Source organism: Strix aluco, chromosome 12 (genome assembly GCF_031877795.1).
Source record: "Strix aluco isolate bStrAlu1 chromosome 12, bStrAlu1.hap1, whole genome shotgun sequence".
Classification (NCBI taxonomy): domain Eukaryota; kingdom Metazoa; phylum Chordata; class Aves; order Strigiformes; family Strigidae; genus Strix; species Strix aluco.
In genome coordinates this window covers 24,356,021-24,458,076 of record NC_133942.1, presented here as the reverse complement: position 1 = coordinate 24,458,076, position 102,056 = coordinate 24,356,021, and the positions used below count along the sequence as shown (strand labels likewise).

The 102,056-nt window shown below is 39.6% G+C and overlaps 2 protein-coding genes across 3 annotated transcripts; one reads left to right on the top strand and one right to left on the bottom strand.

Moving 5' to 3' along the window:
• Window positions 1-4,008: 4,008 nt before the first annotated feature.
• On the top strand, window positions 4,009-26,173 carry AP4E1 (adaptor related protein complex 4 subunit epsilon 1). The gene is made up of 21 exons (XM_074837123.1): window positions 4,009-4,210; window positions 4,718-4,789; window positions 5,645-5,768; window positions 7,923-7,996; window positions 9,388-9,509; window positions 10,330-10,489; window positions 10,990-11,156; window positions 11,781-11,854; window positions 13,894-14,016; window positions 14,106-14,215; window positions 14,503-14,646; window positions 16,028-16,136; window positions 16,249-16,394; window positions 17,120-17,422; window positions 18,143-18,257; window positions 19,655-19,790; window positions 20,924-21,179; window positions 21,944-22,519; window positions 23,994-24,178; window positions 24,991-25,148; window positions 25,621-26,173. The coding sequence occupies exons 1-21, from the start codon at window positions 4,049-4,051 to the stop codon at window positions 25,779-25,781; spliced, it is 3,477 nt and encodes a 1,158-aa protein (XP_074693224.1). The 5' UTR covers window positions 4,009-4,048; the 3' UTR covers window positions 25,782-26,173.
• A 4,281-nt stretch (window positions 26,174-30,454) lies between these two features.
• Window positions 30,455-78,538, bottom strand: TNFAIP8L3 (TNF alpha induced protein 8 like 3). Of its 2 annotated transcripts, none has more exons than XM_074837125.1 (2): window positions 78,425-78,538; window positions 30,455-33,502 (listed from the first exon to the last, which is right to left on the bottom strand). In XM_074837125.1, exons 1-2 carry the CDS (start codon window positions 78,474-78,476, stop codon window positions 32,940-32,942), a joined length of 615 nt encoding a protein of 204 aa, XP_074693226.1. In that variant the 5' UTR covers window positions 78,477-78,538; the 3' UTR covers window positions 30,455-32,939. The 2 variants fall into 2 exon arrangements, with proteins under 2 accessions (XP_074693226.1, XP_074693227.1); XM_074837126.1 differs by lacking the exon at window positions 78,425-78,538 and adding an exon at window positions 55,120-55,202.
• Window positions 78,539-102,056: the final 23,518 nt, after the last annotated feature.

Below are 102,056 nucleotides of genomic sequence, written 5' to 3'. Positions count from 1 at the left end.
GCACTGATAACCCCAGAATCCTTACTTATAGTCGGGCTCCTATTCTTGGAGCTGTACCAGAGTTAGGAATTATAGGATAGTTTGGATAAAAACCTTTCAAGGATAGTTGTATGTAATGACAAAATAGCCTTATTTTTACATTTCCTGGTGACCTGCAAGGAAAATGACTATACTAAAGAGAACCTTGCCTCACTTTAGAAGCACAGAAGACAAGCAGCTTCCACAAGAAAGGGCAGAGTAACCTCTTCCCCTGCCATCTTTAGCATATATATATACACACCCCAACAGGAATCTCAAAACTACAGAGGAAAACTAAAAAATCAATTCTTACTGCAGCGTGGCTTGGTATTCTATCCCAGCTTTGTATTAATTCAACAGTTCATTGCCTATCTGATGTTCTCAATGTTTAAAAAATGTGTACTCTCCCTCCATTTAGCCTTCCTGGTATTTTCTTCTATACCACTTGAACATTTACTGCAATGCATTGTAAACATGCAGCCATTTATAGGACTCTACACATTTAGTCATTCAGACAAAAGTCACCATACAATAGAAAAGCAGTAAATGTATTTTAAACATGCTGAAATCAAGATAGCTGTAAAGCAGTGAGATCAGAAAAGGAACACTGGTGACGACAGGGCAAAGAAGTTGTTGATTAAAAATACACTTATTGATGTGATGTGTCTACATACGGCTTTTTGTGTAGAATGATATGTCTGATTGTGTTCAAATGTGTTTATTTTACATGACATGCTACTGTTTATGTGATAAATGTTTCCATTTATGTGAAATATTTTCTATACTATTTCCCAATTCCATACCGTTTGTTACTTCCTTAGTGCTAAATCGCCTCCTACCTTGCCAAGCCTCTCTAACAAGAAATGATGCAGAAGGACTCTGCAGGGGCTGGGACTGATGGTGGGGAGAGAATTCAAAATCTGCCATCATCAAAAGAGTAGGACTGCAATGGCCACTCTAGTTCTTGGAACTGCAAGCAAAGAAAACACGCCAGGAAAGCCAACCCTGAAACTTCAGACACAAACCACCTCCCCGTTGATGAAGACACACACAGAGGCAACCGACTCACAGACACTTGCTGTGACAGGCCAGCACAGAGCACACCTGCAATGCCATGCTCTGGTTTTGCACGTGTGGCCCGCTACTCCTTGCTACTGCGCTGGTAAGCTTGTACAACATGTGGCAGATAATACATAATCTCTGCTAATTATGACAAAATATGTTTAATCATCATAGAAAAATGATTGGGTAAAAGTGCTGCCTTTGTTTCCCACTACATCTCTGTTTTCATTTGGCATCATCTACATCATCTACTACTACACATTCCTCTTCCCAGCACAGAGACAATACGGTGAAGAGCATAAGCTCTTCTATTTTAGATTCTATTTTGGCTCATACACAATCAACCCTTTTTCTATTCTAAAACTATTTATTTCCAGTGATGATTCATGAGCCAGAAAGAATACCACTTGCCTATGAGATGCCAAGGAGAACTTACAGGAATGGCAATTAGAACATTTTTTATTGTGGTGAGTGCAGTTGATATGAAGCCTAGAGAACTAACTGAAACACAGCCTTTCAGTGCTATTTTTGCAGTTGTTTTATAACCACACTTCAAGGTTTTTCATCTAGCCGATGAAAACAGAAGGCAGATGAAAGCAGAAAAAAACCCACCAACCCACCATCCCACCTTGCCAAGTTTATACTTAGATGATAGACATTCCTTACTTTTGTGGATTTGCTTTTTCCACTGGATCTGATATTATGCTAAATGATATACTACATATTCTAGGGCTTAAAAGGAAAAAAGAATGTTGAAAGAGTTACTGGTGATCTTTATGCAAGGCATTAGATTTATCTATAATCGACTGACAAGGTCATGTATGCACATGTGTGTGCACCATGAATAGTCCTCTTGATTTCAATGCAGTCATCAACAGTATGAGAAATTAAACACGCACAAGCCTGAGGGCTTGTACTCTACAAGTCATTTTACATAAAGCATTTATTTGTACACCACCTAAGGGGAAGAGAAGGACTTCAGACCCTAGAATCAATAACAATAAAAGAAAAAAGTCAAAGCTACTGAGATTTGAGCATTTATTCCAACAGCTATTCCTATGCTTGTTGAACTTAGCTTTGCAAAGCTTACAAGCTTTTCTAGCTTCTACAACATAGTATGTCTTTACATGAGCAATTCTTAAATGAGATATTCTTAGCCAATTCATTTCATAAAATGAACTTTAAAAATTACCAGTCCAAATCTTTCAACTTAGCTTCAAGGAAATACCAACTTTTAATACTTTAAAAACTACTATTTCAGTTTGTTCCTATTTGGCTTTTTTTCTGATAATAAATCAATATATAGCTTTGAACTACAGCATGATTTTCTGACCAGACATATGTTGGAGATGGAGGGATACTTTTTCCTTGGAAACACATAGCTCAGAAAGGATTACTTCAGTTTCTTCCCCACCCTTTCTAGGAAAAAAAAAAATCACCTTTGAACTGCAATACAAACCAGAAAATGTCAAGTGATTTTGTTTCAGAAAAATATGTGTAACTGGAAAAGGCCTATGTGGGTTTCTAAAATGGAATTAAGCATCCAAAACTACATAGATACAGTATTATTTTAGTCTGCTGTCTTTGGCAAGACGATTGAATTGGATATTTAAGTGACACTACAATTTTCATAGGAAAAAAAGTGAGAGGAAAAAAATTCTGTTCAGTACAGTAAAGACCATCTGAATATATCTTGTTGCAATTCACTAAAGATTTGGAAAGGCACATCCTAGCAGATCAGGTAAACACGTCTGGGTTTGGTGCACCAAATAATGGAAGTTATCCGGCACCCTTCTTTCCCATGCTCATTGCCCTGCTTTGCCGGTGAATGCCCAGTTCCATCCCCGCCACGCAGCCCTGCGGCAGCCATGTACGAACCAGAAGGGATGTCATGGTGTCAGAGCAGAGCTGAGATACGGCCTGTGTCTGACAAAGGAGGAGCTTTTTCTGTTAATGGAAATCACTCCTCTGGGCACCAAAGGACCACAAGTAACACGGCCTCTGTTCATTTAGCATCTGCAACTACTCCTGTTCAGCTACGGTGACATAAAACTAACCTTAATTTGAAAGGCACAGTATTACAAAATGGCAAAAGTGGTATCTAAAGAGCCAGAAAAAGCTGTAATCTTTAACCTTGTAAATTCACACCTTATGTTTCACGGGTAAGAAATCCTTCGTTTCATTTGCAAGAGCAGTGAATCCAGAGGTAGCTGCCAGGGGCTACGTGGTCAAAACCTTCCCAAGACGCCAAACCCCTGCTGCCAGGGGAGCGGGAACCGCCTCAGGAACAGCTCCTCCGGGAGCCTCTCGACCAAGCCCAATCTCTAGATGTTCCCACCCATACTTTAATATTTCTCATAAGCATCCACAACCTCGTGCACTTCTCTCTTTCGAAACCCACCCTGAAAAGTTTTTGTGATGCTGACAAAAAAAAAAAAAAAGAGCTCCCGCGGGCAGGAGGGCGGTTAGGCCGCTCCCGCCCCCCACGCCCGGGCAGTGCTCCCTCAGGGGGGCACCTGCTCTTATCTCCACGCGACCCGTGACGGGCAGCCCGCGGGCCGCAACCCCCGGAGGCTGGGCAGGGGCCGCCGTCCCCCGCCGCCGACCTGACCCGCTCTAGACGCTGCTTCAGCTCCACCTCGCGGCGCAGCCGGCGCTATCGCGGCCACGGCAGGGCCCGCTGCCCGCTCTGGAGGGAGGGCAGCGGCGGGCGGGCGGGTAAGGCCGGGGACCGGGGAGCGCCCCTCGCACCGCCGCTGCCGCCACCCCCGAGGCTCCCGCCCGCCCCTCACGGCGCGGTGCCCCCTCAGCGCCCGGGGCGGGAAGAGCTCGCGGGGCCCGGGGCCGCCCCGCCCCTCCGCGGGCCGTGCAGCGCCCCCTGCCGCCGGGCGGCCCCGGCCCCGGCCCCGGAAGTGCGCGGCCTGGCGCGGCCTTTCCCTTCCGGGCGGCGGCGGCGGCGGGAGCGGCCATGAGCGACGTGGTGGAGCGGACACTGAGCGTGTTGCCCGGGCTGCTGGGGCAGCACGACCCGGGCGCCGGGCCGGGGGGCGCCGGTGGCCCTGGCAGGGTTTCGGCCACCTCCCGGCTCGGGAGCCTCATCCGGAGCATCACGGCGCTCACCTCCAAGCATGTACGGGCTGCGGGCGGCACCCCGGGGCGGGCCGGAGCGGACCGGGCCTCCTGCTCCTCCCGCCGCGTCGCAGCGGGCTGGGGCTGGGCCTTACCTCCCTCCCTTCCCGGCCTCCGGGGGGTGAGGCGCGGTGCCGGGCTGTGGTAGTGCCGAGCGCTGTGGCGGTGCCGGGCTGTGCCGTGCCGGGCTGGGGCCCTCAGGCGCGGTGGCGGGGCGTCGGCCTCTCGGCCGCGGGGCTGGGTCCTGGGGGGCTCCGGAGCCCGGCGGGAGCCCTCAGGGCGGTGCGTGTGCAGGGGCTGCCGCCGAGTGTGGGGTGCGGCAGCGCGGCCGCGGAGCGGTCGTTGCCTTCAGGGCCTGAGGCGAGCAGCCGGCGGGTACTGCCGCGAGTGAGGCGTACGCGGGCTTTGAGAGGACTCCGCGGGACTGTTAATTGACGTGTCTTGGGCTTTTGCATTATGTTTTGCCTCCAGAGCTTATGCGAGATTGAAATAAGTTAAATTTTTCTAGGAAGAAGAAAAGTTAATCCAGCAGGAGCTAACCAGTTTGAAAACAACCGTTTCGGCCCCCACCACGACACTTGTAAGTTCTGTTAGTTGTTACAAGCTATGGGAACAGCAGAGCAAAGGTGGAGAAAAACAGTGTTTGCACTTTTTTTGCCAGGTGGAGTGTACAAGTCTTCTGCATTATAGATATTTAATTGTCAGCGTTAAAAGGTACCAATGTCTGTGGTTTTGCAGCACAGTTAAAATAGCGAGGACATGGTGATTCTGGTGTGAATAAACTGTAGACATATGGTGCCCAGAGTCAGTTATTCTGTAGTTTCTGAAATAAAGGAAACCAAAAAGCTAGGGGTTGAACTGCTCCCATCAAATCACGTCCTTTGCACGCTGGTTTTGTTCTTAGTTGTGTTGTGTGAGAAGCTGTGCTTTGTTGTATCCACTGTTGCTCATGTCTGAGTTGCAGGAGTTGACGATATATTCTGGTTTGAGTTAGTTAATGCATATCTCAGTCCCATGAGTGAGAATTTTGGAAGGGAAAAATAGTTTTACCTCGCACATAGTGAAAACCCATCTGAGGTCAGTGTAGTGGTTGATAACAATTTGCATTAGCAGTGTGATCATCAAACACTTTGGATAATTAATATTTTTCATGTTGTAATTAATCTACTGTTGATCACATGCATGCTAATAAAAACAAGATAGCATCTTTAAGGTTAGCGTACGGGGAGTTCTGCTCTTACAGTCAAAAAGTAATACTGGCTCACAGAAGAGTTTTATAGCAAAGGAAAAATTACGAGTCCCCTGATTTTAGAAAATGTGTGTGAATGTACATATGTTTCTATCAGATAAAGTCCTCTACTTCATTAGAGCAGTGAAAAAGGGGATAAAACATAGCTGACTTAAAATTCTCAATAATTCGTTTTTGGTATTTCAGAGACTGATGAAAGAATGTATGGTGAGACTCATCTATTGTGAAATGCTGGGGTATGAGTCTTCCTTTGGATATATCCATGCAATCAAGCTCGCACAGCAAGGAAATCTTTTGGAGAAAAGAGTTGGTATGTGCATGGAGCTGTAGCCTTAATATTCTCAAACTGTATTTTTAAAGTTTCTTAGGATTTATGTAAATCCTAATGTAAATTCATGTAAAAATACAACTAACTTAAAATGTTCTTCTACTTTCTTGGTCTTGTTTCATAGTCTCTCCTCTGAAGATAACTAAACCCATAGTTTGTGATCTGCTCTGTATCTGCTTGTAGAACAGAAGGCAAGGGAATTTAATTTATTTTAAATCATCAGTTCTTTCATTGTTTTTGATTGGAGCACCAATAAACGAGTAATTACGAGAAATTTTGTTAAAAAACACATCAAGCTGAAAATGAGTTTGTCAGGTCTGATTTCTTTAAGTACTGTAGTACAAGATTAGACAAAGATGTTGATGTCAGACATTTGTCAGACAAATATTTTCTGTTTTGGTGCTTGTAGGATTTTTTTTTAGTTTAGAAACAGTTGTAGGAAATGAGGCAAATAGGGAGATCCCTATAGCATAGGTGCAGAAGTTCCTGAGGAAATCTGAAAGGCTAGTTCTTTGAAATATCATGCTGTTGTGATTTCCTTGCCTGCTAGTGTGGCTATTAACTTGTTTCCAGTAGATTGAGTTTGAAGTAGCTGTCAGCCTGTCTCATCTGGAGAATTTCCTTGCAGTTGCTGATTCAACTGCCTAGTGAAGACATTTCTTCTTGTTTGCAGAGAAAATGGTTTAACTCCAAGCAATACTATGTCTGCATACAGAGAAGGAAGGCAGTGTCTTGCGGGATATGCTTGTTTGATATCCTTTGTTTGAATTTCATCTGGATCATCTACTGAAGTATTGGAGTTTCTGAGAGAATGCGTTACAAGTGGTGATTTAAAGTTGCTTTATCCCTGAGTAATGAAAGCCAGTGCGCAGGTGCTCTGGTAGGGATTAAGAAATTCTGTCTTCACCAAACCTGGGAGGGCAGGTGGTAAGCTGTTTTGAAGAAAACTTTGTGACCTTTGTAAGTGTCAAGAACCAATGTTTCTTATTAACCGGTTTGAGACCTTTCCATGCTAGGGTTCTTTTTAAGAAGGCTTTGGTGAAGCAGCATTTTTGTTTGGTTGGTTTTTATTTTTAAATGTAATGGCTTAAAGTTCTCTGGACACGAAGCGCCCTTAAGCTTTGATCTAGTAAAAGGATGTGTGGGGGTTTGGGTTTTTGTTGTTCTGCAGTTATGTATGATATATGAGGATGACCTTGTCTGTTTTTGGTGCAATGTTCCAAGGTTTGTATTAAGGAATTGTCAGTTGATCCACGCAAGATGGGTTACTCTTTTACCCAGTGTGAGCCTCAGTGAATGAGAGCGAACTCCATTTTTGCAGGTGTGCTAAGCTGATCAAGTCTGTAGTTTCACAAGCAGATAGATCAATCTGATAGCGCAGACGATACAGTTATTTGTATCTAAGTTCCTCATTTTGATCCCTAAGCCCTGAATGAACCAAGATGTTTTTTAAGACCCATCTCTGTAATACAAATATTGTCATGAGCTGTGGCACACCCTCCCTACCCCCCACACTTTAACTCCCTTAGTTTAAAAGGAAGAGAGGTCTTGAAGAAAAAGGTTTCTGGCAGGTTTCTTTCCTGGGGTTCTGGAATTGTTTCTTCCTTGTTAAGAAAGAACAAGGGAGTTTTTGGCATAGGATGGTAGATTTACCCTTCTGTATTCCAAGTTGAATATAAAATTTATTTGAAATGGAACTTTTATTTTTTTTTTTAAAGAGAGAAACAAATATAAAGAAGTGCATTTGTGTTGTCTAGTAAGTAATATACTTTTCTCCCTGCAGAGATGATACTAGTATTCCAGGAAGTGACTTTGCATGGCACTCTTGGCTGCTCTTTAGCTATAACAATATTGTAATGTCTCTCATTTCTCACAGCTTATGAATTCTTAGCTGTTACTTGTTGGGCTTTACTGCAACTTAAATATAGCTGGTTTGCCTGGAAATAGAAGGAGGTTGTCTGCTCGTGTCTGCTCGATATTTAAAACACGAGCAACTGTCATCCAACAGTGGGGTTTTTTGTTGGGTTTTTGTAACTGTTTGAGTTAACTCTTCTTGTATTACAGACAATCTTAAGTTTTCTATCTTGAAGATACTTACTGCTTGAAAGTAGTAATGGAGGCTGCTTTCTTTTATAGGTTACTTGGCAGTTTCTTTATTTCTACATGAAAATCACGAACTGCTACTTCTACTTGTGAACACAGTTGTGAAGGTACAGTGTTTTTGGAGGTCTGGAGGTAAACTAAACTTGGACCAATTCTTCCTATTCTGTGTCACACAACATCTAAGCTATGTACTCATTAGTTTTATCTTGCTCTCTTAGGTTGATGTTTCTTTGGTTAACAATGAAAATTTGAAACGGCTTTCCCTGGCTTTTTAATTTAATTTTGGCATTCCTGCGGTTGAAGCCATATTTTTAAATTTTCTCAAAGAAGATACACCATAAAATTTTCTTTATAAAATGTACCAATCATATACATTTTCAACTCCAGGAGGAGCCAGGCATGCATATTTCAGTGTAAACTTTTGCTTTTAGCTGACAGCAGGTATCTGTTTGGCTTCTTTGAGTTCTTTTGATAATTGATAGAAAGTGAAAATATACTTTGGAGTGACACTGAAAATCTGTTACCTAATAAATAGATGTCATCTCCTGTATTACTACCTCTTACATGGAGCAGTTATGACTTACTATAACTTTCTGTGTAATGATTGCTTTTATATTAAAGTAGGCCAAAGTCACGTAAATTATAGACTGAAAGTGATGCTTATTTTGTTGCAATTAAAACCTGTTTTATAGTCTTTAAAAAGCTGACTTGAAACTAGTAAGTATATAAAAAGAAGTGAAAAATGAGAACAAAGAACTAAACCAAAATGAGGACTACAATCTATCTGGGACAAACGGCCAGAGCAAATAATCATGTCAGCTGGAAATCTTACATGTTTCATTTGTTTTGAAAAATAATTCTAGTCTTGTATTTCATGATTTCATCCATCTTTTTGTAGTTTAAGATTACAGTGAGCTATATCAACTATTTTAATTATATTTGGGACAGACTGTGAATTTTTATTCTTTCTTTTGTAGAACATTGTGTAATTTGCATTCGCTCTTAGGGAGTAGGTAATGTCTCATTTTAGTGTACAAATATGTAATTGGCAGTATAATTAAGCTTGCTCTTTTTTAATTCTTTGGGCTAGATCAAAGTCACTAGAGAGAATAGTGTTGAATTCTGTGAGAAGTGACTCATCTCACTGATTGAACTAGGAACTCACCATAGTTTTGCAATCATCAAACTATTGAAGTAAACAAACATTGATTGTAGCTCTATTTGTTGATCTCGCATACGTTTAAAATACGAATGTAGTTTTGTAACACAAATGTGAGAAGCTGCTTGTTCCTTCTTCCTGTATAAGAGATAAAAGAACCTGATTAGCTCAGTGAGAGCTGACACTTCTCAAACACAAGCAGACAACAGGACGTCTGGCACATGATGCTTGCTGTAGGTGGGCTAGATCCAGACCGCTTGTGAAAGATTTGGGGTATGTCTGTGCAGAATTTAGAAGTCTAAACATAAACTTACTGTCTTATTTCAATGATTGTAACAGGACTTACAGAGCACTAATCTAGTAGAGGTGTGCATGGCTTTAACCATTGTCAGCCAGATCTTTCCACGGGAGATGATTCCAGCTGTTCTTCCCCTAATAGAAGACAAGCTCCAGCATTCTAAGTATGTATTCATTTACAGAATTTCAAGTGGCGTTGTACAGTTGAATTACTTAATTTTGTAGGTAGTTTTAGTAAAGTGGTGTTTTTTCTCTGAGTTGTTTTTTCTAATTGTTAGCTCAGAAATTTGTCCCCTCCTACCTTTTCTCTTGGATTCTTGTCTCATTCATTTGCAGTCTTGACTGAGTATTGGATCAGTATTAAGTTTTTCATAACTGGTTTTGATAAGTAAATGTAACTGAATTTATCTGCTGGAGTCCTTTTTACAAGTATGTGGATGAAGAGGTGTTTGTAGAGTAAGTGGAGAAGCAGATGAAGATCCTTGATCCTTTACTGATACTTTTTTCTATAAAGCTATTTATAGAAACCGTGTTGCTAAAAGTGTATCTGCAGATATCAATACCCTTGAATTGTTTGATTCTTAATTTATAATATCCCATTCACCATGTTGTGTTGATTACAAAGGGAACTGCAGAATGAACTAATTCTGTAGCTTCTAGACAGGTATTTTTTGGAGCTGCACACATGACCACAACAGATTAGCACTGGCCAATTTCACTGTTTATTTGGTGGCCATTCTTCTGAATTGCCAATCTGCTGTCAAACCCTACTATGCTTTTAAGTTTGCTTTGTCACATCCTCACTTAGATGGTATTTGCAAAGACGTATGTTCTCATCTCTCTCCAAATCATGAAGTTCTGATTGCTGGCAACATAATTTAACATTGTTGTAGAAATAACAAACGCAAGTTGTTTTGTTAAGACAAGTACTTAAAATACACAGGCAGCTTCATTTTGTTCTGTGTAAATCTCATTTCTCTTCAGGGAAATTATCCGCAGAAAAGCTGTTCAAGCTTTATATAAATTCTATCTTATTGCTCCTAACCAAGTTCAGCATATTCATGATAAGTTCCGGAAAGCCTTATGTGACAGGGATGCTGGAGTCATGGCTGCTTCTTTGCATATTTATCTTCAAATGATTAAGGTAGGCAAAGAATTAGGAGCAGTATTTGTGGTTTGGTTTTTTTCATTTTAAATACAGTGTACTGTACAGAAATTTTGCAGAAGAAACTTACTTGTAATCATTAGAAAAGTTAATTTATGTGATCATGATTATCTGTGTTGTGTTTGTTTGTGCTAGCTTGCAATGTAGCTTGACATACCCACTTCTTGCGTGATCTGAATGCTCAGCATTATTGACATCCTTAGCTAGAGGTTCTAATTTCTAAGTGTGTTAAGGGGTTTGCTGAAATGTGCGTGTATTTGAATGTTTGCATGAAATTTGAATGTTGACTTCAAGTTACATTCATTCCCTCTGCAAATGTGTGAGAAAATAGCATAGGTTTAAAGTGAAGAGCTTACAGATGATTTAAAGAAATGAAACCATCAGTGTAGGTATTTTGATCTTATGCCAGCTGTGGATTATTTTTACTTTTGAGGTGCTGTATCAAAATATTTGAATTGTATTTCTTTTTCATTATGTAGGAAAACCCATCTGGATACAAGGACTTGACTGGGAGTTTTGTAACTATCCTAAAGCAGGTAGTGGGAGGAAAGCTCCCTATTGACTTCAACTATCACAGCGTGCCAGCACCATGGTTACAAATTCAGCTTTTAAGAATATTGGGGCTGTTAGGAAAAGATGATCCAAGGTAACCAGATATTTCTCTGTAGTTAATGTTTAGAAGGTACAAAGAATACAGTCATGACCTCTACCTCATAGACAGCTTTGTTTTGTTTGGTTGGTTTTTTTTTTTTTTTATAAGAGGACTTCAGTGTTGAACTTCTTTCAATTTCTTTATTTGTTATTAACCAATACAGTGACCAGATACTTTTTAAACTGCAGAATTAATTACGTAGCTTCTGGATTGGCTAAACAATTTATTATTGTGGAATATGCTTGAAATACATTTTTGCTAGGACTTCTGTTACTAGGTTACCAAAGAATGTGTGAAAATTCAGAGTAAAGATATTTTAAAAAGTGGTGTTGTTTTGTGAGGACTTGGTTGTCTTTGATCCTCTTACTGTTGATGTTTTGGGGTTTTTTTATACAAGCAGTGAGGGAAGCGTTTGCAGCTTTCAAAAGAAACATTTGCCATATCATAAGAATAAAAACATCTTGTTAGCTGCCGTTTAGAAACATGTTATAGAGCTCTTGCATGTTAAAGCACACATGTGGATATGAATAATTTGTGTTGCAGATTTCAATACTGCTGTTTGGCAAAATAAGACTACATGCTTGTTAGTGATACAGATATATTTTTTTTTTTAAACAGGACAAGCGAATTGATGTATGATGTTTTAGATGAATCTTTAAGAAGAGCAGAGATCAATCATAATATTACATATGGTGGGTATGGTTATTTTATGTAATTATCAGTATTTGGGAAGATTGAAAATGTGAGTAGTTGATCATGCTAAACTACTTAGCAGTATTTCTGAAAAATCTAATTATATTCTTAATAAACAACAACTGTATTCTTAAATGTCCAACTAGTAAATTGTAAAACAAGTGGTACGCTACTGTACAGTGCAATTTTTTATCATTGAAGTAAAACATTTTTATTTCCTGGGAATTCATCTTGACTCAAAAGCTTAAAATGTTTGCATTGTCCTTTGCCCTTAAATACAGAAGGTCAGCTTCTTCCTGAAAGCTCTTATTGAACATTGCTTATGTTGAAAAAAATGATAAAAGAAAAATCCTAGTGATACAGCTAGTTTATTAGCTAGTTTAGATCTTCTTTTCACTGGCCTGAGAAAGGCAATGAAAACTGTGCGAGAGTGACAGCATCAGTTCTACACAGCTGTAAAGGGTTTTTCCTGCAGCCACAGTTAATAAAATTACACCTCCAGGGTTCAGTGATAGTGGTGCCTGCAAAAAGATATTTTTTGGCACACATCTCAATTTAAAATTTCTAGAAGATGATAGGTGGCTATGTTAATTCTATTATGTTCTCAGAGAAAGCTGTATTTGTTGCTAGAACAAAGCAAAAGGAATAATTGCACTGTGAAATTTTTTCTAATAAAAGTTAAGCAATTTATTTGGATTTTTCTTTGCTTTCCCCTCCCCAGGTCTTAATACCTCCACAAACATCCAGATCTGATGTTCTAGAACCCTACATTAAGAGCTGCCTCACTATTAAAAAAACCCTAAAGCCCCCATAATTTTGTTGTTACAGTAAAGCCTCATAGGTGTTGCCAAAGTACCTGTGCTAATGGAATGGAAAGGAAATTGAGACTTTAAAAAAAACACTGAGGGAGGAGGAAAGGAACATGGCCCAGAGCTCGAATCCCTACTTGATACATATTTTGTAAAGCATTGTGTAAGCTTCACTTGCACTAAAAAGGGGAGCTTTGAGGAAGACTTTCTGTCAGTAAATAATAAATGAGGAAGCATCTGTCAGATGTTTAGTGTATTCAGTGTATTGCTTTTATTCTTTTAGGCAAGAACATACAAGATACTGGGAGGTGTGTTGCCTTATAATGCAGACAATTTGCACTTGCAATTGCTAAGAGTTAAACATTAAATCTGTTTTAAGCACTTAAGGAGCCAAAATGGGTGGTATATTATGATTTATACAAGGACATAGATTTTAGGTGTATAGTTTTGTTCACATTTATAAAGTTTCGTTAATGATCCCAGACAAAAGAAGAATGTAATTCTGAGTGATTACTCTTTCTTACACCAAGTCCTTCATTATTGTATATTTCTTGCTTCTTGTAGGAAATTGAGTTGTTAGTCTTTCTCAGATTTAGTTTTGTAATGCTTAATAAGAGTAGGTGGGTAATTCAGTTAGAGATTGAATTACAAGAACAATTGAAAATTACATCATGATTTTAAATGCGAGTTAACTCAGGGAGAGTGACTTGGTCTGAACCTTTGCCTGAATTGTTGCCACAGAGAATTAATTACTTCTTATGTGTTGTTCAGTTTACTTCTAGCTTTTTCTCAAACAACTGCACAAAGTTGGTTTTATTAAAGTAAGAATGTTCTGTGGATGATTTTGGCTGTCGGTAGTAGCTAAAAAATCATGAATTAGTGAAAACTATTTTGTCTCGGGTCCTTTATAGTTGCCCATTGGCTTTCTAAAGACCATCCTAGCCCAGCTCCCTGAGTAGGAGACTTCAAGGTTGGAAGAACTTTAAGGACAGAAAGTTGTATGCACAATTGCAAAGCCTAATAAAAAATATGTATATTATAAGAGGTAGTCCTTCATCCTGTTTTTACTTATGTCAGTAGGTACGCTGCAGTTAGATTCAGTGGGGATGGGACAGCACTGCAGTTCCTTGATACAGTCAATGAGCTTGTTTGCTTCTTAAAAATGTTTGCATTATAGAAGTATTTAAGATACATTAATTACATGTCTTCCCCCCCCCCTCCCATTGCAGCCATCTTGTTTGAATGTGTCCAAACAATTTATACAATTTATCCGAAATCTGAACTACTTGAAAAGGCTGCCAAGTGCATTGGAAAATTTGTTTTGTCACCCAAAATTAATTTGAAATACTTAGGTAAGGATACCTGATTTCATTAAGATGTTCTTAACTTGGTCATAGTAGTATACATTCTCTTATATCACTTCCAATTACTTATATTCTAGGTTTAAAGGCTCTGACCTATGTTATCCAGCAGGATCCTAATCTGGCACTTCAGCACCAAATGACAATAATTGAATGTCTGGACCATCCAGATCCCATTATTAAAAGGGAGGTCAGTGAATTTTTAAACATCAAAAATTAAGTTAATTTTTAAGATGGGTAATAGATTTTTCTAAAATGAGTAGCGTAAAAGGCATATTATGTCTCAGCTATTGTGAGAGAACAGTTACAGATAACATTAATGTGACAGCATATGTAGATAAGCAGTGTATTTCATTTAAGACTTGCCAAATAAAGACAGTTGCTCAATTTGGCATCATACTAAAGTGCTTCTGTTTGCCTGTTTCCTTTTTTGAGTCATCAGAGCCAATTAAATACATTTTTTGCTTTCTCTTTCAGACTTTAGAGCTTCTCTATAGAATTACAAATGGACAGAATGTAATTGTCATAGTTCAGAAGATGCTTGACTACTTAAAAGAAAGCAAAGAAGAATATGCTATCATCAACTTAGTTGGCAAAATAGCTGAACTAGCTGAGAAATATCCTTTTATTTTTCTGAACTAGCTGAGAAATATCCTTCTGTTTTTCCGAAACTTTGGAGTCGGAGCTCAGGCAAACATAGCATTTATACCTTTCAGAGCATCTTTCATGATCTTTTGAAGTGTTACAGCTGTGCTTTCCATGCTTTCAAATGGAAAAAACATACGCAAAGGAAAATGCATACAGCAGTGACCACAGTGTTTCTTGTATTTCACAGAGAGAAAGTAATGGCACTCAAAACACTTGGCTTTGGAGTTTAGTATTAAAACCTTGTGTTTTTAAATTAAAACTTTGACATCTTATATTATTGCATGGAGATGCCTCAGTGCTACATTGAGTGCTGTTCTGTAATTGGAGTGATCTTCCGATCGGGAGAACTCTTTGTTGGTGTATGGGTTTTAAGAATAACACACTTTCAGAGAAATAAATAAAAGATTCTTTAACTATGCCAAAAAGTGATGATTGGGGATTTGGCATCTGGTGGACATTGCTGTTAGACTCGCCATTGCCTGATTTTCTGTATGTATTCTTGTCTGATAATTGGAGTTGTAAGCTATAACAGAGAGCTGCCTTACCATCCTGTTTGTACACTGCTTGGCACAGACAGTAGTGTACAAAAAAAGCTGTGCTGTCATGCAGCATGCAAAAAGAAGATAATAATAATATTTCTGTACTGTTGAAAATTTCCATTCAGTGAGTGGATTTTCAGGATTTGAAGGAAGGCAGAAGCTAACTTCCAAAGTTAGCAAAGGCTGATCAAATCTTAAGTGTATAAAAAAAAGCAATGCTACTTTCTGTAGAGTACTTAAAAATCTATTGTTTTTCAGTACATTGACAGCAAAACACTGCTGAAAAGAACAGCTAGTCTATCACTGATCAAGTGATACTGGGTAAATCAAAGATTATGCTGGAAAGCTAGCATGGAACAAGTGTGAGCTTAAAATACAGTAGGACAGGTTTCCAGAGCTAAATCCTTGTGTGAACATGTCTGTTCCTACTGCGTGAAGTCTACTTAAACTCTTATTTTTCACTATAACATTTATTCATGCACAACTTAAGATGTATTGGTTGACAAGCCAGCAAATTACACGTAATGGATAGCTGTTTAAGTTCATGCACAGGCTTTTTCAACAGGGCAGTAAGTTAAGGCTTCTCTGCTTGACCGCCAGTTTTCACGATGTTTACAGGAAACCCTTTATAAAAGGTACAGGAATATTTCCTCTTCAGTTAGATTGAGCTGATATTTGAGCATCAGACCCCAGCTTACCAAGGAGAGCAAGGTGGGTAGCTTATTTATGGACAATTTGTTTCCTTAGGAAGCACGCCAAAAAAGAAGGGAAAAGTTATGCCTTAGCACTTCATTCCTTAACATCTGGACACATATGCCCCTGACAATGAGTGGTTCATCCAAACAATGAATTCTGTATTTTCAGTTGGAGGTGACGTTGTGCATCCTGATATCCCAAACAACTTTCTGAGACTGTTGGCTGAAGGTGAGTAACACCTTGAATGCTCTGAAGAATTAGACGTGTTCCTTAATCATCTGGCTTTTTTTCTTAAAATGCACTTTGAAATATTTGATGCGAGGTGTTATTTGTGTTTCAGGCAAAGTATGTATTGTTTTCTATCTAGGATTTGATGGTGGAAAAGAAGATGATCAGCTGCAGATGTATGCAGTACAGTCTTATTTAGCATTACTTGAAGAGGAAGATGCATTGTATCCACAGAAATTCCTTCAAGTTATGAGTTGGGTAAGGTAGATGCATGGGCAAAATTGAATATGCAGATATGAGGAAACTGTTAAAGGTGGTGATGCTTTTAATAAATATTTTTAACTTTTATTTTTAGTCATGAATATTCTGTTCTTACTTGAAGTCAAGATAATATGCTGAAATCTATTCTTAGTGTGACCTCTTTTAGTGCCCGAGGACTACTTAGCTTGCCATAGTTTGTGGAAAAGCTGACTTGCTCCCTTTGAGGCAGGTGACTGTTGGAATGGCTTAGCAGCCACATGAATCTGACTGCGTGCTGAGAGCCTTTCTGTCTTCATCAGAGTTAGGCCAGATGTGGTTGTGAAATGCATTTTTAGCCTTGCAGGTGACTGGCCAAGTGCTATGCTAGTATTGTCTGGTACCTGGGTAAGCTTCAGCTTCCACCCAAGGAAGAGGCTGCAGTCTGAGTAAATCATGTTTTGTAAAGGCCTAATTGCTATGTTTAGCTTTCTTTCAAGACAGCTGTTTGATTTTTAAGAAGGTAAAAGTTGGAGTTGTCTGAGGGAAACACAAAGGTCATTTCAAGCCCTTGACATTTAAAACACAAAATGGTAAAGAAATAATTTAGAACGTGTTTAAATAACAGGTTCTTGAATGTGAGGTGGATTTTATTGTGTTGCTATTTAGTACTACATTCTAACTTCAAAACTGAAAGCGCTGCTCTGCGTGTCTAAATGCATATTTTGTCTGTTCTTTGTGAATAGGTGTTGGGGGAGTATTCCAGCCTTGTTACAGGTGTTGATCCAGAAGTTATTTTGACAAAACTACACAGTCTGCTGAAGAAGACCTTTGTTACTTCTGAAACTAAAGCGTGGATAATGGCTGCAGTCACCAAGATAGCATCACGTACCTCCTGTTCAAAAACAGTTGACAAACTAATCCAAGAATTCAGCAACTCTCTAGATACCTGCATGAGACAGTATGCCTTCGAATTGAAGCATCTGTGTGAAGACAAAGCACTGATGAAAAACTTGCTTCCCTTTGATGCTAGTTGCAATGACATGGTGGTGAGACAGCTGCAATGTTTAATCTTCACGAACCTCTTTGTAGTTCGAGGGGTTGAATATTTTGGTAAAAAAGTATTTTCAAAATGAATGATATTTGACTGTTCTGACTGTTGCCAGTTTTTAGTCTGCTTAAAGTGAGTTTTCAGAAACATACTTTTTCAGGCATATGTGATGAATCATAATGTTCTATACTGAAAGTTAAAGAACCATGGTGTTTAGTTAGTAAGCTGGAGTAGCTTTTAACAAACTTATTATTTCATACGCTGGTTTATTTTTTTTGTTTTTAAAGACAAATTAGGCCTGCTTTAGTGATATGGTACTGCTTTTTAATTCAAAGGATTTGTCTCCTGTCTAGAAGCTATTGATCTTGACACTGAAAATGTCCATAATAAATGATGGAAAATACTATTGATATTGCTGAGGTTTTTGAGGGGAGTATTTTTAATTCAGTATTTTCATATAACGGTAGGATGAACCATTTTGGGAAAATTCCACTCTGATTTTTTTCTTGTTTATCTAAAAAAAAAAAAATGTGGGGGAGTTTAAGTTACAAATCTCTAGCTCAAAGTCTGTTTCAACAATTTCTGATAATACAGCAGATTTACTGTTAGATATGGGAGATGAGACAGAAGATCTTGATTTGTGTATTCTTCTGGTAACATCAGACTCAGGTATAGAAAATATTTTTATTGCTTTCTCACTTTCTTTAATCCCATTTAGGTAGATGCTTCCTTGTCTTTTCTGGATGGGTTTGTGGCTGAGGGACTTGGTCGTGGTGCAGCACCATATAAGCCTCATCACCAGAGACAAGAGGAGAAACTTTCTCAGGAAAAAGGTGGCTGTTAGTTTACTGCACTTAGTAAATAGCTGGTAAATTGCCTGATAAGTACTAACAAACAGTCTAAGTGTACTGTTTATATTCTTTCTTGAAGTAATGTTATCTTAATACATTTCTTGTCTGTAGACTTTAAGTTCAACTTAGAATTTAGTTAGACATCTGTCTAGTATGTAGCTGTTCATTTATCATAGGTTGCTGTTCTGAAAATGTTTTACTATAATCTCTGCTGGTCTATGGAATTTGAAATTCATGGTGATTATTAAAGCGAAAGCAAAGGATTCCTGACTTTACTATACTGAGCACTTAGTCTTGCCTGTGGAATTATAGTTTGCAATAACAACCATTGTGGACTTATGACACAAATCTTACATTCCTTACCTAGTGTAGGTACAGATAAGACAGCAGTATGTACTTTTATTTATTTAAAAATACCTGAAAACTGTAGCTAGAGTGCATTTTTTTTATTTGCCATAGAAATACTCGTTTACTTTATTATAGCCAGTCACATAAAGATTTCTTTTAGACACTTCTGAATGATTCACTTTGAGGTTGGAAAGCTTTTCTAAAACATTCCTTAGCTTTGCTTTACTGCTGAGGAATTAGAAAAATGAGTCTTGTGCAGTGCATTATCTACAACTAAATGATTATTAAATGATTATTTTAAAAAGCTTTTTTTTTTGATTATGCAGGTTAATGCATACTTTAAGCCTGCTAGAAAATTCAAAATTTTGGTGGAGAAATGTTGGACAAGGTCGAATATGTTGAAACTGAATATTCTAAACTGTTTTTCCTGTGTGTGTAAAGCCTAATGAGGGATGCAAAGGAGAGTCTGCACTCTGTTTCATATGTAACAATGACTGTTTACGTTACAGTCCAAAACAATTTTTAGAAGCTGTTTAAGCTACATTTTGATTCATGAAGCATAACTAAGGTGGCTGGTTCTGAATCCTGATTTGCAAGTCCTGGTGAAAATGATTTATCACCCAAGGTGTCGAGTATGTTGGCAAAGCAGACAGTGATGTATGGACATAATGCTGTGGGCTCAAAATGTTGTTTAGGCTCATGAACAAATGGAAGAGCTCACTTATTTAGATCCAATACAGTACTTCTCTCTACAAATGCTAAGCATTGGCAAATGTTTTAGTGATACGCTGTAAAGTCACTATTTCTGTTTAATTATGGTATCTAAAAACAAATACCAAATGAATACACGTTTCAGATAAATCCTCTGTCTAAAAAACTTGAGACCAGAAACATTAACTTTTAATGAGGATAGGATCCTGAATGGGAAGCCTGAGAAGTGCAACAGTACAGCATATCTTTTTTCAGAAAATAGATTTCTTTCTTACCTTTTTATGCCTCATTGTAATTCTAAGATTCTGTGTGTCTTGCAGCTCTGAATTTTGAACCTTATGGATTGTCATTTGTTTCAAGCGTGTCTTCATCTGGTGTCACCGGTAGACAGTCCCCCACTGGTTTATCTTTTGGTTCTGATACCTCTGGTAATAGTGCTGAGACAGGGCATAAAGAGTGAGTTAATTTGTGTTTGAAATGAAGTACATTTAAGCCTCTGTTCTTGTCAGTGTCATGTGTCTTTGCTTCTTCATTATGTGGAACTAAAAAGAATACAGTTGGACTTGGAAACCTCTTACCATGTAAAAAGAAATACAAATGGTGTCTTCTTAGAAATAACTAGAAAAAAGCTATTGCAGTTACACTTTTTCCACTTTCTTCACAGACTACAAATTAAGTGATAGTTAACGTGGTAGAATTGGGACAGGATTACCTGATGATTACATGATTAAGTTTTTTTTTTTCCTCTGGCTTCCTTATTTTTCTTACAGGCTGTGCTTACATTTTATGAGCTTACAATAACGTACCTTTTAAGGAAACTTTATTAGATAAAAGTGAGACTAAGATTCACAATGTAAGATGCTCCTTAAGTTTTAGAACACTACAGATAAATTCCACATCCATGGTTTCGTACAAATTAACAACTATACTCTAGTACACAGGAAACCTTGGAAGCGTTTTCAGATTGTTTAACCAGTTGGTGTAAGAAAATTTTGAGTGAGGCTTTTAGGTGTGGGACTTGCAGCATTTTAGCCTGAGTCTGTTGAATGAACCTAGAGTTCAGGGGCCTGAGAACATGAACACTTTTCGTAAGAAATACTACATTCTAGGTCTCTTCTAGTTTTCGGTCTCTTACATTAACTTAAACTATTTTTTAAGGAAAAAGCAATAGAACTATTTAACTATACTTGGAGATTCCCAGAATCTCCTGGGGAGAAAGATAGATACCGTGTTGCTTGTATTCACTTTTAAAAAATGATTCAAATACATTATAAATGTAATCTGAAACTCTGTAAGGACTTGGCAAGCACAGTCTACTACTGGCTGCAGGTGTCTAATGCTGTCTTAATATAGATCTGTACTTAGGACTATATGGCTTAGTCCAAGTTTGCATTTGCAGGGTGTTTTAAAAGTAGTGCATGACACTAGTAACATAGAACTTCATGCAGATGTGAAAGTGTTTATATTCCACTACTTGCTGTGTATATCAAAGTACTAAAGTTGTGAATGGTGTTTAAAGTCGAGTGTTGGTATGTTTTTAGGAACATGATGTTCGTGCGGTTGATCCTGCTTTTTGTTTGCCATTTTAGGACAAATACTCTGAAACTTGAGGGAGTACGCAAGCTGTGGGGAAAAGAAGGCTATCTTCCAAAGAAAGAAAACAAAGTAGGAAAAGAAAATGAGCCACAAACTCTTTCTTGTGGCAGCTTATTAGCAGGACAAGTGGGTGAATCTCCTGCATTGCCATCTGATCAAGTTTCCAGCCTCTCTGAAGAGGACAAAGAGAAGCAGCAGTTAGCATCAACTTTGTTTATTGGGCTGGGATCAAATGCTGGCGTCAGTCTGGTAAGTGGTTCTTTTGAGACTTACTATTTTAAAGTTTATGTATTGCCTTACTTACAATTGCAGCTATTTATATGTAAATGAAGATCAAATTAGTGTTGTGGTAAAATGAGGCAAAAACCGAGTCATTGGAAAAACTATTGAAAATCACTTTTGTAATCTGATAACATCCAACCCATTTCAGGTTCTTAAATTACTTGATGAAGCAGCCTCTGGAGCAGTTCTGATTCAGTAACTAGAACTTCCCTCTGTTTACATGTTGTGCTTCAAGTTTTAGTCTCGGTCTTCCCTAACAGCTGTTCATTGACCCAGCTTTGCAGAGCTATTGGTGTTCACTTGGCAGTAATGCTAGAGTTTGATGCCCTATGTCAAGACCATTTTTTTTAATGTATGGTAATATGAAGAGCATTAAAGAATTCACCATTAGGTAATTTTTTTAAGACTGGCATTATCATATTAGCCAGCTCAAATCTTACCACTGGTTTAACCATAAAATGTTTACCTATCTTGCTTTTTAATAGGAGCTTTTAGTTTATGTTTTAGAGAACCTAGAGTCATTCTTGCATTACAGGCTAATCCTATATCCTGTAAGAAATACAACAAAAGCATGTTTCTGGATCCATTAGAATGTTTGGAATCTATTTGCATTTGTCATCTGAATTGATTCCTTGGTCATTATTTGTCCTTGTTTCATGCTGTTAACAGTAACACAGCTGATTGCTAATAACTTCCCCAGCCTTTTTTTTTTGTTTGTTTTTGTTTTTCAGATGGGGAAAATGGACACAACTACTCAGAAGTTCAAAAGAAAATCGAAGATAAATGAAACTCAAAGTAGTGAGGAGGTGTCAGACTTCCAAATTAGTGCTGCTTCAGATTTTGGTCCCTTACTTGATACTGTCCCTATTAACATGGAAGACTGTGAGGGAAATACACACACAAGGTTAAGAAAATCCTCTCTGTGTTCTTCAGATATTGTAGAAGATAATTTAGCATTTGAAACACCTCAGTCCCTAAAAAAATCTGGGCTGGATGAGAGACTTTCAGATAGTAGGCTGTCACAGTCATCTTTGTTTGCTGATAGTAACATGGAAATTTTTCAGCCTTCTCCAAGTGCTCAATGTGAAGGTGCCAGTAAACCACCGTTGGTCCCTTCCTTACCGGAAGAGTTAGAAGACCTCACTCACTCTGAAGTACTGGAACTTTGTCAGAATGATGCCTTAGCTCTGCATTTATGTAAGGTGTGGACAGATGACTCTCTGTTGCTCACTGTTTTTGTTTCAAATAAAACCACTTCTGCACTTCATGCTGTGAATTTAGTGTTTGAAGAAGCAGAATATTTTCAGGTAAGAAACTTTGTTTCCGTTATATTTCAAATTCACTTGGAACTTCTTGCTTTTTGTTTGCAATTAAGTGTCTAGTATTTGGTTTAATGTAATGGTTATGCCTTTTTCCCAAAGCATTTCTTTAAAACCTGTGGTATGGCCATTACATCCTAAAGGGTAGTGAAAGAAATCTCAATTCTAAACTTAGTGTCATTTGGTATAAAAGTTAGCATCACACTTTTTTAGTTCACTTTGATTTCGTTTCCTACTGCTTGCCTCTATATAACAAATATTTTTTATGATTTTTTCAGTTCTGAATTCAGCTGCTTCCTGGTGTTTAAGACTGAATGCAAACCTAACCAGTCATACTTACAATGGTATGACTTGAGTTGCCAAAGAAATCGCTGTATAACTCTTTTTTGTCTGGATGTGACTGTGAGGCTTGTGCATTCATTTGTATTTATCTGATAGGCAGACATGATGCAGTTTCTTCCTTCACATAAAATTTGTGTAAACTTCCTTCAAGTTTTGTAGGCTGTTTTAATTTTTTTTTTCCCCCCCCAAAGACATCAGTCATATTTCATTCTTGTTCTCCTGCATTCAGTTGATGGGAGAGAGGAGTAGGTCAGTTTATTTTTTGACATCAGCTACATCTGGGATTTAATTGTGGTTGGTAAAAGCTTGAAACTTCAAGTTAAGTTTCAAAAGTCTTGAAATGTCACTTAAATAATTGAAAAGCTATTTCGGAATTGCCTGTTGGCATGACTATCCACAGGTTTTGCTGAAAGAAGGGCTGAATTGTGAAACCTTGGAGACACTCAGCGAGTGATAACTGGATAAAGAGGATTAAGCAGAATGTTTCTTTTAGAATTGACTTAAGGAACTGCTAATTGGTTATGAAGCCTCCTTCCTTTCCATTTCTGGCTTGAATCAAACCTGTCATTGCATTGATAGAAAGTGGGCATCTTGTATCTAGTTTTTCCCTGTAATTCACTTAAGTTTCCACACAGACCGCTACCACAGAAAGAATCTGCATTATTAGTTTGTATGGAGAGGCTGGGGGCTGCTGAGTAATCTTGAAATTATCCTTGTTATTAGGGACAATTTCCCAACTTCTTGCTTTTAACATACAGCTTGGGGTTTGTTGCAATGTTGCTTGCTCTTGTGTATTAGTTTATTTTGGGACTGAACTACAGGATTCAGGTTCTTGGTGATGAGCAGTCATTTGGGGGGGGTGGGGGGGTGGGGAGCCAGTTGACAGAAAGAGATCAATTTCTCCAGTGTTTTAGTTCTCATAGAACTTCTGTAGATGTTAATGATTGATTTGTCCTTGATGAGAGCTGAGAAGTGGTAGCTATGTTCACTTGCCAAAAAGTCCAAGAAACACCAATTGAAATAAAAGGCACTTTCACAATTTTATAGCTGTATCTTAGCCACTTATTCAACTTGACAGCAAGACTTATATTCTATATTCCTTTTAAAAAAAAATATATAGATTTTGGAGAGTCCCACCTACCAGTTTCCTGTAATTGAAGCTCAAAGTGTGGAACGTTGCCAGAAATGTGTGTGGATGGACAAAATCTGTACACAGGGAATTCTTTCTGCCTCTGTTCATTGCCAGTCAGAGATGGAAACTCGCCTTCAATTTTCAATAACTTTATCATTGTTGGACTTCATCAGGTAAATAAAATAAGCTGCACTTTTAAAAAATAAGTATTAGACAAGGGCAGGATAATTTGGGTACTGATTATGAAAATGTAAGGCTTCATCTTGAGCAGCTAATCTGTTTGAGATGACTGTTAAAGATAGTAAATGGTTATTTATACGCTTATGAAAAAGGGGCAAAGTTCCAGGAAGACGTATAAAGTCACTGAGAGTATTGACGGTAGCTGCAGGTTAGAATAGTCTTGAACTACAGAATGTGTTTCTGAGGAGGCCAACAGAACTGAGCGAATGGAAGGGCATGCTGTTTTAAAATATGGCATGACATAAACATGTCAAACTGAAATAAGTGATTTCAGTACAGAGACCCATACATTATATGAAAAGGCTGACAACTTTTTCAGGAGAAGAAAGCTCATTCTTTATATTTTTGAACACTGCATTTATTTTAGGAGTAGAAAAAGCAAGTGTTCTTTTTCCAGTAGAATTTTCTGTTTTATAGTGAAATCCACCTTGCTTTCCATAATAAAGTCTGCGTCTCATTGAACTTGTTTAATTGCTTTCAATGAGCAGATGTCTCAAGGCCATTCACTTTGGTCTTCCTTTTACATAAAATAATGTATTTTTTTTAAATTTAGAAATCTAAAGCAAGGAATAGAAACTTTTTAAAAAATGTTAAACTGGGAAGATAAGATACAGGTTGTTTAAACAATCTGTATCTGCTTATTGCTTGCTTTATTGTTCAGTTTTTTTCCACACATGATTTTTTGGGAGACAAATATACTTTGAATAATGCATTTTGCTAAGATATGTGGTAAACCTATTTTTAGGCCAATGGAAATGACTACAGAAGACTTTGGGAAGCTGTGGTTATCCCTTTCCAATGATGTGAAACAGAATATAAAAATGTCATCTTCTCAAGATTCCCTTTCAGCAGCTCTGAATACACTGCAACAAAAGCTGAAACTCCATCTAGTTGACGCTATAGGTGAGTGGAAGTATACGGTAAGGTGGCTCACAACCTATAATTTGTCCTGGGAAGATAAGTGCATGGAAGCAGGTATCTTAGAGAATTTAAGGCAGGAAATGTTTAGCAGCATAGTAAACACAGGCTTGTTATCCTGTGGACTTTATTTGACTTACTCAGGGATGCATGTGAAGACTGATGTGAAGGAACAAGTGTACAGCAGACAATAAATTCTACAAGGGAGCAAACTGTTGCACTGTGAAGAGTTTTGGACAGGACCAAGAAATGGGAATGAAGCTCTATGACATAGGAAGCTGGGATTGCATTCGGGAGGCATGGTTTTGGGTGACGTGTTAGAGGAGTAGGGGTGAGAGCAGAAGAGAACAGCAGAAAGGGGGTTTGAGAGATAGATACATTTTTTGTGAACTATACTATAGCTGTTGTAATTTGTTAATTCTTACTTCATTTCTTCTGTGGCCTCTTTTGTTTTAAGGTAATGAGGGAATACTGGCGTGCCAGCTGCTTCCATCTGTGCCCTGTCTGCTGCACTGTCGTACTCACTCAGGGATGCTGGCTCTGTGGTTCAGATCGCCTTGTTCTGCTCTTCCAGATGGTTTGCTTTATCAGTGTCAAAAGGTGATGGAGGAATCCTAGTAACAGTAGTGCCTGCCTTAATCATTTGGTGTGTGAAAAGCAAATCAAAGACTTGCACAGATAATTACCAAAGCTAAATTAATAAACTGCTGCTCAGAAGTATTAAAAGTTTTCTTCCAACTGGCATATGTCATGTGGACTTGAGGGGAAAGAACAGTGACCTAAATTACTCCTGCAAAAACATGCTCAGGACTGTACAGTGACTAACAAGCAATCCATTAAAGTATTGTTACCTGTTTAAGTGAAATGTATATTTCTTAATTTTGTTGTAAATGACTGAAAGTATTTATTTTTATTATGCAGCTTTTATAGATGCCAACAACTATTCCTCATAGCAACTACTTAAATATGATTTTAAATAAAACATATCTCCATTATGAGGTCAGACTTGATCAGTTTTCCAGAACATCTAATTTTATTTTAATAATTTTTCTAAAGCTATTTTTAAGCACTGCTGGCAACAAGACCTGTATTGGTGGTTGTATAAAGTAACTTATGTAGCAACAAATGCATGTTTTGAAAATTGTTAAAATTGATTTTAGTGAGCAACTCACTTCCCGTGGTCTTTGGTATTTCCCGTTTAAGTGGTAACATCTAAATAGGTTTTTTGTAGGAGGCAGGCCTGAAAAATTGTATGGAAGCACCTCCTGGGGGATGAACTAAGGCCCTTCAGGTTATTTCCTGTCTGCAGTTCTTCCTGCCTCATGTTTCAGTCACGTTCCCTTTCCTTAGGGGTCTGTGACAGTCACTGAATATTTGTGCATGTCTAAAGATTAGGTTCATGTGGATCGAGCCTGAGGTGACTGAGCTGGGGGTGGTTGGCTGTGGACATGTTCACTAGTTGGCAGTTGACTACGGGATGTGTTCATTGCTCTCCAGTCAATCCTATAAATTTAATCTGGTCAATATCTGTCCATGAAAATTGACACGGAGGAAACTTTAATTTATTTTCACTTCTAATTATTTCTAGCCTCAGTATGACTCTTCAAGCCTTTGACTTGCACAGGTGTGGCTGTATTGTGAGCGCATGGCTAGGAACTGCAGTAAGGCATAAGAGATCTAAATCAGAGCAGCATACATAAATGTGTCTGTCTAGATTGTCTCCTTTTCTTCCTGAAACAACCTCATAGTCTTGAAAATCCAGTAACCTTTATTTAGATGCTAAATGAAAGCTTTAACACTGTTTAATATTATTTATAACTGGTTATGTTTTTTATTTAAAAACATCAAAGATTGTATACATGGTTCAGATGTGGTATAAATGGATTCTGCAGCGGAATTCTTTTCTTTATGTGTTTAGCAAGGACAAGGAAATTCTTTGTTACATTTCAGTGTTACTGTTTCTCTCCTGATAAACACTGGTTGTAAAGCAAAAAAAAGTATTCTGTTACTTTGCTAATGTTTTGGTAGATGTTGATGAAATCATCATAAGGAAGTTAATGTGCTGGTAGGTTGTTTTTTTTTTTTGTCAAGCCACTTGTGTTATGAGTATAATCATATAAGCAAAGCTCCTTTTTTATTGCTGTTTCAGTACCCTCTTACTGAGGAATTTAAAGTGCACTGAACCTATAAATATACTTAATGTTCTGCATACTTTAATGTTTACTTGGCACTTCAAGACAGTTTATATGAATGAAAACTGATTTATAGTGGAATAATTTCCAGCAAGCTATTTCCCTGCTGGTAAATCAGATTTGTGTTATGCAATTGGACTGTTGTAATCATATGAACTATAATAGAAGTATCTGTTTGTGGCCTATGCATTTAAACCATTTCAGCAATGGGATGTTAAATGTTCTAGTGTTTAAAAAGAACAGCAAAAGACAATATTGCCTTCTATTGCTCATGTTCTTTATAACCTTTTTCACCTTATGGATAGTGTACGTTAAGCTGTCAGTATGCACATTCAGAGAGCTTTATGTTAACATCACATAAAGGAGTTTGCAGGGAGTTGTACCTGTGTCAAGGCTTTATTTTTAGATTGCCCAGCAAATATTTTTCTTAATTAGTCACCATCTTTGCGTTTCTTGTAGTTTAATAAAATTCAGTTTCATTTAAAAAAAAAAAAAGCTTGATAGTTGTTAAATATTCTTTTCTACCACACGTAGCAATGTTTCTGCTTGTTAAGAACTAGGTTGTACTTTCATTGTTTCTCTTTGCCATCTGAACAGTGATAAAGAATGTAACGTTGCAGAAGTCTTGAATCCATTGGTGACTTACCTGCCCGGTGGCTCAGGTATGAAAAGAATGAGGGAGTATACTTCAGATCTTTTCAACAGCATTCTGTGTGCCAGCTCACATTATTTCATACTCTTTTTGGAATACTGCCAGATTGCGGGGTTTGCATGTTCACATCAAGGCATCACAGGAGACTTTAGCATTTCTCTTTATTAATATTTGACAGCATTAACATGTTTTTTAAGTCTGATGCTAACATAACACACCATTTGCTATAGTACTGAGGAGGAGTTGGGAGTTTAGGCAGTTTGACATAATTGCTGAATTGAAGGTGGTTGCAGCCCTGGTCTAAATCGTGAGGCTGTTTTGTGTGGCTGGGCTGTCGGGGTGTAACGAGCGCAGGCTGCTCTGCAGTTCTGGCTGATGTGGGGAGCTTAGGCCCCTGAGAACCTCAGCAATTCAGTGCTGGGAATCCCTCTGATCTTGATCCATTATCCAGTTGTCTCTAAAATGAAATATCGCTGCATAAGTAATTACACAAAAGAATATTTTTTTCATCTAGCTCTGTATTGAAAATCCTTTAGCAAGTATCTTCATCTTCTGTGGTGTTCCCATTTACTTCTCTTTGTGACTTAGTGGATCTTGAAGGTTTAACCTGTTTTCAGGGAAAGGGAAATCAGGTGCATAGAAGTAGGCTAAAAGGAAGAGAGCCCATAATCCAGTTAGCATGAAGAAGTTTACTTTCAAGAGGCAACCAGAGGCCAGTCAGAGTATATACTGACCTTTCTGAACTGGCAGGCTAACAGCATTTTGGACCAAAACCTTAGGTACCAGGAGATGCCACTGTTTACTGCTCTCTGCCATGGGCAACTTGGAGTTCTGGGCATTTTGGAGTCAACAGGTAAGTGATTGTATTAATCCTTATTTCAACTGTTTTGTCAGGTTCTTCCCCCATATCCCAAGTATTTTCAGATATTTTTAATGAAACAAATACTTTGGTAGGAAAATTTGTGGAAGGGCGACATGGCGTGCAGTACGTTTTCCTAAACATAAATCACATCTCCTGTTGTGTTACATTACTTTCTGCTAGTTATTCCCAAGCTCTTCTCATCCTGTAAGGACCCCAGCGAACAAACTTGTGTCAGGGATGGCACTATCGTGAGGTTGTCTTGTACTTGCAAGTAGCTCATAAATGACATTGCCTGATGGTTTCTGAATATTGGAAAGGCAGGTGTCTCCTACAGAGTCCCACTAGTAGTTTTTCAGCATAAAAAGATGTATTATCTTTTCTGTGTGGGTAAGACTGCATTGTCTTTTTTTGGCATGGAGGTATGTAAAAGTGGAAGTAGAGCTGCTTAAGTCATACAGTTAAGATCTGCTTTTGCATTTCTGTTGCTGTGATAAGAGTTAATTGTGCTTTACCTCTTGGTTCTCTTCAGGGTCACTGTTTATATGCCTTCCCGTGAGAATGTTTCTCTAACATGAATAAGATTACATGTTCGGTGTGATGTACTGTTCTGTGGCACAGGTACAATTTCATTAGAATGCCAGAAGTGGTCACTCCCTTGGGAGTTTCTCGAACAATAAAATTTTTCTCTTTATTACATAAATTTGGCAGTGATGAAGCAAAGTGTATTGTGTCCTGCCATGATATGATTCATAAAATTAACTTGACAGCAGTGTTTTAGCAGCAGTGAGGCTCGAAACACCACTTACGAAGATTGCTTTAAACTTTTATTTTAAGGTAGTTGACAGTTTTCTCTTTGTGCCAGTCTTTAATTGCTTCCAGTATAATTGCCATGTGACTTGTTTGCAAATCCTGAGCTCTTACAGCCAAAACAGTTTGCCTTGTCTGGGACTAAGGATAGGAGAAGATACGTGTGCTGTTGTTAAAGCATTCTGGTAGGTTCTAGCATCTCCATGTTTAGGGCAGGGATTTGAAATCTGTCAGGGACGTGTCTCCTGTCTAACTTCAGTCACACTGAGCTAAATACAGCAAGAAGGTGCTTGGTAGAGAGCTAGATCTTGGCATGCTCCATCTGCTCTGGCCCTGACACAGGCTGCCAGTCCACGGCTTAGGCTGAGCCTGGGGAGAGGCCGGTACCTGAAGGCAAGAAGCTTGTGCCACTGCCTCCGCATGGCTGGGGAGGGAGCTTCTGAGCCCGTCACCCAACTGCACTACCCGACACAGTCAGCATCATTTGTTAGCTCAGGTGCTTGAGAACTTCGTGGAAAAGCAAATTCCATTGGTTGCTGATGCATGTTTGTGTTGTGTGTATGTGATGCGACAGAAATGTGGATTTCCAGTTTTCTCTGAAATGTGTGAACTGTCCATCTACCTGCTTCCTACCTTCACTGAATCTGGTTGTCAGAGAGCATGAAGGTTGCAGAAGTTGAAGGTGACAAAACTTAGTTTACACAAATTCCGTCCTCTTAGTGCTTAATTTCAGTTTACATGGGATGGTAGAATAAATAAATCAAAAGAAAACAAAAAGGGCAGTAATCACACATTTTTAATCCACAAATATGATAATACATCATATACTTAAGGTGACCTGAACATTGCCCATATTTTAGCAATGTTATTACATACCAAGCTACAAGTACAAAAGTAAACAATGAATATACAGGATATGCAAGTATGAGAAATACTTGAAAACATTCTCTTTCCTTAAGGCTACTCAGATTTATAAATAAAACAACAGATGTTCAGCTGGTGTGTCTAAAATACCAGAATCTGAATATTGATAACTTGCAACACACAAAAAGAAAGTCACAGATAGAGGATACCCTTTCCTTTACCCCTCTTGAATGTTCAATAATCTCTTTTCCTGGCTTTAAAAAAAGAACTTAAATTTGTTTGCCACAAGTGAAACAAACACGCAAAATCTGACATGTGCACTGGGACAGGAGTGTTGGATACAATAAATACTGTTCAAAAGCATCAGTTGACAAGTACGTGCTTGGAAAAAAATGCAGCTAATGGTGGATGTAAATATGGCTCTGCAAATGGCTGAACTTGCAACCCCAAATGTTGGTATTTCATTACTGTGCTGTGTTGCAAAGGAATTGTCCACCTTCATTGCTACTAAATATACTTTTCATAGTTAAATAGGTGGGGAAAATTTACGTTGTTACAAACTGCTCTGCTGATGTCCTGCGCTGCCATTTTTACTGTGCTCCAAAGGGAGTTCTCCTGGGAACAGATAAAAATGCATCTAGTACAACCCAAGTGAACACGTGATTTGGGTACGAGTATTCTCAACTGTGTTGAAGGTGTGATACTCAAAATTGTTGTTGCAAGAGATAAAATATTCTGGAGCGAGGAAAGACAGAAGAATAGTAAAATTTTGAATGGTTTTCTCTACCACCATAGTATTTAAGAGTTTAAATGAGAAACAGAAACTTTTCTTACCCTAAAATAGTAAATGATCAGCACTGGAAATTTTCCTTAGAGAGGAAGGGCTTTCAAATATATTTTCTTGTCTTTGTCAGTTTTCAAGTACACGCAGCTCTGTATTATAATATATGTGATAAGGAAGGTGTTACCTCCAGATACGGGGATTGTTTGCTATCTGTGTCAACTAAAAGGAGATGGTACATGATACTGAAGCGTCAGTAGATAGAGGTGAGCCTGGAGAATAAGATGTGGAGGGCAAGGAAAGGAGAGATTTACGAACATAATTCCTTTAATTAGAGACAGTCAGCACCTACCCGGCTGCAAGATGCTGCAAGATTCTGTAAGTGGCAAGGTGGTGTATCTGCTCTGTTCCCGTCCTCCCTTAATTCAAACGAAACTGTACAGAAACCAATATTTCTTGGCAAAATGTTTTCAGTTTGAAGACATCAGTATATTTTGTTTAAAGAAGAAGAAAAAAAAGTCACTGAAAACATTCTGAACAGCTCATCGGAGTCACTAAGACTGTTCTCTCTTAAGACTACTGCGGCTGTACTACATTTGGATGGCACTGTGAGCATAGTGGATGGGGTTCCTTTTTTATCACACCTCTGTTTACTGTAGGCACAAATTAACATCATTAAACTGAGAGTTTTATCTAGGCTGAATATTTTGAGGGTGGGGGGGATGTAAGCGTCGCTTTGTCCATCCGTTGGTGTCTTCACAAGTGCAATTTCAAAATCTTCACAAAGAATATTTTGTTCTGTCAGGCACAACAGTAAGAGCACAAAGAGCAGCACAATCTTCAGCTTAAACGTGTCTGATGTTGCCAAATATGCAAACCTGATGTAGTACTTTAGTTTTCTGGTTACTTTTGAGCTTGAATCACTGAGCTGCTTTTCAAAATTAAAATGAAACCTTCTCTCTGTTATTGTCGGGTATAAAACAAAACTCTATAATGAAAATACTGCTTCATAGAGCAGTTCTTTAAATTTTTTCCCACTTCTACTCAGTTTGTATTGTTTGTTATTACCCTATTAGACTTAAACACCATGTAAAATCAGATGCCTTCTCACATTGATTACTGATCCTTTTGAAAGGAGTGAGCTTAATCCATTACAGCCCTACTTTCTGTCTAAGCTTTTTCAGTTAGCGTGGAAATAATAAAAACATACGCACCAAGGGCCTGGGGCTAGATTCCATGCGTTGCTCTTTTGCCTTCACCTGTCTATTTCTACATAGCCATGCGTTTGAATTTACTTTCTTTTCACATGTTCAGCCTTGAACACAAAGCTAGTAAGATCATAGTGTATAGCAATCTGTTTCTGAACAATATATATCAGCAGCCTTGTTCACTCCGCTCCTTGGAAAAGACTGAATTATCTGAACACAACATTAAAATTGATAGCTTTCTGATTTAAGTTTTCCACTTCATCATGAGCCTGGTGAGCACCTTCTGGCCCCTGCTGGAGACTGCAGTAAGAGGCCGGTGGGAAGGAAGCTTGCTTGCTCGCCATGGCTCATGAAGGGTGGCCAGTTCTAGAGAGAAGTTTTTGGTTGGTTTCTTGTTTTTGAGCGTTGTTTCAAAGGACCTTCTCATCAAGCAGTTTGTTGATTCCATCGCAGATCTTTTTGAGGTATGGCCGACAATCCCCATCAAGACTGTACAGGGCAGTTAGAAATTCCACATCCGCAAAGTGATTGAAGACATGGTTGATGCGCCCGTGGGATCTTGGTGTCAGGTGTCGATCTACTAGTTCATGCACAAGGTCTTTACATTCATTCAGAAGTTCTGCAAGAACATTTCTGTCAAAAGTGTATTCTACCTCGTAGAAACTGACAATTGTCATCGCAGTTTGGTTCAGCTTCTTCCTGAACTTGTCTACGATTTCCAGCTCTTCTTGGTTGAACTGATTATTTCGATAGAGGATCCCAATTTTTATTGCCACTTTAATCAGGTCTTTCATAATTTTATGGGCTTCCTTTTTGTTTCTTGTGTGTTCCTTTGTTACTTTGTACAGCTCATCGAAGATTTCACTGCTTGTGTCATCGATTAGCATGTTAGCCATGGTTTTGGTTGCCATTTTACTCAGGATCTTTTTCTGAGCTTGCAGGGCGAGATTCTTAGAACTGAAACAATCAGGACCTGTTTCAGGATGGCAGAGAAGGAGGAAAATGTTAATTTTACTTGGTGAATAATTTTCACAATCAGTTAAGAAAAGTAATACCTATGTGGTTAACGGAGACACTATGCGTATCACTATGTATTACATATGGTCATGACTGCAGTAATGGGAACACTTTCAACACTATTTTCAGGTATCCTTGGGGTCTTGGATATCCATGTTTCAGGTCTTGCTGTCACTGAGGTTTTTTGCTTACAAATTAAGAGCAGAATAGTCTGGCAGGGGATATCTATGCTGGTTCTTTGCTAGTCTTTTAATTTTGAAGTTCACTATTAAAGCTTTCTTGGCAGAGAGATCCATTGAGATGTGATCAAAATAATACATAAGCTATCAGAGACAAGCAAAATGAGATACTGACAAGTAAATACACGAGCCTGAAAGAGTTAGTTACACTTCTGATCATCGGGAGGCACTGTTGTTCCACTGTTAGACTGAGCAGCATCTCAGATAAGGGCTAATAAAGCAGATTCATAAGCATGGATTTATTTTGTTTTAATCTCCAGCACAGGTCCCTTTCCTGTTTCGTTGCAAAATTACAGAATGTGATTTTTGTAAAACATTGGTGCTTCAGTGCATGTGGGTCCTGCCAGATGAAAGTACCTGAGCTACTTGCTCTACATTTATAAAAGAAATATCTTAGATTTTTTATCTTTTGCCCATCTGTGCACATTTCACTCATCACAGCACCTGATTATGTGGCTACTCCTGCTGGACTTTATCTGATGAACTTCTGTTATTGGTAGAGACTAATTTGACCTTCCTCTGTTTTTCACATTAATGTTGGATTTTAACTGACCCTATATGGACAAAGTAAAGGAAATGGAAAGATTTCATATGAACTAATCATTCAGTTTAATACTAGGGTAGTGAAGTTTCTGTTGGATCAAAGGGCATTTTATTGTTGTAGCCAAACGGTGATGAATGTCTAGTTACTGGGGCTTAGAGCCAGTGAGGTGAGTGCCGAGCGCTGGCAGAGTGGCCTCTTTGGTATGAGACACCCTCCTCGCCTTCCCCTCACATCTCCACTCCACATTTGCTCACACAAAGGAGATGCTCGTCAGAGTCTGTGGTGCTGTCTGACCTGCAGCCTCGCCTTCCTCCTCGTGCTCCCTACATCCTCGTGTGAGAAAAAAGGGGTGCTGGGTGCCAGTGCTTACTTCAAATAAGTAACACTCTGAATTTAAACAGTCTTCTGTTTAAATCCTACTTTTCAAGTTAGCTAGAATATTAAAGTTGCCATCTTTCTTTGTGTGCTACAGCTGTACTACTGAGCAATATGAAAGGGTAACATTTAATTTCAACTGAACCACCACCTGGAAAAAATAATTCAATGTGCTTAAAAGAATTGCCTGCCATTTGGAGAGCAAATTGTGGGGCTGAGCTGCTGACTGGAGGAAATAGAAAAACTGATTTATCAGAAATGATAAAACCAGGATGAAAGCATTCTTTCACTTAGCAGTACGTGGATATATAAATAGTATCCATGATGAATAATTATGTGCATTTGACACAGTAAAATAGAAGATTAATATTAGTGTCTGTTCCTGTAGTAAGTGTTTGCTATTAATCAAGTGGGTGCAGTTGTTCAGTATCTCTTTCGGTCAGTAACCAAAAATAATTGTAGTAGATTTTTAGAATATTTATTTTACTAATGTTCATGACACTTTAGGCTCTGTGTCATTTTCACTAGGTGAGAGCCCAGTTGGCTCCTGTGGTGCTCAGCTCTGCTGCAGGCAGAGCCGTTGCGATTCTGCGGCTCGAAGCAAAGCCAACAGTCGTGGTGCACAGGAGGAGGTGGCCAGCAAACCACCACGTCCCCCATCACACTTTGGTTTGCCCCATGTCTTGGGTACAGCAGCGCATCTGTGGGAGAGCCAGGACCAGCACAACCCCCAGCATGTTCTCAAACACACACGGATGCAGCTGCCCTCCTATCTATGTCATTTCTGAGAGACAAAATTTGATGGTAAATTAGCACATAAAAGCTTCTACTAAATTTATCAGAAGTGAGGTTTGTCTGACACACACAAAAAAAAAGGTGGTTCAGAGGTATGTTCCTGCATTCAAAGTCTTTGTGCTCATCTACAAAACTGAATAGATTATGATCTTCACAGAAGGGTTTCTTCCCCTGTGACACCCCTGGGTTTGGTACCTCAAATGAAGCTAACACAGCTCCTAGCAAAAGGTGCAAGCTATGAAATGGGCAACGCAGCCAGAGAGCATCAGGCTCAGTTTAACTGAGTGTTAAGGCTGGAGTGTTTTCCATGGCAAATCCCAAGTGTGGGATCTGCTATTTAACAGCATGAGACTAGCTCCTCCTCATCTTTCTAAAAGTGAATTAAAATAATCTGTTATTACATTGGAGCTGCTAAACTTTTCTCTAGAAGCTGTATTCCCCTTTCACCTACTGTTTCCTTTACCAGGACCAAAGGCTATATCCTCCCCCTCCTCTCATACCTGTTGCTCTCCTCTGCTCAAACCAGGACCCCCATTTCACACCTCCTATCCCTGCTGTAGCCCCCTTCACCACTTTGTGCTCCTGTGTCTCCAGCCTGTCTCACCATTGCACTTCTAGTACCTAAGCCGTGCCCGCCACGAGTGCTGAGAGCCCTCAGAAACCTGGCAGATCCAAATGCTTTGTGCACACTCCTTTCCCCTGCCTCCTCCTGTGATTTGTGCTTCTCTGTGTATTCTAAAATCTGTAAGAGCTGGTAATTAGTTTCACCACCGTGACTGCCATGCGCTCTCTCCCAATCAACTGTACCAAGCAGACACAGTCCTGTATTTGCACACCCTGCCACCTAAATTCAGGGTGTGCACAGTTTTACAGCGCTGTATGCTGGAAGGAGGGAGAGAGACTGTTTGGATTGACTGTTTGAATTCCTGCTTCCAAAATCACGTAGTGCTCAGACACCAAGGTGATGCCTTGCCTTTCAAAGATCACAAGTGGTTAGTTAGCCACATGATTAAATTCAGGCTTTCATGGGAACTGCAGGTTTACTGTGGCAGTCTTTTCTTAGTGCAGCACATTGCTCATTACACAAAATACAACATCTTTGCCTCCTACATACAGCACTTCTATTTTCTGCCTTCTTTCATACAGCAAAACAAATCAGCAACAACATTATAGATGCTATTAGCTTTCAGGAACATTACACCAAAGCTAAAAATGAAAAAAACAACCTCTGAGCATACTGCTTTGCTGGGTAATGGTTAGCTTCCATTATAGAAAGTCTGACATCTTAGTTTTTACTAAAGTAAGGACCAGTTCTGCCTTCGGATCTGCTCTCTCCCTCTCTCTCCTTGTCATCTAGACAGTTGTGTATAATAAAAGCTATTAAAAAAGCCCCTTGTGCTGGGATTGATCCCATAGCAATCTTCCATCCTTCAAAAACTGCAACTCTTCAACAGCTGTGATACCCGAAGAGGGAACGGCGCATGCCCGGCTGCCGGTGGGACGCAGGGGAGAGTCCCTGGGCACGGGCAGTCCTGCGGTCAGGATGCTACACCACTCCCCACCAGTGACAGCCCAGCTTCTGGCACGCGGTGCTGAACACGACAAAGATGTCTCGTATCCACTAAAGTTAATAACAGGATTGCTTAATAACAGAGTTGCTTAATAACAGAAGTGTGGAAAAAGTTTGGCAACTCTAGAGAGTGGATGTAAGAGTTTTGTATTTTAAGAGTTTTTGAGACTAAAATGCAAGAGCATCTGTAATATTCTCGAAATATTTTGATTCCAGATGGCTGTACCAAGTACAAAATGGTTAGAACTAAATGCTCAGCAATACTATTTTCATGTAAATATCCATTCAGCCACTCTGTACAAAGCACACGGCAAAACCAGTGAACCAGAACATGCTCCCACTATGCCCAGGAGAGAGCACAGGCTACGTTTTCAGAAAGCAATTATGCGGACATGGAAACAAACCCCTGGAGCACACAAATCCATTTCCCTCCCAGTTAGTCACTTCTTAGTCAAAGCCTTAATAAAGTTTTGCAGCAGGGTATTTTCTCCCCTGGCAAATGCTGAAAGACAGGTTGAAAGTGAGCCCTGGAGGGAGTGCTGCTTCGCAGGTAAAAATGGAGAGAGCAAGAGTTAATCCAAAGAGTTTCTGTGGAGTTCGTCCGGTGCATTTTTAATTGTATTAGCAGGCTTGCTTGGAGAGAACAGATACAAAGCAATTTCTTTGGTTCTGTCGCACCTGTGGGGTTACACCTGACACTGGCAGCTGTGACTGAGGTGCCTGCTGCAGCTTGTAGGAGTTAATCAATTACCTCAACCATTGACTTCACCTGCTCTAAGGTGAATCACACTTGGAGCCATGTGCCTTCTCTCCCACTCACACCCTGAGTATAACCCCAGCTCCCAGCAGGTGGTGGTGGGCTGTTTTCAAGCCACTGCTAAGGAGGGGGGGATGACACACATTGAGTTTGCCCGAGAGCATCCTGGAGAGGTGAGTTGAGTTAAACTGTTGTAAGTTAAAGGACTCAGCTAAGAACATGAGGCTGGAGGATGGCAGTGGGCTCCTGCAGCCTGGCAGGAATGGGAGGTGATGGGAATCAGAAAAGGTCCTTGCATCTGTCCTCCAGCTGTACTGTAAGTAAGCAAAGGGCTGAATCTTAACTGAACAAGAGGGAAATACATAAGAAAGTAAAGATGATGAAGAAGCTGAAATATTTTTAATACTCCTGAATCCTCAATTTTCAAATGCAGTGCAGCCTCTGCAGCAAAAGACAGGCTTTAAGGAGTCAGCAATGCTGCTGGAAATGTGGGCATCACTCCAGCTGCTAGCAGTTACTCAGACTTGTGGGAGATGGGCTAAGCCAAGGGACAGGCACACTCTGAGAGTCTGCTACAGCATGAGGTAGCTGGGTTGTGAAAGCTGTTGTAGAAATGTGCTGTTTTAATGATTTGTGTGACCCAGTTTGAATGCATCTGTGTATTTTAACCAAGTGACGTACCTGCCTGAGCCTGGGAATGCCAGTGAGTAGGAATGAGGCAGCTGTATCACACAGCTCTTGCGGAGAGTTAAATGAGCAGTGGGTATCAGGATGGTTAATCCAGCGTTGCTGCTGGTGTTGATAATTTACTGGGCTGTCAGCTTTTTTCATTATAACCTGGAGTTACCTGTTATGTCTCTTTCTTGATGTAAATAGTTAAGCATAAATAACCTTTGAGGAAAATTAAGACCAGGGAATTTTATTAAGCTGTTATGTAAGGCTATAAGGACAAGAAAAAGCTAGTGCATATTTGGAAAGGAGAATGTAGAAGAAACAACAAAAACAATCTAGTTGCTTAATTTGCAGCATTCAGGCAAAATGTTTAGAGGTAATGAGCTACAAACCTGCGTGTTTTATTTGTCCTTTAAGTATCACTTAAATGCTATAAGATTGATTAGAAAAGTGAACCGCAGAACTTGGGATTTCAAAATAGCTCTAAAAGCAGACAGGAAAAAAAGTGCACTAAAAGCATTTCTCCCATAGTATTTTAGTACTGAGCAGCCAGGGCCAGGGAGCTAGCTGTAAGTGTGCATATTACTCTTGGACAGCTACAGGATCACTGCAGAAGAAACATTCAGTGTTTCCAGTAACTTTAAGCCAAGAAATCCAATAGACCAGATGGAATATATCAGCTTTCAGGGAGGGCCAATTTAAACATGTGTAAGCACCAGGGGCCAGGCAGTCAAACTTTTAACACTTCTAAATTGTTACTATGAACATAAAAGGGTTGCTCATTTTCGTAGTGGAACGGGAGATTACAGACTGATAATTATATGATCCTGGGAGAAGGCACCGGTATCCAAAGGTCTGAAGGCAAAACTTGGACATGCTGGACATGGCAGCAACAGCCCTGCACAGAGGGAACATGACTGAATGGAAAAAAGAAAAAGACCAGTTTTCCTTTCAGTGCTTTATATGAGCAGCAATCATGCTGCAAAAAGCAGTGTCTGGGAATCTGGTGACTGGAGATTCCTAATAATAGTCTGATTTCAGCATCTGGCTTGTATCTGCCATTTACTTTACTAATATTGTTGCTACATACTGGAGTGTGCCTTTCAATACCTGGCAGAGGTGGTGGTAGGCTGGGGAGCCTCTTCTGTAAAGGGAAGAGGAGCAGTGCGGAACGAGCACTTAAACTGTTGCCCTTGTCTCAGTAATGCCTCCAGAGACAATATCCAGGGGAAAAGGAGCTCAGCTGCAGTTTCCATCAGCTCTGCTGGAGTTGCCAAGAAAGGGCTGGCTAAGCTTTACTCCTGCTACCCCCAGTAGCTGTCTGGGAATTGAACTACACCGCTGAATTCTTCTGTGTCTAAAAGCAGTAGCTGGCAAGTGGTGTCTGGGTAACAGCACTGTCCTGTGGCTGAAACTGGCCCACGGTGCGGAAACCTTCACAAGAGCTCCCTTGATTATGTGGCCCAGCTGACACGGTGCTGTGATTTTTGTATGGCCATTTGACATTACAGATGAGACATTACACTCGGTCATATCCTGGAAACTCACATCCAGCTTGTGGGAGAGGAAACCACTCCCTGACAGAAAGGCTTGGTGAGGATCATCTCCGTGCATTGTGTCCTTGTGCCACAAACCAAACAGCAGCACCAGGCAGCAGCTGCTTTCCTGACAGCCCACACCTCAGGCTCAGCCTGCCAAGTACGAGCCTGGCACACACAAGCAGCAGTCACCTCTCTGAAAGTGGCTACTAATGCTCTTAATTTTTTTTAAATCTGATAACATATATCAGAACCAAGATCTAAACCAGGCTGCAGCACAGGGAACGGTACCTTTGAAGAGTGACTTTCAAGAGTTCAGTTTAAATTCTGCACTGCCCATCTTGTAGCATGCAGGGAAGCTCTGCCAAGGCAACAAACGCATCTGGTTAACTTTTGGCAGTTGGTAGCGAGTGTAAACGATGCAGAGCTTGCTTACGCAGCACCCCGAGGTACACGTGCAGAGTATGAAGAAGGCTTTGCTCTTATCTGGAAGTGCTCAGATGTTACAGAAATGAGTTAAGTCCATCTGCCAGGAGTGATAGTAAAATACTGTGGTGTTTGGGGTTTTAAGCTTTACCATACAACCAAAGAGGTTTTGATAAAACGATCACTGTATTTTATAAACGGGTTTAAAGTTTTTCAGTGTCAGCTCATTATGTCATAGCAAGTGCAAAATACATTAAAGAGGCTGAACATCCCTACCCCAGAAAATGCTGTTTTAACTCTGCCTGACACGGCAAGACAAAACGCTTGCACGCTGACAGCAAAGGTTTGACAAGGGAGGTATTTGCAATAGATTGAGCCATAATAAACCAAGGCATTGCCTGGGCTGATCTTCAGGGAATGGAGATGCAGGAGGATTGGTTACTACCTGTTGCAATGACCTATTGATCCTGTTTCTGTGTTTTGAGATGGGTACTTATGATCGTATCAGGGGGTTTTTCTTTAAATGCTACCTTTGGTCAAAAAAACTCTTTTTAGAGTGGAGAGGCATGCTGACATATCCAAAACACTACAGCAGGATCTTAGGTAAGCATGGAGAGCTCACAAAACCCAGCAGCTAGCACTGTGGTGGCAATAAGGGACATCTTGAATTGGTTAGGATTCTTTGGCCTTCAAACTGTCAGTGATTTTATATTTTTTTTCCCCCCCAATATAGGCTATATAGCAAATCCTGTGCAGTAACTGTTGAAGAGTTTAACTCGGTCTCTGAAACATCTTGTGTTTAATCTCCTTTGTCTTCTCCACTATTACCACATTTCTTACACCTTCCTTTTAAAGACACTGCATTTAAAAATAAGGTATCATGGTGACTATGTAGCAAAAATATCTAATTAGAAGAATAATTATTATCTCTATAGGAAAATTATGCTTGTTGTAATGTCTGGCCACGTAATTTTCACAACAGGACAGTAACGAGTTCTTTGATATGTGCTAAGGAACTGTTTATTGCTTAGATGGGACAGAGTCTCTTGGGGAGCATCAGGCATATAATGAATGATAAACCAATTATCTTGTTAAAGAAAAAAAGCTTCATAGGCTTCTTTAAAAGGACTCAACCATCACATACTTCCACACAAAAGTAACAATTATCTAGAAAAGAAAGGATTTTCTTGCCAAAGTATTCTTTGCTACTGAGACTCTTACAGGCCATGAGAAACCTTTCAAGATCTTGCAGCTATCCTGTTTTTATCCAGATGCAATGATTGTAGCAACTTCTCTTTGTAGATGATCTGTAGAACTTGCTTGCAATGTTACTTTATGATCAGTTTCCAAACTGGTTAAGTTCTGTTTTGAGCAAAAAAAATTGAAGGAAAAAAAAAAAGTTGCAGGGACTGAATAACAGAACATGCAGTATGTGTTATGTAAGCAAGGGGGATACAGCTATGCCTTCTGGAATCCAGCAGCTAGAATTGCCTCACTTAAAGCTGCTCAGGCTTTCTGTCTTCAGTATGTGCGATCTTTCTTGCTCCAGGAATGTAGTAGTAATTCAGTCTCTCACCTTGCCTCTTTAAAACAAACCTCACCCCACAAACCACGTGCACAGAGAAAACAGAGCCAGGACAGGCAGTGTACGACCATATGGCAGGTGCTTTATAGCTGTACTTTAGCACTTGCAGTGGCCCAGAAGCAAATCTCCTGGTTCAACCTCTGGCTGTGGTGTAGATGGGGGATTCGGTGCCCAGGAGCAGCTATGGCCCTCTTCTGGTGTTTGAATGTTTGAACACTGTGACACAACAGATCTTGGGGGATTTGAGTCCAATTTCACGAATGACTTGGATTCTTGATCAAGATGCATGAGCTTTTCTATGTCGTCTTTCATACCCTCCTCTGGTAGGGTGAGGGAAAGAGGAAGGCTATGGAGACAGTTGTGCTTTTGTGGGCTTGGTGCTTGGCAATCACCACAGTCCTCACTCCTGGTTAACAGGAGGTGCAGATTTCCCTGTGCTTCTGTAGCTCAAATGCTTTTTATTCCTTCCACAGAAGTCTTTTCAGCATGCAGGAGCCAGTCGTTCCCAGTAGGAACATAATAATATACTGCTAGTAAAGCAAGGCCTGGCAATATCAGCCCTAAATATTAAAAAAGGCCTCCATGCAATATGCGTGCTTTAAACAGATCAAGTGCAGCTAAAACAGGCTATGGGCTACTGGTTCACTGATTTCTTCTCCCTGCCCCCCCCATTTCTCATCCCCTCAGGAAGAAAATTCTGAGGGTTTATTTTTGTGCCTTGAAGTCGCTTGTTGTTGCGGTATGCTGCTCTTTCTCCAGAGATATAACGTCCTTGCCTCTTACATAGAGTAATTCTATTTTTGACTCCAATATATTAAGAATGACATAAAAAACAACCATGTCTATGCTCTAGGGATGTACAAAACTCCATGAGAAAGCAAGCAATTAGACCCCAAGGATAGCTGGTCGAAAGATGCTGTGGAACTCCAAGATGGCATTTCTCTGTAGCTTAATATGAGACTGAAAGAAAACGGGGGGAAAAAGAATTTCTGCTAAACCAGGTCAAGGTGAATAGACTTTCAAAAAACCCACAATATGCTGTGATTGCAGAAGGTGTCAAGCTGCTGCTGACCAAGTGGGCTTCCCAGCTGCACTAGGCTGAGCTCTGCCACATCCAGAGGGAGAAGATGGGGCTCGGCAGCTCCCGCACTGCATCCCTGCAGAATTACACTCGTATCTCTGCACAGCATACAGTTCTCTCCACCATCCTCCAGCATGCTGTTCAGATACACCCAAAATAGCCCACCATGTCCCGTAGAGGGGGAGTGATTGGAAGCAAAATTGCAATTCACGCTTGTTGTGTGGTTTTTGTCTTGTTTTTTTAAAAACAAAAATACCCACTGATAATACTACTTAGTCTTTGCTTGAAATGCTTTGAGAACACTGACACTGTGTCAGTGTGAGGGCCGGATGGGCAGGGGTAACACTGAGCTGTGTGTGTAAAGGAGAAGAGGTCAAGGGAAGTAGGGGAGTGAAAGGGAAAGGCACAGGCTGTTTAAGCTTGGACTCGATTTCAGTTAATGGTATCTGGTAAATGAGGGAGGTAATTTTTTATGAACACCATGTGCTGTTGTCCTAATACCTTGGTATTCAATTGCTTGACCACTAGGTTTTGAATTAAGACAATGATGGATAGAAGGGGAATAAAGCAATGGCAGAGACCAGGTACATCTGGAAAAACATATTATGGGTCCCTAAATAAGACACCAGAAGAGCTGTTAATTTTCCCAATTAACTCCAGCCATGCTTCCAAACTCTGTTTAAACCAGAGAAGAAAGTCAAATGAGGGGAAGATAAAGAGGACATTAGTGGCAAGAAGTGTCTGGCAGTGGGTCAGGAGCAGACACTCTAGACTGATCACAACACATTTAAAACTATTAAGAAAAGAAAGTTTAATTAACCTTATGCATAGACTATCATATTTTTTTATTCTTTGCTTACGTGATTTGAGGCAGTCAATTAATTAAAAGAAAAAAAATACCTTGCAAATGCTGATTAGGGCTTACAAATCAGCTACTAGTGACAGGGCTGTGGAAGATGAGGGCTTACAGATTGTAACACGTTTGGATCTGCTGTTTGGCACTCAACAAATAGTCCATTTATGGCTGTAATACAACTGGAACAGTAGGACCATGACGTGATTATCACTAAAGAAAACAAAGGATGTCAAACCTCCTGCAACGTGAGGGCTTGATAGGGGCATAAGGGAGTTTAAAGTGCAGCTTACCCTGTAACTGATTAATGTTTTTAACCAAACCAAACAACCCACCCCCCAAACCCAACAAAACAAAAAGCCAACAGACTAAAAACCCAAACCAAAACTCTTGATCAAGAGACTCTGCAGCTGTGTAAGTCAATTACTAAAGAAGTAATTGAGTCATTGACCTTGAGTCATGCCTAGTTATAATATTTTGTATGTCACAGCATCATTACTTACAAGGTATGTGGATGTGTAGATATCTATGTACTATGTATATATGTATGTACTATGTGTATTTACAACAGGTTTTCATTCCTTCCATGAATGCAAAGGCCTAGATTTGTAAAAGCACCTAATATATCACTAAGTGCAGCCCAAAACCTTCATTCCTAGTCTGATAATATTCGTGAGGGGAAAAAAGGACAAGAAATCTGGAAGTTACTGCAGCTTGTGAAGTCTTTTGGGGTAAAGAAAATGCTCCCTATGCATTCACCACTTGCCATACTAGTGACCCTCCTTCTGCCTCCTGGCTGCCGAGCACCCCTTGCTCTCTCTGCTCCACGTCCTCGTGCCCCAGCGCGCAGCGTCCTGCTTAATGCCCTGCTCCAGGGTGGAGAGAGCATCAGCTTTTTGGACCCAGGTTTTAAGCTATTACACCTCACTTACCATAATAGGTTACAGGCCCATGCTTTGCCCGCACAAACACGGCAGTGAGAATTTCATCCCCATTTGAAGTAGACAGGTTTGTTTTGCCCAGCTCCAATTAGCTGATGCTTTGTGCTGTGACTTTACAACACTGCACAATACCAGATGGGAATGTTGCTTGTGCAAGTCCATAAAAGACTGGAGGGCATCCTCCCTTTCTGAGTAAAAGCTGCTGATAATATCAGTGTCTGAATGGTGCCTGCTCTGGTTTCTTTTAACTCATTTGAAGTATTCCTTCCCCCCCCACCTCCCACAGGAAAAAAAAGGTTAAAGATTTCTTTAGAGACTGCTAACAGACAATTCCACTATGGCCTTGCTGAAACAAACCCTGTTTGCTGTTTGATTGTAACCATCAGAATGACACTGTAGAATCCATCTTCAATGAGTTACTTTAATGTTATAGTTATAAATGAACCAATGGTGTTACAAGTTTAAATTAAAAAAAATAATTTAAAATGTCATCTGCTTATCCTGGCTGACAAGCAAATGAGTAAATTCCTTTTCCTTGTAGTTTAGGTTTTTTTTTCCCTTTTTTCATCGCAGGACAGATTAAGCACATGTTACACTGAAATAGCTGCCCCCACACAAACACGGGCACTCTGCATACCTTTACAAGAAAAATCTAAACTGGATGTGTCAATACTGTTGATCCAGGGTGAAATCAATGTCTTGTTTTCAGTCTGAAAGTGCTAGAAAAGTATTTCTTAAGAACAGCAAAGCTGAAACTGAAAAGGCAAAACACATGAATACTTATAAAGAGAGTCTGCTTATGCCCATTTACTGTTCCCAAAAGAGGACAACAAAACTAGAGAAGTCTCTGTTTACTTATTGTTTTAAACAATGCTTTACTGTTTGCCTGGTTATTTAAAAAAAAAAAGATTTTTACAGTTGCAGAATATTAGGCTGTGTGGAATCCTTGCCTTTTTTTCCTTTTTTTTTTTTTTTTTTTTTTTCCTTCCCCCCTGCCTCTAGAGAAGGATTAGCTGCTGGGGAGATGGCCAGCCCAGATTCTAAATGGAAAACTCCTGACCAAAGGAAAAATTAATGCTGGTAAATGCAGCTGGGATTCATCATGCTCTCCATCTCTTACAAGTTTTTGTGCATCTGATTGGGGATTTATTGGTAGGAAGAAGGCACATGTTGCCTCATGCCTCAGATGTGATATATAACCCTGTTTTCCTTTAAGATGAAGCCTGATTTGGACTTTAATATATCTTTTTGGTGATCTGCTCTGCACTGCTCATCTGCAGTGTTAGGTCAAGCATCCGATCAAGATGCACAAAACGCTAAGAATGGAATATGTGATGGCTTCCATCCCTGTGAAAAAAAGACAGACTAATATGTATCTGTCCATCCCACATGAACTAGACCACCTGCTGTATTCTCCATACTTGTTCTCTGTAATCCTGTCATAAAGAATGACCACTGTTTATCCACCATTTTCTTGAATAAAAAGGAACATTTTTTAAACCATGAAAACCTTATTATAGCCTAATGAAAATGAGTCTTACACTAAGAGCAAAAAATTATTTCCTGTGGAAGGATACAAAATTCAGGTGGATTTGCAGGTCAATTCTGTTCCTCCTTGGTTCAAGATCCATGAATAATATCTGCCAAAATTTATAGGGTTTTGCTGTCTAACACTAATGAAAGAAAAAAATCCTGAAGTAATACTGGAAAAAAGGGAGGAGACACTAGACTACAAATGATGGTTTCCTTGTTACAGGTTTAAACTAAAGTGGTAAGCATGGAGTCTGTACTTTCACAGTGATGTAACTGACCCAAGTAGCATAAATAATATCTTACAGTCAAAGCTCCCGTAGAGGATAAATGCTAATGAAGATAATCTGGTTTTGTACTTTTATCTTGTCCATTGTGTGTATACGTACTGCAAAACATGTCATGTCAGGAGGAATATTCTGATAACAGGGACGCTTTCTCTGTCATCGGGGAGTCTCTAATAAGAGTTTAAAAGCAGTAGCTGTAACCACCCATGGTGTAGAAGTTCACGCTGAGCACAGCTCTTTATTTCAGGAAAGGAGAAATGGAAAAGATGTTGGAAAAGTACTGAAATGGTCAAGAGTTCTTAGAAGGTCTGTCTCATTATTTTGAGGCATATGTGTAACAGCAATGTGTTGTGGGTTTTTTTTTAATATATATATGTATGTATTCTCATTATATCACATTGCAGCTATATGGAGTCAGGGTTGAATTTGCAGAGGAAAAATTAAAAAATCACTGTCTTTATGTTACCTAAAGAAAACCCTGCAAGGACAAGTCTCAACGATAAACAGATAAGCAGAATGTGCCATCCCTCATGAGGTTTCCATTCTGTGAAATCTCTGAGTATGTATGTACTGAGTTTATTTGTGCTGATACTTACACATGTACTGAGAGCATCCAGTGGAATATCCAGGATAATCCAGAAATGTTACCTCTGAATACAGCAGTAACAACAGTCTCTAGAGACAGACTCCACGTGAACTGAATCAGACCCAGTCTGATATTAAGAGAAAGAAATAGCACAGCCCATGTGCTGTTATAATCTTGCTGCTTCAGATGCCAGCAAAACTGCTGCCTTTATACCTGGTTAATGGTAATAGAATAATAGACAATTCCACAGTTCTGCTAGAAAATTGTGCTTAGGAACAAAAATTCATTCCACCAAAGCAACTGCTACATCTGAAGGTAATTTGGTCAATTTTGCCATTTCTTAATCTGCAGCATGCAATTTTAGAGTGTCTGTGGTGCATGCTGAAGAAACAGAGCCACTGGCATGCTACTTTTCCTTCCGGAGCCATTCTAAGCATAGGCAGCTTCTCGAGGCTGATCAAAAAAGTTTCCAAATGTGAGTTTAGACCCATTTTATCTCTCCTGGATTTGACATGGTATTCAAAGAGTGAATGCCCTGTGGAGCCTCCTCAGATAGTTTAGCAGTCGCCTGAGGAGAAATACTGCTTAGTTTCCTTTTACTGCTTTTTAGGACTTGGTAAATCCTTCTTTCCTAGAGACCTAATCTTGCATTTCTTAGTCCCGCTCTAAGGCTCTACTGGGTTCAGGGCTCTTTCTGCCTGAACAAGCGTGACACAACCTACTTCTTGCTCAGCTCTCACCAGTCCCATAGGAAGAAACTGGATTCTGCCCAATCTGAGGGTTCCCTTTCAACTTTTTCTACAGTGAAGAAAAATGTTAATTCCTTTCTTGAAGAGGGACTTGAACAGTTCTGGTCTGTACTGCTGTGTATGGGCAATCCACCAGAAAGGACTTTGTCAGGTAAGGATGGGCCAGGCACTTGGACTCCAATTCTGATAACTGGTCCAATTCCCTTTAGCAGGAGGGTCTAACAATCCCTATCATATCCTTGTCTAGAGAAGTAAGACTACTGTGCTCATGTGTTTTGTAGGGTTCAGCTTTTCCTGAAACAACATGTATCTGTAGTTCCTGCTCTGTGCTCCTGCAGTTGCTGTAGCATAACCCTGGGACATTCACATCTAAGTACATAAACAATGAGCACAAAGCAATCACTGCTGCAGAGAGCCTTCACTCAAATGATGCAGTTGTATGCTTTTAAAGGGGCCCTGGAGCCTGAAAAAGGGATGACTCTATACCTGTCATTCATTCCTGTTACTTCATATACCAAAACAATCTCAAGAGTTTCCTATGGGTTTGCACCACAAAGCCTAGAGAATGATAATTCAGTGTTTGGGCTCTGAGTATAGGCATTGCTATGCTGCTCATAGAGAATAAACTGTTAGCAGGAACATTTAAATAAGTTCTATCATCAAGTTGAATGATACTCTAAAATAAGTCATTTAACCTTTTCTAACAGTCATTATTAATTTAATGAAACTTCCCAGGATGATTTAAGCCAAAAGAGAGAAATTTTGCAGTCCTCCCCATAGAGACATAGCACATTACATATTCAACATGAAAGGCCTGGAAGAGGAGCCCTTTTGTTTATTCTTATTTCATTTTAATTAATGCTAATTTGAGCTGCTAGTGTTATGCTATTAAGCCCTACACTACAATATATTTGAAGCTTCCCTTGGCAAATAACTGAGCAGAAATTTAACTCAGCTGACCTCACCTTAGTGAAGCTGTTTTTGCTGCCAAACTCAAGAGCTGGCATGCTTTTTTTTTTTTTTTTTCCTTTTTTTCCACCCAAGTCTATTCAAACAGCTTCTTTTGCAGCAATCTGTTCTCCTCTGGGCCTGATGGTGTTGCTGAGGACCCCTTGGCACGGTGTTAACTATTCAGGCCTGCCTTTGCCTTTGGGGTGAAATTGCTCACCTGCATTTCTTCAGCTTCTGGCAGTATTGGGCCCTCACTAGCTACAGGTCTCTCAAGGTTTGTTGTAGGAGGAATGCTACCAGCATCTCCCCATCAGTCAGCTGTCTGTCTGTCCTTTCTTCAAGCCTAAAGCCAATTTACCACTCGCTGCTTTTCAATATTCTCTCCCCAAATATTAAATACTCTCATGCTTACAGCGAAAACACATGCAGAAGCTTTACCCTTCCAGCATGCTCAACAACCATCCCTCCAATGCAAACTATGCTCATGATAAAATCGCATTTTCTTACAGCAAATGGGCACCCCAGTGAGCCTCTCAGACTAGCTTCCCACTATGTGAACTCTCATTAAGTGCAGCCCAGTGGTGCTAGCATAATGTTGCATCAGTGGACACTAATATATCTGACTTCAATATACACAAGAAATCACTTGTGGAAAGGTTTTATCAAAGAAACAAAACTCAAAATGCCAGAACCCTGTCTCTTATATAGTGAGAGACTGCCTGGAAATCCAAGCAGCACATTAGAGCTTGCAAGATTTCTGATAAATGGAAAGAGTTGGTAAAAAAACAAAACAAAACAACAAACCAAAACCAAAAGTCAGCTGTCATTGCCTATATTTTGGTCCCATGTTCATGCTCATGGTTGATGCATTTTCTTCCTGGAATGCACACAAAGGATACATCTTAAGACACTAACTGAAGAGAGATTTGTATCCAGTGACTTTTGGTGAAGTGGGAATATTAATGCTATAAACACAAGTCTCTAAATGTGATGATATGCCACAAAAATTTATTCAGGACAGCACTGATTTTCTTAATCTAGATAGTTGTAATAATTATACTGCTTTGTAAACCGGTCAAATGGAAGCTGATAACTCTCATTAACTTTGTGATGGGTATGGTCTGTAAAATTCTAGAGGTGCTTGACAATTCTACAGCTATTTGCTTAATTCCAGAATAAAACCCAGACCAACACCATAAAAGCAATGTAGCATATTTCAGTATTTAAAAAGTGTACACCTGAATGTCTGAATTTGGATAGGCCTGTAATGTATTCTTCTAGTGTCATTTAATTACTTTCTTATTTTACATTTACGTATAAAAGTTCTTTTAAAAATAATCTAATACCTATGTATTGATCGAAGAGTCAATGACACTATATGCGTTGGGAGGCAGCGCTCTCCTTCATTTTCTTTCAAAAGAGAAATTTTCAAGAATTGAAATAAATGGCCAAGATGTTATGGTAAGAAAAAGTTATCTAGATATCTGCTCAGATAAACTACAGAAAACAAAATGTTTAAAGAAACTACTTGCTTTTTTTTTCTTTACAAATGTATATATGCATATACAATGCTACCTTGTGGAGTAGAGTTTGCTGGATGAGGACCTGCCTCTGAAATACTCGTAGGTTCTAAGGTTGCAAATGAACAAGGAAATTTAGGACCCAATTCTACCTCCTTTTGCGTAGATCAGAATTCTTTTGCTATATTCAGCGTTTCATGAAAGAAAGTCTTTACCGGTATCAGTGATAATGGCCTAAACCGGCCATGTAAAATTATGTCATGTATGAGGACAGGGAGATTATTTTTCCAAAGGTGCTTCCCTACTTTCTACGAGGCACTTAGTTTTGACTCCAACCATTTATCATCTAAGACTGACCTAATATCCAGCAGGTGCTCCTTCCTAGTTCTATTAGAGGCAACTTGCTATTTAAAGGGGACATATTGCAATCAACCGCTGTTTTGGATTTTTTAGATTCCCTGCATCATGTTTCTCAGACTGTATTATCTCTGTATGGGATATCTGGTGTTATTGTTCTAATTTTCCACAGCTACCAGAGGATAATGATGCACTGCATGTTGGCTACTGCCTGAGTTAGCGTCCCAAATTCAAAAAGTATGTCTTTTTCATGCTCAGGCACTCATCCTCCAGATTGGGGACTGCATCAGTAAATGCAGAGGACTATTTTCTGATTTCTTTTGGTTATGTTTATTTTTCACTATGACAACTTCTCAAACAGAGAACAAGTTGAAATCTTACTGTGTCTGTTCTTGTCTCATTCCTCCTCCTTTTTTTCCATAAAATAATTATGCGATTCCTCTGGAATATGTGAATATAAATTACTTATGTCAATGGCTTGATTTAGAGTGACTTTTAATGGCACTATCTTTGCTTTAGCTTCAGAACTGAAGAGACAAAAGGCATAGGTCACCAAAGCAGTAAATGAAAAAAACAGCTTCAGAGATAGGAATGGAGAAATGTGTGCAGTGGATGATTAAAAACCCCCAAGGTTTTGAAATATTATAGGCTAATTCTGTCAACCTCTCATGATTTGTAAAATCTCTGGAACTCTTAGTTCTATGTTATTTCTTGGCTGTCATTCTTATCACATATGCTAGTTAATGTGTTTTGATTAAATATGGGCAACTATAATCACTCTGTACTTCAAATCCTGCTTATGTAATCTTTTCCCCTTTCTTTGTTATACAAGAAAAATGGACTTTCATCTTCAAATAAAAACCCGTGCCAAAACCAGTTTAGACCCCTGACAATGTCTAGTATGATCTAAATGATAAGGGTATATTTCTGTGAAATTTTATTTATTTTCCCAATTGTTTGTAGGTATTCATTTGACCTGGAAAATCTACAACACATCTCTACTTGGGTGAGGAACGATTAGATGGAGAGTGTTGAACAACACACAGTGCATTAGCTTGCTTTTTGTTAACAGACATTTTGTATTGTATTAATAGCAGCATCAATGTTTTGTTCATCCCCTTTGCAAAACATATCTGGTTTATTTTCTTTAGTGGCAAAGGCGTAAACTAAATGGACTCTTCCTTCCTCCCTCATTTCTACAAAATAATGTTCTTTCAGATATCTTGGTTTATAGTAAACATTCAGTAGATGCACAAACACTCCCTTGCTCTCCTCCCTGCTTCAGAAGAGGTTTATCTGTGTGCTGTTCAATACAGCAGCAGCAGTGATGCTGAGGTGGAAACTGTTCATCAAACACAGGACTACAATTACAACACTGCAGCTTTACCTCCTTGTGCTACCACTCTAGGGGCCAAGGAAAATTAATGTGGCCAGGGGCTGCTTTGGGTAATGCTTGTTTAGCAGGTAAGTACAGGGCAGTATGAGGTTTCTCAGTGAGGCATCTTTTATAAAAGAAGGTATCTTTCATAAGGATCTCCTTATGTCCTTTAAGCACTGCTTTCTTGGTTTCCTCACATAAGATACAATGCCTGTACAAAATCTAACAAACAGGGCATTCTCTGCACTTTTGCACCTCCGGAGCACTGACACAGCAAAGGAGCCATTTGTTTTACTGGTAAGTAATCTGTACAAAAATGTTAGCATGGGAAACAGACTCATAGATGCAACCCTCGGGATAACACAGAAGTAAAGCACCAGATTCAGAAGGGTCATTGCTTCCCTTTCACAGCTACGTTTTTCTTTCTCATGCAATACAGACTGTGATATTTTCCAGCAAAAGTGTTTTGTAATTATAGCAATTCCCAGAGAGTTGGTTAGTTCTAATTGCTGCCTTTTGCTGCGTTATTGACTTGCAGCTTAAGATGGCCACTCTTGGCTTAATGTTTCAGACTTAATGACAGACTTAATTGGGCAGGGAAAAATGCTTAGTTAAATTTTATGGAAACAGACATGTTTACGTGGAATCTTTAAAAGAATCAGTGGGAAAAGTTTCCTTGGATTCTTTGCAGAATTTGCAACATTACACTGCAGCACAGTTCATGAATGAGTTCCAGAGTAAAGCTATTTGGTCTGCTTTCCCTAATTGAGATGTACAGAAATGAACTGAATCATCTAAGTGGTAAGTGGAGCAAAGTAGCGCTTCTGAAGTCCTAACTAACTGCAAGAGGTTAGGAACACCAGCAAGGCCACCTCCACGTAAAAATATAAAATCCTTATCCTTTGAACAGTTACAATAATGAGCCTATTCTACTTGGTTAGTCCTGACTAACCCACTGAAGTGGGAAGAAAATGAATGAAAAGCTGTTTCTTTCTCCATTGCCAGAGAACTGCTCTCAAAACAGCGCTTTTCAGCGGTACCCTGATTAGAATGGCTGGCGGCTCAGGGGACTCCCAGTTGCCAGCCTTGGCACCTCGCTGATTTTCAGCACTATTTGTTACTTTTTTTAAACCCAAAGCAAGTTGAAACTAATCAAAACACGCTTCTTTAACAGCCAGGGATTTCACAGCCAAGCCCTGCTTAAACTTACTCATGTAAATAGCTTTGTCATTTTATAGGGTATGTTCTGAGTAAAAGGAACAGACCTTAGTGTGAAATTCAATTTAAAAAATCTTGATTTCCCCCGTATCTTTCCAAATATCTTCTAAATTTTTTGCCTGTGCTAAGGTAACCCTGTTCATGCAATCTAATGTTTAATAGCCATATTGAATAATATCCCAAAGATGGGTCAGAGTGTTGCTGAAACTTGTCTTGAAGTCATAGAAAATGTAACCCCTGAATCAGAAAGAATTTGTGGTCTTTCCTGTATCTCCCATTCCAACGTACAGATCCAGCCTCTGAAACTATTTGCTCTTCTTTAAAATAAGAAGCTAAATTCTCTGGGGTACACTGGCATAGTTCCTCCTGCACTGATAAACCAGTACAGTTCTATACCAAGCAAGAGAGCGCTCCCCTTCTCAGATTTATTTTTAATAAGTTGACTGAAGAACAATAATCACTCTGGACCTAAAGAGACTTAATACTGGATAAATATTATGGCTGTATCTACTTATGCAAGCAAGACTAGGGAAATTCATAAATTATGGTCTATCCCTAGCATTAATATAAGCTGAAAAATTATTATTAAGCAATTTTGATGGAAAATGTTGGCTGGTTGAAATATTGTTGGAAACGCATGTATCTTTTATAAAATTCCATACTATTTCCTGTCAATCTTGCAGGTTGTCAGACAGCCCTTTCTTCCTGTGACTGCCATTTGCATTAGCTTCGCTGCATAGATTTTGACTGAAAAAAGTGAGTTATTCCCGTTGTGCAGTAGGGAACCCAGCTCTCTGCTCCTCTTCAAACAGAGCTGATATTGACCTTGGTCTGGTAAACTCAGTGTCCTCTTGGAAAAAAACCCAAACAAAACCAAAACAAAGCAAAAAACCATCAAAAAACTGTGTATATATGCATAAATATGTATATACACGCATATATTTTAAAATTTTCTCAGGAGATTTTTAATTCTTATTGACAACACAGCACCACTAGATTTTGCTAGTCATTCAGCAGTGTAAAGACTACCTTTTAAACAGGTCTAATCTTCCATACACTTAGGTAGGTTTCCCTAATGATATTCTAATTTCATCTCTGTGACACCATAGGACTGACAGTAATAATTGTTTCAGCATTTGTTATTACCTACTGTCCAAAGACTCTGTCATTTCATAGGATACCAGATGTATTTATTGGGATGCCCTACTTCTAAAATATACAACAGAAAAATTATTGTTGTCATAAAATGTCCTAAATGTATGAAGCACGAAGGGAACAGCCCTACTTCTCATAAGATCTGCATGATTAAATCACATACTTTGGGAGCACTGTTGCTTATTAAGAAATTATTTATGAGTTGAATTATATCACTTCTAAATATATAAAGAGTTGGGATGGCTTCCAACAATTACTAAAGGGGCCAGCAGAGTGATGCTTTCCAATTAAATCAGGCTGACTTGTCTTTTTTTTTAACTTCTCAGTGTCCTGTGTTCGTTCTTCTGTTTTTTCATTATTCAAGTAGATAATGTATTAACCTCGGACAACTGAAGTCTGGCACGTCTCCTCTTTGGTATCCTTTCATGTGGTGGTAATCAGTAGGAGTCTCTCTGTAGGTACTCACTACATGAAAGGTTTCTTTCTTGTCCAAATAACTGCTGCTGGTTGTGCTTAAGTTCCTGTTTTTCTTTAGGACCAGTTGTTACGCAGAGCTTCAAAGCTTGTAACTTCTGATGGCTCATTTATATTTGTATTGTTCATTCTTTGATAATGACCATGTTAAAAAACCTGTAGAAAATAGTGCAGCACAGAAAACATCAACTTCTGTGGTAGCATCTATGCTGTTCAAGTTACGCAAGGAGATAGATGTAACTCCATGACCTAATTTATTAGCAGGGGAACAAAGACAGATTAATTAAAAACAAAAAAATCCACTAAACCATAAAGCATTCCCTTTCCTATTTGGATGAAATTCAAATGTTTACCAAGAGGTTATGCACCACCACTCATGTGCTATATAGTACTTGTACGAGCTGTCTCTAGAGAAAAAAATGTCACAATTCTCCACAGAGGTTTGAGTTTATTTCCTAGGTAAAGCATATTATAGAAAGTTACTTATCTAGGCTGAGTCCTAGACTGTAGACCTGGGTAGACACACGCAGACCAGAGCAGTCCATGAACTTTCTCCAAGACAGTGAAAAATGTAACTAACAACACCTAGTCAATTATCTATAAGCTTATGTTTACTATATAAGTACTCTTAAGTGAAGAAAAGTTAAATAATCTGCAAAATGAAACAAAACATTGAAAATCACTGCAGTAGACTATTGAGTGCTTATTCCTTGGCAGATCAGCCTTTCCCATAGCTGTACATAGGGCCTGCCTTTATGGCTGGTTGGAAGTTTGCCACTCAAAGAACTAATCAGAATTATTTATTTTTTCCAGCACTTTGGAGTAGATCGCAAAATCATTTGGGTATCTGGCGTATTTATTTAGCTCTGTTACAGGTTCATCTAGTTGTCGATGATCATTTACGAGATTTAAATAAAAGTTTTTCCTCCATTAGTGCTGGAAAATGAAACCAGATTATGTTACTTGGAAAAATGATGGAAATTATTCTTGTAGAAGGAAGACAGAAATAGCCCAACACAAGTGGATTCCGCAGTTGCCAGTTGAAACAGCAGCCTATTTTGTGCTGCGCCTTTCACTGGTTCATTTCTAGGGTTGTTCTCTAAAAAGAATCTACAGTTCATGGGTCTGAGCTGCTGCTTTCTGTCAAGTGGAAACCGAGTGGCTATTCCACAGCCTTTTTCCAAAGGCTCCTTTTGAAAGCTGAAACACTGGAGCACAGAGATCTGCCAGAGCACGCCACTGGGAATGCAGGAATGCAGTCCTTGCCTGGTGTCTGTACGTCCTGCCAGCTCCTCCCTTTCTGCACCAACAATTCTTGTGCTGTAACAGCGGCTATCGCTGCTCATGCCGTACATAGGAGTTTTAGCCAGAGGATTCATGAAGCCAAATCCATTTGTCATGCATCCACATCTCCACCAGCCTTTACGAGAACTTGCCTGAAACAATGTTCAGCGGTACTCAGACTTGCAGGCAGAGTGCAGCTTGACGCAAACTGCTTTCCCTCCCACAGAGTGGAATTACCCTGCCATGCTGCTCTGTGTGATCAGATATTAAGGGACTGGCGCTTACAGAACTATCTACTGTTTTCATTAAAGGCTTCTTTGGGTTAGTTTCAGGACCTCAAGTTTTCTGGGCACAGAACTACCATCTAAATTGATGTTTTTAGGACATTGCAACAATCTCCATAGGGGAGACAATATGTCGGAAGTTCTTGCTGAGAGTGACAGAATTAAGGTAGTGAATGACGTGCCTTGGGTAGGGGGAGGACAGTTTGCGACCGTGTGCAGAATGCTTCTGCTTTTCCTTTACATTGTATAGGGGCAGCCAGAACCCTTGCTACTCCTGGTGAATGCAGTTCTTACTCTAAAAGCCCTTAGGAGCAAGCCAGAAGAGAGGTAGTCTGTGAGGCATTAGCCAAACAGCATTCACAAGACAGTGGATGTCTGTGATTGTTATAGTCAAGCTCCTCTAACTCATGGTTAGTTTTACTCACAGATTAATCTCATCAAGGATAATTTAAAACCACTGTGCTAGGCTCAGGTAGGGCTGTCAGTCCCTTGGATAACATTCCTTACAATCAAACGATGCATTAGATTTGGGAATCAGCAACAACTTGCCATTGTAGTGAATTATACCACACCTCACTACATTTTCACAATGAGTTTTATAAGGGCAATGGCACACTAAAATACATATTTATGTACTTAAGCACATGCCCTTAAACAGATTCTTGTGGAACATCCACCATGCTTTTTCAAACTGCATTCTCACAAGCTTCTGTCTAACTCTTACCAATCACAGTCACCATGGATAATCTTTTATGGCTAGAATTGAGGATTTTTATTAATACTGTATTATCTGGGGGTAATGAAAAATATAAAGAATCCCTGCAAAACTCTTCAAATTGCTTAAGGCCACCATAAGCCCTTAGCAGTACATGGACCTTAGGTCCTTATTGAAGTGTATCTTATATGGAGATCTTTTTTACCCATATGAATTTCACAGTCAGAGCTGGGATGGATAGAGGAAGGACAGGGAGAAGGGAAAGCCTTATCCCCCTTTCACCCTCAGTTTTCCTCAATTCACTGATTTTATTCTGTGCTTGTGGCTGTACAGTGTATCCTCCTCTCCTAGGTGGTGGCTGCATCCATCCCATGCTGGTCTAGGCTATAACCTTCTTCTGCCCCTTTGCCAACAGCTTACTTCCAAAGTAGCACTTAGCTGCTCCAAAAATTATCATAGCTTCTCTTTTGGGTCACAGCCAATGTGGCCTCTGACAAACTGTTTAATTACAATACATCTTAAAAGCCCGCTGACATTGCAATCAGTAGTAAAATGAAATAATCATTGATTTCTTACAAGATGTATCAATCTTTATACCACATGGAGAGGAAGGAAAATAGAGGCTTGAAAGATAATAACTTTTGAATCTCAGTCTGGAAATAGAAACACACACAAAATATACGTATATATTTAACAAATAAGGATTTTAAACATTTTTTACATTTTTGTAATTTGAAAGCTCTCACAGCATACTGAACACAAATGTCTTTCAGTTTTTGGTTGCAGAGTATATCCTGCTTAATAAACCATCAACACATAGCATGTTGGCTCTTTAAAGACCCACTAAAATGAAGGCTATCTAACAGAGTGTAGATGTAGCCAGTTATTAATGTTAACAGCACCCAGGTAGTCTATGAGAATCTCTGCTGAGAAGGCCATTGCATTTGTGTTAGAAAGGCCTTTCTGTAACATCCCTATTTGGAAAAGAAAAAGGAAAAGACACTGAAGCAACTTTTTATTTTCTTCCCCAAGCAGAAGTTATGAAAATACTCTCCATATAGAACTGTACAGAGGGGAAAAAAAAAGCTTTCACAGCAGTTTCTGAGGTATTTAAAATTCCCTTACTCGACTTAGTTAAAAAGTAGTATTACTGCTACCACAAATTTGCTAGAAAGATAATGACAGATCTGTCCTGAGCTTCAAATAGCAGACACTTGTTCATTGTTCGTTCATAATGAACTACCAAATTTTCATTCATGTTTGGAAATCAAATGACAAAATCCTTTGACTACAGCTATGTACAACAAAGGCACTAATTAGAAAATTCCCTGGCAAATGACAAAGCCAAAATTTATTTCTGTTCAAGACCATGATGTTTAAACTTACTCCGGTAAATAAGAAATGCAGAAGACAAGGATAGTCAGATATATTTGTGTAACCTAAACATTTTTCTTCCCAAATAATTATCTTTTTAAATTTCCATATAAAAAGTATACCTTCAAATTTTCTAAAAAAACCCAGCAGCATCTTTTACTTCCCACCTTCTCCTAAGCTGTAAACCTCTTCCTTCTGTATATGCTATCCGTGTGAGAGAACAAATTCCTCTTTTTAAAAGATTTATCCAATCACATCACCTTTGTGTTTGTACCCATCAGATTTCACACTCAAGCTGAGAATTTTCATTAAGGTCTGCAAAAGGACAGATTTTGGGACACAGCTAATCATGATTCCTTTATTCTACCCAAGTGTTATAAAACATTCTGGGAAATGTAAATTTTTCAAAGCTTTTTGCCATTTGAACATTTTGATTTACAACAAATTTTTAGTTCTTCAGTTGTATTGGTTTGTGCATTTAAATATAAACTTTATCCCTTTCTTCTCAGGCTAGGAATACCACTTCACACATGAGCTAATTAACTACAATTTAGAATTGAGTAGGAATGATTACTCTACTGTAATGCTGCTGTTTCTTAGCAACCGTGAAAGATACGGTGAAGGATGTGAAAGAGAGACCCAAATAACATCGTTTCCAGATTGAGAACTTCCACCTAGACTAACCTGGTAGTGGGATAGTAAATTAATTCAAAATTTCCATTTGCCTACTTCAGTGTTATGTCCCTTGCAGGCTCTAACAGTGTGATTTTCACAGTCCAAGATTGCACTTAAGCATTTAATTTCCACAGAGCTGATAATACCTGCTAGCTACTACAAAAAACCTTGTAAAATTTCCTTAGAAAACTATTTTCCTGCTTCCTTCCCACATAACAACTTATGTCTAGCACTAACTCCTCACTTGATGGGCGTTTTACCAAAGTAAAACTGCAAGGTTAGGCCTTGCTTCAATGTTACACAATAAACAAAATTTATTTTATTAATAGCAAAATTGGTAATTATGTTTTTCCCCATAATGCTAATAAAGTATTTTTAGCATTTAAATTGCTTTACTGTACTCTGAAGATCTGAAGATACTTATTTCGTGTATTAACCAATTTTACACTGCAAGACAAACGCTGTCACTGATTTTCAAAGATAATAAAATTTTAAAAACTCTGACAGCTGAAAGATCAATTAAAAATCAAATTCCTTTAATACTTGCAGAATCTTTTTATGCCTTGCTATGCAGTCCTACTCTGCAGCTGCTACTTGCACATGACATTGTCAATACTGCAGATTTAATTTTTACTCTGGAAGGGATGGAAGATTGGTCTCTGTGATCCTATTTATATTTTGCTTTTTTAGCATGGGAATGTCTGAAACAGAAAAACCACACAGCAGACTTCGAAGTACCAAAGTGAGGATAAAAATTAATTAATGGCTCAAAATAACATGAACCACATAGTCAGATTTTGGTCTATGCATCTGAGACACACAGAATGTGCAGTCATGGGAGATCCACACGGTAACACTGCTCCTCACAGCCTCTGGGAGCTGGGAAAGCCCCAGCTGGAAGGGATGGAGGTCTCTGGAAGTACTGATAGTCTCATTGCTACCCTGAGGGCCACAACCCCTACCAGGATGCAAAACTCCCATAGCTTCACCTCCAGTGTGTAAGAGAGAGCTGCAGCCTGTCATGGGAAATGCATGTGGCACAGAATGAGGGAAGAACAGTGGTACCGGGATGCAACGTGACAATCTGCCAGCCCTTCTGCAGGGGGACCGTCCTAGGAGAGTCTAGGCCAAAGGGCGTTGCTGCTGGCTCACCCATGGCACAAGGTGCTCCTCATCAACAAATTGAGGGTTTCACTGCCCAGCTGCACCTGGTGCTTGAAATAGAAAGGAGGCAGGGGGGAGGCTGGGTTATTTGCTGCAGGGGAATGTGGAGAAGGCAGTAGTCCAGGACACACAAGGTAGGTGTGTAGGTTCTTGGTATTGCAGGTATGTCTTCTAGCTTGGGAGATCTTGGGGCTGTTAGTTGTTGGAGGCTCTGAGAAATTTTTTTGCTGGTATCACAGTGTACTTTGTTCTTATCTGGGCATTTGCTGCTGTCCTGAGCTGGAAGGAGCCTTGGTTTAACTCAGTGACTTCTGTGCAGCCTACAATAGTATATTGGGTCCTGCATGGATAATCTCTGCAAGGCATAGCAGCTTTTTCACAGCACTACAGGGCATGTGTAGGGGTAGGGTTTTTGTGGTCCTTCTGTGTTGCATGGGCAGGCACGGGTGGAACCAGGGTTTGTCTGGGTCGTCACTTACAGTTTTGTTTCATTGCCTCATGGAACTGAGAATGGATCCAACTGCTTGTGTAAGTTGTTGACTTTTTGCAGAAAGAAGCCAATCTAGATGTATAAAAATCTGAAGCTGTAGTTCTGTATTCAAACTTAGTGGTGTCTGGCAGGGCGTTCTGCAAAGTCCTGTGTGAGCTGAGGAGTCAACTGCTGGCACTCTGTGTGGTAACACATTCATCAGTCTGCCTGACTATGTATTTAAAGGACTCTTGTTTACTCTGTGACTTTAATATTAAGGTTAGTTTGGTGGTGTTTGAATTTTTGCTTGTTTAGGTTGTATGGTTTTCTGGGGTTTTTTTGTTTATTTTTTAAAGCAGAGATAGTATTTAGTAGTCTGAAAGAAAGAGAGAAAACTGTTGGCTTAAAAAGTATAAGCGAGTATACACCCCACGCCCAAGTGGTGGTCACAGAAATGGTGTTTTCTTGCAGTGTTAGCTCCCATGGTCCCTGGGAATACCGTTCTATTACATTTTAACTGCTTTCTGCTGAGGTATTTTATTTTAATCTAAGAGGCAGATGAATGTTTAACTCCTTTAATATTCAAATGAGTATCATCAAGGCTTGATTAGTTTATTTCTGGCAGCAGAATAGCTGAACATTATGCCAACTGCTTTCTGTAGCAATCTTGCTCCTGCACTGTATTTCACTAATTTTGTTAGGATGTGCCTTCCTTGTATAGCCCAGAGTGACTTTGTAGCATGCTATTTGAGAGGAAAAATTACTTTTCCCTCGTCTCTCTCACATGATAAAACTTAAGAAAACCTTTGTGTTCACAAGTTCCAGACTTGCTGCTCCCAAAGGCTGGCTTGCAGGCAAATGGAAGGCAAGACTGTACTTGGTTTAGAGTCCTGTCTCTGTAAGGCAGGTTGCTTCTTTCTCCTTCTGTAGTCTGGCGCTGAAGAGAGCCTGTTTTCTCAGCCTTGCTGTATTTTGAATTCATAAAACTGAATGAAAGACTTGGTGTTCCTGGCTACAGACTCAGTAGAGCAACTCAAGACCTGGTCCTCACAGTGTTCAGCTGAGAGACCGCCTGGAGGGCATCCTGCCTCCCTTACTTTGCATGGAAATCAAAGTCTGTGGGAGGAGGGCTGAAGTGTCTTAAGTCTTAGTGGTCAGGATGAGGCTGAAATTTCCATCAGGACTCTGGAGTACTCCATCTGTTAAGATGTATTGTGAAACCAAACTTTGTTTCTTTCACCCATTCTTGTAAGTGAAAAAGTCCTCTTCTTCCCCCCCTCCTTCAGTCTGCTTAGATTTTTCCAGGGGGAAGTTATAGCACTATGAAGAAAGGTGTAAGGCTAACTCTAATTCATAGGTTCTAACATTCCTTTTTTTCCTTATTAAAAATCAGATTCCTAAGATAAATGGTCTGTTGAGTCTATCTGAGTTCACTTCAGGAACAGTTCTACTTTTGTGAGACTCTTTTTTTTTGCCATGCTATATATGGCTTCGTTGTAACATGATTAAAATAAAAAACCCAGATGTTTAATGTATAAAATTACATTGTCAAGTTTGCCAGAAAGTGTATCCTGCTCCTCAGCAACTGCACTTGGTATTAATTAGCCCCCCTGGCCTCACTGCACTGTTAAGCTGTAAAACAACACATAATCATTTGTAGGCTGGGAGTAGGTGGTGTATTTTTAATTGAGCAGAAATCCACCTTTTTACCAGGTGTAACTTACACTCACAAAGTGTTTCTAGTGGGCATTAAGCAAGTTGCACCTACAACCATCTACAGGAGAAAGTTCCCTTTTAGTATTATTTTTGGGGGGGGGGGGGGGGGAAGTTTGCCATACGATATGTAAATAGAAGATGTTATTGACAGACCTCCAGGTATAGTTTGCTGATGACTTAAGACTGGCTCTTTTTCTGCTTTCAAAGCCAGCTGGCACAGAAGGTGGCTGCACCTGGCTTCTGGGGGAACATTAGCTTCTGGAGAGGTGAGAGCAGTCCATGGTCTATAGAGCAGCGCCTGCTGTAGCAATTTAAGGATCAGTAATACCTGAGGTGATGCTGGGAGGGATTATTCTGATTGAATCTATTTAGAGAGATGAGAATGGACTGTGAATATGATGTGATAGCGTAAGATACACACAAGTGGTACACCCTGATCTCATGCTTTGACACACTCTATGGTCTTTCAGCTCGCTGCAGAGAAGGAGCGATAAGAATAACAAAGTGATTTTCTTTAACTTTTTCAGCTGTCTTTATGAGCCTCTACAACTGAAGTGTTTGCATTTACACTATGGAAATAAATGTTTGTGTTAAAAATCAGCTGCAACTTGGTGATCAATGAACAAGGCTTAGAAGCTCTAAACTCGAAGCCAGCAAGGGTGGTTTGGCTAATGTTAGGATCAGTGGGCTATCTACACAGATACTAACCGAAGTCATAACACTCTCCTGAAAGATTGGAGCTTTTATCTAAAAGACTATCAACTTTGAAAATGAGATGGAGTTAAGGACAGATTGCCAAAGTTATTCTGTCTGTTCACGTGGAAAGCAAAGTCAGGATAACAATTTGGTTTGGTGTGGAAAATAGTTGTTTACATCACCAAACTGAGCTTTTAATTGCTGTGTATTGTTTCAGTATCATAGAACACTGAAGGAACAAACTTTTTTTCAATCGTCTAATCCACTCCTTTCTCCAAGATAAGACTAGCAGGTTAGAAGAGAAACTTGTCTAATCTGTTCCTAAAGACCAACATCCCTTTGTAGCTTAATGGAGTGCTTGCAACTCTTAAGAGTTTCCTAATGTCAGACTAAATCTCCCTGGCTGCAAATATGCTGAGTGCTTCTTGTTCTGTCTCCAGCAGACGCTGATCCCCCTGTGCGTTAACAAACTTCAGCAATCTTCTGGTATGTATGTGTGTGAAAAATGTCCTGTAGTGATCTCACTTCTAGATTAAATAAACTGATCTTGAGAAGTGAGAGAAGGAAAATAACATTATCCACTACAGCTGTGTACTAGTAAATCTTCAACCTGTGTTTCTACAGGCAAGATTACTGTCAGAGCTCTATTAATGAAAGGCTCAGATGGACCCAATTTGGAGTTTGTTATATTTCAGGCCAGGTTTCATCTGGTTTTCTAGAATTTGAGGTTTAGTGCCAGGTTACCAGATCTTGTCACCTTAGAACAGGATTTATTATTCCTTCCACTAAGGCACTGCCTAGGATGAAGCAACAGAGGGCAGATGGTTTTAAAGCACAAATTCACACCCTAGAAAGTCAGCTTCCTGCAGACAAATCTTAACAGACAGGATCGGAAAATGTCCATATTCCTTGGCCTGCACACAAGTGAGCTTGGCAGCGAGCAGCCTGTTGAGAAGATTATGGTGTAGGTGGGTTATACATGTAAAGTCCACACAAACTGTTTTATGTGGAAGAACTGAAACAGGTTCTGAAGAAAACAGTGACTCTACATGCTGTGGGGAATACTTTTCATTGTCATTTACAGTGGGTTTCTTAGGGAGACTGTGGTCTTAGACTGTGATGTGTGTATTGGTCATGGAAGAAAGCCTGCATCCTATCACTTGATCAGGATCTCTTTTTGTGCTTGATCCCACCCTGTATGTTGAAAGACTTGTATTGGAAAATATGCCAGCAGTCATGAGTACATTAATTCTGCCAAACTTCTTTTGTTCCGGTAAATTCTCTTTGGGTGAAAGGCTTTCCTCACTTCAGTAAGAGGCTCATGTATTAAAGGGAAAAGCAAAACAAAGCAACACACGATAGTTTCAAATTATGGGTTCTATTTTTATTCCAAACATGTTTTCACTGCCAGAGATCTAGACAGTCAGAATTGGAAGCAAATGGAAAAATGGGGGGGGGGGGGAAACATGTGTGTTCTCTTCAGCTGAATTGCTAAAAAATATGAATTTTCTACTTCTGTTTGTAACATTTTTTTATCGTCTTACGATAAGCAGTAGCACTGCTTATTGAAAAAAAATTCAGTCATCTGTTTAATATGACAAAAAGTCAAGTGTGGTTAAGATAAACCAGTGCTCAAACCACAACCTTTTATGAAAGACTTCTGAAAGACCATATTGAATGCATATGTATCTTTCATATTTAAGATGTGTTAACTGCAGAGATGCAGCTTCTTTCTTGGGGATAGAGGTTCTCTCATAATACCTACAAAAGTACCTGCGGTGATTATGCACTGCATTGATACTGGTATTTACTATCTTTTAATAAAATATCTTGGTGTTCTCACTGTCCAAACTCATAATGGAAGACACTCCTGACCTAAAAATAGTAAACACACAAAGCAGAACAGGAATGGGAAGAGAAATAGATACAACTGAAATACTTGCTTAAGGCTGTGATTAAGACCCTGCTGTCAGTCCAGTACTTCATCCATCAGATTGTGCAATGTCCCATATGATATCCTTTCAAAAAGAAATTAGACAGATAGCTTTACAAGGTCCTTAAATTTCAAATCCTATTTGCTTTGAAATCAAGAGGGTGTAACAGAAATCGGAAGTGGCAAAGTTTCTTTTAAAAGATATACAAATGAAGGATACCTTTTACAAAGTTGGTGGACAAACTGTTAATATGGAAGTCCAGGCTTAATATGAATACAGTATTACTAGTACACACACCTACTAGGATGTTAGATGAAGAAAGGAATCCTGCTACTGTTTGATTATGTTTGGTTTTTTTTATGATGGAAAAACTGAAAAGAGAAAAAACCCTGGAAACCCTTACTCGGATATTTTCTTTCAATTTTTCCAAACGAGCATGTGGAAACATGGTGAAGCTTCTTAAATACTGTCTTCTTCTGTTACTCTGCACGTGTCTATCCCTGTGTACTCTGTTAGAACAGCTCTAAATGACATAAACCCCAAATCAGCATTTCATCTGTTGAAATCTGACATATCTGGGCATATGCTAGGAGTATCCTCCCTATACTCTTTAACTGTAGCTATCTAACATTTCCTCTGTGATGTCTGCTCTGCCTGAGTAACTGTGCTATTGCTGAATTGGCCACCCTGCTTCCACTGGCTCAGGTAGTACCATCCTGAGATTTTTTTTTTTATTTGCTTTTTCACTGTAAATTGTTTGTTTTAGGCAAGATAGCCTCTGTTTCCCCCTTACCATCATGAAAGGGGTGTGTGTGTGTATATATGAGCTCAAGTGAAAGTCATTTTAAATACCAATTTCATGTGTGCCTGCATATATATATATATATATGTGGGGTTCTTTTTGATGGATCTGCTAAAACCTAACAAAAACGCCAACAAGAGAACCTACTCCAACTCCTGGCACAATCCAGGTGTGCTACCCTCAAGGCCTGAGAAAGAGTTGCAAAAGGTCAAGATGCAGATTTCTTACTGCGTAGCAGCAGCATTGTGTGCAGTTGCCCCTAGGGAGGCAGCTTCCTAGCCATGGTGTTCCCCAAGGGCACCAGATTGATTTATCCCCAGTAACAGTTTACAATTTTGATGGCACAAAAATGCTCCGTAGCATTCTTTCCTTCCAGCAGCTGTTCCAGCTGTTATTCCACACTGTACCTCTCAAGAGTTGCAGAGCCTATGTCTTCTATGACTTATTCAGGTCTTGCCACTTGTTAAAAATATTTAAAATTTAAAGTCTTGCCAACTGATGCGTGTGCGCCTCCTATTCATGGTAACAGGGCATGATCATTACTAGAGTGAAAAATGTGAAACAACAGCTGTACCATTCTGCAGAACACCGTTCTCTTTACTTTGCTTCTGGTGTTACTTTACTCTTTTTGGTGTTTACTCTGTTTCTGGTGTTCTGTGTATTCTTATGAAGGAAACTACTTTTATATTGTTTGTTGTATTTCTGCCTCTCTAGGGATGATGTCAAAAAACCTACAGAAGTCTACAACTTGAAAGTAGTTTTTCTTCTATATATAGCATTTCCTTACTTAAGGAAAATTACTTGCATCTACGTATGTATAAAAAAGCTTAGTTATATTCAATTTAATGCTGTTTGAACTGGAAACATTTTTTATACAAATGTTAGACTAAAGCAAGTTTCCAACCAAATGAATTCAAGTAGATAGCTGTAAAACTTTCAGCAACAAAATTGCTGTGAGTTTTATGAGCTTTATGATGTCATGTGTATTTTTATCACTTTATCATGGTAAAGGCAGCACATTGCTTTAAAAGCAAGCTAAGTACTTATTTAAAGATTTGTTTTCAATCTCTTTAATAACATATAATCTGTAGAGCAGACAGAATTTGTATTTTAGTCATTGATGAAGTGACTAAGCACAGGTATCAACTGTCCCTAAATTATAAACCCTATTAAGAAGCATAACTACTACTTTGATGTCTGTAAAAGTGAGGAAAGAAACCAAGTATTCTAGAATTAGTTATTTAATGTAATCGTACACATGCTATCTGAATTTCTACCAAATGTGGCTATGAGTAAAAAGGAGCTCTACAAATACAGAAAAGCTGTTTCAGTAACAAGTATATAATCCAAAAAAGCTCTCCCAGTCAGTGGTTGCCTGCATTGGTTATTTGGTATGTTTAGTCATACTTTATTTCAGTGCACTGCCAGAGGTATTTCACATGAACCTTTCTACCTGCTTGTCATTGACTGCAGTAACTTCAAGGAAATTAAATTCTGTTCTATGAAAATATGGAAAACATTGAATAATGGTTCCCCCCACCATCACCCTAAATTCTCTTCCTACACATCACTTGTTTCTGTCTTAATACAGCTCAGCTGTTGCTAAGGCAATATTTTCCTAGAGAAGTTCTAAAAGGTAAATACACAGAGCTCTAAGTAGTGCAAGAGCAACTGTTACTCATCTTCTGTACATGGATGGGCAAGCATAGACATAGCTTTTTGGGAATTTGAAAGCTGCACAGACAGTTTGGCTGCAAAATCATGTAATGCAAGCATGTCTCTCCTGCTGTGCTGCACCAGGCAAATGGGGAAGGGCTGCACCAGGGCAGAGCTGTGCTCCCCCTGTCTGCTGGGCAGGTGCGTGTGTCCTCTTGTGTTCTGGCAGATCATGTGGGAGAGAGACGCTGCTGAGGACGAATGTGGTGGGTCTGGCATTTAGAGTTGGCCATTCAGAGAGATACTGTGGTGGAAAATGGGGACCCTGTTTCTAGCCACCCTGGTGATGGAAGATGAAACTTAGGTGTTGGGGTGGCTGCTGGCAGACTTGGCCCTGATTCAAGCTTGACTCAGCTCAGCCAGGTCAGTGGTGGAGTGAAAAAGGTGGGTGCAGGCACTGTGTTGGTGTTCTGCTGGACCTGCACCTGGCAATTCCTCTGCTTCAAGTCCTTTCCCTAAAGTCCCCCTTGGTGTACTTCTGTGCTCTCATCCTTGTCTCTGGCAGAAATACATTGGAAGAGGCATTTCTGAAGTGAAGAAGAGTTCAGTTACTAGAAGCATCTCTCACCTTCACTGCCTCTTCACAGCTGTTTAAAGCTTCTGCTTGCTTTCTAGAGGCAACATCGTGAATCCTCTTACAATATTTTTTTCATTAAAAATTATTAGAACTTTTAAGAAAATATATAGGTAAACTTGGGTGGTTCATCACAATACTCAGCAAAAAGGCTAGGCTCTGGTTCCCTTTATTCCATGTAATTAAGCAATGTCACTAGAAAGCAGTGTCCTCCTCTGACCTCCTTTGATCAGTGACAGTCACAAGTTGCTGTGTCTGGAGAGAAATGCAATTCTCCCCGGCCTAATGATTTGATCTTATGGGGGTGAGGATATACTGTTTCCCCAAGTAGTTGTTTGTTCAGGAATGCACTCTGGAAATAACAAGGAAGCTCTTGTTATCTGTGGAGACGCTACTGTGTTCTTGCTTTCTGACAAATACTGCATCTACCTGTTTCAGTATTTCAAAATGAAATTAACTTTCCTGTTCTCAGCATGCTTTCGATGACACTGATCTCATTTGCAAGCCTACTGTCTGTATCGTTTGTTTGCAAGAGGAGGAGGGTTAGTTCCTCTTGCAAGGCAAATCTGCTTCCAATACTTCTAATTAGAAAGACAAGACAATATCTTGCTCCCATCAGTTTTCCCTTTCATGAACTACAACCTGACAGCATTTACTCCCTTTTGTAGTGGCAGAAATCATAAACTGAAGAATATTTGAGAAGAAATGAGCTGAAGAAGAATCAGATCAATACTGGAAGAACTGAAGCTTGCAAAAGAAGAGCATATTGGCTGGTGAACGGGGGAAATTAGAGATCAGTTACCCACATCTTTTTAGCATGTATCTGGAGAACGAACACAAATTGTTAGTATAAAAGGAGAGGATGGGTGGGAAGAGGAAAAAATAGAAAAAGATTCTAGAGGTTAGAAGATGGAGAACATAGCCAAAATCTTGATATCTGCATTCCTGCCCTTAGCCTGTTTCGTAGCATGTGGCAGTCAAAGGGAAGGTGCAAGGAGGGTTCTGACCTTCCTTGCCATCTGCATGCCACAGTACGCTGCACGTGCCAGGCCCTTTTTTCAAAGCGTGAGGCATTGCTTTGAAATGGTGCAGTTCCACTCGCTGTTCTTGATGTAGTTAAAACATCCATTTTTACCAGCACAAGCTGTTGCGTATAGCAACATAACATTGAAAGTGGCTATTTTCTGGCTGTTCGTAACCATGCTTTTAAACACCTAGCACTGAGTAAAATCAAGCACAACTTTCTCTTGAACTTGTTGAAGTGAATGATACCAACTAGCTAAAAAGAACCCTAGTTCACAGTTTGGAAATCAGCCTCAAAGCTACAGGAGATATCCTGGTCTGGAGAATAAACAGATACCAGCTGATTAACAACTAAGTGTTGGGACTGCTCTAAGCCCTCAGGCTTAATTTGAATTAATCCAAATTTTAGTTAAAACATGAAATTATGGAGAGCACTGGTATTCATATGTCCGTAAGATGATCTGTTCTTGGCTTTCCATCAATTCAGTATGATTTCTGTAAGGGGGAGTGTTTTGTGGAGAAATGCCAGTGGTGACTGTTTTGGATGAATTTACTGATCTGGGTTTGGTGGGTTTTTTGTTGTTTTGGTTTGGATTTTTTGTTGTTGTTTTTAAGGGGGGAAGGGGCAGGGGTGCAGGCAAGACTGAAATCTGAGCCATATCTGCCCCAAGGATACAAAGTGTTATGTATTTCTTATGCAGGATGATATCTGATACCAATCTTTAAGAACTGATATGGAAATAGACTCTTAAAAACAAATACAGGTAAGAGAAGCCAGAGAGACCTCATAGCTGAGGTCAGGCTAGACTTACAGGATAGAAGCTGGTTTCTGATAGAGATGAGGTTAAATCACTGAATAAAAACTTCCTCTTAATTATATAGACCCTGGTATATTTAAATGGCACCAGTTAGTCCAAGCTGGGGCATACTGGTGCTCTACAAAGTTTGTGGAAGTGGTCTTCACATATACTTAGGCTTGAACTTTTTATCCCATTCCCAAATTTGTAATCCAAGTCAACATTTGTCCTCACTTATTCTTTATTGTTTTCTAAGAAGCCCAGTAGCTGTGCATCATAATGACTGTACTGATTATTTTTGCATCTACTGCTAAACGTTTCTCCTAAAAGTGGAGATAATTAATGAAATAATGTATCAAAATACTGACCAGTATCAAAATAGTGAGGCACCAACTATAACTTGCTTTGAAATGAACACGAAGGTTGCTCTTGATACCTTTAACCTACATCACTCCCAGAAGTCAGAGGGAAGGGGAAACAATGCACAAATACACAAAGTTAAAATTAAATGCAAGTAAACAAAACCTAAACATTCACCTGGCATAACACTATATGGCGCAGGTTTTGTTGGAAATATCACCTGAAAGATGGTTATCTTAATTTAAAAAACAAACAAACCTAAAAAAACTCACTTTGAAAAGTCCAAGAAACAGTGATTTGACCATGTAAACTATGTGCTCTGAAACTAAATGGAAAACTATTTCGAGAGGAAACAGTAACACAATAATAGCATTAATATATTTCTTGAAAGAGAGAAAATTTACTTTTTCCTCTAACACAAGTTGCTTGGATAAACAAAGTTAATGCCAGAAATGAGATGCTCATTGGTGGTAGTAAGGTATTCTGCTAATTTTTACTATTTGTGTTTCAGAAGATTACCTTTCATGTTAAACTAGCACCAGAAGATCAATGGAAATGTCTTCATGGTGAAGTGTTTGTTTTGTATCATAGATCAAAATAATCTTCCTGCCCTATTTTCTGTCATTACATCAGGAGCTGTTAGCCAAAACCTTCATCTGTACAGAGAGACTGGTCACTCTGTCCCTCTGTGGGAAGGCTAGACAGAACCAACTGATAAAACTTGACTTAAAACAGAATCTCTATCAAGGAGGGATTAGTGACCATTGTAAATGACAGGAAAGTGACTTTTGCTCTTTCTCAGCCTTTTTCATTAAAGATGGCTGCCTTTAAAAGCAGAAAAATCACTGGCTACTAGCCAGCGTCTGAGCTCAACTTGGCTTCTCAAGAAGATGTTTGAGTCTTGGGTATGAAGTCAATTACTGCAACAAGTCTTCCCATGAGTCTCCTTGTCAGATGCCCTCCTGTAATCTACCTGACAGAGTGATTTCTTCAGACAAACAGCAAGTAGCACACTTTTAATTGGGCAAGGCTCCAAACCCAGGTCTTGGCCCAAGGCAGCTGCTCTGAGAGAAGTCCACAAGTAGTCCAACAGCCTGGACAGCCTTGAGCAGTGCACCAGAAGTCACAGTCATAGCGAACAATCTCTGCACCGTGCTCTGACCACAAGGTCTATGTCTGTAAATAAACTGGGACAGAACCTGTTGTACATACATTGTACTGCCATCTGGATGCAAGCTGAATTCTTTCCCACACTCCAGATGTTGTTTAATTCGTACTGGCCACTGTTATCCTCTGTCTCATGCCAGGACATTTTGTGGGAGGCTATCTGGCATGGGCTGAAACAGTGCCAGGAGTATATTAATAGATAAACGGTTTAGAGGATTGTGTACCACTGCTTGGGCCCACAGCCAGGTCCTGCTTAGCTTACTAGAAAAGACAGTGAATGCTCTTAGAAAGTTGCAGGGTTCTCCTGCTTTCCTAGGACCTCGGAAGGCCTGTTCCCCAAAGGGGGATGCTGTGGGTAAAATGCAAATACCAAAGGCTTCTCAGGCAGACCAGGTCTTCAGGAACTTTCTCATCTATCTGGCCTACTGTTTTCCTCTACCTGGGGTTTATAGATTTGTTTTTCTGTTATCAGCAAAATCGGGTAACTTATTCTTCCTATTATGACTTCTTAGCCCTTGGTGTAGATGAGAAGAAAGGACAAAAGATTTATTTCTTCAAACAGGAAGTGTGAGGTTTTTGAGGAGATGCACTCACTGCCTTGTACAGGTCATCCACTATTGCCAAAATAGCACATCAAATGGAAAGCACTCTCAACCCAGGCCTTTGGCAAGGCAGACAGGAACAGTCAATGATTGCTTTGTGGCAGGATATTGCTTCATATTCCTATCTATGAACTTCATCTGGCATCATAAATTCCTGTACCAAGGCTTGTCCATATCCACATATTAGAAAAAGTAGAGGCTTTCTGTTCACTGACTGCTAGCAGCATCATAAGTTCATGTGGGAGCAGCTCTGTTTGGGGCTATGGAGAGGCCCTTACAACCATCATTCACGTAAGCGTAAAATCAACCTCCCTGACTGAGAAACAGGCTATGTCTCGCCTAGCAAAGTTGTGGCTGGCTTCTGCATGCTATCTGCGTGTCTGGGTGGTGCTAGCATACCCTGTCCTAAAAATCAGTAGTTCTGATCAAGAATAGCGAATATTTATGCACCAAAACAAGTTAATACAACATCCTTCATGTGCCTGCTATCCCTACTAGGGAGTCAAGATTCTGGTTCACCCACGATAAGTCCTTCTGAGGCCACATGTTTTCATATGCCATCCTCTCAAAAGTAGGAAGAAACTAGCAAAGCTACTGAAAAGAGTGTTACCTCATACACTATGGGCTGTTGCTGCTTAGCAGTCTCATCCCACAGATGCCGCTATTGCGCAAGCAGGTGAGCTTGGGCTTCAATCCAGTGCTTCATGAAGTTCATATTTCCACTTGATTTTAAAAAACACATGCCTGAACAAGTTGACCTGTTCAACTAAACTATCTATTCTGCTTGTCCAAGTTGTCTATTCAACTTGACAAAAGTGGGATTATTTATGGTCCTTACTATCATCACAGCATGATTATTTTTTTTGCCTTTCAAATTTTTTACTTTTTCAGATGGACGAGGCTCCCAATCTGACAGTCACTGTGCTAAAGAGGGGTCTGCATCTAAATCAGCAGCCCAGGTGTTTCCTGAAGAGAACAGTAAAGAGATCCAAAAAATATTTACCCAACCAGACTCTTGGCTCACACGCTTGCTCTAGCTGCTGTTCTTACAGGCCACGCTGCCTGCTCATGCCTGCTGAGGTGTCTTTTGTCTTTGGAGAAACTTGGACACATGCTTGCCTCAGTTTGCAGTGGGATCCAAAAAGCCCCGTAAGAGGTGCTAGGTCCTGTCTGTCATCTGTGCATCTTTTTTTCAGATAGCTTTGTTTTTCCTTTGTTTTCCAGCAGAAGGGAAGGGAGAGCCCTTTATTAGATGGGTGCTAGAAAGCACTTCATAACAGAAGCATCCAGTAGAGTCTGCACCTTCCACTCAAAACTGGTTTGGTTTTTCTTCCTAGCTTCCATTCTTAAAACATGCTGTTATCTTCTGCTGGCTTGTCTAAAGACCAGTAAATATTATTGCATATCTGACTTGGAACTTTCTATGTAGAATCAAAACAAGGCTTTGTTAAATCAAAACCTTCTTAGTTCAAACACACAAGTATTTCTTGGGGCAAAGTACACCTTTTGCCATGATAAAAATTGTTCAAATGACCTGCGTGATACTGCAAAAAGAGTTAGAAAATGCCTACTTGCCCTTTATATCATGTAAGCATGTTACTGATGTCTCAAGTGCTAAATATCTTACAGTACACTTTCTAATTAATCTTATATTTACAAGAAGATATTAGCTCTTGAATGGCATTTAAGTCTGTAAAACCGTGATCAAAATATGTAACAGCCTTAAAAGATTAATATCACAAAAATACAGGCAGTTCATGTAGCATGGCAAATAATTTGCAGAAAAAATTATTTGCTAAGCATTGCAAATCAAATAATATTAGAGCTGCAGAAAAATTATTCATGTCTGTCAGGGCAGTTTTACAACACTCAATGTTTAAACCTGTTGTTATTTTTATTAATTATATATTTATTGTCAAAGGTAGAGTTCGGGTAACTTATCAAATAATTTTAAACGCATAAATATTTTTGTGCCAGGAGTTGCAGGGCAAGATCTTGGCCCTATTGAAGACCATAATAAAACTTCTACTGCCTTTATGGATGGAAGCCTGGTGATACGGTTGTCTTCATTTTGTTATCCCTGGCATCCTACAAAGCTGTAGGCTCCACAGTGTTACTGTTTCAAAAAAAAAAAAGTAAATCCCATCCCCAGTTTAGATCTCTACTTGGAGTGCAAGCTGCTCTCTTTCCTAGGCCAAATGTCTTTTGGCTTTAGTGGGAGAAAAGCCAGAGAAGGGACCAGCAACAATTTACTCTCTAGGATATGTTAAACTTCATAAAAACAATCTGTATTGTTTCAAAGACCATACAGGCAGTTTAGCCTCTAGTTATAATATGTTAATAGTGTGACATAATGGTTCCGTTAAACATGGAAATCTATGTTCTGACTTAGTAGCCTGTAGAAAGGCTTAAAGCATATCACATAAAAGCTATATGGCCAAATTCCTGCCTGTTTCAGCCAGGAAACCTGGGTCAAGGCACACCAAATGAAGGTCTGCTGCATTCTTCCTCCTACATGCAGAATCTCCAAATCCACTGCAAAACCATTGCTGTTGGTGATGACCTGGATTTTTGTGAAATGTTACTCGGAAAGATGGCACAAAGGATTATGCTTTCATGTAGTAGGCTGCCTATGAAAGATCTGGGCAAAAGTCGTCCATTGCGCTACTGTAGAGTTTTGGGTTTTTTTAAAAAAAAAAACAACCTCTCAATAGGAGGACATCAAAAAATGAGAACAATGTTCTATTTTAAGATTACCTGTTCAGTTCTCAAATGCTCATCTAGAGGACAAGAAAAGAAATGTGACTAGTTGCATGTACAGTAAAATTAAAGAAATTTCACAGAGGGTAGTGCTAGTAAGCACGTAACTTTTTTCTTTTGCATTACAATATATAATTTTTTCAGAATCGTGAAGACCTGTTCAATGCTCTTAATAGGGGTCTGTTTCATGAGTAACCTTTTTAAAAAAAACCTTTTTAACTATATAGACAACTCAAACCTGAAGCAGTAATGGATAGGTGTTAGGAGACTTGTGGAAGCCAAGACCATGGAGCTGGATGTTCTTGTGTGCAGAGGTGTGGTGCTTGTTGTTTGTTTGTTTTAAAGTACAGCTAACATCTTGCACTACTCACATATAAGGAGCTTTTTGTTTGCGCCAAAGAAATATGAAGATGCTATCATGACAACACGTTCAGAATAAATACAGAAAAAATACTTCTGCCTCCTTGGAGACTCAGCTTTAAGTGGGCTATTAAAGGAAATGAGGCTGCTGGGATCTCAGAGTAAGATTCCAGCTGGCTCTTGGAAGCCAAGCGTGTGTGGCAGATGGTGGGGGCGTACAAGGTAGCCTCCTGTCCTGTGCACACCCGTGTGAGTCCTGGGAATGGCAGGGGTGCTGTTCCACCGGGACAGAGCAAGAGGCTGAACAAGTATGGCATGAGTAGTACAAATCCTTAAATGGGGATATGTTTTTAAACATCTGTATTGCATAGCGTGATGGAGCCCTAGTGATAAAGTAAACTGTATCATGCTGGGCTTGACCAATCAGACAACCTAAGTGGGCAATGGCTACAAGGAGTTTTAACTGTATGTAAACTGAAGTCATTGCTTTACAGACTTGGAAGTGTGAGGACTGGTAATGGAGACAGTAAGCTAAACATTCAAGTTGGTGTCACTGTCAGTACAAAATCCTAGCTGTTCTAAAATCGAACCATTACTAGGACTTCATCCCAAATACCTCTCTGAAGCACCCTGCCTGCCCTGCAAACTGCAGGCAGGATGCCCCAGTCACTGGGATCTGTGGGGTGTGGCACTTCCCTGAACAAGGTGATGACTGAATCCCACGTTATAACCCCTCAGCTTCTGTGCCTGCAACAGTGACTGACAGCGTGACTGCTGAACACCCACATACAGAGAGATACTGCACTGTACATATGGCAGAATACAGAAAAAAGACCAAATGAAATCTAGCAAAAATGTATTTTTTAGGAGAGGATGGGGGATACAAAGAGCAAGTAATTCTTTAGTGCAGAAAAAATGGTTGCAACTGGTTAAGACAAACCCACCAAGTTTTCATTCGTTTTATTCTACTGCATAGGCATCTGCCATGTATGGTTAAAATACCAGATTTTTATTCTCTTAGATAGTACAAAGAAGGAATAGAAAAGAGGAGACTGATGAACATCAACTCTTGGCAGCTAGCAAGTGATGACATAAAAAGCACTTATGGCAATCTCTAAGCATAGTTATTGTTAATTTATTTAAAAGAAAATCCTCTTCAGAACAGGAGTAAGTTGTTGGCAGGAGCTATATTACATTAATTTGTCTATAAATGTAATGTTGGTAAGTTGTACTTCATGCATTGCTCTGAATATTTGGATGAAAAACTATAGCTGTTGGTGGTCTTTGTTAGTAAGTTCAGCCTGGAGCTTTATGAATATAAGGAGCTATGTGACCTGTTGCTAGTCTTATTTCATTCTTTAGATCTGAAGTAAGAAATTAGAAAGCAAGATATTGAGTAAATATCCCTAATATTTAAAATTGAATTGGATTTAAGACTATGCTATAAACTCCTGTTCTGCTGACAAAATCCTGTTCTACTAGACAAGGTAATACCTATTTATCTTACAACTTCCTACCGTTGTTCATCACTGCTGTGTTAATAGGACAGTTAAAATATTTCACAAAATATTTGGCATTTTTTTCCTGTTGTGGCTAAAATCCTGTTTGGTGTTGATCCCTTTCTTTTGGGGGTGTGGGGAGGTGCCAGTTGGAATAAAGTTTCTAAACTGGACAGCTCATGGCAAAAAGATTTTTCTCGAAGATCTCGTAACATGTTAACTTTCTATTTGGATTTCTTACGATCACTAGGACAATTTCAGGCATCATTCCAAGCGCGCTCACTTGTGTCTGAGGCCAGTTAAATGGCTTCAGCGACGGTGCCTGCTACTTCCACCACGGGTAGCTGGGGGTCAAGCAGGTCCCTTGTCCACCGGTGTCACCCAGTGTCTGTCATGTGCCGCTGCGGGCAGGGGCACACAGGGCTGGTGGCGAAGGGTCAGAGACCCGGAGATGTGCCCGGGAGAGCGGGTGGCCTCGAGCGAGCAGCAGTTCCCTGCGGCCCGGCGCTGGGGTACGTGCTGTGCTGGTGGAGCAACCTACCGACCGGCATATGCTGGATTTCACACAAGTTTATTGTCCCCGTTTACTGTTTGTGCAGGACAGCCTTTGATTACAGCGCATCAGCAACGGTTGGTTTTGCGTAGGACACAGGAATGTGGAGATTTGGAAATGGCAGGAGAGGCTTTTTTTTTTTTTTCTTTCTTCTGTCTCATCTAAGAACTATGTGGGCTGCGGCAGCTAGACAGCAGCATTTTATGGTTGTTGGTGACAAGTTAAGACTTGAAAACAAAAGCCGAGCGGCCCGAGGGCCCTGCACGCCAGTCTCTGAGGGAGAGCCCCCCCTTCGGCACACGGGCTAGCTGCTGTGGTCTTGGGGCGACAGCAAAATACCCCCAACCGAACCCAAAAAACTTCGCCGCCTCTGGATATAAAGCACAACGCACCGGATTCACGCCAGCGCTGCGAATTTAACCGGCTGTCACCTCACGGTTGAACGCAGCTCTCGAGGGCAGCGCTGTCCCCTGGCCGGGGCAGAGCGGAGCCCGGCGCCGGGCCGCACCCCTCCCGCTCCCGCGGGCGGGCTCTGCCCGGGCAGCTGCCGGGCCGGGGGGGGGTGTCTCTGCCCGGGCAGCTGCCGGGCCAGGGGGTCTCTGCCCGCCGGCCCTGCCCGCTCTCCCGCCGGGCGCGCGCGGGGCGCTCTCCCCTCAGGGCCGCCCCGGAGCTGCCTCTGGGGCAGCGAGGGGTTCCCTCCGTCCTTCTCGCCGTCGCCCCCGGCCCCGTGGCCGGCGAGGCGGCGCCGGTCCGTCAGGCAGCAGCCCCCTTACCTGCGGGTGAGACCAGCTCGCCTTCGCTGAGCTCCCCGGAGTCCGAGTCCATGCTGCAGGTACCGGCGCGGGAGAGAGGGACCGAGGGGCAGCCCGGGGCGGCCGCCGCTGGCGGGAGGAGCGCCCGGAGCCGGGGAGCGGGAGCCGGGAGCGGGCGGCGAGCAGAGCCGGCTGCCTCCTCCTCTCCTCCCAGCCCGGGCGCTGGGTCGGCGCCACCACATGCAGCCACCTCGCTTAGTGCCATTGGCTGCAAAGGAGGAGCGGAGACGGGCGGGCTCCGGCGAGGGGAGGAGGGAGCGGGGGGGCGCGGCGCAGGAACGGGCTCTTCCCCGAGCCTGTTACACAAGTTGGTGGCGCAGGCGGCTGCTTCTGCCCGGCCGGGCCGCGGCCTCGGGCTGGCGGGGAGCGGGGTCCGCGGGGCGGCCCGGCGGGGGCGAGAGCCGGGACCCCCCGGAGAGCGGCGGCCTCCCCGCTCCTGAGGCGGAGCTGAGGAGCACGGAAGGGACCGAAATGACAGTCCTTTACCTTGGCTGCCTTCGTGTCTTCTGCTTACTTTGTCTTTTCCTTCTTCTCTTTTCCAGGGGACATCTCCCCTGACCCTCAGTCCTCGCTCTGTCTCCTTTCACCAGCTCCCTCTCCTTAATGGTCAATTTCCTCAAAAATTAGTCGTTGGTACAGCGGAGGCCAGCAGGGAAGTGTCAGCCCTTATTTTGGGTATTAGTGCCCAGAGGAATATTGAAGGAGTGGATTTTGCTGCTGTCTGCTTGCATGTTATTTGTAGGCTCAGGGAGACAGGGGGAAATGAAGACTGTTAGAAGATGCTTCTGAACTCTTTGAGTCTCAAAACTTTATAGCTTGAGCTCTGCAGGCTTTGCTTGTGTCCTATAGGCTACTACAGTCCTGAGCAATCCCTTAACTCAAGATGCTTGAGGCCACTTGTTCAACTCTGAGATTAAGTAGATCTTTCTTTCCCTTTGCTTTTGCTTCTTCCTACTTTTTCTTGCTGTTATTAGGCCATAGATCACTCGAATTCTAGCACAACAATCCCAGGAAAATAGTAGCAACTGGGAACCAAATCTCATCGTAAAACAGACCTTACAGATCTAAGTGATCCATAGATACGTCACATCCTAAAAGCCAGCCGGTGCCTTGCACACTTACCTGCAGATTACTGCAACCTCTGGTCAGAGGTTTATGCCTGTAGCTGTAGACCACAGATATATTTCTTTACTTTGTAACTTTCTCCCCCAAAACCATGCAGGTTGCTGGAGGAAGCAATGCCTGGACACTGCTTTGAAGCTGCATGTATGAAGTTATCTATTGTCATCTGATTATGCCCAACACTCTTGACAAATGTGAAGACTTTCTCTGTTAGTGTATAGTGTGACATTAAAAAAAAAAAAAAAAAGAGTTCTTTTTAAACTCAAAGGGCCCTGTCAAATTATTTTCAGTGATGGTTTATCCTGTGCAATCCTGAGTGTAAGAACTAGAACTACAATAGTAAAAATGAAGCCAGAGTTTGTCTTATGTTTTAGGGTGAATCCTAGCATGCTCCCCTGCCTTCAAATCAGGTTGAGCCTGAAGAGATAGAAAACCTCAAGCTTTCTGTCCCTGGAATACACACACTGATATGTTGATTCTAGACACAAAAATCTTCAATCTCTGGAGCAGAAAGTTAGTTAAGTAATTTGTGACATTGCTTTCATACCCTGGGCCTGTAGTGTTAAAATACTTGCTTTTTATTCCATGAAAAAAAGTTTTGACTTGTTTGTAATTGCTTTCATTAAATTGAAGATGTCATTCCAAATACTGCAGACTACAACCCAGTAAATTAGTATCATATAAGGAAAAACATCTACATTTAAGTGATTCTAGGACTCTGTTATGAGGAGCCAATGCAAAATCTGAATGCTGAAGATGTCGGGAATCTACAAGCATGATATAAACAACATAGCAACTGAAAAACGCCAACATTAAGTCATGAAAAATAATCCCAGAGACCACACCAAGAACAGAATCTGAGAGCTGGAAAGAGTTTAGTCTCTATCTTTCTGTTGCTGTTGTTTGCTTTTTACCAGCATAAATGCAACCCAAAACTCTCCCCAATAAGAGTGTAACTGTTTAATAGGAAGAGTAAGTTTGTATTTGAGTACAATTAATTAATATTCTGGACTATTTAATTGCTTGAACCTCTAATGGTAATTTCTAATCTGGACAAATTCTGACTTTCTAATGACAATGACTGTAATTAGGTAAGCAAAAAACAAAATTTTTTTTGTAGGGGTGTGTGTACAGTGGGACCCTTCCTGCTCCCCAGCAGCAAAGGGCGCTGGCTGCCTGGTACGCTGTGTTCTGGGTCATGTAATGAGCTGATACAGTGGAGCTGTGTATGCACTTCCAGGCTACTCTAGGTGCTGGCTTTACTCTGTTTTCTGTGTGGACTTTTTTTTTTTTCTGAGTGCACAACCTATGCTATAATTGCAATTAAATGTTAAACTCTGAATAGTCACACTTCTCTGGCACTGATCATAGTTCAGTTGGTAAAAGGACAGATTATTCTGCATGATCCTCCGAAAGACAAAAGTCTTGGTATGGAATAGTTAAAATGAAAACCAAATCCCACTTATTTTAATTCTTGTCAGTTTTTTTTAATCCTTGTATAACCACACTAACAAATATTATGATGGAAATGGTATAACTTAATCAATATTGTATCGCATCAGACTTGTGATATATACATTGAGCATTCTCATTAGTATGCTGTAATTACTTTCTATTTCACAGTAAATGCCGTTTCAAGATTACTTTCCCTCTTTATTGCTGCTAACTGTAAAGCAGTTAGTAAAGTTTTCAGCTGTAACAGAATGAGCATATTGTTTCATTTCAAAACATATGGTTAGAATTCAGTTTTTTCCTTCTCAATGTTCTCTGCCCAGCAGAGTCCACCACTTGGTTTAACATGTGACCTGGAAAATTCCATATGCTTAGAGCTCTGAACTTCATAGTTTCCACTCGTTACAGTACTGGTGCAGGAAAAAAAAGCACAAAAGGTTTATTAACAGCAATATATGTGCTAGTTAGATGCATGTTAAATGAAACTCCACATGGAGAAGGTTGACATGTCATGACTGACTTATTTTTTGCATGTAGTACAAATAGTGCAATTACATATTCATTGTTATAAGCTAAAGCTCTGTGACTGCTGTAGCTCTGTGACTGTTTCCTTTATTACTTGGGTAGACCTAAAGGTTGTTGGCATATTTAGAAACTGGAACTTTTTTTCTCAAGGCTCAGTTAATACATTTGCCTGCAAATCTCTACAAATACACTGTACTAGGGGAGCTGGTAACACAGCCGATTGGCACTGCCCCATGTGTTGCGTGTACTCCCAGTTACACGATGCTCTCTGTAGTGGCTACATCGCTGTATGGCTCTTCCATTCACATTTCAGCTGCATCTGGTCTTGATCTTCATTCCATATGGAACTTATCTGAAATCCTCCCCTGCCTACTCATTGTATCTGAGTGCTGGAGATCTGCCTGTGAGAGCTTTTAAGATTCATGCTTTTCCACTGTTCTACCTGCAAATCATGCTTGCATGTTCACACAAATACAATTTCATCATATTCTAGATACTTAGGTAGCCCTGCTACCATAGCATCTATGTCTAGTGTATTTATCCTTACAGGACTATTGTGAAATAAGGATAATAGTATTTTTCCCTTTCAGAGAGGGGAAATGAGGTACTGAGCAGCTGTGATTTAAAGTCAAACACGGAGCACAGACGTTCAGCTGTATCTCTTAAGCCATACCTGAACTGTTAGGTTATCCTTTTCTGCTAAATACAAGATTGGCAAGCTGCCTCTGTGCTTTGCTACTGGAGCTGTCCTCCTTCAAAATGAGCCCTAAAACCTATCCCAGGAAGCAGTCTCTCTTTTCTTTCCATTATTAAATCTAACAGAACCCCCTCTGTGTCTGACTTGTCTGGTTTAGACTGTAAAGACATGGGCGTAGGATTCCATTTTCTTTTGTAAATGCAAAAATGTAAGATTATACTTTTTTTCTCACAAATAATTTAAAAAATATTATTTAAATAAGGCCTACCCTAGGATGTACTGTTTCTAATATTGTTGCCTAATATTTTGCTTCACAGTTTATGATATAATATCTTTCATATCCAAGCGCCATTGCTACTGAATGTATTAAACAGAGAAGCATCTCCCACAGGCTGATGTGAAATGTATGGTAGCAGATTTTAGATAGGTTTTTCCAGTTTCTTTGTGGTGTCAGTGTATGTGTATGTATTTCATGAAAAAAACTGTCTGCACCATTATTGGCAAAGCGTGAATAACCAGTATCAAGGATCAGTAGATTCTCTGTCAACAACTTTGTTGTGCCAGGAACTTCGATTCTTACCGATGTCTGGAAGCTAGTCAGCGTGCATATACATATATAGATTTTGCATGAAGTTTTAACAGATTTTAGTTGCAATAATGCATCTATTAATGGTCTGAAAACACTCTTCATATTTGATTTAGAATTCAAATAATGAACAAGATGTCTGCATTAGTTTAATTCTTACGTGCCAGTAGATATTCAAAGATCTAGATTTTTGTAATATCTGATTTAGGCAGTGCACGTACATCCTATGTTGGGAGATAAATATGGAAGAGTGCAGTATTTTCTGGTCCTCCCAGCTCCTTTTTTTAAAGTTACTGTAAGAGATGTAGGGCATCAGTTCTGAATACCTACCATAGTATGGACATATTTTTAGACAATGGCCTTGCTGAATTACGTTCTGCCTTTGTCTGGTGTTGACTTTTCTTAAAGAAGAGCTGAGGAAGCAGTCACAGACTGAGACTGCAGCCTGGTACTGGTGCTAACCTATGCTGTGATGCTTTTGGAATATCAGATTTAAAGCTAGGAGTGAAATTCGGCTTCAATCTCCTCAATGTTTTGTAAGGTGCTCTTCTGAGATTTTAATCCCAAATGAAATCAAGTAGAATAGAAAAATATTGTACTTCTGTGCAACTTATGTTGTGCTGAACTGCTTTACTCTTGGTAGGTTATCAGGATAATTTTGTCAGAAATTGATATTTTCAGCTGCTTAAGTAGGCTGGAACTGTGGGTTGACTGCCACAGGAAAAGTTTAATAACAGTAAGTAAATGGTCTAATCCAAATTCTGACTGCTCATACTAAGAAAGGAAGAAGGAACAATAAGTATCTTTTCTCTTGAGCTGATGCAACACTGAACAAAGGCAACAACTTGTAAAGAAGGAGCAGTTAAATTGGGAGGCAAGATTGCCAATATCTTTGCTTACAGACACGGGAAAACGGCACAGCCAGAGTAGTGCCCACTTTTTGTGTGGTGTTTTTTTTTGTGGGTTCCCCCCACCTCAAGCAGTAACTTGTCCTGTTTCCTCTTACCTTATAGAAACAAGTCTCCTGTGAGAACTGAATGACATAAATGTTCATGTCCGTTTTTTGGCCATGAGGATGATGTAACTTTTCTGTTCACTGAAAGCAGGATTTTGGTCATAGGATAAGGTTTTCTACATTAAACTGTAATTTGAATTGCTTGGACATTTCATGTTGTTGTACTACTTCAGTGATATTTGTTTCAGATACTTTACTATTCTTTTGTGGGATAATGATTTGTCCTGTGCTTAGAAGGGTGCCTATCTTGCAAGTTATGTATGCAATTTGTTGTAAATTGGTGAACTCTTGCATCCATAACTCTGCATTCGAAGTGATTAAAGAAATGAAAGCTACCTTCCCAAATTGAAAATGCACCCATTAATTCTGTTGGTGGAAAATTTCTTTTGGGGAAATTCTGTGTGGCAACTTTATGGGTTAGACCATGACCCTCACTTGTTTTTACGAGCAGGGAGTTAGGCATTATTATTTTAAAGCCCTGATAAATTAGATACTTATTTTGCTTGCAGTTTAAATTTCAGGTGGGATAATAATAATAATAATAATATTAAAGAATAAGACTGATTAGCCAAAACATGAATTTTGTTTCTGCTTTCTCTGTCCTGGGATTGGGAAAATAAACTTTAAAGAATTTTCCTCAAGGGAATCACTGTAAAATACAGGATAAAGCAGAGGATTGTCTTTTGTCCTTATTCTGATGCTGTCTAGAGAAAGGTAGGGGACAGCTGCCAGTCTAAACCATTTTCCTGTCTGCCACTGTGTTTGGGAATTATTCTTAATTCTTGTGGTGGTCACTGAAGTTATTTTACAATATGTCACATTCCTTACTTTCCATGTGTTGTTGAGTGATGCTCTTCATTACAAGGGTTGATTATATGATGGCTACATTTAAGCCTTTGACCATGTCTGAGATGCAAGTAAAATACAGTTAAACCAATAACAGATGCTTCTTGTTACCGAGCTGTGTTCAGCAAGCTTTGAAACCGCTTTCTGCTTCTAGTCTGGAAGATGGGTCATCCTTGTTTTCGTCCCTGATTTCAATTTATGTGTAGGAGGATTCCACAACTGTATGATACTTGAGAAAGCAGAGAAAATGTTGTTGCTAGGAAACTATGGAGGACCTATACTGCACTCTTTCCAGAATGTTTTATAGTTAGCATCAGTTATTTCATTAACTTTTCTCATCCTGTTCTTTATGCAAACATCCACCTTTTTTTCCTATAGTCATGATATTTGTTACACACTTATGTATACTAGAAAATACATTATTTCTGTGGTTATTTCTGTATTGCTTTCTTTTATTCTTCAACATGCAAAAACCAATCCACCAAACATTTCAGATTATGTTGTGTTTTGAAGGCTAGTATTTATTCACATGATAATGTTGCCTAGACATCCTAAATTATTAGGATATGGTAGATCATGCTTTCCCACAAAAGGCAAATGCTGAGATCCACAGAGTTGTACATCTTATGTAGAAACTCAGTAACGTTTTTCAAATTGGATATTATCAGGAAAAGTCTTAAAGCACGTGGTATTTTGCAGCTGACTAGGTCTGGTTGCTCCTTTATGCTGGATGCTGTGATCTGTTTTACACCCGTAAGATGTATCTGCACGTTGGAAAGGTGACTGGATCAATGCTGTGGATTTCAGTCTCCGAGTAATGCACCTGTGACAGAAATAGTGATGCAACATCTGAGATCAGTCTTGGTATAGAGATTCTGCTAAAAAGTATAGCACCCTTTGGACTAGAGGGAATCATAATCTCTGAGAAGCAATCATAGAGACTGAAAACAGTTTTTTATGGCAATTCGCTAACATCCACAGACTTTGCTCAGATGGCAGAATGTTAATATACTTGTTTGTGGTTTCTGTAGAGCTTGATGTGATTTTTAGAAGAGTATGGTAACATCATCTTCATCTGACAGTGTGTGGGCAGTACTTCATGACCATTTCTAAGAGCATGGCAAAAGGCACTCTGCTACCCACCTATCTATAAATAACTAAATATCATCAGCCCAGAAATAAAATTGCATTTTATGGGTAATCTTAGGAACATGCAACATAGGCAATTAGATTACATGTAGTCCTACAACAGTCCCAGTAAAGAGAATGAAATTACTTAGAAGCTTGCTGTCCAGACCACTTTCAGGTGAATTATTTCTCTTGTACTCCGAGTCCTTCAGTGTGTGCCCGTAAATACCATATATGAGTGACTTGAATTCAACTTGGACAATATGAATTTATCTGTAGATAGGTAAATCTAGAGCCTTTACTTTTGTATGACTAAATTTTTGGATTGTAGATCTTGGGTCCTCATTACAGCTAAGGTAGCTGGGAGGGTTACAGAATTATATATAAAGGCCCTTTTTAATACTGGTGGAATTTTGAAGGAAACAGAAAATGTAAAGGATGCTGATAACTTTCCACAGTCCTTCAGTAAGCTCTAGAGACTACTTGCCATTGGCAAGCACTATGGGAAACTTATCCCAGTACAAGATGTGGCCTTCAAGCCAGGATTTTTGAAATAAAGCCTCTCCTGCCATCTCGAAGGCTGTGTGTCTTTAGGCAGAATCCTTTGTTCAGCTGGCAACTCCTGCTTTTTCCCAAAAAAGAAGAATTTATGGAAAAACTTGGATAAGAATCTTACTAGTTCCATCTTCCCTCTTCTACAACCTCCCCCCCACCCTTCTTCAGGGAAAAACACTGTAGATAAATAACCATTTCACTGAGCATTAGAATTGGTGCAATCCCTGCCAATGTTCTGCAGGAGTGGGGAGGAAGATACTGTCTGGTTGAGAAGGATTTTAAGGTTTGGGACTGGGGAAAAAGAGAACACAAGGAAGTTGCAGTCATAAACTACTTGGTAGTGCTTTCCTATTGGATCTGGAGAAACACAGGTTCACAGTCCTTATTTGCCTGATTGAAAATGAAGACTTGCACCTATCTATCTTACATCATATGAAGTGCCTATGAGTTGCTCTGATTAATTGTATGGATATATAGTTATTCAAAGTGAATAGTTCTAGCGAGGGTGGTTCAAGCTAGGCTACCGATGTAAATCAATTGTTCTCTTGATAAATAGTACCAAGACTATCTTCCTTTAATGTTGTGGAGGACAGCACTATGGGACCTGTCTGCCTGATGATGTTTACTGAACAGTTTTATGTAAATTCTACTTATTTCCAGCATATGGAGAGGAAAAGTAATGTTGAGAAGTAAAAAAAAAAAAAAAAATTATCAGTTAAAGCATACCAAGGGACTAAGAAGGAAAAATGCTTATTAACACATCTGGTATTGTGCAATTTGGAATAAAAACACCTGGGTGCAGTGCTTTTTGTGAAAAATGCTTAATGCCTTAGTGCTGGTATTCTGATATAGGAATGCCTGTGGCTGGCAAGTCAGAGAGCAGATGTGCTTCTGTCCTTGAAAGTACAGATTTCAGCATTAATGAGGAAAAATGTTGAAAGGTAAAACAGGAGTATTGCATTAATGTGTCTGTTTTTAAGAAAACAAGCTTAAGCAGTCTCTGTATTTGCCCGAATAGCTTTTAATAGAGCTAGCCAGTTTCAAAAAGTTGGAAGAGGAAAGCATGCCTCAAAAATGATTCAGTTTCTACAAACAGTATAAATTGGGTCTCCCTCCTTCACTCGGCAACCAAACTGGTGTCCCTGCTAAAGGAAAAGGAGGGAAGACTCATCTGTTGTTTGTTTGGCAGCAACTGGCTGGACAGTTCTCAAGCGTTAACTCAGATTTAGTTAGTGTATCACATGCTGTCAATTTAGTAGGTCTTTTGGAAGGTAAATTGTAATTTGCTGTGGTGTGGGGAAGAAAATAGGAGTGACTTAAGTGCTGAAGGAATGAAGGTATGTTAACTTCTGTGCATGTGGAACAGCATATTTGAAAGTGGAATTACAGTTGTACTAGTGCTGAAAATCACTGTTCTGACTCGCTGTGATCTGTCCCGTTTTTATTCTGACCAGGAGACGATTGAAAAAAAAGATATATCAGAAGAAATCCATAATGATGAAAATTGTAATGACGTAAAATAGTAATATGCTTCAGTCATTAAACTGGAGTGTCAGGCAGATCAAAAGAGTACAAAATGCGGACAATCTAAAAGTCGTGGTGAGTGTGACTAAGTAAAATGTCTGATCTTTGAGATTATTGTGGGGTTTTTTTGTTGGTTTATGTTAGAAAGTCAGGTTATAAAGTAGTACAAGACATCTGGAGCTCCTCAACTCTAGAAAGGCTTGTGGAAAGCTGGTATATAAAATTAATGAAACGAGGATCAGGAAAAAGGAGGATGGCCAACTTTTTCAAGGCAACATAGTATTAATTCAGCTGAAGCTTGAACTAGTGCAGGTATCAAAGAGGATGAACAGGCATATTCTTTGGCATATTTACCTAATGGCAATTGATGGTATACTTTCAAGCCTTGCTGAGTAAGATTTAAAAAGCCAAGCAGAAACTACTTGGGTTTTGTTTGAGAATTTTTTTTTTTGTGTGTCTTGTAAAAAATAGTAGTGTTCATAAACTGTAGTGAGAAATAATTATAAAGTTATTTCTTAAAGAAAAATGAATTCTGAAAGTGTCTAAGACATTGAAAGACAAATGTAGTCTCTGCTGTAATGTGGCTTGAATGTGAAAAAAATACACATTTTTATCAAACTGTAAAGCAAACCTTTAGAGCCTTTCAGCATACAATGAATCATTTTATGGGAGAAATCTTGGTATCTAAAGTTCAGAAAGAGTTCAGTAAGGCCTTCATTTAATTTCAGACGTGTAAAAGTGACCCAAAGATGACTTCATGCTGTCCCAAGTAGGACAACTGAAGCCCTTTTCCTCACACTTCACGTGTTACTCTGTGGGAGCACTGGGAGAGGTCATCTCTTAGTTTTCATGAATTTGATCAGCTGAGGTAAGAAGGAATGGTCTGCTGGGTCACATCATCACGTCATCACCTAAATCAGTGGTGGTGAAGTGATAAGGAAGGTCTCAAAACAAGACTTGTGGGGAATTTACTTGATATCAAGGCTCCTTCAAGTATAGAACTTTATTGCGAAGCCCTCAGTCTGGGAGAAACACTGCACACTCTTGCATTGGCCCCTTCTTTGCAGTTATCAGCTGCATCTGGCTTACTGGAGGAGCAGGCAGTTCAGTTGCCTTGCATGTGGAATTTACTGGACTGTGCTCCCGGTGTGTTTTGCACAATGGTGGAGCTGGAAGGGCTGGACACCAAGTCAATATCAACTCAGCCACACATGTCCATGGCAGAGCACATCCTAGGGAATGGTGTTTGGTTGAAACTCGATGAATTCAGGAGGTGAGACTGCTCCTGGGAGGCAGATATTAGACTAGGAGAAGTGTTGTAAGACTAGTATTTGCTTATGAACGTAGAAGAATAACATCAGCTGTATTGAACACGAACTTGGGACAGAGAAATCTTGACTGCTGAGTCCTTCTTGGGGAATTGTCTTTTCCTACTGATGTCTGTGTGGGATGGGGAAAGAAGAGAAATGTTTGTTTCTCTGCTGCTACAAGTGTTTGTATGAGGGAAGTGAAGAGATCATGATTACTGTTTCTGCTACTTCAAGAAAAAGAAGTCATAATTTGCTTCTTGAAGGGAAGGAAAAATACCCTGAATTTCTGGCTTTCATCGCTGCTCCATGCAAAAGACCTAGAATAGAGAGTGGGACTTCAGGACAGAGCTGCAGTGGGGAGACACTGATATGCTTGAAGTCTCAAATTGCTTACATTGCATGAGGGACTTACTTTACTCTTCTATTGCTTATTTGTGAAAGATGTACAAAGAAAAGGACCTGGAAAAAACAAGGTTATACAATGCATAGTACAGTGGTGCTGCATTTAACTAGTATAATGTTTATGGCCGCCAGTCAGTGCGAACCGGCTGTCATAGGGGAAGTACTTAGGTTCATAGGATAATTCAGGTTAGAAGCCATCTCAGGATGTTAACCAGTCAAACCTCCTGCTCAAAGTAGAACTCTGCCAAAGGTTTGTCTTTGTTAAAGACAGAGGATCTAACGTTTGTCAGTGGAGCATGTTCTCTCTTGGTTTGTTATGTGTCTGTGAAATAAATAAATAATAATTTAAAAATTAGACCAGAAATTGTAGGCAGGGGAGAATCGGATCCATTATCTGCAAGGCAATTTAGAGTCAAAGATGACAGCCCAGCCATTACTATAACAACTGTTTCTACTAAGCATCTTGTCAGATTAAAATTACAATGTCTAGTGGATTTAAAAAGAATGCCAAGTAAAGATCCAGTCACAGGAGGGGCTGAGAATTTCCCATTTTCAGGCAAGCAGGTAGAAGTGGAGGCTCAGCATCTCACATGAAGCACTGAGCACCACAAAGGGATTGGACTCTGACAGGGGAACTGAGTGAAGGATGCTAGCGTGGGATGAGTTGATCAGCAGCATGTGGAGCAAAACCTGAAGAGGAGACAGCACTATGTGTTTCAGAATATGAGAATCCAAGCGCTCTTTCCCTGTGCATGGCTAAGAAGCCCGGTTCGTTACTGAGAACAAAAGTAAACCAACAGATTTTGGATAGTATCCATGGGTTGGTTATATAACAGCACTTTCAGCTCTGTATGAACAGTTACAATGAGTAGCAAGCTGAGTCATTGCAGAGATTCATCATGGATATCACAAGCCCAAGGGCAGATCAACTGCTGCAGCAGGTGTTATAATGAAAGAATTTGAAGAATGATAGCCATCACAAAGTCTGCAAACTGAAATGCTGCAGGAGAACATCAGGGTACTAAAGCAAGCATGCTATTTCATTATATAAAGAAATGAGATAAGGTCCCCACCATTTTGAAGGACAATGAACTGTGACTGTACCCCATAATCAACAAGAAATCATCACAACAAACACCAATCCTGTTGGTGAGACCACATGTCCCTAAACAGAGTGTTCAGAGCTTTGTGAAAGTCAGCCAGGTACCGTGAAATTTACTGAGAATTTCAAGAGAAGGATCTAAAGGAGTTAGTAGCTGATGTCATTCTGATAAGAGATGATGATCATCTGGGGTAAAACTAGGCCTGGCTACTCATGTTTTTACTGAAGGACAATATTCTTTGTTCTAATGAGTTCTAGGAGGTTAAGAGTTGTAATGAGCAGTGTTTAACACTGTGAAGGAGGCATAGAGCCTGTGGTGTTGCTGTCACCTCCTCACAGCATCATACAGTAGGAATAAGAACTGATTCAAATATTCACAGTTGAGGCACCATTGCAATCAAATGTTGATGTGAACTACTAGAAGTTTTAGGATAGATGATCCTTAGTTAAGTGATTGTGTAACTTTTAAATTTTTTTCCAAGTTAAGGATAGATTTAAGAGATAGAAATGAAAATAAATAATAGTGCAAGGATATATACAATTAGCACTACAGAGCATACAGCATCACACTGAACACTAGCCAAACCTGTTTTGGGATAACAGGTTCAGTTTCAGAAATGGACTTTTGTTTAAAGTGAGATGCTCCTGATATTGAAAAGTACTATATGAAAAGGCAACCTTACAAAGCAGAGGACAAAGTGTATGTGGGTTGGATTTAAGCAGTCCATTTGTTGTATCCCTCTCACATGCTATGATAAAATGAATCCTGAAATACCTTGGGTAATGACTCATCTGATATTAAGATGTGTCAGTGTTCATAAACAATGCTGTTCATCTTCTGTGTGTATGTGCATGTGTAAGAGGTGTAGGTGGAAGTTGAAGTTTTAGTTGTGATGACTCAGCCTTTATTCACTGTTTCTTTTATTTCTGGTTTATGAAGAAATTCTCTTCTTTCCTGTGCACTTAGATAGGTGAAGTTCCAAGGTTCAGTGAGGAATGTAATATTGGTTTCCTGGAACAATCCTGAGATTATTGTATCTCAGATATTTGACTGTTAAAAATTCAACCTCCTGTCAGGCAGTTGTGTGGGTTTTTTGCCTGTATTTCTTCACTCCTTTTGTTAGTAATTGACTCAGGTTAATGGAGAAGTTTTACCTATCCTCGTCTCTATCAGATTTTACGTGCTATTATTAAAGTGCCTTTGTAGGTAAAGCTTATTAAGAGAAATACACCTTTTATAAATTTCATATTCTCAGAGTAAGTATTCTCATTTTTTGATCTTGCCAGACTATTTGATAAGCCAGTGACCAATTAGGATACAATGCAGAATGTTTATGCAAGAATTACAGGGAAAAGAACAAATAGTTCTGACTGATTTAGGTCTTGATTGGTAAATAGGTGAAATAGTCTATTCAGCTTTCTGGCATGTTTTTTTCTTATTAGGATTTGTATCGTTATAAATTTTAGATTCTGTAATTTGTATAATCTGTCAGCTGATAAGATCTTGAATTAGGTATGCAGAAGGTGACTTGTAATAATAGAACTAAGCTCAGACTGAGAGTTCCCACTCGTATTTTGTTTTTGACTTGCAAGCTGCATACGCTAAGTGTAGCCAGCAGATGGAGGGCTGTACTAGCTGCTTGAAATTGTACTTGTCTGGCTGTCCATTGCATACCCCTTACAGACTGTCTGAAAGCTGTTGCAGTTTTGATGCTTCATATTTCTTACAAAGTAAGAACCTGTGTTTCAAAAGATGGACGCTATTATAATTATTTGAACTATCTTTTCACAATGATGTATAGCTCCATTTGTGACTTCTAAACCTTTGTGGATGACAATGGCCCTTAGAAACCAGGTGATCATTGCAAAGCCAGGACATACACACACACATACATATATATGCGCATATGCAGGAGTGGGAGGAGGTCGACTGCATTTCTTTTTAACATGATGAAAACTCAAAGGTCCATAATAAAAATGTACCTGCTAGTCTTGATACTCTGCAATGGTATGTGAGCTTTTCTGTTTCCATCTTTCGGTAAATGTTGACCAGTGTAATTCACCACACTACATGAGGCTTCCTTGTACAGCATACCAGCACTTGGCTTGGTAACAGAGCTAAGCTGGCCTCGTGTCACCTGAAAAGGGTAGGCCTGCGTCTCCTCTCCTCTGCCTCTCTGTAAATGCTGGCACTATACTTTTGCCATTATTGTCACAATGCTGTCCAACTTACCTGCATCTGCTCCCAAGAGCCAGTAAAGAGTTAAACTGGCAGAAAAATAGCTTGCCAAAATAAAAGTGAATAGGTTTCTACTGATTTAGTTCCTTGAAAAATTAAACATGAAATCACACAAGTGTCGGTGAGAAAGGGGCAGGCATTTGTGCTCAGGGTAAGGAAAATGAAAGCAGGACCTCCTGTTTTAGTTTTCTATATGCATAAGAGGTGCCATCACCTTTCCTGAGGTATAGCTCAGAATTAATGTTCGTTTATGAGGTTGCAGGAGCAATATAAGTACATAAATATACACCAGTAGTTGCAGCTCTCCCATAATGAAAGGTAACTACTGACTGCAGCCGTGTTCTGGAACTTCTTAAGAACATTGTTACACCTGGTTATGAATGGCTAAAGCAACTTCTGTATAAAAACTTAAAGAAACTGTGGCAGCCTAAGCAGTGACAAGAGCAGAGAGGAAAGAGGCAGTTGTGCCAAGTGGTGTTGGTATGTGAATTGACCGAGGCTGCCATTTTCTTTGCCAGTTTTCACTTTGTTCTGACCCCTTGCACTTCAGGGAATAGGGGCAGCAGCAACAGAAGCAAGCTGTGTGTGATCCCCCACAAGTTTTCCCCTTGTCTCCTCCACAATGGGTCTGCTGGACCATCTCCCTCTGTTTCTTTTTAGCTGGTGAGCAAACCCAGCATGACTTTTCCCTGGCTGCCTACCATCTGCCCATAGACTCTCTTCTCCTTTTGTTCCTCTTTAAAAGCTCACTCCTGTGAGGCACTGAGAGTCTGCAGTGAAATGCTAAACATGCACATTTCCTACTGATGTTTAGGACAAATGATTGCTTGGAATCAGTTAAGAGAGTTAGCATCTAGAGACAAGGTATCATGACTTGTAAAAAGGGCACACCAGCAATGGTAGCTCAGTTTGAGCCGTGTTTTTCATAGCCTTGTAATGATGTCCTAATGAATATTTATCATTATTTGTGAGACCCTATTTTCAGCAGTCGGGTATTATAGTAACAGCTGACAAAATGTTCATTTTGGTTTGTAATGAAATTGTCTCTGTTTTAGCTGTTTATTATGATGGGGATGTCACTCCCATACCATTGTGTCTGCCATTGTAACACAGCTGGATTATTGGCAGGCTAGCAAGTTTAAAGGCATATCAGATTAGTTTGTGTCTTGTCCGGATGAGGGTCTCTGAGTGGAAATGTTAACTGTTTGCATCTTGTAGCAGAGGTGAACAAAGTCCAGTCAGGTTTGACAGGTTTTTTTAGCATAAGAGAACTCTTCCAAAACTTTCCAAGCTTTTACTTTTGGTAGTGGTCACTAAAACTCCTTCAGTAAGAAGCGATACAAAAGAGTGTTCACTGATAAGTAAATTCAATTCAATTAGACTTCTATCAACTTTAAATCAGTTTGAATAGACTGTAATGTAACTATTGCAGTAAGGAATGCTTGTTAGGTATGTGCCACAAGAAAGCTGCGTATGCTGTTTGGCAAAGTGTAATTAGGTAGTACTTTATTTTGAACAATACCCAAGCCGTTGGCTCATGTGTCAGACGCTGTACTTTACCTTTCCAGTATCCTTGCTACACTGGACTGATCAACACAGAGATGTTTGTAATGGACAGCATTAGCGCTCATTCTGTATGTACCTGGGCCAGAGTTCTTAGTTGTCTCATACTCTTCCTTTAGCCCCCAACCAGTGTATTATTTCAGTGAATTTACAGGGCCTAGAATACATTCACCAGTTTTATACTTGTTAAAGTATTTTAATCAAATGAAAGCTTTAAACTTCTTTTGCTCCTGACATTTAAAGTAACTTTCTATGTTTTCTTTCAATCATATCAGACTTAAAATTAGTTTAATTTTTTGGGGGGGGTGTGTGGTAAATCTTTCTTACATCAAAATAAGTGGTCACAAAGACCACTCATTAGTAATAGGTATTGTACTTTAAACCATACCAACTTTAAGCCAACATACTGCATTGGCTTTGCTGCCACATTTTTATCATATCTGACATAATAGTATAAAAGTGTGGTTTTTATCATTTGGGGAACTGCTGATGGCGGCTTGAGGCTTTACAACACGTAAGGCAAGGCCTGACTCCTCTGCCAAAGAGTTGGCAATCTAATTCAGAGGAATACTGGCCAATTCTGTGCTTAATTTTCCAAAGAAAAAAAAGAAACCCAAACTTTTAAGTGTAATGATGTCTTTTCTCCTGCGGTTATTCATTCTTTTGGCCTGAACATAAGACAAGGCTTTATCAGAAAGTAAAATCTGAAATAATATCACTTGCCTTATTCCTCAGAGTAACACTTGGAGATGGCAAATGTTTTGTTGCCTGGTACAAAATTTGTTTTAAAAAGCACTGCTACTCATTGTTTTTGGTGCCAGCCCAAAGTTCTGTTGTGCCTAAGCTGGAATGAGTGGCAGTAGTTCGGCACAACCGCTTGAAGTGTTTATCAAGTTTTGTTTAAAAACCACAGTGGGTATTCTGGTAAAGATAGCAGCAGGAGCTTCTGGTAGAGCTGCTCCTGGAATTCAGGACTTGTTTGAAATATTGATCTGGCAGAAAGGTGCTGTAGATCCAAAAAGCAGTTAAGAGTCTTCTAATCCTCTCACTAACCACTGTTGAAGTTCAGAGCCAAAGAAGACGTTGTAAGCAGCGGTGGCATACAGTGTGAGAAGTAAGCTGTAGGGCAGCAGTGGAGGTGAGGGGTGAGTGGGGTGGTTGAGCAACATTAACTGGAGCCTTAAGATCACTCTTGTCAGGAGGCCTCATGAGGAGTGACCCTCTGATGTGGCAGGTCACTTGACTTGGGCATCACGTGTACATGTAGCACTGTGCTCTGCCTGCCCCTCTGCAAGTATCCCAGTCATTCAGCAGATGACAAAAATAGGGTAACCAGCTAAATCTGCCATTAGGGATTGGGGCACTGTGGCAGTGATATATGAGGAGAAACCAGAGGATTGAGCTGTACCATGAGCAACCAAGGGAGCGAGTAACACAGCATGTAAGGGTCATCAAGGATGATTGTGGGAATGTGCATGGTGGTGTAGTGGGGAGAAAGAGATCAGGTTTGGAGCTAGAAAGAGGCTGAGGAAAGCAGGCTGGAGAACAGGTTCCCTACCCCATGGGACAGCATGGCACATTTCATGGTTTTAATGTAGAGTTTGTTGGTTTGTTTCAGTTCTGAAACATGGGATCACATTTGTATTCATGACCTCCTTATTATTAGGCCAACACAGTAATCCAGAGCCTGATTCCTATAACATGGACAATGCAGGCATATGTATGTTCTTCCTTTCACTGCATATGCAAGTTGACACACAAGATATGTATCTGAGGGATCCAAACAAAGATGTTTTGGAAGTTAGGACCTTTATTTTCTTTCCTGCCCTGGCCTATTGACCTGATGGCTTTAGTGATGCATTGGTAGTAAACCCTGAACCTATTTAATCTGGCACACAGCCTTGGGTTTCGGTTACCAATGCAACTCTTCTAGATCTTACCAGTGAAAGATATTTGCAATCTTATACTGACATTTAGAAATCTGGTAAAAATGTTTTGTCATTGTTTTCCCTGACTTAAGTTTTAGCACAATACGTGCTAGTCTGGAAACCTTTTTACACTGTCATTTCTTCGGACTATGAAATAAAAGAGCACGGAAATGCTCGTTAGAGTAGGGACTTCAATCTAAGTTTCTGCCAACGGAGAGAACAGCTTTAAATAAACCACTCTTACTTTGGGGATGACTGTCTCCCTTTTCTCAAATAATGCTGTTGTTCTGATGATGCTGTTTAGGCAAATGACATTTTCAGATAAAAAGATACTTTATTAGAAATTGACAGCCAGCTCTAACTTAAAGCTGTATGATGGATTAAAACATAAGGTTGTCTTTGCAGTGTTAATTTTGCAGCTTCTGACAAAAGCTGGTTTGGGTTCAGCCTCAATTATATAAACTGAAATTCACTGACATTTGAATGGAAAATGAATCTGGATGATTGATTCCACCTTTGGCCAATCTTCCTTTCACTAAAAATTGAGAACAAATGGCGCTGATTTTGCTGTAGAAAAGTGTATTGCAGTTGGGTTTTGGCTCTTAAAAAAGAACCTGGAATGATTTGGAGCTGGATCCCGTTTGTTGTTCACAAATTCCAAGGACTTAGCAGGGAGAAAGGATCTTTTATTTTTTCTGTATAACGCAGACCATTAAGTACCTAAGTTTCTCACTGCAGCATATATTGCACTACATCTGGTTTCTTCTTACATCCTCAATTTAGAAATAGAAATTCAGCTGTTACCATAATGAAAGGAGAGAGCTGTGCTGGCATTTTAATTTTTAAAAAGTGCATTCTAGAATACTTAAGTTAAAGCAGGAACATTCTTTCAAAATGATTGTGTTCCTGTAAGAGTATGTAGAAAGTGTTAATAATATCACACAGCACACAAGAACAGATGTCCCATGGCAAAGTTTAAATAAAATTGGAAGAAATTAACACCCAGTTTGCTAATGCGCAGCAATGTAAACTTTGTTCTACATATGGGGGCTCAAGCTTGGACGCCTACGTCCCCTCCCCTTCATTATTGAACAAAGAGAAAAATAGGAACACAATAAAAATAGAAACTGATAAAAAAAGCTCAATCGATGTGTTCATTTTTATCCTGTAGCAGATTTTCATTTGCTGATCCATTTTCTTTGCAAAATTGCCAGTGAATTGAGCTCACCTTTAATCTCTGAAGCACAACTCTTAATTGCATAAATGTAATATATGAAGGCATGTAACATTATCCCAGTTCCAGAATATTGTTACTTTGGTCTTTCCCTCAGCCATTATCTCATTAAATTTTTATTTCTATGAAATTGTTTGAACTCCACAAAACTTGGAAAATCAGGAAGTTTAGATAAATGATCTCAGGTTTGGCCTGTCTTGTTTCAAGTAGAGATGAGGAAAAATCAGTGTCAGATTGAATCAAGTCTACTGTATCCCGTTCCTGAAAAATTATGAGTAGCTTTATGCATGGTAGCTTTGTAAATTTACAGATTTTTGCGCTCCTCACAGTTCATAAATAAATTTATATACATATTTAATATCCAAATCCCTTCTTCCTTATTTGATGTTGAACTCTCTCAGGTCAGCCACATCACAGCACAGTGCTTAAGAGAAGATGCCACAAAAAGTCCTTTTTTACGGGTAGATCTTTGCTAACTTGTTGGGGTTTTTGTTTTTACACTGTGTGTTGTTCTGAAGAGCCAGTGAGCCAATGACCACTCACAGGTGAGGGCTGTCTTTGAAATTCAGGAAAACTCTCTCACACAAATGTTATTCTTTCATGTGAATGAACTAAATATATATTGCTAAATTATTCCCAACTGAGCGATTATTTTGCTGCCCAGTAAGGACTGACAGTTGAATTATTGTTCTTGGCTGCTTTATCAAAGGGATTGTTGATATCAGTCCTTTTTAAGACTTGCAGAATCAAGGAAGTGTGACTAATTTTGCTCATCAGAATAAACTTATTTACCTGTAACAGTCCAGGATATCAGAATTTTACAGCTTGATCCATGCTTTATGGATTGTCTAACTCTATGTTAGTAGAAATGCCAGCTTCTCAGACTATGTTTGGTAGGTGGGAAAATGTTGTGATTACCAATGAGCAAAGAAATTCTTTTAAGAAGATTATTCAAAGCTTTTTCTTTCTTTTTTTAAAAGCTGATTTTAGAAATATTTTGTTCTTTTAACAAAGTTTATTGGAGTCTTCCCCTTCAGTATCTCAAAAAATTATGATTCCTTTTGTGAGTGCCAAGCATTAGCTATTGTTCTTTCTCATCCAAAACAAATAGATCAATTTAATCCTATGCCTCTACTCCTTCATTTCTAATAAAACTTAATTATCAAAAGATGCAATACTTCTTTCACAGCAGTTGCATTAATTAGACTTTCTTCTGGATATAATCATTCTGAGCACTTCAGTGCTTTCAGTTTGATAATTCATTACATTCAAGCAGAGATTGTGGAGCTATGTAGCATCATTATGTAAATTTTACCTTGTGACAAAGAATTTTCAAATTTTACCCCTTCAGTGCTTTTGAACATCTGTCTGAAAAAAAGAATTCTTAGAAAATTTGACCTGTTGAGTTTTTGGATCATCCGGTCTTTATTTGTCCAGAGACTATCTGAAAGTTTCCATTCATGTGTCTGGTTGTAAGAAATAGATTCAAGCCTGTCCTTTCATTATGTCTGAGCATTGAGGAAGCACTGTTGAATAGGGCTTGGGAAAAGACAGATTCAGGCTATCTGAAAGATACGTGTTGCAGCACTGACCTCTATCTTTCTATCCCCATATGATTTACACCTCGAGTCTTTGGGGGACAGTGGTACTTTTGGCCATCAGGGAAGTAATGTCTGTGATATCACTGTCTTCTGTACCTTCTCCCCTATGTCCAAAATACTACTAATACTACTACTTTTTGGGGTTTTTTTTGTTTTGTTTTTTTGGTTTTTTTTTTTTTTTTTTGGCTCCAAGATGACCTCAAGAACTTAACTGCAATTATTGTAATGCCATGCTCAAACTACCAAGCGCTGCTGAGAAGCAGGTTTACTGTGGGGCTAATGGAAATTGGATGATCTCCTCCCAGTTCAGAGCCATGGACAAAGCATGCTCACACCTGCCTTCCAATACCTTGAAGACATTAATGTAAAGATTAGGCAGTTAAGTGTAAAGGTTTTCACCCAGTAATTTAGTTAAGTGAACTGCAAGTCTAGAACAACCCCCTACTGTGTAATTTATCCTGATGTTTTAAGTCCTATTCATTATTATTTTGTACTGATTCTATAGATTAATTTATGAGAAGAGCATTCTAATGTGTATTAGTCAAGGATGTGGACCAGGAAAATCATCCCCTTTTTACTTCTGGAAGAACTCTACTGAAATATTAGTCTGCTCAGTGTATCATATGCAAATGTCATTTTCACTGAATACAGCTGCAATATTTTGCCATTCATGGAGCACTGGAAATACAGCAGGCACCTAAGTATGTATTGATCCACTGTCTAACCATTAGAGACAACCTTAATATAAGTGTAAAATGGCTTAAGGCATAATACAATTGTCAGCTTGTTTTTCTGGGGAAAAAAAGGGTGCTGAAGCATTATAGAGTAGTATATGTATGGAGTACTGGGAAGAAAAGAGATGTAGTTAGTACAACCTTTAAACTGTGATAATATGTACACTTTCTATAGGGAAACAATAGAAAAGAAAGATAAATTAGTCTGTAAGCCTTCACAGCTGCAAAAGTTTTGGATGCTTTCAGTGTCCTGTTTTCACAGAATAACTAGAATGTGCTTAAAGAAAAATCTTCTCTATCATTTGGTAATATAGTATAGGAGTTCTGAAAGAAACATTGAAAAAAAGCATCAAACTCCCAGTAAAATTCAATACCATTTCAATGAAACTGCACTGGACTAATGATTCAATTCCTCATGATCAGTAAACCCTGATGAATTTATTAAAGTATGTTTTGGTGTTTGTCACTTACAAAAAAAAATGCAGTGTGACATTGCTGACAGAAGGTTTATATTCCCCATTATTGAAACTCTCTTTGACTTTAGGGCCAAATAATTCTATATTATGACAGAAATATGTTGAACCAGATGGCAAAGAGAGAGAGAACCTATTGATGGCTATATACTTGTTTCAGCAAGATTTCCTGTTGTCTAATCAATCAGTTTTACATATTTTACTGGTCTTGTCTACTGGATTGTGTAGAATTTTGCACCTGAGAATTATGTGAAATATCACTTATTAGTGGCTGTTGTGATGGGACAAGTGTCTGAGGTTTGATGTGAGACAAAAGATTTTTGAACCGTCAACAGCAGCTTTGATGAAAAGCAGGGGGAAGGAGTACAGTCTGAAAACTTCTCATCAAGAGACAGGCTAGGACCAGGCAGTCAGGAGAGAAGGGATTTTTTTTTTTTTTTTTTTGAGACATTGTTCCATTAAGACTCATAAGGGGTGTCTTTAATAATTTTGATAAAAGGACCTTTCACAACTTGCTGTGGTGATATAATGGCTCTGAGTGCCATCTGACTTTGAGATCTGTACAATATGTCCTATATAACACGTAGTTTTAAGGACTACAGTGTCTGAAATGTCTAAGTAGCTAAAAGGAGAACTTTGATAAGAGGGGAAAGAGAACACTCCACAAGATTTCCTAGTGCTCTTGAAAGCCAGCCATTGTCTGCCGGCTGCTAGCTGAGTTGAACAAAGCAAAATAATACGTTATGTCCCAGCTATAGACCCTCAGGTTTCCGTGTGTCAACAGTATGTGTTAAATAGGAAAAGATCCTGATTTCTGAGACTGTAGATAGGGAAGACGGAGAGGCACACACTTTTATGAAGAAAGGCAAGGACAGCCTTATAAGACTTTTTGATAGCAAAAAATACAAGTTACTACTGATTGATTCTTCAGCTGTCCATTATGATGGAACCAATCTCATTTGATTAAGATAATATTTCTGTTCTGTTTTTTATCATTGACAAGCATGGTAAAGCTGTTAATAAAACTTAGAATAAAACAACACTATTTCCAAAGCATATTATTAAAGCTTTATTGACTTGATATTAGTATGACTTGTGAGGAGAGCCTGGGTGTCCTACTGATTGAGACAGCAATGCCTGACCATGTTATAACTCTTAGTACGTGCCATCTTTAGACAAGTTAACAACTAGACAGGAGATAAAAAGTAGACTGCTGGTTGTCAAAACTAACAGCTGAGCAACAGGAGAGAACAACCTGTTCCTGGAATGAACAATGCTATGATGTCTGCTCCTGCAAGCAACATGGTAGTCATAGTGGAACATTGTTCAGGCTTTTTAAGCAGCATTTGGTAGTGCAGGAGATGTCTGCAATCTGATAATGATGTTTTTTCATTGTTCCTTCACCCTGTCACTCATCAGTCGGCTTATTTTTATAAAACATACAGAGCTTGAGCTGAAGTGCACAAAAGGAAAAGCTTCTTGTGCCTTCAGTGGGCTTCATGCAACCCCTGTTTTGAACAGTATTTAATTCTTAAGAACAAGGATCATTAGAGATGG

Excerpts from the sequence above, each read along its gene's own strand:
- AP4E1 (XM_074837123.1), top strand. The coding sequence starts at position 4,049 with ATGAGCGACGTGGTGGAGCGGACACTGAGCGTGTTGCCCGGGCTGCTG. Across the intron at positions 7,997-9,387 it reads TTGTGAACACAGTTGTGAAG|GACTTACAGAGCACTAATCT; the intron begins GTACAGTGTTTT and ends TGATTGTAACAG. Across the intron at positions 22,520-23,993 it reads AAGAAGCAGAATATTTTCAG|ATTTTGGAGAGTCCCACCTA; the intron begins GTAAGAAACTTT and ends AAAAATATATAG.
- TNFAIP8L3 (XM_074837125.1), bottom strand. The coding sequence starts at position 78,476 with ATGGACTCGGACTCCGGGGAGCTCAGCGAAGGCGAGCTGGTCTCACCC. Across the intron at positions 33,503-78,424 it reads CGAGCTGGTCTCACCCGCAG|GTCCTGATTGTTTCAGTTCT; the intron begins GTAAGGGGGCTG and ends ATCCTGAAACAG.